This window comes from Lonchura striata, chromosome Z (assembly GCF_046129695.1).
Source record: "Lonchura striata isolate bLonStr1 chromosome Z, bLonStr1.mat, whole genome shotgun sequence".
In the NCBI taxonomy this organism is placed as follows: Eukaryota; Metazoa; Chordata; class Aves; order Passeriformes; family Estrildidae; genus Lonchura; species Lonchura striata.
Window position 1 is genome coordinate 54,014,441 of NC_134642.1, and position 144,179 is coordinate 54,158,619.

Consider the following 144,179-nt stretch of genomic DNA (forward strand, 5'->3'; position numbering starts at 1 on the left):
GCCCAACCACCCTCTGGGTGAAGAATTTTCCTGACATCCAACCCAAATCTCTCCTGAAACAACTTCAGGCCATTCCCTTGGGTTCTATCACTGTCACCACAGAGACCAGATCAATGCCTGCCCCTCCTATTCCCCTCCTGAGAGTTGTGACTGCAGTGAGGTCTCCCTTCAGTCTCCTCCTCTCCAGGCTGAGCAGACTGAGTGACCTCAGCCACTCCTCACATGTCTTCCCCTCAAGGCCCTTCACCATCCTCATGGCCCTCCTCTGGACACTCTCTAACAGCTCAATGCCTTTTTTGTGTTGTGGTACCCAGAACTGCCCCCAAAATGTGAGGTGAGGCTGCTCCAGAGCAGAGCAGAGCAGAGCAGGACAATCCCCTCCCCTGCCTGACTGGTGATGCTGTGCCTGATGCCCCGCAGGACACTGGGGTCCCTCCTGGCTGCCAGGGCACTATGGGTTCATTTTCACCCTGTCATTAACCAGGACTCTCATTTGTACCTATGCCATTGGCTTTAGGTGATGCCATAATACTATGCTAGAGTAAAAGAATTCACACAGTAAAAGTTTCATCACCGTAACAATTTGACAATATTTTTCTGAGTATTTTTTGATCTGTTTTGTTTCATGTTTTTGGGTTTGTTTGTTTTTTTGTTTTTGTTTTTTTTTTGGTTGCCATTTTGTGGGAGGGAGTTTGGTTTTTTGTTGTTTTTGGCTTCTTTTGCTGGTGCTGCTGTTGTTGTTTTTGTTGCTAGGTTTTCTGTGCTTTAGTTGGTTGGTTTTGGTTGTTTGTTAATTGATTGATCGACTGACAGTTTTGAATGAATTCCTGATATATTATGGATTTTGAATTAATAGTAAACCTATGCCAGTTCTAAACGTAAGGATGCCTCTTAGAGATAATTATCCATCTCAACTTTAGAGCTAAAGAGACAAAATTAATGTTTCAACAATGCCACTAAATGGTCCAGCAAAGATAAGACTGTTGAAATATTCCATGGAAAAAAAAATGAAACTGTGGCTTCATGTGTTTGTAGTAAATGCTTCCCAGACTGATGCACTGAATACCAAGGAAGACACCACACAAAATATTCTTCATGGGTAAGTCTGATTAACAGGTAAATTAACATCCTGCCCAGAAGACCTGGAAAAAGACAATGGGTATAACATAGCAAGAAATCAGTCACTTTGCATTGAGCCTATGTACTTGAAAGTAGTCACAGAAGATTTACTTTGAATTTCTAAGATTTCTTACAAATTTGTAAGATTGTTTTGTAGTCAACAGCCTGAATATTCTCTCTGATTTTTCCAAATAATTTTCCTTGCAAACCATTTACTACCTTCAGCTCAGCTCATCATCGATTCTATACATTGGTCTCACAGCCAAATCTTAGTTTGCTATGAAAGCAAGTTTATTTCTTCCCTTCATTTGCTTAGAATTTCCCATGTGTCTCTGTGAGCTCCACCTTGATTTCTTTGATATATTCTTTTCACTGAGAAAGTTATTGCAAAGTATACTGTTTTGAACTTATAATGCAGTCATTCTTCTGCACTAAATCCCTCACAATGCTGATGCTCTAAGGACAGAGGTAGATAATTTCTTTTTACTGCACCTGTGTCAGAGGAAGGGATTTCTATCACTAGGTAGCAAAACTTCTTAGCTATTCCTCTGAATGAGGTGTTTTCAAAAGTATGTCTTAATCTGCTCTTGGAAAAATGAATGGGAGCAGGTTATGTCTAAAATGTGATTGTTTTGGGGCACTTTTTTTTTGCAATTCAATCCACAGATCTTCTGGTGGTAGGTCTCTGTCCTTATTGTACAGTTGTATTAAATGGTATAACAATTTCACTGTTTTTGTGATGTTCTTGTGCTGTTCAAGCCTCAGTTTCCTCACCGTTACTCCCACCTAAACTGTACACTACCACTGAGCCCCTTAAGATGTAACACATCTGGTCCTCTCTGACTGCAGAGTGCACTCATTCAGTTCACTGAGCCAGCAGCAAACTAACCCCACAAAACAGTCAACAGTTTTTGTTGGCTTAACAAACTCCATCGACTCACTTAGGGGTCAAATAACTGCCAGATCTGTGCAATGGAGAGGATGAGACCACACAGCTTGAAGGGCTGTAGAAAAAGTGGGAAACCCAGGCCTTAGAGAAAGGAACTTCCTCTCTTGGCAGCAGCAAGCTGTTAGAGCAGCTGAAGTATTTGTCTGAACTGCACCCTCACCGTGCACAAAGGATGCCCATACGAGAAAGAGTGCAGTGATGCGCTGTAAAGTCACACCCCTGCATACTTTGCAGTAACTTCACTTGAGCCATAACTCTTTTGTGCTGTGTTTTGTTCTCCAAATTCTCTCCCTTCAGGAAGGTAAGGGAAGTAGCTTCAGCTAATCCCTTAGCATACCTGTTGTCTGTCTAAAGTACAGTCATTATGTTCGACAAGCCTCCATTGTAACGAGTGTGGGAGAGAGAAGACACAATCCACGTGACTAGGACCCCCATTTGCCAGAGCATTCAGAAATACAGAAAACCTGCAAGCTCACCACACCAAACAGAAATCCTGAATCTTGCCCGTTCACCCCATCACTGCATTATGTCAAGAGTTCAAATTACTAGACACTGATTAGTTGGGAGAAAGATTTGCCAGAAAACTTTTCTGGCTGAATGCACATACACTGAACTGCAGAACATGTCGGGCCTCTCATCTAATTAATTCTGTAATTAACAGACATTGCCCTGTTTTGGAGAAATCAGCCTTTTTGTGAGTGTAAGTAATGCCAGTGACTAGGACAGAAAATGTGGGTTTGAATTAAATTTTCAGTGACCAGTTTTGACCTATTCACTTCAGTAATTAGCAAGAATATTCTACAAGAATCAATGGCTTAACAATAGAGGCAGCTCCAGGATATTACTATTGGGCTGTAAACAACCATTGCAAATGAAATAGAGTTATTCTCTGAGTCTATTGTGACTTGTTTATCACTGCACTCCCATGTCTCTTCCCAGCAATAACTAAATAGCATCTCTTCCAGGAAGAGCCCCATCTAAATCGCCTCTGGTGAAATGGGTTCGACTACTTAAGCAATAGTTTTGCTAATTTGCCTCATTTTGGTTGAAATGATCTAGACAGTGCTCAGGTGGAGGGAATATGATGTACAGTCCCCAGGCAGATGATGAGCTGTATGTCTTCACTGGCACAGCTATTTGCAGAGTACATTGTTATCTCTACTGCTGCAGTCTCCCAGGGAGACAACCAGGAATATCTTCAGAGTAAGAACTTTTAAGGTGCATTTAGACATATTTCAGATAAGCCATTAAAACATTATTTCATTTTAATGATTTGTATATGCAAGAGGACATAACTTAGTAATGGCTGATCAAATTTTGCAGTTCAAGTTATTTAGAAAGACTTCTGAATTGTAGGTTTTAAAAAAACCCCATATACATATATATGTATATATGTATGTATGGATATAAATATGCATATATATATGTGTATGCACATATAGTCTCACACTTATACTACTACAGAAAGAGCTAAAACCAACTTTTTTTTTGTTTCTCACAAAATAAATGGTTCACACATGTTGTCTGGTTTGAAAGTTTCCAAGAGAGCTGATTGCCAGCAATTATTTTATTTTATGATGCATTCTTTCACTCTATATTTGGTTTTGCTCATATGGAATGCCTAGTGCAATGTAAAGGTCTCTATAGGCTTGGAATTCCTAGATTTTTCTTCAAAGCTTGCTACTATTAACAGAGATTGTTTAAAAATCTTTCCCATTGCTACTGGCTGCTCCTGAAATGCATAACAAGATTTCAAGGGAAAAAAATCTACCCGTAAAGAGAAAAAATAATGAGAGGATACTAATTTTCCTCATTCTGAGCAGAAGGTATAAAGTGTTCATAAAGTAATAATAATAAAAAAAACCCAAAAATAAAACAAAAAAAACCCCCAACAAACAAACAACAGCAACAACAATTGGTGCTTTATCTGGACCTTCCAGGTGTACTTCCCCTTTTTGCATTAGCAGTGTGTGTTCTAAAGTTATGAAAAACCATGCAAATCGCATCTTAAGAGGAATTTTATTCTTTTTCCTAGATTTGATTGAAACAGACAGCTACATTTTTTGTATATATAATTAGGCAGTAAAATAGGCTTTGAAGGCAGATTTCTGTTTAGTATGTGAGTCGCACGCACAACAGTCTTTCATTCAGCAATGAAAGACCGATCTTTTTAATGCCTCAATTCGCTCAACATGTTTTCTGAATGCTACATCTTGCAGGAAAAAAAAAGGGAGAGAAAAAAAAAAAAAAAAAAAAGACAACCCAAGCAGATTTTAAAGCCATATTCTTTCTTTCTTCCAGTTTTTTTCCTTGTTTCCCCAAGTGAAAAACAATCTGAAAAGCCAATCTAGCTAGTCTGTAGTGATTTAACCTTATGACAAACTGATTTTTATCATCTTTCTTTCCAGATTTTTGTCCAGAGCAGCAATGAATGCTGCACCAGCTCTAGGCATATCTAATCCCTCTCATAAAAGGCCATTGTGGTAGTAAAACTGAGACCAATGGCTTTTTCATCCTCCACATCTCAGCTCTCCAAAGTAATGGCAATGGGGTCTCCTCTTCATGTTTTTCTTTTCAAATGCATAATTTCTCCTTTTAATAAGGCTAAAATAGACAGAAATAAAAGGAACACAATCACGTTTTCCTCAAAGGTCATTCTATAAATACCTTCTGGATAACTGAACTTAGGACCAATTATCTGTATTCTGTGTTGTTGGGACACTGTGTGAATATAGTAAACTATTCATGAAAGTTTCTGATCATTATGAAGTATGTTAACATATTTAAATTTGAGGCACTATGACTTAGATCTTCATATTTTCTGCTTAAGGTCACACTGCCATTCTTTATCATCCTAAAGCCTAAGGATACAATAAAGGTAGTACTCAACACCAGGACAGTTCTCATACTTTTTCCCGGCAAAGTAATTCTGTAAAAGCAATTACCACTTATTTTGTGCATTTGCAGTGCATTCCTTTCAACAATATTTTCCCTAAACCATAATCCATGTGTATTTACAAAGAACAACTAAGAAGGCTAGACAGTGAAAATTCTCTGGGGAAAAAAAAAAATAGTGTATTTTTCTTTTTTTTCCTTCTCCAAAAAGCCTTGACCTCAGTGCTAAATGTTTTCATTAACAATATGTTAACAGATTATATTTCAGAATTAGTTCACCATTTTGAACAGCAGTATGAGAGAGCTGGCCTGCATTTAATTACAAATTATTTGACCTCAGAGGAATGCTTTTAACCAGCAAAATACCAAGTGCTAGATAAAATTATTTAGAGCCAGAAACAGCTCACATAAACTCATTTCTCCAAATAAAAAATGGTTGCACTTTAATACACCTGATTAATATTGATATACTTGCAGATATATTTTTATATTACCATTAAAATAAAACTGAACAAATCTGCTTAAATAATGTAGAACTTTGATTCAGGCAAAATATTAATACCTTTTTTTATTATTATTTTTGAGAGCATTACATTTACGCCCTTAAAATTATAGATGTTTAAAATGAAAAAGTAAAATTTTATAGTAAGAAACATATAATTTATTCCTTAATTTCAAATCTGGAATTAAAAGGAAGGAGAGGTATATAGTCTGCAAAACAATATTCCATAGGCCGCAGCATGAAGCAATTAATAAGTATTCTTGCTGTTTAAATACAAGAAATCTTCTAGGTGTTCTTGATGAGTATCTGCTAGAATACGCTCTGTAGAAGCAGTGATCCTAACAGGATTTCTTTCAGTAGTACATCTGTGGGAACATGTTGAAACAGCAATTCTGGCTCCAGGACACCACAGACCTAGGCTCCAGAACAATTCCTAAACATCTCCTAAGGACTCAAGACTTCTTTCACAAGAATTACAAAAAGTGCACTAGGTTTTTGTTTTTTCCACATCCCCAGTGGAAGCTCAGAGAACAGGTCAAAAAGTCTGCTTCCATGCCAATTTAAGGGTTTGAAAGCACAGAGGATCTGTACATAAGGCAGATAAAACTGAGACCCCTGTGCGATTCTTGGGTCTTGTCATTCTTTTCTCTGGTCCCAAAGAAAAGAGCAGTTGCAGTCACTGGAAAGTCTGCTTTAATAGCAGCTATTTGCAATACAGGTCTAAATCTAATGCAGATGTTCTTAATCACATTACACTTGATCTCAATATGCTTAACAAATACAGTCCTCAGGGCACCCTGTAAGGTAAGTAATCACTGTTACATGAAATTACAAGTGAGGAAGCAGAAGCTTTGTGATGAGGATACCTGCAGGTTTCAAAGTCCAGATTGTGCAGAGGCTCACCAGCTAAGCAGATCACCTCTGCCCCCTTGCCTGACACAAACGGTGCTATGTTTGAACACACACCACCGCTCTAAAACAGAGAGATATGAGGTGTTCAGCTTAGCTACAATCACAACTTGCTTCCATTAATACGAAGAATGATCAGGCAGATATGATTCTGTTACTTTCTTGTACCACAGCTGTGGTGTGAAACACCTCCTATGTTTCATGGCCCCTGCTGTGGTAAAACTCCTTGAAGTTGCATATAAAAAGGTGCATAATAAGTTATACACATCCCACATATTAACAGAGCAAGAACTCACTGAAATAATTTTTCATGTTGTATAATATATTCTAGATTCCCAGATGTTTTACTGCCTTCAGTGGGAAAGTCCCATTGCAGGTGGTTTTTTTTTTATTATTTTTTTATTTTTTTATTTTTTATTTTGTTTTGTTTTGTTTTTAACTTGATATTCCTTATTTCTGTCTTGGTGTACTCCCTGCAGTTTTGGTTTGGTTTGTTGTTAGTTTGTTCTTAGGTTTTTTTTCTGTTTTGGGGGTTTGGTTTTGGTTTTGTTTGATTTTGCTGTTGTTTTTTTTTTTTTTTTTTTTTTTTTCATTTTCTCTTTTATTTACCAGGCTTCTTTTTAAATTAAATTATGTTTGCAATCATACCTCTGAAGAAAATCTCTAAAAGCTGGATGGGTTTTCTCCTCAAATGTCAATAGTGCAGTTCTGCAATGTTTCAGGTAGCTCCACGGAAAATGTAAACCTTGAAATGAGTAATGTTTCACCTAACTGTGTTTAATCATCAACTGAAAAACATAGCTGTGTTACTTTTGGCTAAAGAAATAATTGATGTTTTGACATTCACTTGTTGCTTTAGTTACTATTTCAAGGCAAGATGGCCAAATCACAGAAGTTGTCACATAATGATGGAGAGACAGCTGAGACTAGACTCCCCCAGTTCACCATCTTCTTTACTAATCTTCACTTTTTGTATTTACATTGTCGTCTTTACTGTCTCCCTCTCTTGGTCTCATCACCCCCTCTGCTTCTCTCCTACTGTCTCACATCCTGTTTCCTCATGCTGCTTTTAGAGCAGGTCCTTTCTTGTGTAGTTGAGGGCACAAAGCTTTCTTTGTGTTTCTGTCCTGCCCCAATACAGCAAAGGAAACAACAAAAGAGCAACAAGGAAAGTCAAGAAAGCAAGAGGTCACAGTTATTTGCTCTGGTACACATAGAGATGTTCTGGTACACATAGAGAGGGTTGTCCTCTTCACTTGTAGCTCCAGTAGCCAATATATTTAGTTTTTTTAAATGCTCCTCATCATGATTATCAAAATCTTTGGTATTTGTGTTGTCTCCTTCCACACCTCTGCAGTTTTAAAAACTACTGGGTTCAAACCTATACAGAAACAGACTCTTATTCTTCTCTGGTGAATTTTCAAGGGTCATACATCTTCAAGCTCCTTTTAGTCAAAAATGTAGCAGCATGTTTTCCTCACACTTCCCGCAAGATTGATATACCTAACCTTGGTTCTGAAAACTTAAGAAGTCATTTCTCACTTTACCAGACACTACACATTCTGACTGTTAGTCACCTTTATCTTATTCCTGGTATATGCTATATGATCTTATATGTGGCCTATTCCTTCTGCTTATTCAACATCATGCTTCTCACTCTCACATTGGGGAAGTCCTTCTCAAACCCGTTTCTGCTGCAGACTCCTTATGCCTAACTGGCTACTCCTCTGCAAATTCCATTTCAAGACTCATCTTTCCTCTCCCTGGCCTATGACTCCTAGCCTTTCCTCTAATAAAACAATCCAATCCTATTCATTAAGCCTCAGTTTCATTTCCCCATGCTCATTTGTTCTCTCTGAAAATGTGAAGTATTGTACCCAGCCTTTTGTACATTTTTCATCTTAGCAAGATTACAACATGGACACACTGTCCCACTAAAATGCTGAAACTGCATCTATCATTTCTATTACAAATTATAATGGACTGTAAAACATTAAGCTTAGGCTATGACAAGACTATAACAGATTTTAACATTAATTGCTTGTTTCCCAGAACACACTCTGTATTATGAAAGAAAAACAATGTTTTAAACATTATCTGAATGTTAATACAAAGCAGTACATAAATAAATATGCTGTTTAAATTATTTGAAAAATTGACTATACAGTGAACTGAAGGCTATACTCATGTCTAGGTAAAAGGTTTGTAGCTCAAATTCTATAGCAGAACTTTGGAGAGCTGTTAATTTACAAAATACAAAAGATTTACTGGGTTATTCTGTCCACTCTAATGCCATATTATTTATTTTTAGTGTTTTTTCTAGCCTAATTTTCAAGTTCTATGCCATGGGACTTAGGAACGTCCTTCTTATTTATCCCTTCTGTATTTATTTCATTGATCAGCACATTTCACTGGTAGGATTTGTATCTATTTCTTTTCTCTTTATCTATTGCTTTTCTCTTTATCTCTTTTATTTATTTTATTTTCCTTTCCTTTTTTTTTTCTCTTCTACATTTTCCCCACCTTTTTTTTTTGTTGTTCTCTTTTGTTTTCTTCTTTTTTTTTTTTTTTTTGTTTTCTTTTCTTTCTGTATGCTCTCAGAAGGATAGGTTTTAACCTGTTTACCTTTTACACTCTCTCTGTACTCCCATATAAATACACATATGCACATAGAGGCTCTTTCATAAATCATTCCATCTAGTAGTCAGGTCATCTTTGTTGTTCTTCAACAAACAACATAGCAGCACTTTTCTTCCATATAGAAACTATATTTGTATGCTGAAACATCAGAGACACTGACTTCTAGATTAGGTATCAAATTGAGACTCCTTGTGAATATGCAGATAAATGCAAAAGAGTCTATGACTGTTCTAAAGAAAAAGGAAACATTGTCGGCATTGCCTATGGAAAAAAAAAATGGTATCTAACAGAAGTATCTGCCAAGTGTATAATGACTCCTTTGTAGTTTGTATCATCAGTTCCCACACTCCGGTCTATGGATCACTAGCAGTCAGCAACGCTATAATAAATTACCCACAACTAATCTGCAGAGCCAATAGTTTGTGCACATCAATTGAAAGTTTGTCCATAATACTGTGGGATACTGTGAGGGTTCTAAGGATGCGCTAACCCAAAATATTCGGATCAACACAATTTCCAGTGCACTGCTCTCAAATCTTGTTATGAGAAAACTTTTATGTGCAAAACGTTGTATAGGACAGAAACGCCACTCATTGTTTACGTAATTAGTCTGACAAGTAAATCTTGATGGGAAATGGATATTTGCCCTCTCTTTGGCGCAAGTTGAAGAGAAAGAGAACGATGGGTTTATATTTGCAGACATGCTGTCTATAATGCCGAGATTGGAGGTACGGACCCGTACCCGTGCTCCTGCAACATGGAACACGGGAACAAAGGGAGAAGTGGAGAGACTCTGAATGAGGGGAGGCAATTAAGGCTTCGCTGCTAATGACGGTAGTCCTAGGTGGGATTACTACAGCTCAGTCCGGCAAGTTTAACCCCAGCGCCGCCAGCGGCGGTGGGCCGGGCCGCCCCGCTCTCCACAGGCTCGCGGCCGCCGCTCCCCCGGCAGTGCCCCCGGGACTCGCGCGTGGGGCCCCCGCCCCGCCCCGCGTGCCGCTGACCAATGGCGAGGCGCGAAAGCGATTTCTGGGCGCTGATTGGGCGCCGGCCGCTCAGCAGCCCGGGGAAGCGGGCAGCGAGACCGGCCTCTCGGGCCTCCGCCAAACAAAGAGACCTTCCGGGGTGATTCTTCGTTGCGTGTCCGATGCGTATGTCTGGCAAGGTTAAAAAAAACCACCAACAAAACCAAAACTCTCCTAACAAACAAAACAAAACAGAAATCCCACAGGGATCAGGGTGGGTGAATGGTGATCTCTTGGTATTATTAGCAGTCTGCAGCTGCACCAATTAAGTACGGGTTTCCTATTTTAGACTAACATCACTAATTTATTGGCCTTTTGTCTGTCTTGTAAAATGCACAGGAATACAAAGTTATAATCTAATTTGGCGAGCAGGTAGAAATTAAGGTGGAAAAGCCACTACATCACACAGTAGGCCCTGGCTGATTTTTGAAATACTGATGTTCTCAACCTGACAAGACAATGTGAGTTCAGTGATCTTTTTGCATCCACTCACGGTAATCGGCTGCTGCAGATGCACCCACGGGCCAGCGAGGAGTCTTGCTGTAATTTCTGCGGCAGAAATGGATAAATAAAACCCTGCTTCGGCAACCATGCAACACGCTGGACAGGCTCCTTCTCTGTAGACTCAAGCATAAAAGCTGGGAGGGAATGGGGCAAGAGAGGGAGCTCGCCTCTGAAATTTGTCATCTAAGCAGGTTTTTAAGGATATTTTACCCATCAGTTTGCCTCTGTGGTTAGTAACCCTCTGTGGCTGGCTCTTCCACTGAGGCTTGCTTTCAAATATTAAAATGATGGTGTAAGGCAGATAAAGCAGAGGCACTTTTGTAATCTCTCCCAGTGACTGTTCTTTGGCTAGTTAACAGACCATCTATTCAGAAGCAATTTTCTTTGGGCTGAAATTATGTGCTGACCAAAGCAGATCACTTCCCATAATACCCCTTCCCCCACCCAATGCTAAATACAAACTGTCTCCTACTCACTGTATAATAATGTAAAAATGACTGTAATTTTGCAGACGAGAAGCAGCCCAAAGTGAAATGTGTCTAAACAGAGGTTGATACTGAAAAAATCAGTGCCATTACCTAAATCTGAAAAATACATACTGTAAGGAAACAGGAATAGTAATCCACGACTAAGTAGACCAAAAACTTAGTATTGCTGATCTTAAAATTTTGCTAAACAGTGAGTGACATCACTTAAGAGTTACTCCGGGGAAACTGTGATTTTCAGTACCTTGTAACATTATGCATGCCCACTCCTCCACAAATTGCACATGCTGGGCACAAGTGTCACATCCCTAGGGGGAGGGTGGCAGTGTGTCCAGGCTCCTCCACTGCTGCACCGGCTGGGAAGTGGCCGCTCACAAGTCTCCTTGTGATTATCCCTGCGTTGTTCTAACGCCAAGGTGGGAGGCCAAGGATGTGTTCACTGTTAATACCTCAGCATTTCTTGTTTGTGCTGCACACATGCCATGAGGGCTGTTTTTTTTTTTTTTAGCTTCCTTCTCTGTCTTTGTAATGGCTTAAACATTTAATGTGATCAAGGGCCTCCTTGACAATGAACATATCCCTGCTAATAAACTCTTCATTATCAGCCCCTGAAGGGGAAGCATTTTTACACAGGAGAAATGGAGCAGCCTCAGACCGGGCAGCCTCAAGGCCTCCCAAGGTAGCATACGTTGGTGACTCCAGTGCCCGCAGCGTGAGGGGCTCATAGCAACTGGAGGGCAGCCTTTTCTCCCGGGGCCCCTGGTCACGGTGACCTGGTGGCCATAGTGCGGTCAGGTGCTACGGCGCGGGCAGTTTTTACCCCCACTAGTCTTGTTTCACCTTCTGCAAAGCCCCCGTAGCAAAGCCAGGTCTGAGGGGGGGTTTGCTTCTCTGGTACCTCTCCACTAATCGCCCCTTTGATTGGGAAGCCTGCAATGTGGGGACGCTGACGCGTGTGATTTGCTCAGCTGGACGAAATCCAAAGAGGTATTTTGTCACCCTGTCATGGGTGTGCAGGACATGGTAAATGCCACGCTTTGACTTCTTGCCGGAAATTTTGACTTGGGCGATGCGTACGTTTGGCAAAAAAAACATCCCGTATCGATTTTCACAAGGAGATCAGTTCCAGAGAGATCAAGGGGAAAGGGGGGGCGGGGGGGGGGGGGGAAATCAAAGAGATGGAAAAGGAAAGAAAAGAAGAAGAAGGAAAAATAGTAGGTTATGCTTAAGGGTATTAAAAGGAACAAGGTGTCTGCGGGGTTAGTGCCCCCCACCTCCTGACCCTCCCGTGCCCGCGGGCGGCGGGCGCCGCCGCCCCCATTCTATCCCCGCCGTCCGCGAAGGGTTAAACGCAATTTAACGCACTGGTGTAGCATAATGGCTCCCAACGTAAACAAAAGGAATGATTAAGGGGGATATTTTCGAGCTACACAAAGCCCGATAGGGAAGATTTGTGTTACTAATTCCTGTGAAAGGATGTTCACGTGGTAGTTATAGGGTCGCTGGCATTCACACTTCAGTGCGTGTGGCAGTAAATCAGCAGTCTGGAAACAAAAGGGTTATTTTCTGCTCCCCTTCCTTCCGAAAAAGAGGAAGGGAGAAAAAAAAAAAAAAAAAAAGAATAAAACCCGACCTTGTCTAACTTAAGCCATATTGTAAAAATGAACATGTAATAAAATACATGAGGAGCTGAAAAAGTGAATGCAAGAAAGAGGACTGATCGGAGAGCGCAGTAGCGCCTCGGTGACCCCCAAGCAGAGGTGGGGGTGCTGTCCTACCCTAAACCTCCCCTCAGCCCCTTCCTCCAGATACTGTTTGCTTTTCTCCTCCACTAACCATGAAAATAATCGCACATGTGTATCAGCAACGCTCTCTCGCTGGCTTCAAGCTGTTATAATTTTGAATGAGGGGATATTTAAAAATTATGACTGAGATTCTAAATTGCCTCTTTGAAACCGGCACAGAAAAAATCATTCATCATGGCTTCGAAAACTGCCCTGAAATTAAATTAAAACGAAATGAAGGAGTCTTCCTCCCGACCTGTGAGTCTTGGCAGAGCTACACTTCACCTTGGTTTTCTTTTTTTTTTCCTTCCTCCCCCTCTCTTATTTTCTTTTCCCTCCTCCCCCTCTCTTATTTTTTTTCCTCCCATTTCTTTTCCCTCAGCTTTAAATGTTACGTAGTATAATTGAAATTGGAAACATGATTTTGTATCTGGCTGCAGCAGGGAGGCTCGGTGTAGGCTGCGGGGTGCAGAGCGAGGGGCTGCGTGTGTGTGTGTAGTGTGCGTGAGTGCAGAACGTGTGAGTGTACAATGCGTGAGGGGGTGGTGTGGTGTGAGGGTACCGGGCGGGTGTGAGGGGGCGCAGTGTGTGCAGGGATGTAATGTGTGCGAGGTGAGGGTTGAGGGCGTGTGTTAGGGGGTGCAGTATGAGCACGGCTACAAGGCGCGAGTGCGAGCGGGTGCCGGGGGTGTGAGCGGGTGCGTGTTTGTGTCTCTCACCCTCGCCGGCAGGCAGGAGGAGCGGGCCAATGGCAGGGCCCGGTTTCCTAAAAGCTGGGTGCTGATTGGCCAGCAGGGAAAGGGCATCGCGAACAAAGAAAAGTCCCTCTCAGGTACCGCGCGGAGCGAGGCTCCCACTCCCCCGCCTCGGCCGCTGCCGTGGGGGCAGCGCCCCTGTCCCCTGTGCTTCTGTGTCAGCCTGTGAGGGGACAGACACACATGCCGCGTTTGCCTTCTCTGCCCAGTTTTTATTTTATTTTGCTTTCCTTTTTTTTTTTTTTTTTTTGTTGTTTTAATTTTGTTTCTAGAAAGAAAGGAAGGTTCATGGTATCTGGTGCTGTCTTCCTCCAAACATAATAAATCTGTTGAAGACATTAGATTTTTTTTTTTTCTAAAATAAAAAGCGGCTGCAACAAAAACACACTCAATGCAGTTAGAAGGAAAAGGTCAACTCGATCCAATACAGACCGTAAGTACGGTTGCGTGGTAGATTAGAGGGGATTTTTTTTTCTCTACAAACGGGAGTGTTAAAGAGTTTTGGGAGTTGAGATAACTAATATTCTTGGGGATTTTTAAAGGAGGAAGAAAACCCCAAAACAATCCCACAAACAGGGTGAGTTATTTGAGGGAAGTAAGAGGGTGAAAGCACTGTACCACACAAATCATACTTGACGGTGCACTTGGGGGGCGTTAAAGCGTAGTGCCTTTTTTGGGTTTTAACTAACCCAGGGTGGGGGAGGTGGGGAATAAAAGTGACACCATTACAGCCAAGTCTGCATTGCTTCCCCGCCCCCCCGGGCCCCCAGAGTACTGCGCTCGTTAGCAGGAGCGATGGGCCACCGACAGACCGGGAGGCAACTCGCATATCACACCGAGACACCAGAAACGCGAGGCTGAAGCTGGGGGGTGGTAGTGTGATGGTCCCTCGGCGGCTGCCCGCTTCCATCGCCATCTCGTTCTGCCGGCCCTGAGGTGCAGGGAAGGGAAAGCCCTGAGGTAAATGGGCCACCTCAGGGAGGTGCGGGGGGCTCGGCGAGGCGTTCCTGGGGGTACTCCAGCAGAGGCGGAGGGGCCGGCGGCGCGGCGCGATGCGGGGCGTGTCCGGGGCAGGGCGCGGCCCGCCCCGCTGGGTGTGTGAGGGGCGGCCCCGGCCCTGCTCGGCGGCGGCCAATGGAGCTCGGCGGCGTCACATGACGCGGCGGCGGGACCCTCTGCACTCCTCCTCCCCCCGCCCTCCCGCCACCGGCAATTCATTACGGCTTTTAGCTTCCCATCGCCGGCTAATTAAAAATACTAAGCTAAAGCTCCGGGACCGTCTGACTTGGGGAGGGAGGAGGGAGGCATAGGGAAGGGGGAGGGGGTGATAACGATAGATTGCGAGATTTGCTGAGACAATAAGGTGGGACCGATCTGTCCTGACAAAAAGGTCGTCTGCTTTATCTCCTCGGACTCTAATTACTGAATTACTTACCGCATGACTGACTAGCCCAAGCTCACAGGTTTTTTTTGTTGTTATTATTTTTCCCCCTCGAGACAGTCATTCGAAACTTATACATGCCTATGCTATTTTTTTTTTCTAATTCCTGTTTTTAAAAAGCGCTGATCTAACGCTGGTGGGGGAGGGACGGACAGACGAACGGACGGGGATAGGCACCCCCCCTCCCCGAAATTTTACTCCTGGGAAAATTTAGTTCGTTTCAGAGCACGCAGTCCTTCCTCCACTCCCACAAAATGTTTTGATAACCAGTTTATCAGATCAGTGATTTCCCCCCCCCCTCCCGCTCCTCCTCCTCCTCCTCCTCCTCTTCTTCCTCGGCCCCCCCTCTTCCCCCTCCCCCCGCCTCCCCCGCCTGTTTCCCCTCAAGTTACTTCAAGAAATCAGATCTGTCAGGACGGGCGAAAAAAATGCCACTTCCCAACTAACAGGCGGAATCCAGCCCAGATTTTCAGTCCTTTCTTCTTTTTTCCTTCCTCCCTTTCACTAATTTATCCCGATGTTAGCACATTCTGTCTTGTTGTCTTGTAACACCCGGGCGCCTGTAGATTTCTTTCGTGGGATCATTACTTACTGATCGGGATGGCTCCCAGGTCCGGGGCTGAAGACGGAGTGTGAAGTTGGGGAAACATTTTTTTTCTCTCCCTGTTTTTATTTATTTTTTTTTTTTTTTAATATTATTGTGGTGGTTATTACCTCTCGGTGCTTATTCAGGAAAAGCAAACAAACAAAAAATCTGGTCCTTGATGCTTCACTTCTGAATGTGAAATATTACCTCCCAGCTCGTAAAGTTGTGAGGCACAGCATTTTTGGTTTTTTTTTTCTTTTTTTTTCTTTTTTTCTTTTCTTTAAGCAAGGACGAAAAAAAACCTAGACAAACAAACAAACAAACAAAAAAAAAGGACTTCTGATCCGTGTGCCAAAGTAGGGGGAGTTATGTTATTGACCGATTTATACTGGCTGAGATGGTATTTGCTTTCTACTTCTTGATCACTTGCTCTTTAAGTAAAATGAGGCACAGAATTGTTGCTGAGACGAGTGGGAACAGCATTTTGATTTGCTGGTTTAATTAAAAATGATAAAGGATTAAAGGTAAGCATTATGCATATATATGTATAAATATTTCGGTCAGTCGACTGTTAAAAGGGAGAGATCCCTTTAAAAATCGTTTTAACTAAGCTTTGTCAAACACACACTCACTTGCGGTCACTGAGGCCACCTTGGTGCAGATCACTTAAAGTGTATGTCTTAATCAGTTTCCTGTACAGTCAGTAATACTATATTTAACAGACCTAACAATTGTGTGACCTAGGAATACATTAGAACTGCTTTTAGAATTGTTATCTTAAGGATATTTTTTTAAAGAAATAAGAATTTTTATTTCTTCTCACTTTTTTTTTATTTTAACCTATGGATTTTAATATTTTCCAGTAAACATTTGAGTTTGTAGGTTGTTGTTTTTAACAGAAGGTGTATTGTGGCAGGGGAAAATGAGGTTTCCCACTTCCTTTAACACTTTCCTCCCCCCCACCAAGAGATTAAGTGGAAGGGGGGGGTTAAAAGATAATACAGGAGAATCACAAAACTTCAAGGTTCTGGTTTAAAGCCACAAAATCCATGAAATGCACTGAAGAGTGAATCATGTGTCCTTCCTTTTCTCCTTTTTGTGCCTAGGTGGTGGTCCTAGGGGTTAGATTACAACATGTGCTCCAACAGCTAGGCACCACTTCTCTGACTGTATTTCCTGAACTTTGTGTATTTAAATAAGGTAGATAATTTTTTCTTTTTTTTTCCTTCCTTTTTTTTTGTGTTTTTTATCGACATGGTTCTTAAAGAGAGGTTGTGGATGTTGGTATACAACTAGATTAAAAGTGCTCATTATGAAACACCACAGCCACTGTCTCTGGCTTAACAAACTTAATAACATGGTAATGCTGAATGTTTTTGCTCCCCTCTACCTTGCCCCCTCTTTATTGAGTGATGTTATATCGTGGTAACACCTAGACAAGAAATACTTGACTATTTCCCTCCTCACAGGACAACTTGGATGTGGACTGCAGGTTGTGAGCCTAGACACACCTAGGGGAGGAAGACAAGAAGAGTTGAACTTAAAGAGAGAGCCCAGCGGAGATAAACGAATGTCCCCACATCTCCAAGGAAAAGTTGATCAGATTTTTACTCTAGAGATCTTATCTTCAGGATGTCATTGAACACTTCCACTGCAGGAAAAGGTGTGGATCCAAACGCAGTTGACACTTATGACAGTGGCGATGACTGGGAAATCGGTGTTGGGAATTTAATAATTGATTTGGATGCCGACTTAGAGAAGGACAGACAGAAATTTGAGATGAATAATTCTAATACCAGCAGCAGCAGCAACACCAGTTCCAAGGATTGTGGGGGTCTGGCTTCCAGTGGGGTTAATGCTACCTCAGCCTTAGCTGATGGCCTAAAATTCACTTCTGTTCAGCCCTCTGCTCCCCAGGGGAATTCCTCTCACAAAGAGACTAGCAAATCCAAAGTGAAAAGGAGTAAAACTTCTAAGGATGCTAATAAATCTCTTCCTTCTGCTGCCTTGTATGGAATTCCTGAGATCAGCAGTGGTGGCAAAAGGCAGGAAGTCCAAGGGCGCCCTGGAGAGGCAACTGGCATGAATTCAGCACTGGGTCAAAGTGTGAGCAGTAACCCAAACAGCAATAATAACAACACCAGCAACACCACCACCATAGCCTCTTGTGGGAAAAACAAAGAGGAGAAACCAGGTAAAGCCCCAGGCAGCAGAGGCTCCAAGCGGGATAAGGATGCAGGAAAATCCAGGAAGGACAAGCAGCATGACCTGCAGCAGGGCCACCCCAATGGCAGTGGGGGTGGCAATAGCCAAATTGCCTCTGGGCACGTCTATGGCTTCGGGGCCAAGGGAGGCAATGGTGGAAGCAGCAGCCCCTTCCACTGTACCTCCTCTGCTGTGGGTGAGGTGAGCAAAAGTACCCCGGATTCAGGGTTAATGGGGAACTCTGTTTTGGTAAAGAAGGACGAGGAGGAGGAGGAGGAGAGCCACAGGCGAATCAAGAAATTGAAAACAGAAAAGGTAGGATAAAGCACCTCTCCACCTCTTCTGTGTTTCCCCATGTCTATAATGAGTGTCCCATGACTGTATGTCTGGCTCCTCTGTCTTCCCTGCTGTGTATTTCTGACATGCATATGTCCTTCCTCCTTCCTTTAAAAAAAACAAAAAACAAACCAACCAAACAAAAACACTTAAAAAACCCCCAAAAAAACAAACAAAAAAAATCAACAAAACCGGCAGAGAGACCTTTTCACTACATGGATGATACTATGTTTCCAGTGTGCTGCTCTTCCTTGTGATTTCCTCTCCTGTCTTCGGACCTAGAGAACGTTTCTGTTTTGTCTGTTTTAATTGTGTTTTCTCAGAAGGAGAAACAGAGATGACCCTGACTAAGCTGTCCTAAATTTTAGCAGAGAGCAGCAGTACCAGTGGGACGGCATATGTTTGCAGGCTGGGGCTGCATAGCTCAGGCTCCAGGCACAGCAGGTCTTGAATGTGCTGACTACCACAGCATCAGCAGGCATTTGTGGCCATTCCTCTCCCAGTGTCTAAAGGAACCCCTCTCCCTTTCTCTGATCCTCTGCCTAGAGCTGAGGCTGTGCTTGGGGAGGAAACAGGAGCTGTCAGCAGAGACCAGGGTTCTGCCGTTGCACTTTGAGGAGATGCAGGATGCTTATTGTGTTGGGGTCTTCCATGGTACTGTAGCCCAGAGGCCCTAGAAGCTGGTGTAGTGACTGGGCAGAAGAAGCCAGCAGACAGGCAGTGTCTCTTGTCTTCCTGGAAGGAGGATGCTGGGAGCAGGGAAATGTACCTTGTGCTGAGAATTGTGTGTGCAAAACAGCTTTTGGAACAGAGTGGAGCCGTTTGTCTCCTGTCTGGAGTTTTCCTCTCTGAGCCATGCTGGCTCTTGGATTTGAGCTGCTTGTTTGTTGAATGGTTGAAATGTGTGAAAGAAATCAGATGGGAGTGTGTGGTTTTATTCCTTTCTATTTCAGATGCTTTCTGTCTGAATAGATGGCCACTACTCTATTATTTGGGAAAGGTGGAATGAGACCTTGTTGTCTTTTGTCAGCTGCTGGTTCAAGGGTGTTCTGGTGTTGGTGGGAGTTCAGTCCCTAGGGCAGAAGCCATCTTCTGGGTGTCCAGAGGGTGAGTGTTGGCCCAGGATTACAAGTATGGTAAATTCTACAGGTTGTTAAACAAAGAGAACCTGCTTTGCCTGAAAAATAAAGCAAACCATAACCCTCTAGATGAACAATCTCAGGCTGTTAAGATTGTGACTGTATTGTCAGGTGTTTGTCCTAAATTACCTGCTTTTACAACTTCCCCAGTGAATGTTCAGCAATGGGGAAACTTTGAAGTCGGTGTTAACTGTGTGGTCTGCAAGTGTCTGGGAGGGCTGAATGTCTCAGGGAGTGGGGAGTTATGTCTTCTGGTTACCAGCTTTTTGTATTTCAGTCATGAAGTTTGTGTAATACTAAGTTGACTGGAGGATTAGATTTGGGTGTTTGTGATAGCAGATATTTGTTAGTACTGAAAGATAATTCCAAGGGATTCTGTTCAAGGCAATGAACAAATTAAATTTCATGTTGTATGCATATTATTGCTTTTAAGATAGCATATCTGTGGATGAATTTGAATGAGCCTTATGACCTTGTCTAAATGCAGATGAGAAAACAAGATTGCTGAGTAATTCATATGTATATGCTTGCATTTTGATTTATGAAAAATGCTGATCACGGCAGAAAGGTGTCCAAAAATCTCATGTTCTCTTTATTATCTTAGTACAGTAGGCATTTACTTTTGTTGCCAATAGTCTTCAAATTGGAGTTCTCTAATCTGTTTTAACTATCTAGATAAATTGCCCTAATCCGGTCTTCACAATGGATGTGGTTAAAGAGTCAGAGCCATTTGATTGGATTCAGTGGCTGCCTGGAATGTGGGAGGTACTGCCCTTTTGCAACCCCCTTAGCCTTTTAATCTCTCAGCCAAATGTTCGCATTCAACAATTTTGTTTAGCTGGCAGTCTGAACATTTCAGTATCTCAAAGCTGCTGCCATGGCAACGGAGATTAGAGGGTGGTGTGGTTTCTCCCGTTTTTGTGTTCTTTCAACTCTGTAGTCACACAGTAAATTGTATGAAGAATCTATATACGTGCGAGTAATTTTACGTGCAATGTAAATGGGACGGCGTGCAAATTCAGAGCAAACACATATGGAGGAGTTCAGCGTCAGTGGCACACTCTGTGTGTGTGTTGTAGATGTCGCTCCAGGAGGAGGTCTGGAGCTTGCATTTCCAGCAACAGCCACTGCTGTTGGCACACACCGACTTTAATATAGGCTTTGCACACCAGAGTCGTGCAGCCTTGGCCATTGTCTGGCACAATGGTGTGCTTGCTTGCTATCTTAAATAAAGTCCCTTAGCATTTTTTCATGGCCGAGAATGTTCCCTTTTATAATAACAATAATAGTAATAATGTGTATCTTGTTGGTGATAATGGTTGATATTATGAGTCCTGCCAGTAGCAACATTAGTAATATTCAAATGTTTATGTTTGTTGATCTGCGTTAGGGTTTTTTGGTGGGTGTTTTGTGGGGGGGTTTTTGTTTGGTTTTTTTTTTTTTGTTTTTCCCAAATCGTCTTTGGAAAGAATTATTTAAAGGTTTTAGATTTGTTTTGACTGTATATGCTGGAACATATATGCTATACTTGCAGAAAGCAACTTTTATTTGTAGATAAATACATAATTTTCAGCCTACATGTTGAAATCAATGGTCAGTTATCTTACAGTTGTGCAAGACATGCCTCATGAATTTAGAAGTTTTCTTTTAGAATCAGATGAGTTCATGACTGCTGATTAAAAATCTACATGTTTTTATATGTGGCATGGAATATAATACTGCATTTGTTTACTATTTGTGAAAAGCTTGGAGCAGATTCCCAGGAGTTGTAGTCACTGTTTAGCTTTCAGAGCATGCTTCACTTCTATTTTTAGTCTATTTATTATGTTTCCTTGCTGCAGAAAGTCATGTAAAACATGATAAATTGGATCTTACGAAGCCTAATTAAATCAATGACTGTGTTCTGCTGGCTGTTTTATGCCGAAACCACAAGTATGTTGTAAAAGTCGCCACTCCCCTAATATGTGGATAAAGTTAAAGTGTGCTGTAATGTTTGAGCTATATTTGTGCAGTCCATTTTATGGCTAAGCCAACACTGACATGTCTGAATAAGTAGCTTTGACAGGTAGGCTAACCACTCCTAAGATTTTTGGTGTTAAAACCTGTCTCCATTTTCCATTTATTATCCACACTGTTTTTAGCACAGTTACTGACTGTTTGTCAGCATGAACTCATCATCTGTTCCAGCTAAGGTTTTTGTTTTTTAACAGCTGTTACATTGAAAAGTATTCAGAATAGCTACAAAATTTGCTTTGTATGCATTGTGAGGAGATTTTAGAATTAATTTAGTCATAATTAACTCTGAGATATGGGAAGACTTAATTTGGTATGTGAAAAACAGTATGTTTACATGAAATTAATGCAGAAGATACAAAGCTGTAATCAGAAGGATTTAGTTGCAGTTCTAGATGTATCAGTCTAGTGATACTTCAGGATAGAATTTTTCTCTTTTTTAGCTTCATGCTTCTCATCAAGATCGCATTTCACATTTAAAAGCTGTCTTTAGCAAATTAGCATATTGGCCTTGTGTTTTAGTGTTAGGATTTGATAGTGTTTTGTATGCCATCAGGAATCTCTGGGTGAATTTTACCTGTTGATGTCAATAATTTAAGTACATGCTTTGATTAATGATGTTATGGAGATATGCTCTTCATGTACTTTTCTTGCTGGCCTTGTGTGTAGTTTATTCACTGTGAAATAAAAGGGCAGGGAGGTCACTTGCTGTAATTAAAGAACAAAGTCTATTGTTGTTTGACAGCAAACTGTTTTGAAAGCTACATAAGGGATTTAGCTGTTAAAAACATTGATAAGTATGGGTGTCTAACAATAAGCACAGCTCAAGGTTCTTAAAGTTCTGTAGTGTTGTCTAGTAGTGTGACGGTGCTTTTTGAGCTGGGTGAAGAGGTGTTGCCCTTTGGCCATGGAAAGCTTTCCGTGTGAACCTGCTGACCTCTGCCAATATGTATGACCAGATCTTCTATTGAATTCCTCTGCAAAGCAAGAGTTAGTGTAGCACAATGGAGGCTGGTCTAGAGCATCTATCAAACAAAGTAGGGAAGCCGATAACCATATTCAGAACTACAGGAAAAATATTTCACTTTGGGCATTAGTAGTTTTATAATTTTAATAACTTCATAAATACCCAGTAAAGAGGAAAGGATTGATTGTCCAGATGTCATGAGGTTAACCATGTTCTCCATGTTAAAAGACTTTCCTGCAAGACTTTTAATTATAGCTATATAAAGACTTGCTTTTCCAAAGTAGCATTTTATAGTCCAGTAAACGAAATGTATGTTAAAAGTGCTAAGCAAAATCTCCCGTAGTCATAGAGGTGTTCAATAACCAGATTTAAGTAACATGGAAACTGCCATCTGTTTCTAGTTTTCAGCATAAGCCCAGGAATTGAAAAGCTGAGATTTGCTCATATTTTTCAAACTCTTTCTTTTTTTTTTTAATTATCATTATCATTATTTTTAAAAGTTCACCTGGCACTTTATAGAAGCTTTCTGAAATGCAGTAATACAGGAGAGACTGTGAAAACACATGTTCATACATACAGTTAACCAGTTCCACTTTCATTTAAAGAGATTTCCAGAAGCTCAGTCATTGAAAAATTTATAATAGTGAATCACCTCCTGCAGGCAAACACAATAAGGGTCAGTTCTTCCAACGTTTTGCTATTGAGGTACAACCTTATTTACTCTGTCTTTCCTTACGAAGTAAAATGAAGGGGGAAAAAAACCCACAATCACCCCAACAACAGCAATCAAAAAATCCACCCCTCAAAGGATAACTTTAGCAAGCTCTTATCAGGCACCTAATTGCATATGATAAAACCAGTGACTAAAATTTTCCTTTCAGACTTTACTGCTGTTCAGAGAAGTGTTCTAGAATTCTTGATAGGGAGAAAATCACTCTTTTAAAGATAACTTGTTCTAAACTGTTAGGCAATGAGATTCTTGGCTGCAGCCTATGAGCCCTGGATAAAACGCCATCCGGCCTCTTTTTGAGGTCTTTTACTGAAGCTAATGACTGGTCTTGTGCTGCCCTGAGATAAATGACATTATCTGTGAGTGGTCTGACAGGAAACAGACATGTTAATGGTGAAGCTGCAGGGAGGATCTGCTGTAGTTCTGACAGAAGAGTAAAGCTTCGACCCCTGGTTGTGATCATTAACACAGAATGCATTCCTTCATAATTGGAAAGGTATTTTATCGACAACAACGTAAATTACAAATCTGAAGTCTACAGGGGTTTTTGCATGCTCAAAGTAGTGCCCTTTTTTTATTCCACCGTAGAAGAAATGGGTTATCTTCATAGTACTGACATTAGTGGTAGGGCCTGGGGTCTGCTTTCTGTTAAATGGACACATCCTTTGCACGTTGAATGCAGGTTCCCCTTTATATGCCCTGTGTTATCCATGTTATTTGCATTTCTAGAAGAATAAAAAAAAAGCCCTGTGTTTCTTCATATCTTATACTCTTATTGACACATGTGATATTGAGCATGTTTCACAAGCATCATCAGGAGTATCATTGCAAAAGTACTAACATTTCAGCTATCCTTCACCTTTACTTACATTTTGGATAAGGACATACATATATTTTGGATTTCTGTCACCCACTCTTGAAAAAGGTTGGGTTTCTTCTGCAGCAGTTCAGGCTGTTTTGTGTTACTGCCACATGGTCCATATTTCTCTAATACAGAATTCACTTTTTGAGCTAAGATACTTTGTACAAATAATCCAAGGACCAGGTTGTGATTTTTATAGTATCTTAACATTGTACCAGCTTTATATTCTACTTATATGATGTTCTAATTCACATGGTGATATATTGCTATGTGCCCTCAATGACTGGAGATTGTCTGACTTCTTAACTGTGCTTCATTTTTTACAACAGAAATACATCTTGCCCTCAGTCCTCATATAGGCTCACACCTGTGGATCTATGGATTTGCTTCAACTCAAAGGCTGGCCATAGTCTTTGCTAAAAACTAGCATTAGTTTTAGTGTGCTTACATATCAAGGAGATATTTTTATTTCTTAACAATCACAGATTATATGTGGATTAAAAAAAAATGTGGTGTGTGTATAACATTTCTTGTTTGGTGAAAGATGGAAAAACAGTCTTTCATGAAACTTTCTGATGATGTCATAATTGCAAAAAAAATATTTTCTAAAAAATCAGAAAAGTTCATATATATATATATGTATATATATATATATTTTTTTTTTATATAAACATCTTTCTTTTTCTTTCTTTTTCTTTTTTTTGTAGCACTATTTCTGTCCAGTGCAGCTTTTTTCAGTGCAGCCTTTCACCTGAGTGAACAGTAAAACAATCTATAATTTTTAAATTTGCTTAAAAATATGTTTGAAATGTGATAATTTTAATAAATATAATTACCAGTTGTTATAGCAGGATTTGAGGGGTTTTCTTAAATGAGATTTTAAATTAAAATTTAAAAAAATATTACATTTTTGATTTAATACCACAATGTACTGAAGGCAATGAGTAGCCATTTGGACAAAGAGGAAGGTCAGAGAATGACTTTTGGTTATGCTGTAGGATTTCAGTAAGCACTCTGTTGCACATTCTCTTTTAACTCTTACAAAATGGTCTTGGCAATGGGAACAAAGCCTTTACATTTGAATGAAAGGTTGTACAACTATTCAGAGTGACTTGGCTGACAAGCAGGTTCTTTTTTTTTATTTGAAAAATTGAGAGAAACATCAAGGAGTGGAATAGGTAGTTTGCTCTGTCGCCCCACGTACACGTATGCTTCCATAATATATATGCTTATACATGTGTAACACTACCTGCTTATACAGTTCAAGTGACTGTTCAGGGCAAATTGCATGCAATGAAATAGGAATAATGTCTGTATAGATAGGTTTTCCAGCTCTAGGGCCACTGTAATGCTGATTAAATTTTCTGAAATCTTAAGCCAACTCTGCAAATAAGAAAGTTGCATTTAGTGACAAAGATTTATAATATGTCTGTTTTTATGGTAAGCTGAGAAATACTGCTAAATCTCAAGGTGAAAGGATCAACTTCTCTAGCTTCTGCCTGTCATACCTCTTAGAAATTAAATGTGAAGCTCTTTGTTTCACTAATTTTGAAGTCAAATTATGCTACATTCAGTTGTATGTCCTTTATGATAAATCTTTGCCAGCCAGTCTTCAGAAAAAAATACCAAACATTTGGTTCCTTTATCTTCTTACAGTTTCCTAGCCTAAATCTCACTTTTGTGCACAAACACATTTTGAGGTGTTTGTCTCCAGAGAAACTGCACCAAATAATACTGGAAGGAAAATAACCTCATGAGGATGTTCGAAGCATATGCTAATAGTGGCATGACAATACAATTTTTGCAGTCAAAAGAGCAAACTAAAATCTATTGATTGTGGTTACTTGGTATTTTCAAAACACTAGCATTCTAGTTGTTGAGTTGTCTTATCATGTTAACCAAGAAGCAGACGGCATACACCACAGAAGCGTACTTTTACTTAAAGAAACTTTAGAGGTTTTGAAGCGTTTTCTTTTCTTATTTCCCCGACGGCTTCTTTTTATTGAAGGGTAACATGAGGAGACCTGGTAGCAATTTTTTTGCTTTCCCATAACAGTTTGAAATAATAGGTTTGTCTTTGGTTGCCAGTCAAATTTCTACCAGTCAGCTTGATTTTTTTGATTCTGTTTTTTATCACATGGCAATGGAATATAAAAAGTATATGTTTGTAGTTTGCCCTCCGAAACTGGCTTTTTTTTCCATGCTTCAATTAGCAACAGAAGACTAAGCTCCAATTGGTCACACTTTGGTAAACTCTGAAAGCTTGCTTTCTTCATTCTGATAAAAGAAAGTGCCAAGCTTAGGCTGTGTTTCCCAGGAAATTTTGAGGCACATCTGGCCTCTTTAACTGTGTTCACTAGACAGTTTGATTTTGCACACATTTAGTAATTTGCATTATCCATTGAATTAATTCAGCAGTTTTGTTAAGTGCATCCCCCCTGCAACACAAGTTCATGCTATTCAAATGCCACCTTTATTGGATGAATTTCAGTGATGCTGTGCTGAACTCTGGTAGAAATAGGTCTGTGGGTGCCATGGTTGCTTGTTATATAAGCATAACCTTCATAGTTTTCACCACTTCCCTCAACCAGTAAGAAGAGTGAAAAGCAAACTGTAATCTTCTTTCTCATAGTGCACGGGGCCAAACCAAATTATTTTTGGATTTCCTGTCACCTCTTTGGCTGATTTCTGTGGATGGCTTATGTTAAAAGCAACAATAATGTTTGAATTGGAAGGGTTTGGTCTTTGGGTTTTCATTCTTCATGGAGAACTGTTTATTTGAGTGTGGTTTGCCACACTACATGGATAGTGCTATCAAATCTGTGCTTTATTATAGGCTTGTAGCAGTGAAGTAATGGCAGCATTTGCATGTGTCAGGGTTTCATGTTCTTGCCAAGTCTTTCTTTTCGAAGGAGGGAAATGAAACTAGATCTGTATCTCTTCAAAAAAGGTAATAGTTAGAAGCAAATACAATTAGATGTGGACCTTGTTACTTTGTTGAACTTTGTTTTGCTGATAGGAGTTCTAAATCTGATTTAGTAAATGTTGAGGCATCGGTTTTGTTAGCTTGCCCTGACTACAAGGATCTAATATTCCAAGAGTATTTATGGATATAATAAACATACTTGACATAAAGTTTGGATGGTCAATTTTTGCTCTGGGTTTAATGTTAGGCACTATGTGTTGTGTTGTACTAGAGTTCTGGAATTTGAAGGAAAAACACTGCTGCATTTTGAGAACAATGAAGGTGGTTGTTCCACGCCCAGTTTTACTGAAAATGAAAATTGATATTTTTGTCCACATCAGCCAATAGTAAGGTGGAATATGATGTAATAGTGTTACTAGTTGCTGTTTAAGTAGAGGGTTATGCAAACACGTGTGTGTACATATATCAATATGGATATTAACAAATATGCTGGAGGTGTATATATACATATACATATGTACACATACATGTACTACATAAAAAAAAAAAAAAAGAGCTGCTGCTGTTTTATAAATACAGCAACTGAGTTTTGGCTAATAGATTTATTTACATTTCATGTCCAGATCTTTTAACAGTCTTTCCTGTGATGGTGCAATGGATGCCAAGCACTGAAGGCGAAAGCTAGCAGCTGTTTCCATTACAGCATTGTTACATTAGCCTCTGCACTTTATTTTCATTTTATGATCTCCTCTAACCTTTCCTAATCACCTCCTAAAAAGGCTTTTCCCCTTCTGCCTCTGATTTATCTGTCTGCAGGGTTCTGTATTTTTCTTAGCCTTAAAAATATAAAATTTGTGGTTTTTTTTTTTTTCCCTAAGAGCTTAATGCTTTGACTCTTACTCACACTGAGCAAGGGCTTACTGTCCTTTTTCAACTCAAGTAAGTAGTTCCTTGTGTTATGTTTCTGTAATCCCTTACTTGAGATGAGTCCAGGTTGCAGAACAGGACCTACTATGACCAATTATATTATTCTTGTAACAACTTGAGCCACTGTATGATTTATAGGTTTTTTTGTACACCACCTGAATAGTGTTTTGTTCATTCTTGCTCTTTCCTTCACCATCTCTTTGAAAGTAATTGTTTCATGGCTGTATGCTCTTATTGCTGAGATATGACTGAAAACTGCACGCAGTACAGTGAAGCACATTCATTTTCATCTAGTACCCGTTTATTGCCTTGAGCACTGTAAATCTGTCAGCTCTTCACGATGCTTTCACCTCTTTCTTCATTTGCTCCAGCTTCTAGTTTGACAGTGTTCCCCTGAGGCAGAATTCTAATCTGCTTCCAATTAGTTGCAAAATCTGACTCAAATTTCCACATTATGTCTGCTGTTTTACTTGCATGCGTACATCTAGAAACAAATTAATGCTCTTGAATATTTATTTTTGGGCCTTCAGATTTACTCTAGGTGGAAAAGTTGCCAACTACATTCAAACAACATACAAGATTTATATTTTTTCTTAAAGTGAAATATTTCTTAAGGGTTTCAAATGCCTCTTACTGCTTAATTTTCACAAACCCTTTTCAACTGGTTGGTAATTATTGAGGGTACATTGTATTTCAATAAATTAAACAAGTTATCAATACACATAATTAACATTTAAATATGGATGTGATTGATGTGTCAGTTCAGGATAAGAGGCATTTCTTTTCTACAGGATCAACACAATTTTTTTTGGAGCCTTTAAGTAGTTTTTCAGGATGAGCATGCATACCTGACACCTATCTGGCACCTCTTATCTGCAGCTTCAGAAGCTGTCATTTGGATGGGGGGAGGCACAGAGACTCAATTGATCTCTGGTGAGTCTTAATAGGTACAGCTCATTAAAATCTTTTTGTGTGTGCTTTTGTATGGGCCTGTGCTTGTGTATTCATCCATATGCATGAGTACATGGGTGTATCTTTAAAATAGGATACCTTAAATTAAGAGGGTTTCCCTGTAGTATTCATTCTCCTATGAGTAGCTACAGTAGGAACATGTTATATTCAGTGGGGGAAAAGTGAGATTTTGAGCGGGAAGTGTGGAAATCAGGACTAAAACCCTGAGGAGAGGACTAAGGGGAATTCTCTCCCCTAAGAAGAGGAATCTAAGGGGAGCTGCAACTTCATTTCTTATTCAGGCAAAACTAGCATTAGGTGCTTTGTGCCAATTCTGCCCTTATCTCTTTAGTTGCCTATACAGAGAAACACTGAGTATTTAATTCAAATATATCAGTAGCTAAACTTGTAGATGAAAATCTTTAGTGGAGATTAACACTCTAAAGCCTGGCAGATTGATGTCAGCAGACTTTAAATAGGCTTGCAGAATTTAATTGGAAGTATATTGCTGAAACTGAAATGGCTAAGTACCTGTCATTTCTAAATGAGATTTACACCTGTGTATTTATCTATCCACTTACACTTTGCTTATTTAAAGTATTAAGTATTAAAACATACAGACATGTTTTTAAAAAAATATTTTATTGTCCTTACTGTTGTGCGTTGAGGTGGTAGCCTGCTAATTCCATGTTGCATGTAGAAATATCTCCATGCAGGCTAATACATGCATGTTGTGTTCTGGTTTTAATCCCTGAGAATGTATTTTCCAGAAAGAACAAAAACTTAAAAATAGTGGTAAAGGATAATTATCTCAATGTTATTTTCTTTTGAGTCATCAGTGACTTTTAACTGCAGAGATGAAAAAGCTAACATGTTATTTACTCCTCTAAAGGTTTCACTTACTCTAGTAGGTTCCTGTGATTCACAACATTGTTCTATATAGAAACAATATTTGCAAACATTGTGAAATGCTGCAGTAGCATGGCATTTTTTTTTCAGCTTTGTAGCCATAGTGAATCACAGTTCCTGTGATTGTCAGTTGTTGATACAAAAGTACATAGTCAATTAAAACTCGAGTGAAATTATGTATTTGTAGCTTACGATAACTTTTTAAAGACATGCTGAGTGAATAACGAAGCCCGTACATAAAAAAACCCTCCCACACATCATCCACATGTATGTGTACACACATATAAACATGCAACCACACATTATTAATTTTTCATGCAGAAATCACAGTGCTTCAGAGAAGCATTAAATGCTTTTGTTGATAGCTTATAGTTTTATAAACTCTGAATGAGCTTATTGCCTTTTAACCAGCACTAAATAATAGAAGAACCTATGAGCCTCCACACTGGACAGCAGCCAAGTAGCCAAAGAAAGAGAGGGAGGAAAAAAATAAGTGAATGGCTTAATTGTAGAACAAATCATTTGTTTACAGATTAAGACCTATTTGGTAGCTAAATCCTATGGACAAGGAGGTGAAAGAATGAGGCACTAAGGTACAGGAAATGAGCTTATATTTTGTGCCCAAGTCCTGCTATTTTTGCCTCCTCCCAAAGAAGAGGAGGCAAGGAAAAAAACTAATTGTTCAACACCAAAGACTGCTGAACAAACCACACATATTAAGTAGGAACAAAAGAGTGGGAGAAGCGAACTGTTGGTGCACTTACGTGCTGACATGAACCTGACAACCAGAGCTGCTTCCAGCTAACGGGCACCAGTCTATGGCAAGAGAGCTGGCCTGTTTTGTTTTCCCTTTGAATGGGGTGGAGGACAAATGCTTCTGTTAATTTGAGCAAGCATAATACATTTTCTTGAACCTCTCTCCCCACTATGTCATGTGGTTTGCTTACTAGAACTGTCTACCCCCCTTTTTTTATGTCTTGCTTTGTCTCTTAAGAGCAAATTTTTAAATAGGCCTTTGTTTCAGTATCATAATTAATTAGTTGACAGTTCAGATTGTTAAGAAGTGCTTGTGATTCCTTCTTTATTGTTGTACAACATTTTGTAAAAGACCCACTTACTGGTAGCCTGCAAATTTGAAGATATCATTTTCATGAATCATTGGTTTAAAGATCAAAACCAAGAAAGCATTATAGCATAAATGGAGTAACCTATGCAGTAAATATTCTTTAAACTTCTTCAGTTAAAACTCACTTTTTCAGTAATTTATAACCTTTCAAAATTCTTACCTTCTGAGTTGAATTTTTTATGACTTCTCTTCATCACTGCTGTGAAAATGAATTTACAAAGTCAGAAGAAGGAAATAGGTCCACAGGTCATGGAAAATAAAACATTTTATTTTACAGAACATCCATGCTGTATCTTGGTTGGTAATGTCTTCTGAGAAGACAAGTCATGATTATTTGTGAGGAAATAGGCTTTGATTTGATCAGATTATAAATAATCTGAAGAATATGTTTGGCCTATGTAAAACAACTATTCAATTTTCTGTCTTCGGTGGCTGTAGTAATTTGCATGGGAAAAAGTAGATATAGCTGAGTTTGGTAAGTTGTGTCTGGTCATTTCTAGTAATAAAATACATTTTTAGTTTGACTTATAATAATAATAAAAAAAACCCCACAAAAATGGGCTTTTTCCTTTGGCTAACTTTGTGTAAATAAAAATCAAAAGATGCATGAAAAAAAGATATTTTCAGTTCTTATTTGAAATCCAGTATAAGAAAGAGAGTTTTTAGTGTGTAATTATACTGTGTAATTTTCCTGAAGGAACAAGGAAAAAGTTAATGAGCTTCAGGTGTTACCATATAAGTGCTTGGCAATTCTGTGCCTTGTTTCTTTACATATTGATTGAAATTCACTGATGTGTTAGAAAATGTCGTGCTCTGCTTATGTATAAACATATGCAGAGTGTGTTGCCAGTAGTTGTGGTGCTAAGAATATATCTCCCTCAAACTAGAGTCTACTAAGTAGCAACCTCCACGAAAGTATTCTTAATAGTGTTTCTTGCTTCAGATTTAGTTTCTGCTGCATTTCCTGACCGTAAGAATGGGAGATAGTGCACGGAAAAGCGCTCCTAGCTGCATTCCCTAGTAACAGGCCACTTCACCCATCCCATTTTTAGGCATAGAAGCCGAATGGTTCAAAATGAGCAGCAACATGACCACAGACAGCTCTGCAAGAAGAATGCTGTTGTGGAGGTTATGTAAGAATTGTGTCTTTTATGTGCAATATATTAATTATAAACGTATTTGTGTATGTTTGTGCCCCTTTGGATTCTCCCTGGGCTCTGTGGGAACTTTAAGTCAGGCTGTTATCTGTTTGGTAAAATGAGCATTGACATATTTGAAGTGATTGAAAGCAGTGTTCTTAGTAACTATTAGAGAACTTTACATTATGTGCATGGTATTGTGATTTTTTCACACTGCACTTTAAAACATGTATAATGTGACTGGCAGAACTGTAAAACCAGTTTGTAATAAGAAATTTGCAGTAGGAAAATTTAAGGCAAAACAGTAGTAATTTTTGCATCTACTTACACATATATATTTTCCTTGTTATTATTGCTTCTAATAGATTCACAATTGGTCCTCAGACTGCAAGTTAAAAGTTATGGCATTGAGATAACAAGTTAAATTTCATTCTATTTCAAAACAAAATTACTCTTTTTTTGTGTATATATGCAAGGTTTAACTACCAGTAGACAAATTTCTTCATCAGTAGTACCTTATCAAGTACTTGATGGATTTGATAAACTTGTTTGTATCCTTGGTAGGGTAAAAACCAATGATGAAGCAATGTTGTCCTGAATGTGAGTTTCAGTAAATTCAAAAAGAAATTTGCATTCTAAATCAACAATTAGACAAAAAAATCATTTAGAAATTAGGTTTTGTTGGTTTTTTTTTTTTGGTGTTTTTTGTTGTTGTTGTTGCACTGGAAGCCTAGGAGCTGGTAAAAAGGAATTGCTGACCCTTTAGCTCATTAAGATAACAATAGCTCTGGAGAATATTTATAATGTTATAAGAGCTCATATTTCGTATAATTATGTTTATCAATTTTTAATTCTTTCTGGAAGAGCCATGCTAATACAATATTACTTTCAAAATTGAATGAGGAGTGAGTGGTGTAATTTGCACTAACAGATTTCAGTATTTTGTAAGGAACAAGCCTTTGGTAAGTTTAAGTATAGAGGTCAGAGCACAGTTTTCTTGTCCTGTTTGGCTTGCCATTTTTGCACAGTAAGTCACTGTTTTTGCTTTTGTGAATAACAATCAGCTCTCTTCATCAGCAGATGAGGAGTGTGACACTTTAGTTGTTCATTCCTGTACTTTCAGTATTTTCAGTGTTTTGACTTAGAGAAGGTTAGTTGATGTGGAAGCTTCAAGTCAGTATACCAGCTTTGTCAAATAATTAGGTTAATTTCTTTTAATCATTACTAAATCTGTAAAGCTTTTGCTAACAGACCAGGCTATGAGCAGCAAGGAAATACTACTTAGAGGTCAAATTAATCTCCTTTTAAATTGCGGCTTTATTTAAAATCAAACTTGTAGCCCACTTTAGAGTTGAATTACTGCATTTGTTTGTTTGGGGTGAGAGTAAAGCATCATTACATGTCTTCAGAGTAGGAAAACATATTTCCTTTGGTTTGGTCTAAGTTAAGCTGCACTTAGAGGAGCCAATATATCCAAGACTAACTCCTCCTATAGCACTACAGAAGTTCTTCAGTCTGGCTTTTCCTCTGTGGAAGTGGGCTATGTTAAATCTTGTTTTCTTCACTTCTGGACACAAAAAGTCATGTTTTTTGCTCAGTTCTCCCACAAAAGGTTTTGCACAGTGCTCATGCAAGTGTGTCTGCACAGGTCTTGGCTGTGCCTTAGTCTTTGCATCTGGCTAAGCAGTGAAGCTGTATCTGTGGTATGGGTAGGAATGGAGCAGTGCCAGGACAAAAGTGGAAGATGGTGACCAGAGCATGCCTCAGCCTGCATGTATCAGTGGAAATTTTGTTAGGTTTCTGAAAATGAAACTTGAGCTGTAATCCCACGTGTGATTCTAACAGCATCTTCCCAGAATACTATAAATACATACCACTGAGGAGTAGTTCTACATTTCTACTGAGGCGTATTTCTACATACAGGTGTGGGACATTCCCAAGCCTGCTTCAAAAAAAGGTCCAGGTGATCTATAATAGTGTGCTTTTTCTAACCTAGTGTTCAAGTTGACTGTGGTGAAAGCGAAAGGTACACAGATAATGTGTATGGAAAGGCAGTGATCTCAGAATAGGTCTGATGGGGCTGGTGATGAGCTTTGATACCCTTACTTCTATTTACCTCAGCTGTAAAAGGATATGTGACTGCAACCTGAATCTATTGAATTTATTTGGGCATTTAGGCTGAGGTTTGGAATCTCCTGGATAAACCTAAATTTATTAAAAAACTAAGCAGTACATTGCATGTTTTCTTCATGAAGGCCATCACTACTTTATGTATCATTTTTTCTCCTCTTTCCCACGAGATGAACGATTATTCAGACTTTTTCTTGAATTTGTAAGATAATTTTGTTCCTTGCACATTGTAGTGACTTTTAATGTTTTTCCCATCTTATTCTATATTCAGCATTAGTAGAAGAGATGGAATGTAAGAAGAAAAGTTTCCTCAAGACTCTCCTGTTAATTTGATAGGTTGTAGATGAAGACAAGTCTCTGGTTCCGTCGTGTACTGTATTTGTCTCCCCTGTTGTTTCCATGAACTTATCAGCTTGTTACTGAGAGATATATTTCCAAGTTAATAGGAAAATGTGTTGTGAAACCACAAACATGTACTGAAGTCTTGAGGGTAAGCTGTGTATCTGGAACACTTTGTCAGGGCTTTTCCTTTTTTAAAAGCTTTCATTAACCTGTAGGTACAGAGCTTGTAGAAACCTAATTGCTGAAATCACAGTCTCTGTTTTCTGTCCTGCTTTGGAACTCTCCATCTCTGTAGGATCATCTCTTTAGCAACATTTGAAATTCTTACCTGGCTGTCTGATGGCTAGGTGCTCTGGATATAACTAGGAAGAATATCACACATCATGTGAAGGGCAGATTTTTTGAGCATAATGGTTGGAGTTGGAACTGAGTCACTTGATATAAATGAAGCTCACTTAGAAGAAAATTTGCACTTCAAGTTCTTCAGGGGAAGTTTTTTTCTTTCCTTTTTTTTAATTGCAGGCATGGAGATTGAACATCTGTTACCTGATCGTGAGGAGTTTAGGATTTTGTTGTTGTTGTTTGGTTGTTGTTTGTTTTTTTTGTTGTTGTTTGGGATTTTGTTGTTGTGGCTTTGTTTTATTTTTGTTTTCTGGCCACTGTTTTCATACCACCAGACTCTGGAAAACATCTGCTGTAGCTGGCTTGAGATAGGAATAGCCTCATCTTTATGTTTAACAGTATATTGCTCCTCATTGGTCTGTCAACTGTCTTGTGTACCCAATGAATTAATTTATGATAACCTATGGAAATAGGTAAGCATACAGTTACTAGTGGAGGAATTGCAGGCTCCAGGTGTGACATTCTTTTCCTCTGCATTTAATCCATGTTAGGTAGCTTTCCATAAGATATTCAGTAATGAGTAAATTAAAAATCACCTCTTTGTAAAAGAATAGGAAGCAAGTGAGTGTAAGCTTTTGGCAATGGGAAGACAGTCTCTCCACTGACTGTGTTGCCCACCTTGTAGCAAAGAAGTGACTCTTGCCTTATTTCTCTCTGTGGCCTAGGCCACATACTATTGATGGTGCTTTGTGTAATGCTGAAATGTAGCTTCTAGTAACCATTATAAATTAACAAAGATTTGTAAGTTCCTTCCTATTAGATGTGTTTTCATAGTACAGAAGAGGCTGTGGCACTATTTGCTGAAGAGTTAGTTTTTTCTTCAGTGTGCCATGATTTCCATACAGATGAGTATGTGTGTAGTTACGTGGATTTCAAGCTTCTTTCATCAAGAGAAGCCTAAGAAACCAAGAGATGTGTATTGACTATGTAAGTACTGAGGACTGAAATCAAAACTTTCTTTCTTTCCTGGTTACAGTTAACCCCTGGCTGAACTCTTAACTACTTAAACTGGCACCAGCCCCATTTCTTCCAGAGCTTCCTCATCCGAATTTGTACATACAGATATGTGGGAGTTACTAGGATGATGACAGATGCCATTTAGAGGGCAGTGGAGGGCTAGCTTGATTGGCCTGATCTGAGAAATGCGTTTTAAGTAGTTCTAGAGACAAAGGTATTTCATGTGTGAGGCAAACAAGACTAGTAATGACAGATGGTTCCAGACGGTTCTCCTTTGTCTTGCCTAATTAAAGATCCAGAGAGTTATTTTATACACCATGTATTGTGCTGAGAGCCATAGTTGCTTCCATAAAATTAAACTTAAAGAAGTGTGCATAATCGCAGGAAAGATTTTCGTGGGATGGGTGTGGCTTAAATCTTGAGCACAGAGAAGGGGTCTCTGGTTTGCCTGCAAAATCTGTGGTTAATATAGGGGATAATAATACAGCCTTTGATTATCAGTTTCAAAGTACAGTGACATCCTGTTCTTAAGCTGTTAACTTTTTGAAAAGTCACTGCATCTCAGTTAATTAATGATGTTTATAGGATTAGCATGTTGTTCAATAAGCAAAGCCTTCATATTAATTAAAATGTGAGTGTTATAATCTTAAAATGCAGTTATCTGACCTTTTGAAAGAACGGCTTGTGTGCTACTCTGTGCCAAAATCTAATAATGAGTATGTTTTCTCTCGAGTGAAACTAAGTATGGAGCTCTTTTCCCTGTGTGTCACTGCTGTTACAGTCAAGGGTGTTGTCAGTATTAAAATTTAAATACCACCTCCTCTTCAGTGTGATAACCCATCCTTAAGGGGAAGGTGGGTCATCACATTCACTCAGCACCGCTCAATAAAGTTGTTTTTGATTGCAACCTTACAGATTAGCAGTTCCTTAGTTCCCATATTGCTCTCCAAAGCACAGAGGTAGCCTAAAATGGCTGCAGATTATGATGTATGACTGCTCTTGTGAAGCTGCAGCTGTGAATCTGAAAGAGGATGTAACCATGCAGAATCGCTCTTTTAGATGGTCATTAGCGCTGCATAAGTACAAGCTGCTTTTTCAGACAGCGTTTATTCTTCACGGTTCTTCTACTAGTATGTGATGGCAATGTCATTTGCCAAGCATTGAATAACAATGAATGTTTTATTGAAGTACAGTATTCTGAACGAGGGCTTTTTTTAAGCTGTTTAAACGCTTAATTTTCGTTTGACTGCTCCTTTTCATGCAAATGTGAGTGTAGCAGAAAAATCCAGTACATCCTTCTCTCTTATGCTTGTGTGATGTATTGGACTAAGCTGAAGGCTTGTGTGAGGTAAAAAGAAACACAGCATAATTTATTATCAGTTATCCACTGGCATCCTATCCTATTCCAGTTTTAGTTATTTTCTTTATTTTGTTTAGAACAAGCACGTGCAAAAAAACCAAACCAAATAAAAAACACCTGAAAATTTTCTGCATGATACTAAGGAAAAAAAAACAAGTCAAGAAACAGTCTCTTCATTGCCCCCAAAACTGACCTCAAACAGAGGGAAAATTAAGCACAATATTATTTTTTAAAATGAAAAGTGGAATTTGGTCTAAATATTTCGATGCATGGTGATTTCACTTATCTTCCAAGAACCAAATTGCACTTGGAAGTTCTATGACTTCATTTATGTAGGGCAGGTTTTTACTGTGGTTAACACCTACAGCTTAGGCAAGATGTTTTTGAACAGGCTAGCATCTCCTTTTGTCATTATGAGGATCTGAGGGAAAGCTCATGTACCCATTGTGCTTTGTCCTTTCAAACATCTGGCATCTTGTTTTGATTTGTGAGCTATCTTAAAAATCTGGCATAAGTTCTGGGGTTTAAGTTCTAATTAAATGAAATACACTGTCTGGCCATAAGCTTTGCAATACACTGAGGAAAGGAAGAAGGGAGGGAAAAAGCTGTCTTCATTTTATAGTCAGTGGAATTGAGATGGTGAGACCACAGAGTTATTGAAAATGGTCTATATATTTTGATACTGAATATTTCCTTAAAAAATGGCTTTTGGTGCCTGCATACAGACCAATATAAATGTATCTGTGATCTCAAAATTCCTAGGTTTTAAGACCACAAAGCAAGTTCTGACATTACAGCATGAAAATTAGCCATGCCATGCCATAGTGTAATACATGACTATATCCATTCCTGTATTATCATCAAACTCTTTACTGTGATTTGGGAATGCAAAATAAATTTCAGCTGTTTGAGGGCAGAGCAACAGATACTTTATTTGTTCTGTGGAGCAGTAAACAAATACTTATCAGAATTAAAGTGCTGTGACATAAATATTAATAAAATGCATGATCATTCTCTTCTAATTATAAACAATATCGAAAGCAAGTGGTCAGTCGTCAGAAAGTACTCAAATTAATCCGGTCTAGGGTAGCTTAAATATGTATTTCTTTGCTATGTAAGAGAGGAGAACTTTCTATATCATACCTATTGAAATCAGAGAAGGTTGTGTTTAACCAATTATTTTTGCTATTTTTTCCTCTGTAGAAAACTTAGGTTGAAGTAAGAATGTGCATGAAGTTCTTTGTATTCAATGATCTACTAATTATACCTCTGTATCTTGGGTGTATGATTTTTCCAATGTCTCTATGTGTGTGCCTTCTTTCTCTATCCTCAAACAAGCAATGCATCTCTAGATATCTTTGATCCAGTCTTTTCTGGTCGGCCATTGGTCTTATTGATTCTCCGGTGATAAAGGAAGCTTTGTTCTAAATGTAGGTTTAACAGTTCAGCATCAAGGTCTATCACAGAAACACTGTTGACATCAAAGAATTCGCAAAAAACATGTAATTTTGCAAAAATACAAACTCAGTTATATGTTGCCTTTTGTATTTGAGATAGGGAAAGGAAAACTGAGCAGGTTGGTTTTAATGTCCAAGAGGAGGGAAATTTCAGAAGCAAATAAAAAACAAAGCAGCTCACTCAATATTGAAAAATAAACATGTCCTCACTTCCAGTATCTGTAAGTGGTATTTGAATTGCTTTGTTCGCAGGTAGGCTTTGAACTAAAATACTGTTTACATATATACTGAGAAGTGTTGTCAGCTGCCGCACTTTTTATATTCCTGCTTTAATCCATTTAATCCATCCAAGAGTTAGGCCAATGAGAAGGAAAGGAAAGGCAGCAGAGGTGTAATAAACACTGATTTAATTTTTACAGCACAGTACATTATAGAACTATAAAATTGTGATTAGCCAACTCATTAACACTATCTTAAAGCAACTAAGTGTTTAGAGCTTGACACACGTAGTGCTGGAAACCTTTCTAATAGTAAATTTGAAAAGTAATCAGTGTTGCTTGGAATAAAGATTGTGCTGCTGTGCATCATCAGGAGCTCTGTATCAGGGCTGTCATCCAGTTATTCCATTCTAATGCATTCCCTGTTTTATAGCACTCTATACTGTTTTGACACTTCCTTGAGAGTGGTGCCATGTAAAACTTGCAGAGCACTTTGTCCAGGACTGCCACAAAAATAGCTTAATTAAAGTTTATAAAAGGGTTTATAAAAGGGTTTCTTTTCACTTATTCTTTTGTTCAGCGTTTATTAGTAGTGACTTAGGAGTCATAGTAAGAGCCAATATAAGAGTCATTGTGGTCACTTAAAGTCTGCTTTTCTGGTAGAATCCTATTGAGCCAGATGCTGTGTTAGTTGTTTATGCTCTTAACATTTTCAGTGATGATTTAAGAGATCTAATCTGAATATTCCCATATTTTTGTACAAACACTGATCATGGAGTTCTTTCTGGAAATGATGTATTTTAGTTGGAAATTTAGAAAGTCTTGGCCCCTTTTGTAAGAGTCTAAAAATATATAAAGTGTCTTTTTAATTTGCTAGATACTGGGAGGCCACTCCCATTAAACTAAACTCATGTCACTTGGTGCATTAACTTCAACATTTGGTGTTGGTGTCAATACAAATTAGTTCATCGTTCAAATTTGAAGACAATATTAGAGAATGCCTGGAAAACAAATTTACTGTCTCAGCCAGCTTAACAATAACATGGCCTCTTAATAAATTTAACTTCTTTGAATCAGATTTTTTTTTTTTGTCATTATCAGTTATACACACAATGGTTGAATCACTTTCTTGTTTTAATGCTGTGCTTATAAAGCTACTGCTTTGAAGGAGGTCTGCCTGATGAGTGTTTCTTCAGGTTATCTTTTAAGCAATTGAATTGTAAGATCATATAGAATGACAGAAAGAGGAGAAACACTGAAATTAAAATCCTGAGATGTTTTAGGGTGAAGCTCATAGCATAGTGTTCTTTTTTTGGGTGTATTTCAGAGATAATTTTTAAAAACAGATCTATTCCAAAAACACATCTAGGACAAGATAAAATATATTTCAAAAATTGTGTCAGCCATTAAGCTGCAGGTGATTAACTTTAAGGGCCTATTGCGTTCGAGGCATTGCTTTTGTTATGGGAAAATAAGTATAAACCTGAGTGAATACACAGTATTAAGCTATGTGATTAAGCTCACTGATGCTTAATCAAATGAATTTAGGATGTTCTATTTCTCATAGCAGTTGCCATCTGCATGTCCTGACAGAATGATTGTGGGAGAGTTCTGTGTTCTTTGGTTGCTAGGCTCACACAGAGGCTGTGGTTCCACCTCTGCAGAAGCTGATTTCAGACTGAGCTGTCACTACCACACTTTCTCATGAACCTTGTGCAATGAACTGACACGTCAAGATGAATACCACCAAAAGTATGAGATGAGCTGTGGGATTTAGGTCAGAACCTACAACATGTAAGACTGTATCCTTAGTTAAAATTGCCACTACACGTGTCCCTGGAGGAGTAAAGCTGTGGAAGCTAGCATTGCCATGGCTGCCTGAACAAACAGTCTGGGACTGATACCTCCTTAGCCAGCTGTTTACTAAAGGAGGAGTTCCACAGTATTAAACTGTTGCTTGACATACTTGGTGCCTTTATATGCTTCCTCCAGTAGTAAAGACCCTTTTAGCTGTGTCAATTTGACTAACAGTATGCCATCCTGAAGTAGGCTATCACATGTGTGGTACTCCATATAAGAAATGTGGAGGAAATTATTGTCTGGAAGACCACAGCAAAGTGGGAACTTTTAAAACTGTCAGAACAGAATATGTATTCTGGTGCTGTGCCTAAAGCTACTGCCTCTGGGACAGTGAAGAGTCTAAAAGGTTCCTGCTTCTTGCTTCCTCTTTGCTCTGAGGTTAATTACTAGCAGTAACTGAAATAGTTTTTATAAAGGTAGCTCTGGAAATCCCCACAAATAAATTTTCTCTTCCCTTAAATACACAGTATTGGCAGGATCACATTCAGGCTGTTTGCAGCCATGCTGTGAAGCCTCTCTATTTTTAGACCTTGAGTAGAGTCCAGAGAGGGAGGACAGTGAAGGGACATTTAAAATGTCAGCAACAAGTTGTTTGAGGTCCATCTTTATAGGTATGTTTACTTTTGTACAGAGTAATAGCTGTTCCCTTTGGAGTCACATTCTTGGCTTGCTTCCATTCATTTATATTCAAGAAGAGTAAACCTCTAGTCAACCACAGTCCATAGAAGTTAAGGAGAAAGGCATAATTGTGGATTTTTTTCCCCTCCACACATTTGAAGACACACTTAAACCTAAAAATGTGTTGGTAGTATTTCTACTGCAGTTTTTCAAAATCACTAGCAATACAGAGTAATGTATGTCTTGAAGTCTGGCTAATTTGTATAAATGGTAAATACATCTGGTTTTGAGGATGAGAAAAATCATCAAACACTTCTGTGTATGTTCATTTCCAAATATCTGAATAATAGTTGCAGGATTGATACATCCAGGAGAAGGGAATGCATGGAACTTGTTGCCTTTGTCCACCAAATAGAGATTTTCCAGCCTTTCACAACTTCACATATGCTAATGAAAAACATTTTCTGAGAAATTGGCAGCTTCATGCTTTGTAGCTAATGCCAGCTTTTTTCATAGACCAGTTCAAGGCAGAGCAAAGGGAAAAATGCCTGGTTTTAGTGCATGAATTACTCTGTCAAGCTTTCACATCGCCCCTCCTCTTATTAATATTCTTTTTGACGTGAGCTTGTAAAACAGAGGATTGGCTGTTAATCTCTGGGATCTTGAGGGCTTTTGGCAGTGGCCCATAATTGATGTGCTCACATGGCTGTTGTCTGATGATTCACATGGCTGTCTACTAATGATTAGACAGCAGTGTTATCTCCCAGCTAAATCAGTGTTGCTTATAAATCACACTTGATAAAGTGCAGTTTCATTTCTTCAAAGGGTCTGTACATGTCTATATAGTTTGGTACAACTGCCAGAGCCATTTCATGATTTTGTGACAGCTTAGATTAGGTTTATTTTTATGAGTAAGATATTTTAATTTCTACCAAGCACTCAAAAATGTTTCTTTCTGTTTCCTTGCTTTAAGCTTATTATGCAGTGTGTAGCATAGAAAGGATATGCACAGTTAGGGCAGATTGTCCTAAAAGGTGCAAATAACTGAGGAAAATAGCACATGAAAAGCAGAATACTCAGGCTGTCAATTTCTTTTTCTTTATTTGAACAGAAAGGGAGCTTTGTTTGTAGCATATGTTGATCATGCTGGTATACTATAAAAATAGTCTATGAGAGTATAAGAAAAGACAGTCAAACACAAGGCATTTCAACAATGGCATCTGGGATTTTCTGGATGAAACCAGGTCCTTTTAGCATGCTTCCCTTCTCTTCCATCAGAACAAGAATGAAAAAGCCTTACTAAAAGTCTTAAAATACAAAATTTTGTCTGTGTTTGGGTTCTTAGAATGCATGCTAATGAATATCTTACAATAAATCTAAAAACGAAGGCAAAATCAACAGGTAAAATGTTGTTGAGATAGGGACATGAAAATAGAGATTTCAAGGTGACCTGAATTCTGAGTCACTGAAAGGATAAGATTTGTCTGTCTGTTAGGTAGCCTCTAATCAGATAACTTGGGTGTTGATAGTGTAGATGCTCTCATGAAAAAGAACTAAAAGAGCACTAAATCTGTGTTTCTCTTCTCTGCCCAAACTGAGTGGTCTTAGACCTTGAGGCAAGTGGGTAAGCAAATTTTGAAAGGTTTTTCTTGATAATGCTGGTTATTGTATTTACCTTCACTCTGTAAGATTAGTTCTTCAGTCTCACTGCTAAGGGTTATTGAACACTTCATTTCAGAAACTGGCACTGTAATTGGCACAGTAATTTGGAGGGAACAGGTATCAGTGGCTTCCTTCCCTCAAGGATTATTTTCCTTTGAAAAAATCTTTACATGTATTATTTTCATATTGTTTTTAGAACTCTTATTTGAAATGCTATCTACTTTTCTCCCTGCAAAAACAACCACTACAGTGCAGGTGCTGCCCACAGTTATGCTTCAGTGGACTTAGTCTGGATTTATACCACTAAAAGTGTACACCACTAGGGAGAAATAAAAAAGACTTGTCATAAATTGTCTTTCCTGAAGATACTGTAACTAGCTCAAACTGCATTTAAGAATAAAGATTCTAACTATATATCCAACAGTGGGTAATTTCAAGGAGAGCTAATTTCAGGGATTTTTTTTTTTAGTTGAACTGTCACAGTGTAAAGGAAAACTGAAAGGTCATTTTAGAAGCTTTTCTTTTAATGATTTGCTAAATAATCAGGAATGTGTATGTCCTATTCCTGAAAGTAATAGTACTGTCTTCTTCTTTAAATAAAATAAGGATGCAATATCCTACACTTGGTAGTTTTTGAAGCTAATACTGTGAATATATAAGGTCTAAGGAATAAAGGAAAAACCTAATTGATATGGCTCCTACACCATATCAAAAAGCACAAGAAGGAGACCTCTGAGGCAATAGTACAGGAATATATTTGTTAGAGACCCACATATTTAAAAAGCCTGAGGACTTTTTAAATTAAAAATTTTAGGGTCTGTAGACAGCAATAAATATGAAGCCGTTAAGTCAAATGCTCAATTTTCAGAACATGCCATCCATAGGAATGTAGTCAGGCCTGTTAAAGCGTTTGGTATACAGAGGTTATCAAGGAACTTAGTTCTGTTCTGGAGGATTACAGAAGGACCTTCACAGCCTTTTGGAAAATAAATCATTAATTTAGACAATTTTTCTTAACAAAAAATTATTAAATTCAGGAAGCAACAGCCTCAGTCATAATGCCTGCAACTTTGAGTTGCAAAAAAGTGAGTGGTCAGCAAATGGGTGGCAGGCAACAGTGGGCTATTGACATGCAGAAAGTTGTTAAAGTACATAGAAGCCATGTGTCTGAGTTTTCTTGCCACTTTATTGTACTGGAGTCCTGGAAAAACTCACAATGTTTTATTAAACATTTTCTGTACTCCAGAATGGTTGAAATGGCAGATCTTCCACCAGACTGTGGTCGCATCATCAAGGAGCTGAAACCATCTTTTGGAAGTGGAGAACTCCTGCTTTGGAGTCATAGGTCATTATTAGTTTGGACATTAAGAATGAAAATTTGCAGTGAAGCAGTTAAACGATGATGCCGTGAAGTTAAACATTATCTTCCTATATACAACTGAGAATGAGAAAATTTTCCTTGGTATCTTGTAGTCTTGATCCTTTTTCATGTTGAAGTCTCACATGTATCAGAAATAAACATAGGAAAACTGAAGATAATATTTATTTATAGTGCTATGAGATCTATGTAAGCAAATACCGTATCTATTTTTAGGATCAGAACCCTGAAAGGTTGAGTGTAGCAGAAACTTTGGAATAAAAATAAGTGATTACGGCTGTTGAAATGAAAAGCTTGTAAAGGCTTATATAACTTCATAAAGCAGTATCTAACCTTCACCATCAAGTGGTCATGCCTTGTTTTTTACCATATACAGTTGTATGACACTGACAGATACTGGACATCATTACACAGTTTCTATCTAGCCCCATAGAAATGTCTTCCTTTACTATTCAGAATAAATTCCTTTCTTGATTGTGGAATAGTGTACCTCTCTACACAGGGATAGATATCTTGGGTGAATTTTAGTACTTGTCCTTTTCATATTAAAGCTTAGCATGACTGAAGAAAAGTTTGGAAGTGCAGACTGACCAGGAGAAATCAAGATTCAATGCAGTAAGGTGTTCTAGAGACAATTATCTGAACAAATGTGATTTACATAGTCTGAATGAGGAGAAATATCTCTACAAGAAATTCGCAGGTGGTGATCTGGGCATCCTCCCAGAACTCTGCCAGGCATTAGAGTTGACATACAATTTTTCACAGACTCAGCCTTGGCAAAAGGCTGTCACTGGCAGCTGTCAAATGCTAATCTCTTTCACAGTAAAATGGGTGAATAGCTTGGGAAATTCCACTCATCTGAGCTAGAATAGGAGATCCAGGAGAGGACAAGGAAGTTTCCTTGCTTGTTCAGCACTGTTGTGCTGCATTAGACCAGACCCTGCTCAGTTCTTTGACTTTTCATCATAGTTTTCATTAATACTGTTCTAAAAATAAAATACTAGCATTATCATGTCTGTGGAGGTACTGCAAATCCATAATGTCACCTTTCAAGTCTGAGGTGGTCTGAAGGTCATCAATAAAAAGACTATCAAAAGATGAGTTTGCAGAGTTTGTGCTGGTTACTATGGCTGATGTGGGTGGCAAAGAATATAACTTTGGTACAAGGGAGACTTTTCTTTCTTGTTCCCTGTATCGAAAGCTTAGTAGCAGAGTATGTTTTAAGTGGTTTGTTGTTTGTTTGGTTGTTTTGTTTTTTTTTTTTTTACTTAATAGCAACTGTTCAGAATATTGAAATCATTCCAGATGTGAGTGATTTGCTGCTTTATTGGGTAAAAAACCTGATAGTTCTGATAGTCTTTTTGCAGTCTTCAGCTACTCAGCTGATTGAAGTGGAGAAGTTCATTTTAAGAATGGGAAATACTTGGAAACTGCAAGTAGTTACTCAGTTAAACACAATTACAAAAAAAAATCTACAGTTTCTTGTTTATAGTACAATATTTGTAAAGCACAAATATATTTTTTAAGAAAAATATTATTCTCAAACAAAGGTTTCAAAGTGTGGTATTTGAATGAAATTTAGGCAGTTTGAATCACCTTTGTCGTTCGTTTATATTTAAGCTCTTGTGATTCTCAACTAAGTTCACCAGTATAAATCATTTTCTTGGTACCTCTGACCTTCCTGAGCTTTGAATGTAAAGTATGTAATAGATTTGTCTATCCTATGGCAGAAATTCCTTTCTACATCCATGTCTTACAGTATTTCTTTGTTTTCCGTGCTGTCGTTTATGTTGTTTGTCATTTTCTTCCCCCACAACAATTTGATGCAGAATATTTGAAGAAAACAAAATACCACTTCTTTCAAGCATGATGTCACAATGCTTCTGAGTTGGCTTCTGATAGGATTTACAAGCATGAAATATTGAACTGAGATAAAAATGAGATCTTTCAGACAAAATGGAGATTCTTTGCAGTAGTAATTCCTGTTACATGGTAGAATATGAAGGAATAGCTTTAGGTTTTGAATACCTAAATTATCTGTGGGACAATGTCTGTAGCATGAGGAGAATTATCTGGAAGTGCAGACATGCTTCTGAGCGCACAGACATTTTTCTCATGTCACATTCTCCCATATTTGTTCTCTTCCAAAGTAGTTAGTTAATTTCATTAAAATTGCTTCTGATTTGTGATGCTGTGCATGAGATTACAATGAGGTCTTCTGGAGTCATTGTTACTTCAGAAAATTAAGATGGAGGCAAGTATACTTTATGTATAAACAAGCTAGCATCCTTTTCACCATTAAATCTAAAGAAAGCAATTTGTAGGATTCAAAACTTTGAGATAAGGCTGAATTCCTTTATTTCCTGTTTTCTTTTCCAGACATAGTGATTCTGTGATGTGTTAATTCATATCTCTAAAGAACTTGTCAATATAATTTTCAAGGCTGGCAGTTTCTTAGTCCTTTCTGTCTTTATGTTGTCATCTTCTAGAGGGAGGATTTAGGTTTGCAAAGGGCTAGGCTTGGTTTTTTAGTTAGATCTTGTAATAGCATTCAGATCCTCTTTTCACATTCTTTCTATTAGAGCAGACATTCCCACTGGGAATGCTTACAGTAGATTTTTCTTTCACCATTTAAAAAGTGGTGCTTTCTGGGAAGAGCTTGTATTAAGCCTGAAATCTGCTCCTCTGCCTTTCTCCTGGCTGTGTTGGTGGATGGATTAAATGGCTTTTTTGCCATGTACATGTCAAAATCAGCTGGTGGACAACACTGCAGTAGCGTATGAATCACTTTGGTCTTAGGTAGATTATGTTATCATTGAGATACATCTTCAAAGACATGCCTTCATTAAATCAAGAACATGAATTTTGATACACAAAACTTGATTCCAGCACATAAAGTGCCTGAATGGCAACCTTGTTTATTAGGAAGTCGTTTCTATTTCTTGTTGATACGATATTTCCCTTGTCTTCCATATGTGCTTCCTCCTACTGATGAATGTTATGCAGCCACCAAAACAGACTTTTTTTTTTTTGGTAAATATTCAGATAAAGGATTGCTCCAAGGAGCTGTGACTACATTGTTGGCAGGCAGTCTTCATTTCAAACGCTTGGCAGTGGAAAACCGCCATGAGTAACACTGCAGCTTTGTAGCCTTTGTCACCAATCAGTTCTCAAAAGCTTTTGTAATTAGGTGAAGAAAATATTGCTTGAATATTTCTGTCTTTTTGTACTCCTTTGATTGTGTGTCTAAAGAGAGTGTCTATGTAATAGCCTTCTGAAGATTTTCAATCTCATTGGAATCTCTTATGTGATAAACAGCAAGGCTACTGCTCAGTATGCACCAACACCTGGGAATAATAACGAAAAAATAACAGTGAGAAACTGCAGAGCATCTGTTCTTCACATTAACTTTCCTCAGTTTGAAAGACTGCCACAACCAGATGTTAGTCTTATGTGCCTTTTTTCCACTGGAGATGGCAGCTTTCCTGCCTCTCTTTGCCTCTAATACCTTACATCAGTGCTCTTTGGAGAATTCATGAAAACAATTGTGTCACCACAATGATCTCTAAGAACCACCACTTTGCAGTGCTGTTATGATTATCAAATAAGATGGGATAATTTTAAAACATGGAAATTTGGAATAATGTTTAAGCCTATTGTTTTTTTCCTTGTGGCTAAGGTTATACTTGTGCAATGAACATGTATCTCTGTGACAGTAAATGTACACTTATTTCTCAGCCAAAGGTTTAGTGCTTTAATTTACACAGAAACAGCCCCATTTAGTGCAAGCACCCCTATTTGGCCTTGTCCTGAGTTAATGTTTCTAGTGGAAAACATGAACATTTATTAGCAGGTCTAAAAAAACCAGAACTGAGCACAAATATTTGTAACAAAGAACTTAATAGGATACACTGTCAGATCCATGCTTTTGCTAGCTCCCCCTCACTGTTTATAATAGTCAAAAATGGAAAACACATCTGTCAATTTAGTTCATTTAAAACATTGGCTAATTTAGTGTGAGCACAGAAAACACTTAGGATTTTCTTTCTCTGGTTTTGTGATAACTCTATTTTATGGAAGAATGATGTTGTATGTGTCATAGGAGGTTTTGCACAACTTTACAGAACACCATGTAAACTATCAAACAGGCTATTAATCAGATTTTTTTGGGTTTATAATCACATGTGGTTTAGATTTTCCTAAGTGCTAAGCTTCATTTACCTGCTGGTTACTGACCCTGGTTGTCTTCTGGTTTGAAGTAAGGTATGTTAAGAACTCCTAAATGATGTGGGGGTACTTGCTGACCAGGTTTCACTGACAGAGCACCATTACACACCCTTATGCAGGGAACAGTGCTTTGTGTGCCTTCACTTGGCATCAGGCAGCAGGAGCTGCAGAACACAGGATCAGTGTCTCCTCATGCACAGCATCCACAGTTGTGGTTTTGTGTGATGTGTGCTATTAGATACTGCAAGTAATAGCTGCTGCTGAGGGTCAGTTGATATCTGACTTTCCTGTGTGGATTCAAGTCTGCTCTGCAAAGCTTTCTGCCTTTTTTAACTCTGCAACTCTCGGCATAAAGAGAAGAATAAAGACATCATTGCTTGAGTGCATTGTTCTCTCTGCAAGAATTGCTTTAACTGGTAGAATTTTGATGGTATTAGTAGGTTTTTACTCCTTAGGGATGCCTTCAGTATTTATTTTGCTTTGGTTTTGGTGTTGTGGATTTTGTGTTTGTTTGTTTGTGTTTATATTTGTGGATTTTGTTTGCTTTTGTTGGGGTTTTTGTTTGTTCTCTTTTTTGTTTGGTTTACTGGGTTTGTTTGTTTTTTTACCTACCGCTAACCTAAAGCTTTCATTCCCTCTAAATGAGGAATACCTTGGAGAAGACTGTGATTAGGTCCTTTCCTTCTCCTGCTTAGTTCTAATGTAATTGAGATCAGAATCTAGGCTGGTCATACAAAGATCATGCAAAACATTTTTATATTTATATATTTAAGTTATTGAGAATTTAGCACACATAAGGCTTAAACACACAATTAAAAGCCTTGGCACTCGGTTTGCATCTAAAAATAACGCTAAAAAAACCAGAATTGTTACAAAGGCCGATGGTAAAAATTGTTCCAATTTTTAGAAAGTTCTTCTTAATTTGTCATTTTATGTTCTCATAACAAAGTGTCCATCTGATGAAGTGAGCTGGTCTGTGATACATGTACATATGTATCATATGTACATGTATCATCTATGTACATGTATTATCTATGTACATAATACCTTTTAGTCTATCCTTTTCTTTGTATCCCTCTTTTACTTTACAAAAAGGAAAATTAACTTTGATCTATGTTAAGATACATTTGAGCAAAAACCTAGATGATGTATAGGGAGTCATTACATCTTTTCTCTTGAGTCTTCTTATGAGGACCAAAATTAAAAACAGCATAGTCATGAAGACATTTGATCATCTCTTTCAGTGCAGCTAAAAAGCAGCTATTTAAAAAAAAAAGAAAGCCATTAGGTTGAAGAGTGATTTCTTTGAGAGTGGTATCTGTGATCCAATGGGCCAAATGAACGTGAGTTCCAGGTGGTGTAGCTAGTTGACTGGACACACTCATATCCTTATCTAGCTGTCTTTTATGGGACAAGGGACCTTAGAGCCAGAGTGAAGTATTGAAAACCCTCAGCCAAGTAAAATACAGAAAGTACAGAAAATCTGTTCCTGAGTAAACTGGAAGTCATACAAGAGGGAGAAATAACTTCTTCAGTTCAGATGTTGATATTGTCTCTGTGAATTGTCTTGTGTTAAGACTGATTGTCTGGCAAGATGCATTTTTCTAAATATACATTTTGGAAAGCCTGAGAAATAAGATGGTTTGGCTCGTTCTTATAAAAGTCCTCTCTATTATTCCAAATAGAAAGATCTAAATGCTATCTGTAAGGTATTAGGTGGATCATCCTAATGTATTTTAAATGATTGGATGACAAGAGATTGTATTTGATGTCATATAGATATTAGAATTGTTCCAGCTACTCATTTCTCTATGATACAAATGAAAGAATAGCATTTGTGTCTTCGTACCTGTCTTTATAAATGTTTTTCTGTAAATAGAAATGAAGTTCCCAGTTAACAAAAATAATTTCCATCCACAAATCAGGCTCTGTCAGTGCCGAGAAAAAAAGTAAACTTAATCCTTGTTGTAAAAATTTATTATTATTTCATACTAACAGTCTATGACAACAGGGAATAGTCTAGAAGAAACTTAGCAAGTTGCCTTGTTTAGCATGTATGATAGATAGTTTTGTACTTAATTTTTCATGTGTGACATTTGGGCTAATGCCAAAAAATTTGAACTCATAAGACTGCCATTACCTGTGATACACCAAATCTATACATAAAAAAATGCTGTCATGGTAAACTGGACTTTCCATAACTTCTTAAAAAATTATTTATGTATTTTATTTTATATTATTTTATTTTCATTTTAGTTTTTTAACTCTCACAGCACCATTATAGTAAGTTTGTCTGTTGTTTTCAGGTTGATCCCCTGTTTACAGTGCCTGCACCTCCACCTCCGATTTCCAGCAGTATAACACCTCAGATTCTGCCTTCCTACTTTTCCCCATCTTCATCCAATATTGCAGCACCAGTCGAGCAGCTTTTGGTACGGACACGTTCAGTGGGTGTAAATACTTGCGAGGTTGGAGTAGTAACTGAACCCGAATGCCTTGGACCCTGTGAGCCTGGGACCAGCGTGAACTTGGAAGGAATTGTGTGGCATGAAACTGAAGAAGGTAAATTGTTTTTTCCATTAGGTATGTCTCTGAGATATGTCAACAAGAGGGTATATGCTGTATCTTCCTGGGTGCTAGCTAAAGGCCTGCTAATCTGTTGGGACATCATTGTATGCTATAGCATACACAGCTTTACAGTTCAGCTAGTGAGCTTTTATTTTAAAAACAAATGATGGGTCTTTTTATTATTTAAAGCAACTGTCTTTTCCAAATGACATACCATGTAACTGCAGCTAATAATAGAATTGTTTCCTCTTGCTATATTAAGAGAAACAGATGAAGAAATTGCTAATAGAATAGCATAAATGTGCTATTTAAATGTACATCATGGTGGGGGTGTTTGGGAGTGGATGTATGAATAGTTTAGATGAAAACTTAGAAAGATGACTATTTCAGCTGATAAGAAATGCCATGATTACATAACAATTGAGGCCCCAGAGACACTGCAAAAATTCAATTGATTATTTTTGCTTTTTGGTTATCTAAAATATGCTTTAAGAGGAAAGCTTTCAGCCTTGAAGAAAAATGTTCCATGTGGTGAAGAAGTGCTGTCAAAACCAGATTGATTTCTTTAATATCATTTGAAGGCATTTGTCCGAGTAGGAGTGCTGGAGAGCTTTGGGGAACACTAAACGTTGATTTGATTGTTATGATTAGAACAAAGTAAGTAGGAAGAGGATTATGCTGTGATACGCAGATTTTTCCATTTTGGATTTCAAAAGCTCATTATTAAAATACCACCTTTCTCCTGCTAAAAATACTATGTGTACACTAAACTTCTGCAATTTTTCATTTAATAGTAGCAGATGCTTTCATTTATAGCTGTGTGAAAATCTTCCTGTGATAGTTCTTATATTTCTTTTGAGGATTATTTAATTTTTAGTGATCTATCTTCCTCAACAGTGAAAACAAGATTATTTACAAAATGATATAATGACAGAATATAGCAATGCATTGCTTCATGATAAATCCTCACATGCTTCAGACCATATGCACAATGGCACTTCATCCTTCGCAGTGATATATAAGACCTCACCAAAGTGCTCTATGCTGTCCTCTCAAAAATCAATAGAGTCAGATTTACTTGCTTTTATATGCTTTCATCCATCCATCTTTCTCTCTGTGTATGTCTACAGCAGATTCATAAGGTAGATTGATCCTTTTAGATTGTTTTTAAAGCACAGTATAAATTCTGTTTTAAAATATCCCTGCAGAGATGACTGCCCTCAGCAACTCCAATCTTTCTTGACTGGCCTGTATTAACTGGAGTTGGAATGTGTAGGTGTTAACTGTGAAATGGGTGTTAACATGAAAGAGCAGTAGCTGTTAATAGTATTATTCTTGCTGAATAAACTAAACTTCTTAATCCCACTGAATTTAAGATACCAGAAATGCAGTATCAAAAAAAAAGTGTGTTCTGTTCAGGGTGACATTCCATTTACCAGTGTCTCAGCACTCTTAATGGTTTAAAAACTTCTTGTTAGTTAATGGAAATTAACTCTCTTAGCCTTTTTCTAGTTTTGGCTAAAAGAATTTTCTGAAACAATTCAGTGATGGCTTGTTTGAATGAAACTGTTATGAGTGTGCCTATTTTCATACCCTTAAAAACACTCTTTGTGAACACTACAACTATGAGTGACTACAAATATAGATAAAATGGGATTCTAAAATACTCTAGAAATATAGCTAGAGTGTAGATTAAGAGACTGAAGATCCTTGATATGATATAATATTGTGTGGTTTGTACCATGCTGTTTGTGTGTTTCAGATCCTGCTGACTGAAGAAACTAATACAAATTTGTCTGTTTTATCCCAGAGTCCACAATCAACACTGTATTAAGAAAAACGAGTTCCTAATGATGATTTTTGCATTTTAATTAACTTTTGATGTTTGGAGCACACATATAAGTATATATTTATGTGTTTTCAAACTTTATGACATGTTCATGAAAGCAGCTATATAGAAGCTTGCATGGGGCCATTTCTGCCAAATTCTAGGAAATAGGTCTTCTTTTTACCTTTAATAGAAAAAATATATTACCAGATACTCATTTTCTCAAGTTCTGATTTTGACTTTAGGGCAGAATACAACCTTTCCTGAACTGGTGTAAATCCACCTTACTTTAACCAAAGTCTTTGTAACTAGGCACATCAAAAACCATCTTGACACTCATGATGACACACAAAAAATTTTTGTGATTTTCATGTGTTTCTTTAGTTTTCTCCCCCTTTACTGCTTTCCAACAGTAAATAAAAACAACCCATGCAAACTGACACTTTTCTGGCTGTCTATATATCCCATTGCTTCTTAACATAAAACAATTTGAAGAAGCTAAGGAAGGTATGAATATTTCTAATCCTGGCTTGTGTCTTGAGATATTGGAATTATTTTGCATCTAGTTTAGCCACTCTCTAAAATGAGTTGTGATGTGATAAGGTTAGGCTTGTAGGTTGGCTGCATACTCATAGGAACCAAATGTGCTGCTAAGCAGCCTTCATGTACTGCAGCAGCTAGTTGTGGGAATGCAAATACAGAAAGGATGTGGTGAATCATAGTTATTACAACAAGAATAGTAGCCTGAGTGGAGAAAGATAAAATTAAATTGTTTATGCAGAACTTGTTATTAGCATAAATGTAAAACATACTTCATAAAAGAAAAGGTATATATTGAGAATTCCTGTTATGAAGCTATCTGAAATACCCAGTTTTCTTTTATTTATGTTGAGCAAGTTATCACATTCTGTTGCATTTGTTCTTTGAGGTCAGAAAAAGGATGATCAGGCTTATGAGTCATATTTTTAAGATAATCACTTCAAGGGTGGGGGGGCAGGGGAAGAAAACAACACTGGATTTCAGACAAAATTCTGAAAGATCAAAAAGGACATTGTTACAGCTCTTTTCATCACTTCCACACTTTATTTAGTTGACTTGATTTAATAAATTAGACAGGTCATTTTTCCTAGAGTGTTTTAATCTTTAGAGGTGTAGAGGGCAGCTGTCATCTGAAGTCTGTGATATTTAATTACAGGGGGTGGTTACTTTTACAGTTGACTGAGTTATCACATGGTTTTCACATGGGCATTTCTCAGTTGCTCCACTAAGCTTTGTAGTGTTTAATTGCTAGTATGTATGCCATAGGCATTGTCATCTGTATAACAACCTTGTTTGTATATAATTTGGTAGTGGGTCCAAAGTGGTGGTAATGGCTGTGAAACAGAACACTGAAGAGACTATCTAAGTCTATCCTATGGGACAGGAAAGAGTAATTTTTATGTGGGCAAGTCGACCTGAAACTGACAGTTGATGTGGATATTTGAGACCAAAAGCTATCTGCAGTAAAAGCCCTTCACAGAGAGCAGCTTGGTAGCATAAACTGGAGTGTGTGTTTTCGTTTGATTTGTTATTCTGATGTTCTGGGAAATAGCTGCTAGAAGTCTCTATTGCTATACTGAGAAAAAGTTTATCTTGAATCACATACTTGCTAAATTGTATGCTTATCTTCTGGGAAAACAATTTTTAAGTGAGCAATAATTGCTTTTTACTGCCTGGAGAAAATAAAAATGACCCAGAAAAAAAGGGAAACCACCAAACAACTTTGTTCAGCTTCTCGCATGCAGTTGCCCTGGGTCCCGTTCTGGTTTTGGTTCTGCATCTAGCAGTAGAGTCTGCCTTAGGTAGGAACCAGTAGTTCTGATGATGTCTTCTTTTCCTGAAAACTGTGTAGGAGACAGCGCTTTCTGCCTTTGTGTGCAGAACAAGCTGTCTACATGTGGTGACATTCTTCCTCTTTGTGCAGAACAGGTGCAAGCTGCTGCTGTACAGTAACAAATAATGGGGAAATGAGTTCTGTTTTTTAATCAGTGTTAGCTTGTTGGTCTTTATAACCTGAGACTAGTTGCCAAACAGAAGAAACAGATGCTTGAACTCAGAAGCCTGATGGGATAATTTCTAAGGTATTTCAAATTTGTCATAGCATCAGTTCTTACACTATTTCACAGAATTTTTAGAGAAATTTAGTATAAAGGAGAAGGCTTAGATGACAAAAGGCATGCTGGTATTTGTTGTGTATATGGTTTTCCAGCCTGCCACTTTTGCAACTAATATGCATAGTTTGTTTTGAAAATCTTATCTGTTGCACAGAGCTGATGTGGATTCCTCTTTGCCTTACTATGTGGTCTTAGTTTTGCAAAGACTACTTTAAAACAACAGTCTATTTTAAATATCTTTGTTTAGATACGTGTTTGTGCGTGTGTGTGTAAGTAAGGGTGTGTATGTGTTAACAGAAATCTGGCTGTCTGTTATTCCTGTTAGCAATTTTTGTGGTTTAAAAACTTACTTTCACAAATACAGAGGCATGATCAAACAATGAAACTTGTAATGGTGAAAACCATGTCAAATATGTAAGGAAACAAATGTAGAAATTAGAGACTTTGATCAAAAAACATTACAACAATTCATAGAAATTTAGAGAAACATGTTAAATCACACTTTTGTCTTGAACTCAAGCAAAGTTTATTGAGAGAGGCAATATGCTTTATTAAACTAAGTGATATAGTTATAAAGAACAGGTTTGCCTTTAGACTGGGTGCATTTATATTTCTGTGTAATGTAGACCATTGATTTGCTGGGTACAGGAGTTGGGTATTGTTAACCATCTTGTTTTATTCAGAATTGTGTATTTATACGTCAGAAGCATAAAGATAAACTACTGGTCAAAAATCAGGCTTTGTTATGTCCACATTACAGAGAATTGGGCGGTGGAGATAAGTAGGGGTTTTGGCTAGCTACATTAACAGAACACCTAAAATCCAGCTGTTTTCTCCTGCTGCATGGGTTGTCTGCTGAGTATGAACATCACCCATTATCAAAATGTCATCTGTCAAGGAAAAGCCTTTACAGGTATTTATATTTTTACATACTATGTTTAATTTTTGCTCTTTCAACTATATGTGATGCCAGACCCAGTAAATCAGTGGATTTAAGGAAGCCTTAAATATGTGATTTTTCTATAGATTTCCAGATGTCTCACTGTATTATCTCAGGCTCTTGGAGTCTGACATGTATTATGACAGACATGTATTATTACACAGAAACTTGCAGAAGAAGAGATATGCTCTGCATCTCACAATGGAAAGCCACAATCTTGCATAAAAATGTTTGTGGTTTGTGGGAGCTCCACCTACTTTGCAGAAGGAATCTGGGGTGTACACAGACAGTCTGAAACAAGTTTTAAGAGTCGCAGGATTCATACCACAAGATGGATTTAGCTGTAGTTAAAACAAGATTTGTCATGTCTGAAGGGGTCATTTTGATCATCTCAGCTGTTTGTCTGACCTTATCAGAGTATGCACTTGTTTAGGGACATAAATTTTGGCATTGTCCTCTAACTGGCTTCTACACTGTTTCTTGTGAATTTCCTTAAAACATAGAGCTGGCCAGTGTTAGAGACAAGAAATGCCTACTACTTGTAGCCTGTTTTATACCATTTTCATTTTAAATAAATGAAGCAAATAGTAATTTTAGAGTATCTTCAGAAGCCTCTCAATTGATTTTAAACCATTGGGACTGACTTTATGATCCAGGTGTACATGGTTGTGATGTAGCTTCAGTGAGTTGCCCTGAATCAGATGGGTCACAATAACCAGTAACCTTTGCAGGCTCTTTGTTCTCAGCAAACAGTACATAAATCATGTCAGTATAAACATCAGTGAAGCAGAAATTCAAAATAGGTTATGGATGGTCCCTGCTGGCAGAGGAAGGGAGATGGGAGATATTCTGACTTTCCTGAGTTTTAATTCTGATTCTTTTGCAAAGAGCTCCTTTTCCCAAAAATTTCAGTTAGTTATTCATATAAAAATAAATTAAAGTTTGAAGCTGTTTGATTAGATGATGTAAAGCACCACAGATTAGTGAAGAGCTGTAAAAAGAAAAAAAAAAAGAGGTGAAAACAGAACCTTTGTTAATTTCCAGGCTTTCTAAGTGCAGCAGGGAAGTTAAGCTAGCTCTTCTTCCCAATATCATTGCTTTAGATTTTTGAAGACTGCAGACCAACACTGAAAGAAAAGCACTTGGGAAATTTATACTGTTAAATATTAAATTTGTTATTTAAATGTCAGCATTCCTCCTTGAACATAAACACCCCACAGGGTCTAACCAGTGCTAGTCCTACAAATGTGTTTACAGAGGCTGTACATCTCTGTTACATGGAGGAATGTGTGATTTCTGTATGGACTAGTGCTTCTCTTGTTGGTCCACTCTTAATATACTGATCTAATGCTAAGGAAAGTGTAGGTACAATGCAGACCCAATAACTGACCAAAAACATCAGAAGCATCTTATTTACTCCGGGTACTAACTGGCACCTTATCTGAAGGGATCTGGCAAATTCCACATTTTCCAACTGAGGGAGAATCTTTGTGTAATTCTCTTGGTATAACCCAAAGCAGAGAATGAAAAAACTTAACAAATTCCAGATAGTGCTTTCATAAAACTCTGCATATTGCCAGATTCCTACAGAGGAAGACTCCCTGCGCTGCTTGTACATACATAGAAAATTATCCCTTTTACAAACAAGCATATGGGGGCAGGGATGGTGCCTAGAAAAAGGAAGGAGTATAATTGAGATTGGAAACATTTGCTTGGAGCTATTTGAATTTGAAACTGAGCCTGCTGAAGCAGCAAGGTTATGAACACTGAAGGAGCTGCTTCAAGAAAAGCAACAGTTTTGAGCATTTATTGCTCAAAAGCAAAATCTCAGTAGCAGCAGATTGCTTAGAAGTGAGACTGTTCCAAACATGTGATGTTTGGATTTATAGATAGCAGGGGGAGAAATGACTGCTAATGAAGTGTATGTACATCCAGCTGTTTCCTTACTAAATAAATACCATTGGAGTAGGGAATGAAAGCACAACTGTAATAGCATCTTTAGTTGGTGTGCTTCAGGGATTAATCCACTTATTTAAAGATGTTATCTCAGTCAGTATTAATTTCATGAGTAGTTTAAATAGTTAGGACAAGCTGTTGTATTCCAGTTTTACTATACTCCTTATCGGCACCAATCTTGTTCATTAGTGAATGAGAGGTTCTCTTGGTTAATAAGACTGCATGTTTTTACTAATACAGATTAATATAAATTTTAAAAATAATCATTTTTCTCCACTGTTTGAGGCTAAATCATGAAAAGCTGCTTTTGGCATCGGGACTAATTTTGCAGTACCAGCTCAGTGGCTGGCCTAACAAGCAGCTTTTCATTTTCTTAAGAAATAGTAGGCACTTATATTTTGGTATACTGAGGTGTATTTGTAAACTGATGTAGTAGTAACTAGCAACTAATCTGGAATTTTTGGTGGGAAGTAGCAATACAAAAAGCAGGAGGAAAAACTCAATTAAAAATTTTGAACAGTGAAGAGCCCTTTGACCTTCAGGGTTAATAAAAGATTACTGCTTATGTTTTTGTTCTAGAAGAGGGAGGCAGGAAGCACAGAGAATGAAAATGCAAAGGTTGAGGGAGGAAAAAATAATATACATAAATAAGAAAAGCTTAAGGGAAATAGCTTTCTTGATTTAGTCTGAAAAAGTAAGTCTGGATTTACAAAACCTAGTGTTGCAATAGAAAGCACAGTTGAAGTTCATCAATTTTATATCTCCAAGGGCTATGAAATTTAGGGTAATAAAATCCCCTAGAAACATCTTGAATGAAAACAAAAGACCAGTATTAGAGCATTTTTCTTTAATTTGAGCTTTCAGGGAGTTTTTTGTTGGTGGTGTTTATTGGTTTTTTTTTTTAAGGAGCATCAACTAAAGCAAAACACACATCCACCAAAATTAGCACTGCTTTGCGCATACTAGCTGTAAATTTAAATCTTAATAGAACTTAATAGAACTTATAGTTGTGGAAATAAAAGACTGTAGAATTAATTCTTTTAGGGCATATTTTTTTATCATCCATATTAAAGATTTATTCGGAATAAAGAAGAATATTTAAGAAAAGCCTTAAACACCTTCTTTTCCCCTGCTTTTTTTCCCCCTGTTTTAAGATGTTAAGTTTATTTGGGATGTTTTCTAGGCCTTCACTTGGATCAGTACTTCGTGTATTTAAGTGATTTTGTTTTGTTTGAGTTCTGTTGTTATTTCTGTTTGAGTGTTAGAGGAAGATCAGGCTAATTGCTATTCCTGTAGTAATTTATTTAACAGTATAATGATCTCTGTTAATCAAATGTAACTGAGTTAGTTGTCAGGAGATGACAATTCTGTTGTCAGCCCCTAACACTGAGGATAAGTGTTGTGGAAAATCAGTTTCAAGCAGGGGTAGGTCCAAATTAATTTTCAAATAATCTAGAGGTGGTTTGCTTTTTTTTTTTGTCCCCATCACTTAAAACATCTTCATTTTTCATTTAAGTCAGTTGAAGCAAGTGACTATTTTTTACTGCCTGTTTACTTTCCCCTGCAGTGACCAAACCTGTACTTCTTAACCTTGCATTCATATTGAGCTGGCTTTTATGGATCTTTGAAAGCCCTGAGGCTATGTGACCCATTCTAGCTGGGACTTAGTAAGAAAAGTCTCAGGTTTCACTAGAAGAGCTGTTTTACTTAGGGAAGAGAGAAATTGATGTCGCCTTCTAGCAAGAGTATGACTTATACTGTGTTACAGATTTTAAAAAGAAACTTACTTTATAGGTTATTCTCTACAATTTTCTGAAAGTCCTAAAATTTAAGACTGTAGGTTCTGTGGAGAAAGTTTTGCAATAAATTAATATTGAGAGATTTTGTTCAAATGTCATTCTCACCTTTGACAGTGAAGGCAGTACAAGTTTGTCTGCATCCAGGCCAGTTTCATCCAGAGGAATCACTAGCTGTTGGTAGACTTCATATAGCTTCAGACTAGGAAGAATCGCTGGTTATAAGACTGAGCAATTTAAAAAAGTTAAAAAAAATATATATTAGGGGTTCCAGCTAGACTCCTTTATTTAGAAGTGATATAACCAGATGGAAGGCCAATAGATGCTACTGATGTTCATTCCTTGAATGAAGATCAAATTAATTTTTGCTGAATGCTGGAGAGAATGGCATCCCTACATAGCTGCACACATTTGAAAAAGTCTTTCATTTTTCTGTTATTGTGTAAAAGAAAAAAAATTTCCTTGATATTCTTATAAAAATTTAAAATTCAGCATTTTTAAGCACATGTGACTCTTAGCAGAAAAATAATTTAGTCCTTTGACAGTATCTAATTTCTGAGACTTTTCAACTTCAAGTTTTTGCAAACCCCACTTAAACTCATTTATTTTAGGGTGTGTGTTACTTAAGATAGGAGTGAAAGAACGGGGGTCTGAAACATAATTACATAGAAGTTAATTTTTCATTAAACTGGATTCTCAAGGTTGGTTAAAAACAGATTTGTCTGGGAAAATGTCCAAACATACTTCAGGGGTGGAAGAAAAGGTGGCAGCAGTATTGGTGGTGGAAATGCTGCTGGAGATATATATATAATATATAATATATAATATATAATATATAATATATAACATATAACATATTATATATCATATATTATATATTATATATTATATATTTTTAATATATTTATATTTATATTTATATTTATGTTCATATTTATAAAATAAAAAATATTTTCTGTTGTTTGTTGTTGAGGTTCACTTTGTTTTGTTTGGTTTTTTTGGGGAGGACGTATGTATCCCAAAAGCTGGATAGTCTGATTTCCTTGAACTTTCCTCATTCCAGCACCCAAACTTCTGTGAGACTCAGCCACTGTGGTGGTGTGCCAAGGTGCTGCCACTTGCTGAACAGGGAAGCTGCTGTAGGTGCCAGCTGACTTGAGATGGGTTTTGAATGACTGCACTTCCCCTGCAAACACGTTCCTGATGACAATGGGGATGAAGTAGTATAACATTTTAGTAATTTGATTATACTCACTGAAGCTTCTTCTGCAAGAACTGACAGTCAGCTTCTCTGTTGGATAAAGATAAAAGGCAGCATAGAGGTCCAGATTTAGTAACTGATGCATTTTCGTGTGAAATATGAATGGATAGGCTAATGCTGTGTCTTTTTACTTTGATTCTGCCCACACAAGTGGCACATGAGACTAGTATAAATGAGGGAGAAGAAGGACTCTTGAGGGGCAGGAGTAAATCTGTAGTTGGTTTTGCTTCAAGGCAGTAGGTGGTGATTGCATTACAAATGATTCTGTTGGTCTAGACAAGCAAGTGACAGGAAATAACTTATAGAAAATGTTTTTGTATCCCCAAAGTATTATCTTTGAGAAGCACAGTTGGTAATGCTGTTGTGAAAAGAAACCTCCATTTGGACAGACAGCTGATGCAGGCAAAGCTGCTAATTTGTTTTCAGCTTCAAGGAGATTTAGAGCCTTTGCATCTTTGGCAATAACACACAATGTAATTGTCTCCTTTTCCCTTAATCTTCAGTCTAGATACTTTGGCTTAATGTGGCTAGTAGAGGGCTGGAACGTTGACTGAGTTAGCACCAGATATCTTATCCTAACAGGTGAGGAGAAGTTATTCCAGCACTCTTGACTTTGTAGTATGAGAGAAGAACACTGGCTGTTCTTTTCATTGTTGCATCTAGTGGCAGAAACCCTTTTAAACAGACTGGAAAATAAATTGTGGGGTTTGAAAGGGAGGTGACAGAACTAATGTTCCTGCACTGGCAACATTACTCAGCTATTAGATGCTCTCTGTAAATAACAGCTTTGCTTTCATCTATTTTCTGCCTCTTTCTTTCACAAAAGTAATTCTGTAACAGTACAATTTTTAAGTACTGCAAAAAAATCTAACTGTGCAATAGGAGATTTGTTTGCATTCCTGTTATTCAGTTTGGCATTGTTGGTGGGCAGCAGCTGCTTATGTTTGGAATATGTGCCATTAATATACCACTGGTTAAAAACTAGCTCAATTCACCAAATATACAATCTTCAGTAAAAGCATGTAGGACATCATTGAGCAACTAAATTATTTAATCAATCTAGTGGTTAAGCTTGGGTCAGCTTTGAAGGGTAAATTTCATTGCTGGGATACATTCTTGGCTATGAATGCATGAATAATCTGCCTTTGAACCTTAAGATGAACAATAGACACCATAACTCTTGAGTTGAACTCCTCAGAGTGGGCTGATTTATGGGCAGCTGTTGAAAGTGTTCTTAGTCAAATTATTTTTTAATCTGTGAAGTAGAAACCTGTAGTATATTAATTACTGTATACCATTCCAGTGGTAGACAGAAGAAAGCTGTGCAAGTTTTTACGATGAGTTTTTAATTTATAAATTAAAGATTAAAATGAAAAAGTTATGTTTTTGACATGGTACATTGCCGCTAAATGAAAATCACTTGTCAGGGCTCCAGCAGACAAATAGCTGAAGGCATTATTGACCTCAGCTGCTCAGCCAGTTGATCTGTGTAAGTTGTCTCCCGTTTAGCAGAGGCAGCAGTGGGGATTGTGCATGCTCTCAGTGCCAGCAAGTTTACAGACCTGCGTAAGCCAGCATTAGTTTAATTTACATTAATGCTCTGATTGCAGGTGACCAAGGAACTGACACACATTTGTTTCTACCTTTCCTGTTTCAAGGTCTGTAGCCTCAAGAAGAGGGCAGGCGCTGATGTACAGGAGGGTGTAGCCAAGATTCCCTACGTCAAGATTTGGCCACCTTGGTCTGCTGGAGGGCACCTTTTGCTGGAAGGGTCAAGAGGTCACTTTTGTGAGTGACCTTTTGCAGTAGTGCCTTGGTATGGCACCTCTTCAATGCTGGGGAGGATTGAAATCTCCTTGTCTCAGTACCCCTTTCTGAACTATTGTGTCTACATTACACAGTGCTTACAGGGTTTTTTGATTGTTGTAAGGCATTCTGAGTAATTAAAATTGTGTCATGGAAGTTAGGTTTTTTTGGGAGTTCTGAGAATTAGTAACAGAAGGAGCAATTTGATTTTATTTTCTTTCAGCTAACAGGCCAAACAGATGGGGAAGCAGACCTGGAGTGGTTTTGCTGGCTGTCTGCCATGACTCTGTAAATTCTGATTTGTATGGATATGTAACAGTTTCATTTTTCCCTTTTTAGAAAATGTATGCCTGTAAGTCTTTGGGAAATTAATCACTGGCTTCCTGTGAAATGTGCACTTGTAAAACAAATGTAGCAGTGTGCCATGCAAACCCTGTGTTGTGTCAATTAAGAAATGTGACATCAGCAAACTCCATAGACTGTCAAAGGCTAAAGCACTTTTCAAAGCATTGTTCATTCACAGCTCTCCAGAGAAAGAATTAAAAAATTACAGAAATTTGAACTGCAGTTCAGTACAATTTTATTTGTTTTCTTTGGCATTCAAAAGGCACAGGGCTTTTAATTCTGCCCAAATGAGAATTTTAATATCATTTGACCTTGCACTGTTTTGTATTTGAAATTAACAAGACATTAATATTTTCAAAATATGTAGTAATAACCAAGTGTGAGTTGATCAAAACTTGCATATCCTAAATTTAAAAGTTGCATGGGAGAAAGAAGAAAAAAACCTTTGATCCATCCCTCACCACTTCATGCTACTTTTGGCACCTCCTCACCAGAAGAACCTGCAAGCAAAAGTTACTAAAGCTTTTATTAACTGTGGTATTGATGATGATGTAGCTATTAATTACACACCAAGAGGGCTACATTTAACAGTAAAAAATGCTAGAAATTTAAGCACATGACTGACAGCCTGGGTCATAGTCTTTATTTTTTTGTCGCTTTTTCCCTGGAAATTTTAAGAACTGAGCTCTTTACTGCTCACTCAGCATTTGGATCCTTGAGATGAAAAGGCCTTTCCTTCAAAGCATTTCATGTTGTTATTTAAATGGTAGTTGAATCTATCCTCAGTTCAACTGTGAGTATTTTAACTTCCAAAGACTTGGGATTTTCATTATTTTCAGTTCTGTACTTCTGATGGAGGAGGTGATCTGGGCAATGACAAAGATTAATTGCAAATTGGGAAGCTAGTTGCTAGTGACAAGAGTTCAGGAAGTCACACAGACTATTTGAGCAATATGTGCTCCATAATGAATGATCTTGCTGCTCTAATAATTTTTCCCTTTACTGGTGACTCTTGCATCTAGAGCAGCTCCTTACCAACAGATTCATATTTCTGTACAGAGTGGACAGTGAAGTACACATAAATCATGGGATTTTTTAAACTATTTGCCAGCAAACCTTTGGTTTAATACAGTACACTCTCAAGAAAATGCCATGACCATCAAGTGCTTATCTTCAGAAGGGCAGTGCTTGAAGAGTAGCAAGTTTTGGTATATACCTTCTACTGTAATCTTCAGTACTTTCTGGTGAAGAAAAAATTATTTTAACATCATGTCTTTGGGAGATAGACCAATATTTTGCTTTAATCTCTACTCTTTGCTGAACTGGACTTCAGTTCCTCTCTTGTGAAGTCTTAACACCTTCAGCTGTCAGTGTGATGAAGCAGCATGAAAATTGCTATCATTGTTATCCAGGAAAGACACTTTCCCAAGGGAACATACTGCAATATGATACCACTGTCATCATAGTAAGTAAAGTACTACTGAAAAACATGATGAGACACAACTGTATTTCCTGTGCTTGGTGACTTGGTTTTCATTTTTCTCTGGGGAAAAACCAAAACACCCTCAGGTATAAATACTATTAAAGTGGCTAAAATTATTCAGGATTAAAAGGTCCTTGTGCTAAACATCATATGAGAACCTGCAGACCTGAGTCAGAGAAAAAGATAGTTGAATGTGACAGTTTTCAAAATGCCACAGTACAATTTCCATGTCTAAAGGAAAGAGGCATCTGCATAGTCTACAGTGGGGTCTTTGTATTGGTGCTATAGCACCAAGAACTACATTAAAAACCTCTGGTGTTCTCTAATAATATTAGATGTACCTTCCCATTAACAAGCTCATTTTCTTTAGACCACCCAACATTCACATCTAACTTGCAGCCTTTTTATCCCTGCAGTCTCCTTCCTACCCTCCCCCAAATGTATGGTGCGCGTGTATTCATGCTTTTTCTTTCTGCTCACGGAGATATCCAGCTGGGAAAATATAGTCTGTACAATTCTTTCTGCTTTCAACTGACATTTCTCATAAATTGCAACAGAAACACTGCTATCAGCAGCTAAATAGCAGGTATAATACAGCTCTACATAGCAAGTCTCAGCAGGACACTGAAACTATGGTTACCAAATTTCCAAAGAAAAAGGGTTGGCAGGCAGAGTTTTATATAAGAATAACTGGAGAAGGGGAATGAGAAACATTTAAAATGGATTCATTGAAAGCTGCCTTAAAAAAAAAATAAAGGTTTTTAGGGGCTGACTCAGTGGCTTCACATTCACTTTTTGCTGAATTGTTTTAGAAGACCTCTCAAGAGATTTCTGTTATAAGCAATGCAAAACAGTCTTTCCTAGTTGGTTCTTAAAAACACTCCTACCCTCCACACATATTCCTTGAAATACTTGTTGGTAAATGTGTAATTCTTAACTGCTGCTGTAGTAGAAAGTGTTTATGGCAGAATGCCTGGGTCAGCCACAGTGCATTTATCGTTTGATCAAAATAAACTAGTAAATATCATTATGTTTCTAATCACAGGACTTAATAAATTTCATTTTGCCCTCAGCTCTATTCAGACTCAAATCTTGACTGGAAAAGGCTGGAAAACAACCTCACAGCATAGGTTAGAAAATATGCCACAGTATTTATTGGCATAGGATTTTTAAGTTTTTTGGGTTTTTTTCCATGTATGGGGGTTCTTTGTTGTTTTGGGGGGTTTTGTTGTTTTGGGAGTTATTTTTAGTTGGTTTGAAGAGGATATTATGCTGGATGAGATCTTCTTTATCACAGGTTGGTCTGTTCTTTGTGACCATGGTAGTGGAAAGGAAACAATGATCTTAAGTTGTGACAAGAGAGATTCTAGTGACATATTAGAAAAGAATTTCTAACAGCAAAGAGAATGAGGCTGTGGATTAGGTTGTCTGGCAGCTTGTGGAGTCTTCCATTAAAGAAAAACCTATATGAACATTTTTCAGGATAGATGCTGATACTGCTTCAGAAGTAGGAGCAGGGTGGACTGGTCAACTCCTGAAGTCCTCTTTGCTCTTAGTCCAGTGCTGAAAGCAGGATACTTTTGGGTCTAGCTTTTGTTTTGCGTTTTTCTTTTTATTGCATTGGTTTGGTTTGGTGGGTTTTTTTGCTTCTCAGATGGAAATTTCCTAGGAAATTAGGACATGATGTGTCACCTTCCTCCTTTCTTTTTCCCCTTAGATTAAAAATTAGTTGAACAGCATTAGTGAAATATTTTTAAAAGGTCATAAAAAGGAAATTGTTCTGCCTAAACAAGGACTATATATAAATTATAGCAGACAGCTATTAATCAAGGGAACCAAATATGAAACAGAGCATAACTCTGTTATGTACAGCCTAATGAAGACCAACTGTTGACTCCATACAGCTAGAGGAAGAATAAGGAAAGAGTGCAGGTACTCTTTGCTGGGAAGTTACCCCTGTGCTTGGCTTCAGCTTTAATTTTTCATACCAGTACCTAGCTAGAAAATACCTGATCATTTTGAAGGATGCTTCTCCAGTAACGTTTGTGTTTTGCAACACAATCTTTCAAAGGTGTCTTAGGAGGAGCGAGGGAAGGCAGTTTTGTAAACATAGTACAGCATACTGAGATATAAGAATGCCATCAAGTGTGAGGGAGGCACGTAAATAACACTCCTCTTCCTTTTGTGAGGACAGCTATTGGTTTCAGTTTGGAGAGTAATAAGGATATAATCCTCGTCAGTTTCAATGGAATGTTTTATAACAGTAAATCTTCATTAGCATTTTAGTTTGTTTCTTCTAGTGGTATTGGTTGTATGATGAGTTTTGCTTGGAGAGAACTAAAAAAGCCATTTTGGTTTTTTCATGTCTCAAAGACATGACCAAGTCTATTTTATTTCTGCCATCCATAAGACAGTTGGATGGTATAAATCCATCTTGAAGATGTCTTCAAGAGACAGAGCTTCACTCTTGGTCTTCCCACTTTTCTCATTCTTCCTACCATTCAATGGTAATAATATTTAAGGTTTTCCTAGTTTTGTGTTGTTTTCGTTGTAGCTGATTTCCCTGTGACAGAGAAAGAGCATTAGTGAGCTTTACCATTGTCTTTGTTTGAAAAAACAAGTGTCTGCTAAGGAGGGCCAGATCCTCTCTTGAAATGGAAAATATAAACCCCCTCCCTCCAAATTATTTTAATTTTGAAATTAAGAGACTTTCAGACAAAGATATGGGAGTAGGAATAACAGTTATTAGAAAAAAATAAATTAAAATGCAGTAATGCTGCAACACTGACCGAGTCAGAATACAACCTGACACCCTTTTGGTCAGGGTATCGATAGCAATCCAATTGAAATGGTGGCTGTAGTCCTCCTGGAGCAGCAGGTGTGGTTCTGTTGGAGCAGCAATCCTGTAGAAAAGGGTGTAGTTTTCCTCTGAAGATCCAGTGGTGTGTGGATGGGCCTGGTCTTCCTCTGAGAATCCAGTGGGAAAAGGCTGCCTGTGGTGTTCCAAAAGTCAGATCATATCCAGTTAGGAATGCTTGGCTCCTCTCTCTGGGCAGAGCATTTCAGGAGGGGATGCTGTAATTTTATCAGTCATGCAGTGACACTCGATGGCCCTTTAACAGCATATATTTCCTGGAAGGAGGATTGGGTGTGGAAGAGATAAAGAAAACTGCCCAATTAATAGAAGATAGCCCCACCTCTAAGAGATGGTGATAGAATACACACCCCCAGCCACATCTTGCATTGCAACCTTAGACAACCACTAATGTTCTCTTTGATTAATCCTTCATTTGGATTTTTTCCAAAGTCTTCCCTTACACTGCTGATTATGAAGTCTAAATATTTCATATGAATTTCTCAGTTGCTCAGCCATATAGTTTTGTCAAAGAACAGTCATTACGCATTTTGTTATTTAACCATGAATCTCCTTGGCAGTAAGCAACTAGCTTACAAATGTTTTACATTAAAGAAAGAGGATGTTATCTCACAGACATCAGGAGAAAGCTTCATACTTTTCTATTTGTGTAGGCAGATAATTTACTAATCTCCTATTGGGAAGACCTTTAAGAAAAAAAATATTTAACAAATAAGTACATACCTTTTGATTGTGCCTGCTACATTCTCTAGGCAGGACAGGTGAAATGTCAGAAAAGTAAGTTTAAAGTTGTTTAGAATCTAGACAGAATTTCATCCTTTGTGTCGCAGTGATCCTTATGATCATTGTGAACCTCTGAAATCGAGATAAATTTGCAAGATTCTTTATGAAATGCCTTTACTTTCAAACACAAAGACTGAAATTGGCTTAAACCTTACTAAAAGTGTTCTTCCTTGACTGTCATGTGATGATTAAATATTGGAGAGAATAAATTATCTTTCTACTCTTTGAGTGTTTCTGACAGCCTTCTGTAGAGTACAGCCTCCTATCCTTGGAAGTCTGTGGGCTCATTTTCAGCAATTCCCAAAAATACTGGGAATGGATATATTAAACCCCTTAAGAAAGACCTATCAGAGAAAAATAGGTCTTAATTTTTCTAAAACACTGGCTATTGACTTGTGAAATTTAAAGGTACTTGAAATAAACACAGTGAATTTAATTTTACATGGAATAATTTCTGAACTACCTTAGTCTAGCTACTGAAATAATCACTTTGCAGTCGTTTGGTTTAAGGATGTTTTGCTTCCAGTTGTCAGTTTTTAAAATTTACCAGATTTGCCTATTGTCTTTTTTTTGTCTGAAGTACAGTCAAGTCTTTGGACTAGTCTATAGGTGAGTAAAAATAATACAAAAATTCAGAATGAGTACATGAAACTTTTTGAAAGGAATAGTTGTTAAATTAATATTTAAGAAATACAGATTTTTCATGAGCATGCTTATATCTTCAGGATCCTATCACGGTAAACAGCGCACATATAGTCCTTATGAATTCTTAGGTCAAGTTTCCATTTCTAACGGAACAAATGAAGGTTCTGGTGTTCTTAGAAATAGTCCTTAGTTACTTGGCAGTTTTATCAAGGGAAAAAAGGGCCTTTTCAGAGGACAGAAGCTCAAAGTAGTACAACCTTGCAAATCTTACACTAAAGTTAGAATGCATCTCTTGAGCAACAGAGAAACTTTTCCCTAGAGGTTTTCAATTGAATTCTCCTGTTTTAAAAACATCCAAATGAAGGGTAAATGTAACAACTTTCTACCAGCCTACCAATCCTCATCTGGAAAGAGATCACAAAATCTTCAAAATCTTGATGCATGTTTCTTTTAGTGTATCCTCTTGTGTGTCCTCCAGCCTTCTTCCTTGGAATCTGATTCAGTTCAACAAGCAGTCTTTTCATCTATCTGTCCCCAAAAGGTTTCCTGCTGAAAAACAAATTTTTCTGATTGTGCATGGGCCTATGCAAAATGAAATAAGGCTTCACAAAAGTAAGATGCTAAGTGGATTTGGGCTGTCTCTAATATGATTGATGAAGGGAAAAAGACAAACCCTCTTCAGTTGTATTCCATGAGCACATTAAAATCCTAGGGTTTGGATTTTTTTAAAGTAGTCTGGTAGGCATTTTGTGTAGTTTCAGATCTTTGTTAACAAGAATGTATCAGCTTCTGTTATTAAATCTGCAGTCTTCAAATCTTCACTGGTGTCCCTTGTTTCAAAGGCAAGTTTCTTCCGTCCTTAGAGTTTTCATAGATAATTGTAATTTTCTTTCACAAAATGACATTTATTGAAAATTTTCAACCAGAAGTGGAAAAGTCTTCCAGGAGAAAACATTCCTTTAACCAGTGGACACCGGTCCTATTTTGTTCAACTCCCAAAAGAGGCAAAAAGACATTTATATTCTTGTGTCCCTGAACAGTTGAAACAAACATGTGGCCTTACATTGAACTCTAGTACTCTTCTCTGTCACAGGGGAAAGTCTGTGACAAGAAATGCAGCCTCTAAGCATTATTTGAATAAAATACTCAAAGATCATTGAGAGAAACTCTGAACACATTGAAACTGTGAGGAAAAGGTACCAGAGCCTTGGCTGCCTTCTGGGTGAGAGAGGCTTCTGCTAGAGATTTGAAAAAGGCAGCCAACTGTCATTTCTTTCACACCTTCCTGAAGTGTTACAAACTTCTTGTTGTGGCATCTGTTGTTACTGCATTTGGTTGTCTACTCAGAAATGTAGTTCATCAACAGGGAGCTCATGGGTGGAGACATATGGAGGTCTGATCTTTTTTTCCCATTGCCACCCTTCCTTTGTCAGTGCTGGTTTCTTTTACCTGATGAAATGCCCTGAATCTGAGACATTCTATTTTATCCTTTCTTTTAAATGGCCTTAATCTGCTGGTGAATATTGCACAGGAGCATAAGAGAACAAAAAGCAAGTACAGTATCATTTTTGCTGGTTACTTTTGTGGTTTCAGATGGTCATTTTTATAAAATCATAGAATGTGCTGAGTTGGAAGGGATGTACAAGGATCATCAAGTCCAACTCCTGGCCTTATGCAGGACATCCCAAGAGTCACACCACATGCTGGAGAGCATTGTCCAAATATTTCTTGAACTCTGTCAGGCTTGGTGCTGTGACCTCCTCCCTGGAGAGCCTGTTCCAGTGCCCAACCACCCTCTGGGTGAATTAACTTTTTTCTAATACTGAACTTAAACCTCCCCTGAAACAACTTCAGCCTCTCAATCATGTTCTGCCACTGGTTACCAGAACAGAAAGATCAGTGTCTTGCCCCTCCTCTTCCCCTTATGAAGAAATTGTGACTGCAGTGAGGTCTCCTCTCAGTCTCCTCCAGGCTGAGCAGACCAAGTGACCTCAGCCACTCCTCACATGTCTTCCCCTCAAGGCCCTTCACCATCTTCATGGCCCTCCTCTGGACAGTCTCTAACAGCTCAATGCCTTTTTTGTGTTGTGGCACCCAGAACTGTCCCCAGAATGTGAGGTGAGGCTGCCCAAGTGCAGGGCAGAGCAGACAGGACAATCCCCTCCCTTGCCCAGCTGGTGATGCTGTGCCTGATGCACCCCAGGACAGGGTTGGCCCTCCTGGCTGCCAGGGCACTGCTGGCTCAGGTTCAATTGCCATTGACCAGGAACCCCAGAGGCAGGGCCCTTCCTGCCTCCTGAACTTATTTGTTCTGTCAAGCCTCTCATTGCCCAGTCTGTCTGTACATCCAGGGTTGTCCTGTCTCAGATGCAGAATCCAGCACTTTCCCATGTTAAACTTTTTATGGTGGGTGATTACCAATCTCTTCAGGCAACCTTGTCTACTGAAATATGACTCCTCTTCATCAGGTGGGTAGGTGAGTTGAAAGATCCTAACTATATAAATAATGTGGAGAGCCAAGAGCAGAAAAGCAGTCTTACCACGCAATTATCTTCCAGCCAGTAGGAGGATGAATATCTACCACATTGAACCCCACAATCTCTAGGGGTGTAGTAAAAAAATGCATTGGCTAAATGTATTTATGAAACCATATTCACAGGTTAGGACTGAGGGAGGTAGATTTTATAAGGATTTGACACATCATATTGGCATTTCATGAAAGAGGAGGTCCATTTGATATATGCAGATTATTCCACGTAGTAAATGATGGCATCATTTCCCTTGCTTCCATCCTGACAGAAACCATTAGCTGTAGTGGATTAGCTGCTGTCTGAGTGAAAGTTGTTCTGACAAAGATGATCATGTATGGAGTGAGCTGTAGTTTTATATTAGGAGAGAGATCAGAAAACTAATGCATCAGAGGATTTGAAGAGAAAGAACAAAACATTCCCAGAAGCCTTGCTTTTGTGGCCTGTCAGAAGCAGCTTTCTTCATGTGGCCAGAAAGAACATAAATGACAATAAAACATGGAGTGAGGCGTTGTACTTAATCTGACTAAATGCTGTATATAAAGTCTTTGTCAGTCTTTTCTGCTCCTGCTGTTACAGGCATATATTTTAAGGCATTCAGTTCATTTCCCCCTCCCTCTTGCTACTAGACAGGGGCTGCAAAAATTCAAATTTGTTGATATTTTCAGTATCATAGAGAGATATTTCCCCTCCCCCCATCAGTTATACTGCATTACTAAACACTCACAGTGTAGTGGTGATTGAGTTTACAAGCACTGTCATCACATAGATGGGAAATGAAAATGTTTTTTGCCAAAATTTATGAAGAAGTAGCAGTGGAAATCAGAATTAGGCCCTTGGGGTTTTTGGTCAGTGTATGGTGTGCTTGCCAGCACAAGTCTGCATAACAGAATGAAGGGAAGGATCTTCCTCATTAATTCTGTTACAAGGAAGTGAAACAAACCACGCAGCTTGAAATAAAAACTACAAAGTTTTTATTGCTTTATAAATTTTATTCAGACAGAAATAAACCAGTTTCCTCTGTTTTAAACAGAATCAGTTTGGGTTTTTTTAACACAGGGGAAGCTCATCTGTGTTCAAGAACTGATCTGTTTTCTATTAGAAAAGGCTGCTCTTCAGGGAGCTTTTTAACAGTATAATGTATTAACTTAGTGCACCATGTTTAAGAATCTGTGGTTTGGGATTTTTAATTTAGCAACAGCAGATTTTTCTATCTAGTTGGTTTTATGATAAGCAGTGAAGTATCATGAAAGAGATACTGAATTATAAGAAAAACCAGTCTGAGCAGCAACAGATGTGCCAAAGTAAAAAAAAAAATATTTATCTGCTTTTCCAAAAATTTATCAGCACATTTCCAGAAATTTTTCAGCATCCACATTAGGTCTACTGCTATGTTTATTGTAGCATTTGAACTATGTTTTCCTGCTCATTTAGGGGGGACTGTTCAGTCATGGGCATCTTATGTTGTGGCAAACATATTCAGGATTGTCCTTCATTTAAGCTGTATTATTCATTAATAGTTTTAAGCTGCCCTAATACATACAGAACTTACACAGCTTTGTGTGCTTCAATACAGACATGTCCATATTTGAAATCGAAGCCTAATGATCTGTGAGTATCTGAAAAATGAAAACGTATATAGGCAGAGCCCTTGAAACATCCCCCATCTTTTTTCTCTTATTTTTACAATAATGACTGTACAAGATGGGATTTGCATCTCTGAGCAATGAGTTAAATACTTCCAAATCTCCTTGAAATCAATCTTGTGTGTTCATGCATGCAGATTGAAAACCATGACTTTGAGATTTACATTCTGTGAATAAAATTTATGTTCCCTGAAAAGCAAAGACGGCTGTCATTTCATGCTTCCTAACCCTCATTGTCTTTCACTTCAGCAAAAGCCCCGTGCGCCTGCGCACAGTCTTGAGGAACTGCTTTCTGCTCTGTTGATTTTTGTTTTATAGAAGCCCTGTTTTCTTTATTGCATTTACCTATTACATCTGTAAAATTTGTTTAAGCTGTGACAAATTTCTCTTTTGGGCGAGAGTATGAATGAAGAACAGCCATCAGGCTATTGGTAAAAGATTTGTTGGCTTCATTGTTCATTAAATGGTTAGGGTCTGTAGGTGAGTCTAGCTGTCTAAAGCTGCTCTGAGTAGGTCGTTTATGGGCTGTATTTAGGGAATATACATAATCAGGGAGATAAATGTGCTTCAGCAGCCTTTTGTTTTGTTCAGCTAAAATGGGTGCTGATTTTGGACAGCTCAGCAAAATCACTGTCATTTTTCCAAATTAGATGTCATTCAGAGTGCCCATGAAAAACAGCATTTAGCTTAAATATAGCAATATTAGCTGTCGGCTTTGTAAGTTGACAAGAATAGCATTACATTTATGTCCCTTAAAAAAAAAAAATGCTCAAGCCTAACACACTGCTTAGAGTGAGAGTTAATTGACAGAACTGTAAATAAGAATCTTTGCACACTACAAGTCCTGTGCAGTCCCAGGTGCTGCAGTGCTTAGCTTTTCACACTGCTTGGCTGTTTTTTTTCAGTTACATATTATGTCCCTGTAGGGACAAGAAATTTAATGTCAGTACTATTTAAAAGAAAGGAAATAAAAGAACATTTGTAAAGATAAAAACTTGAGTTATTAATATTGTGACTGTTTGATCCACAGTGTCTACATAAATAAATTGAAAGGCCTGCTGTATTTTTACTTTTTATTATGCTATTCCAGCACCACCAGTGCTTACTGTTCTGTCCACAAAAATAACTGTGAAACTTCATTTTCACCACAATCTGAAAACAAGCTATTTGATGAACTGTGAATTATGAATTCTTCTCATTCTTCAGGGCATAAATATGCTTTCAGCTGAAAGCCAGGGAGGGAGTGGAATCCTTCATTTGAAACAAGCTTTTAGTCTGCACTTGCTCTCCTCTGGTTTTGTATGAAAAGCCACATTGGACTGAATGACAGCTGAAAAGGCAAGCTGCTGTGTCAGAGGATTTAGCAGAAGAAAACTGCTGTTCTTTCAGCTAGCACATTCCCAGAAAGCTCTCTGGGTCTTATACCAGTTCAGTGCACTTCTGAAATCAGAGCACTAAAAATATGTAGATGAAACAGTTTAATTGAAAATATATCTCACTGACTTAGTACTGGTGTTCAGGTTTAAGAAAGTAAATAATTCTTCACTTATGGCTACCAATTTCGTGTCTGTAATCTAAAATGAGATAATCCTTTCCTAAGAGCTGAAGTTACAATGGCAGAATCATATAAGGCTACAACTAAGTTAATTTAAAAGGTCCCACCACACCACCCCCCCCCAAAAAAAAAAACAAAACAAAAAAAACCCAAAAAACCCACCACAAAAGCCCATAAAGACAAGAAAGATTTTGCAAACTGCAAAATCTAGTCATGTTACACAATTGTTAAAATTCTTACAGGAAAAGTATTTCTGTGTATTTGGTGACAGCACCTGTTGGTGATATTAAGATTTATGCAGGCAGCTGCAATCATACAGAGTTTTAACAGTAATAATGAAGGGCAAATGTTTTCAAAGATAAGTCAGTGTTCTTCCATGTCACACATGTAGAAGTTCCACTTAAATGATCTTCAGACCTCAGAACAACACTAGGAAAAATAATGACATCATGATTAGTTCTGAAAGTGTTTTTCCATTTTGAGCACAATGCAATATTGATCGTGAAATACTATAGGGTGACTAAAGAAGAAAATATCCATTTGTCCACCGTTAGTGTAGCACAACTTCACTAGGGATATTTTTAATCAAATCTGTTATGGTCACTGGTTTTCTAATACACAAGCTATATTATGATACATGACAACATATGTATGACTGTTCTGTGTGACTGAAAGGTTATTCTTCTTGGTGGAATTATCTTCCAAAATCTTTTTTATTATGTAAAGATGACAATTCTGTTTCAGTGTTACACCTTTCTTTCACATAAGTCTGAGTCTAAGGACTGATCTTTGCTACATATGATTATTAGCAATTAGGAATGTGCTGCTTTCAAGAAAAAGACTTTAGGGCCATTGTTGTGCAGCTCAGAGTCAATAAAACCTGAGCTGCTCATAATAGCCTTTCTTTCTCATTGAAGCTTGGACTTGCTCTAACTTCATCAGGGCAGAGGAAGAAAAGAATAATGTGAACAATAGGAGCCCTGGTGTTTGACTTAGGCCTAATGTGAGGAGGCTGTAAAAGCTGTCAGGGAACTTGATTGATTGGCTCTTGGACTGCAGTCCTCAGTGCAAAGCAATAATGTTCCTGCCTCTTGTGAGAGGGGTGGATGTGTCACCTGGGGTCAGAGCTTATCAGCCTCAGGGGCCAGCATTTCAGATGAGACCAAAGTACAGTCAATAATTTATACAGAAATTTGTGTATAGATTCTGGAGTAAAGCAAGCTTTATCTTGAGACTGTTTGTCTGATCAAAGAAGTAATTAAGTAATATCTGAAAATTCAGTCCTTCCCCCCACCCGCCCCACCCCTTAGTGACATGGGAAACAGTCTCCCAGTATAGAAATATGTGTTTCTGTCGTTGTGTTGGTTGTACTTTTGATGAGGGAGAACATGCCTATAATAATCCTTTAAGGGATGTTACATTACCAAAAGAAACATAGAGATTTTTAGCTGGTTATATTAGTTTTCTAGTGTCCTAATTTTTTACCTACATTTTATGCAACACTGGGCTGTCTTCAGTATCTAAGTAGTTTTGTTTCTAAACCTATGAGGGTCAAAGGTTGGTCAGCTCCAGTGCATAAAAAAGCCAAGAGAAGCTGTAGTAGAGGCATACATCACAGAAGGCCTGGGTAAACTAGCCAGGCTGCTATTAATCAGTGGAGAAACTAGGACAGCATGCACAAAGGATACTTACAGGAAAATTGTTGAACCAGTTGCTGATGAGAAGGAAAGTCTCACAGAAAATGTACTCATCTCTAGTGGGTACTCATTTTGCTGGTAGCTTGCCTTTGCATTGCATCAGTATTGTCAAGCACCTGGAGTAAGCTAGTTGATTAACTAGATGTTTTACTCGTTTACCCACTTGGAAGATAAGTCAAAACATAGGAAAGAAAATCATGGTGAACTTCTCTGCAAAATTTTGACACCACTGAAGCAGGTTAGCTGACAAGTAGCTCACATTTGTTCTGTACCAGCAAAATTACTACTGAACTTCAGTAGATGCTAACAAAGGCCCTTTTACCTTAGTTTTGCTCAAGGAGAACACTATTAGTCACAGTTCATTAGGATTGTTTACAAAACTGAACTGGTATCTTAAGTGTGCATCTTAACTGAAACACTTCTGACTGCTGGGGACATCTTTTCCACCACAAAATTGCAAGAATTTTGTAATTTTGCCTACAATTTTTCAAAGAAAAAACTAGTTGGTGGTGTAAGAACTGCAAAAATTATGTAGTTTCATGGTTTTCAAATCTAGAAGGTAAAGTTTCAAGCATAGTTTGGTTTATAATCTGTTAGCTATAGTAACAAAAGACCTTAAAATTAGGTTAGACCAAATCCTAAACCGCAGCAATTATGTAGGAAGAAGAGCCCCAGGTCTGTGAGACTTTTTTATTTGTCCTTTTTTATACAGAGGAAAAATGGGAGTGCTGGGTCTGGCCACACCAAAGTGATTCCTTTTTGGTGTATCAGTGGGAAAGAGTTAGAGAATTCATCATTCACACTTGCAGCTTTCATAGAACTCCTGTGTACACCCAATGCTTAACTATACACCGTTCATCTTTATGTATTTTGCCATGAGGTTTCTTGGTGGCATATTACTATATTAAGATCTTAACAGAGTTTATATCCCCAAATATAAAGGATGTGTCCCTTCAAGTCCCACAAATGAAAAAAGAAGAGTTATTTGTCTCCTGTTAGTTGTTGCAAGAAAACCTGAAGCAGTTCTTCAGATGAAATCCCAGATGTTTTTATTTCCCTCTCCTTTGTCTTGGATGTGTCTGTTGTAGGTGTTTACTTACCCATTTCCCAGGCTGAAGACAATGAAGTCTTCATGAAATCAGTGAAGCTTAGTACAAAGAGAGAGAGAGAGAAAGATGTAAAATGCAGTTCAGTAGATTTCAATGTTTTCAGTTACTGCTTTAAATTGCTGCTTTAAATTCTAGTGAGTGTAATAATAGAGAAGTTATCATGTCTACTAACTGCAGTTGGCCTTTGTAAAGAATAGCCATTCTTAGGAGGCTTTTCATTGTTAGAAGGCTTTATGATTTACTGAGGCCCACAGCTGGCTGCCAGCAGAGCTACAGGAGTGTGTTCTCTCTTGGGCCTGGAAGCTAGAGATGAAAAGGATCCAAAACTGCAACAAAAGCAAATAAATGCTTTGACTTTAAATAAAGCATCATAATTAATAATGGGCTCTGCTTCTCAGTCCCAGTGAGGTACATGGATCAGTAGGCAGCTCTTTGAGGTTGACCAGAATTGTCTGTCTGGATTGACTGCAATTCTGGTATCTGCAGTCTACAGATTTGGAGGAATTTTCATGGTTTGGGGATTGGAATTGTTTCTTTGTTAATGCTGTTTCTTTTTCATAAATTGTCTCTCTTCTGTCTTCCATTTCTTTATGTTTCATTAGCTACTCTATTGTGTGATAAATAATTGTACCAGTGTTTGCACCTGGCTGCTCTTTATCATGATGTACAGCTCTGGGAAACAAATCACCAAAGACACCTGAAGGTTTATAGGTGCATTTTGGCATCTGTTACTTGCTTGGGATTTGCTCATCAAATTCCTGCAGTAGCAGAGTTCAGAGCTGGGAGACAAACTTCTATTGAGATGCCCTAATACATGCCTTAGGAAGAAAAAAAAAAAAGTCTGAGCTCCTTAAGAGGTTTTGGGGGTTTTGTGAGATTTTTTCTTATAGATGAACACACATGCATACATGTATAAATTTATACCAGCTTCCCTATTTCTGCAGCTGTTTCTCAACAGTCTGCTGATGGAAGTAGTATTTCTGTGGTCTGGTGTCTGAGAAGAAGAATGGAAATGTGGCAGATAATTTTTAAAAGGAACTCCTGAATGGTTGTCTGGGTGAGAAAAAATTGTTTAGGTTTTCCCTTTATTTGGCCTTACTTCTTGCATTGAAGCAGTAGTTTTTTTCCCCATGCTCCAGACTTGTTTTGCTTTTCTATTTACTTGCTCTTGAGGGAGATAGAGTTTGGGAGAGAAGTAAGTAGCTGAAGAATTCCTGTAATTAATATAATATGCAGGAATCAAGTGTGACAGATTAGTTGAAAAGCCCTGTATTCTGTTACTTATCTCAATTGACATATGGTCCTGGAGTAAGAGCAAAGGCAGTGGATTGTGGGGCTTCTTTTTCTTTTGCTCTACAGGAAGTCAGAAGTGTCCATGTGTTCAACAGGCCAGCAGCATAGGAGCTGAAATAACACTCCTTGAGAAGAGAGTGGGAAACTCAGGGGATTACAGAACAGCATTTCCTTCTTCTAAAATTGAGACTGTGACACTTTTCAGTGTCAGGCTATGTGAATCACAGTTATGATTACTGAAGTAAAAAAAGAAAAAAAATCGGCTAGAAACAGAATACTTTATTTCTGAAACAGATACCGTTTTCTTCAGAACATACAGGTTAAATGATTTTCAAATTGCATTTTTAGTATCAGCTGAAATAAAGCGAGACTACAGTTTTATTCTCAAGCTGCAGCAAAATAGTGAAGTTGTTCAGTTACTCTGGCCAAAGAAAAGGTAAGGGCTGCACAAAAACTAGCTCTTTAGTTGTACTCCAGAGGTCAGAAGCCTATGGTTAATTTATAATAACATTAATTGCACATTTTCTTGTAAGCACTGCAGTCATGTGGTCTGACATTCAAGAGGTGTAACAGCAGTTTATCCAAAAGTTTTCCTAATCCTGCCAAATTCTAATCACTTTGATAAAAATCTGGCAGGAGAAAATTATGTGGGTTCTGCGGCTTCATAGTTTTCAAAATCACCACTCTAAGTAGCTCATATTTTAGTAGAACTGCTTAGTTGTTGATAAATCAACAAGCCATTTGGGACCCAATCTGATGTAATTTCTGGGGTATTATCCAGTTTTCATTGAGGCTTTTATTGGTCTTTTAATAAGTGTGAAATTTAGCCTTATATTGGATTAGGACCATTCATATTTCTTTTGGCTTTCAATTTGTATTTAGATCTTGGTCACTGGCTATTTGCTAGCCAGACCAGATTTAGAAGAAATATATGCACTGAAAAAAAATTTAAGGTATCACTATAACTAATAAGGGACATGAGCTCTTAGATTAGATGCTGTCCTGTCTTCCAGAACCAACCTGCCCCCAGAATTTCAATCACAGCCTTGGCCAGAGAAACTGTAATTTCAGCTAACCTCAGCTACATGTCTTCCTAACATGCTGGGGCTTTTTTTATACTAAAGCTGGAAAAGAGTAATATTGCTACAGGGGCAGGAAAAATAAATTAAACCAGAGCTTCTTTTAGCTGACTGTTCAACTGAATATTGACGAGCTGTCTTCATGAGAAAGAACTAGATGGTGGAGAATAAGCTAGAGTCTAGTTTTCCAAGAAGTTCAATGATTTCCCCAAATCAGTTCAGCCCATGAAGCTTCAGAACAAAGGATGTGGGAGACATGACAGTGATGGAATTAGCTTGTATTCTTTTGTGTATTAAGCACATGGGCTCATGGGGAGACAGGATTTCTTCAGTTATGGCAGTGTTTATTCTTTTACATGCACTGAGATAAACTTCTTGATTAATAAAATCTATTACAGTCGGATTAAATAGTTGTCTGCTTGGTGGCCCAGCTCTGTTTCCAAGAGTTACTCCTCAGTGTATAATTGCTGCTTCTTTTTTGAATGCAAATGGTTGTATGTAATGCAAATTCAGGGAACAGGTTCTATAAAACAGTTATTTTTATACTAAGGTGGTAATTCCTACTTTCAATATTACCTTTATTTTACCAATTACTTCATAAAGAAAAGAAAAGAAAAGAAAAGAAAGGGTATGGCATTCAAAGTATGCATGAAATGTAGGTTGTCATTACTCAGAACTTACTGTAAATCACATAGATGTGATCTTACTCTGTTAGGCTGCTGCAGAAACTACTGTAGTTTGTAGCACAGCTTTAACCACCAGCAGAGCAACATTAACTAAAATAGCAGGGTTTAGCCTCTCAGCCCTCTAACCTTTAAACTTGATATGCTTTCATAAAGTACAGAATGCAGAATTAACACCATATCTAAGTGCCTCAGTGGTTTATGACTACACCAACAGTATTTCATTATGCTTATTTGCCTTGATGCTATCCAATCTTCTCATCTTCATTGCTGTACAGTATTTGTTCAGATAAAGTCCAGTGCCCAGGATGACTAATTGCAGATCTGTGTTCCAGATGGTCTGATTACAGGATATGGTTAAAGTGACTTTTCAAACATTCTCTGCTGCAATAGGGCTCTTGGGAAAAAAAAGGGAAAAAAAAAAAAAAAAAAAAAAAAAAATCCCACCAGCAAACCAAAACAGAAAAAGCAAACCCACCAGTCTTGCATTTTCAGGCTGCCTGACAATCATTACATTCTCAGGCTGGCTGATGTTGATGCCTGTTACATGTGCACCTGCTGCAGATGTAGTTAAATTCTTGTGCCATGCTAGACAGAGAGTGTGATTAAAGTAGTAAATAAACTCTATGTGTCTTAGATCAGCATTCAGTTTATAAGATGTGACTTCATTGGTACAGTGGTTACTGTTAATTTTAGATTACTTTCTGGATGGAACCAATCAGGGAGGTATAATCCATTTGTATTGCAAGTCTAATATAAAAATTGTTCTGTATTTTTTATTCCAGGATGAATTTCAGGTGTATATGTGGATGTGGGATTGATGATGATGTGGCAGATATGATGTTTGTGAGGCAAATGAGTTGTACTGCTTTTACTAAACCAGTGGAAACAAAAAAGCTCAGTGGAAACAAAAAAGCTTGAGATAATCCTAAGAATATAGATTTTCATCTTGAAGCTTTTTGAATTTCATATATTTTAGCTATTGTTAGAGATTGATGTCAAATAGACACATGTGGGACCAAATAGAATTGCAGTGTCCGATGTGGAATAAAACATGTTTAATCGATGATGGTGGTGTAGTCTTTGATGACAGATATGCCATGGTTTGACTATCCCACGCATATCTGTGCTTGGCATGGCAGGGACAAGAGGCAAATGAAATTTGACTTGCAAACATATTTGTGGATTCATTAATTATAAAGATACAAGGAATTGATTATGCTGTAGAGTTTACAAGTAATACTTATAAACAGTAATCAGTAATGATGTGACACTTCTCTATACCAGGGTTTGCATCTCAACCTTGAAGAGCTACTATGCCATAGAGATTTTTGCTACAAGAATTTATCATATTAACCTTTTAAAGAGATAATCTTACTAAAAAAATTCTGGAAAGTATAGTACGCCTTAGAGATTTTCCTTTGGCATCAGGAAAATTTGTTTTAAAATTATAGTCAGGATAGTAATGGTAGTAGGCAGAACTGTTAATTTTGGAATATTGACCACAGAGGATTCCACTTATGTTTAAGGCTGTGGCTTATGTAACTTTTAAAATATACATGACTTTTCAAACAAACATTCATTCTGATGACTGAAGAGTAGATAAATCATCCCTAGTTTTGAATGATCATTTAAATATTCTTCAACAAATCAGTTACAGAAGTGTTCAGAAAGACTTTTTGCATATCTGGTTTCTCCAGAATTTTACAAACACTTTTGGGCAGATTCTCCACTAAGAGCGAGGGAGCAGCTCTTTTTGCAAAAATGAAGCCTTACCCTCTCAGATAACTGGTGTGTTGAGTTCCCTGTTGAAATAACCAGTTTGCACTAAACCAGTATTTTATATCATTTTCTGTGATCTGAGCACAAAAACAGCCTATGCTGTAAAAATTAAGTCAGGCTTTCCAAACTGATTAATTTCATAGCATCTACTTGTATTGGAATTTGAACATTCATTTTCTAAAGCCAGTATTGTTAAAATATGGGGTCTGCATTTAAGGTATTGATCTGATAATTTGATTCCTCACTACATGATCTCATTTTCGAAGTTTTGAATACAAACATAAACATTCTTGGTTTATGATCATTGCAGAAAACAGAGTCAAGAAAGCAAAGAAATTATTATTTGTTTTAGACTAAGTACTTAAGAGGGTTTTTTTGTCTTTAAACTAAGGAAGGTCTGCAAGAGTGTAGATGTGTCTGCTAAATGTGCAGTGCCAGAGAAATCCATATGAACATTACCCTTACTTGGTATTGAAAATTACTTTGATTGTGATGTTTTATGTCAAAAGAGCACATCTGCATTTCTTAGCAACAGGTTTAGTTACTTAATTTCCAGCTTGTGATGACATATTTCATTCTGTGAGAAATAGTTGATAGTAAACGGCAAATTTTGGTTCTGGCCTTTGTTATGCACTCACTGAAAAGGAGGAAGACAGGACAGGGGAAGAAGGGCTACATCATATCCACAGAGCTCATAAAAAGCGAGGTTTTTGTTGCAGGTTTCTGAAATTATTTTTTGACATACTACTTTTGTGACATGTGACATTTCATTCCATAATAAAGTTAAAATACAAATTGGCACAGTTGTTTTGTATGTTACCCATCAGTAGTGTGTATGTTTGGTGCTCCCATAGTCATGCGTTAGTTTTTCCTGCCATTAACATTGTGGTTATTATTATGACGAGTAATGAAAAAGAGCTCATAATGGTACACATACAGTGAAGGAAAACAGCAAAATACAGAATCTTGTCTTGTTCCTAAAAGGCTGACAATCTTTGATGTTAAAGGACGAGCTTCTATTGACAGTGGTCAGCACCAGATGGCATCCTGGTTGTACCATTGTCATACATTGATACTTTGGCATATGATCCTGCCTTGGCTAATAATGGATTTTGGCAGAAAATCTACAGTAGGTGAACTGTAAAACTTCTGGGTAACATTACCCAATTTTCTTACATTATAACACCATTTTGTAATTCCCACACATAAAATATTGTCTACTTACTGTGTCTACTCTTTAATGACAGAGTAGCATGGGTGGTAACTTCAGAACTTTTAATTTTCATATTCTTTTTTTGCTTTAATGTAAGACATATGACACTGAAAACTTCAGAAAATACTGCTAATTTCAGTAATAGTAATATATATATAAAATATATTACTACATATATTTATAAAATATATATATATATATATAGTAATATAGTTTGAAAATGGAATGATCAACCAAATTAAACAAAGAAATTTATGTCTTCATTTTGGGGAGATTAGTTTTTCTCTACAACATCCAATTCTTGTGAACTATGCTCTGATAATTGGTCAAACTCTTTAAGATTACACCCTTAGTTGCTCAAAGAAGCATTTGTGTTTAGTAAAATATTCACTGTTGTTTGATCCAACCTCACAAGAACAGAATTAGATATTTTGGCTAAGTTTCCTCCTGAATTAGAATCTTAGAGAGTCCAAATACCCTCAGGTACGTTTTGTTACAAGCACCTGATTTTTTTCCCCACCCCCATTCTTCAGTAATGGGTATTTTTAAAAGTTTAGCCTCTTGGGCTTTTTTAAGGTGAAAATGCACCTCTTGTTTCAGACAATATGAAATCTGTGGATTCCTCAGACTGTCTTTGCATTTTCTTTTTTGTTCAGGCAATGTTAAATAAATTAAATTATATGTAGTCTGATGTAACAGGAAGTGTCAGTCCAGGAAATTCTTATGATTTAACACAGCCCCTGAGAGGTTTGATCCTGTGTGTGATGTGTTCCTTCACAAGATGGAGGGACTACGTGGGCACACATATGCACAAAGAGGAGCTGGAATGACCCAAAAAAGCGCTAGTGCATCTCTGAGTCCATGGCAGTGTACTCAGAGGTGATACTGGGAGTGAACTAGACACTGCTCTAGCATTGTCTCTGGCAGGCTGTCCAAGATAGGAGAACCAAGAAGTTTCCTATTACCATCTGAGTAGCAGTTGACTCTGGGCAGTTTTCCTTATCTCCTGTTAATGGGCCCATCAATGTCTTGCCACATGACTCAGAGATAACACTCTCCAGGAGCCATATCTGTTTAACAGGTGATTAAGGACACACCTCGTGACTCAGAATAACATCAGCCCATTGTGAGATGCTCTGCCCAGGGGGGAGGAGCTAGGCATTCCCACCTGGATAAAACCGGGGATTTCTAGACAGAGAGGCAGCCTTTTCACAGGTTTCTGACAAGACACAGCAACCACATCTGCCATCCCAAGAGGGCTGCAGCCACTCCAATTTGGACTGCTACCAACACGCTGGCCAAAGGGGTGTCAGGTTATATTCTGACTTTTGTCAGTGGTCTTCCTTTTGTATCATTGCATGTATTTTTGTCTTTTTTCCCTTTTCCCAATAAATTGTATTTCTGACCTGGAGTTTCTCACTGGTTTTGCTTTCAAACCAGAACATACTTTTGGCACCCAACCTGGGGCAAGAAGGTACTGAGAGAAGTCAGAATTACAATTTTATATTGTAGAGGGTTCCTATTCACTATGATGCTTAACATGCTCTTTTTGTTAGGAAAATAGGGCCTTTTTGTTCATAATATAGAGTTTTCTCACATCCATAGAATAGAGTTTTTACTTAGAGTTTTCACTTGTCTGAATATGTTCTCATTTTGCCAGACATTCCAGTAAGTATCTCTCAAGGACAATTCCGTTACAAACTTTTTAGGGAGTTGAAACTGTTTTAGGGAGTTGATGTTGCTAGGCACCTAAGCACCTAAGCGAGTATCTTTCAAGGACAGTTCCGTTACGGACTTAACAAAACATGTACTCTTGTGAAATGCAAGTAAACGTGCCTAGAGATAACATTTCTTGTTTTGAGAAAATTCCCAGATCACAGGGACAACCTTGAGGAATACTACTGGCCTTCATCCCACGACCACCAAGAGGCAGAAAACGACCACCTAGCAACAGAGTGCGCCTGCGCAGAAAAGACACCAGAACGTCACACATCCGGAAGAGAAGACCCAATAAGTGGGGGGGGACGGGGGACGAAGGCGCGGTAGTTGGAATGACTGCCGCCCAGCGCAGCGCTGATTTGCTTTCGTTTTCTACCATTAATAAATCTTTTTAATTGGATTAGAAAGCCTATTGTGCTCGTTCATAACATTTTGGGTCTTATACCTAGCTCTCTATATTTTCCTGGATGTGGGGAATTATCTGGCAATTATAATGCTCATGTGTAGATCAGTGTATGGTATGAGAATTGCTTTATTAATCTATTATGTCTATTGCATTATAATTTCCGAGGCAATGATTTGGAATATGTACTCAATTCTGTTTGCTTGTCCTAGTCTAGGCTGCTACGTCTGGGGCCTCAGCAACCACACCCAGCCCCTGGGGGAAGGGGTAAAGATTGATTTTTTCCAACCTTTCAGGCTTGACACAGCAGTTTTTGAAAATGTCAGGTTCCCTCTGGATGCCAAGGTCAGCATAATGTTGTTGTTAGTTCTTCTTTGTCTTCTCTGCACAATCTGCAACATGCTTAGAAACAAGCCACTACATGGTGTGATGCAGCAAAACATACATAATGTGGTGCAGCAAAACATACATAGTGTGATGCAACATCTTCTTGATGAAGAGGAAACAAGAAGCAAAGCAGCGGTGTCCGTGTCCATACAGAATGCCACAACAGCGTCCATGTCAACGCAGACTGGCACAGAGGAGGAAGGAACCAAAAGCAAAACAACAGTGTCCGTGTTTATGCAGACTGTCATGGAGGAAGAAACCAAAAGCAAAGCAAAAGTGTCTATGTCTACACAGACTGGCACAGAGGAGGAAGGAACCAAAAGTGCCATCAGCATTTCCACACAAACCATCACCAAATCAGAGCAGCCTGAACCCATAGTAGTTGCCCCCATTCATAAGAAGAAATCAAGGAGCAAATCAGTCCGCATAATGACTGATGAGTGCGCTGCAGGACCTTCACACCCAGTGGAAGAGACAGAGCCAGAAATCATCACTCGGTCTCTATCCCTGGGTGAGCTGCATGACCTGCAGAGAGAATTCACCCACCAGACAAACAAGTCCATCCTGACCTGGCTGCTCCACATCTGGGACACTGCAGCCAATGACACCATTCTGGATGGAAGTGAGGCCAGGCAACTGGGATCACTGTCCCAGGATGTGGTCATTGACCAGGGGATCAGGAGAACCCAAGAAACTCTCAGCCTCTGGTGGCGACTGCTCGCAAGTGTCAGGGACAGATACCTTTGTAAAGAAGACCTCTAGGTGCACCAAGGAAAATGGAACACCATGGAACAAGGTATCCGATGCCTGAGGGAGTTGGCTGTGTTGGAGATAATTTTCTCAGAAGATGAGAGATTTCCTAAGATTGTGTCCAGTGCACATCGCAAATGTGGTTGAGATTTGCACGGCTTGGACCAGAGATGTACTCTTGTTACATGGCAACACTGCAGTGGAGGGAAGGTGAGGACAGGGTGGGCGACTTAACCAATAAATTAAGAATTTATGAGATACTGTCACCGCCCCATTTCGTACCCTTGTCTCGTCTGTGGAAACAAGGTTGGCTGAGCAAGTCCAGGACTTGATTGAAGAGAGTATTCAGAAACTAAAAAAGGAACTTAAGGAAGAAAGCTACCATATTTCACCAGAACCAACAAGAGTCTCTGCCATTAGGAGCTGGCGTTCCCAAGCCAAGGAGAGAGGATACACTCCATGAGGAAACTTCTGGTTTTTTCTTCAGGAGCATGAAGAAGACATGAGGAAGTGGGATGGAAAAACCACCTCCTCCTTAGCAGCCTGCGTACGTGAACTAAAAAGAACACCTAACACAAAAAGCTCATCTAGAGTCAATGCTGCTCCAGTCTCTCACACACAGAATTCCAGACAATATAGGAATGATGATATAACTGATCCTCTTGAAGGAACCTCAAGAACCTATTTACAGGAAGAGAGCAATGTGTACCATGACCAGGAATAGAGGGGCCCTGTCTCTAGCCAGGTAGAGGACAGGGACAATCGGATCTATTGGACTGTGTGGATTTGATGGCCTGGCACATCTGACCCACAAAAATACACATCTTTGATTGACACCGGTGCCCAATGTACCCTGATGCCATCAAGATATGTAGGAGAAGAATCCATTTCTATTTCTGGGGTAACAGGAGGATCCCAGCAGCTTACTGTATTGGAGGCTGAGGTGAGTTTAACTGGGAACAGGTGGCAGAAACACCCCATTGTGACTGGCCCAGAGGCCCCATGCATCCTTGGCATAGACTGTCTCAGAAATGGATATTTCAAAGACCCTGAAGGACCATCATTGGGCTTTCAGAACAGCTGCTATAGAGACAGAAGACATCCGGAAACTGAATACCTTGCCTGGTCTCTCAGATGACCCTTCTGCTGTGGGACTGCTGAGAGTTGAGGAAGAACAGGTACTAATTGCCACAGCAACAGTACACCATCGGCAATATCGTACCAGCAGAGACTCTGTGATCCCCATCCATGAGATGATTCGTAAACTGGAGAGCCAAGGGGTGGTCAGCAAGGCCCATTCACCTTTCAACAGCCCTGTATGGCCAGTGCACAAGTCCAGTGGGGAATGGAGACTGACGGCGGACTACTGCGGCCTGAATGAAATTACACCACCACTGAGCGCTGTCGTGCCAGATATGTTGGAGCTTCAGTACGAGCTGGAGTCCAAGGCAGCAAAGTGGTACGTGACCATCGATATTGCGAACGCCTTCTTCTCCATTCCTTTGGCAGCAGAATGCAGACCTCAGTTTGCCTTCACCTGGAAGGGAGTACAGTACACCTGGAACCGACTGCCCCAGGGGTGGAAGCACAGTCCCACCATCTGCCATGGACTGATCCAGGCTGCACTGGAAAAGAACGAGGCTCCCGAACATCTACAGTATGTTGATGACATCATTGTGTGGGGGAGCACAGCAGGGGAAGCCTTCAAAAAAGGAGGAAAAAATTATCCAGATTCTGCTGAAAGCTAGTTTTGCCATTAAGCAAAGCAAGGTTAAGGGACCAGCTCAAGAAATTCAGTTTCTAGGAATCAAGTGGCAAGATAGACGTCATGAGATCCCGACAGAAGTAATCGACAAGATCACTGCTATGTCTCCACCTACCAACAAGGAGACACAAGCTTTCCTAGGTGCCATAGGCTTTTGGAGGCTGCACATTCCCAAGTACAGCCAGATTGTGAGCCCTCTCTACCTGGTCACCTGCAAGAAGAGTGATTTCCACTGGGGCCCCAAACTGCAAGAAGCCTTCACCCAGATCAAGCAGGAAATTGCTCATGCGGTAGCCCTTGGCCCAGTCAGGATGGGACCAGAGGTAAAGAATGTGCTCTACTCTGTAGCCAGGAGCCATGGTCTGTCCTGGAGCCTTTGGCAGAAGGTGCCTGGGGAGACTTGGGATCGACCACTGGGATTCTGGAGCCAGAGCTACAAAGGCTCTGAAGCAAACTACACTCCCACAGAGAAGGAAATCTTGGCTGCCTATGAAGGAGTTCAAGCTGCCTCAGAAGTAATTGGCACTGAAACGCAGCTGCTTCTGGCACCCCAACTACCAGTGCTGAGGTAGATGTTTAAAGGAAAGGTTTCTTCCACACATCATGCCACAGACACCACATGGAGTAAATGGATTGCCCTCATCACTCAGCGTGCCCATATTGGAAATCTGAATCACCCTTGGATTCTGGAAATTATAACAAACTGGCCTGAGGGGGAGACTTTTGGATTATCTTCTGAAGAGGAAGAGCAAGGTGGCACATGCCGAGGAGGACCCACCATATAATGAGCTACCAGAAACTGAAAGACAATATGCCCTTTTTATGGATGGTTCCTGCCGAATCATAGGCACTAGCCAGAAATGGAAAGCTGCAGTGTGGAGCCCCACACGACAAGTGGCACAAGCTACTGAGGGACAAGGTGGATTGAGTCAGCTTGCAGAGTTTAAAGCCATCCAGCTGGCTTTGGATATTGCTGAGCAAGAGAAGTGGCCAAGGCTCTGTCTCTACACCGACTCATGGATGGTAGCTAATGCTCTGTGGGGATGGCTAAGTCGCTGGAAAAAGGCTAACTGGCAGCGCAGAGGGAAACCCCTCTGGGCCGCCGAGATCTGGCAGGACGTTGCCACCCGAGTAGAGAAGGTGACCGTGAAGATTTGACTTGTGGATGCACACATACCCAAGAGTTGGGCTACTGAAGAGCATCACAACAATGAACAGGTAGACCGAGCTACCAAGGTGAAAATATCACAAGTAGACCTAGATTGGCAGCATAAGGGAGAATTATTCCTAGCTCATTGGGCTCATGATGCTTCTGGTCATCAGGGGAGAGACGCAACATACTGATGGGCCTGTGACCAAGGGGTGGACCTTATGTAATATGGACAACATCTCACAGGTCATGCATGAGTGCGAGACCTGCGCTACAATCAAACAGGCCAAGCAAATGAAGCCTCTGTGGTATGGTGGGCGATGGTTGAAATACAGGTATAAGGAAGCCTGGCAAATTGACTATATCATGCTTCCCCAAACCCACCAAGGCAAGCACTATGGTGGAAGCAACCACAGGATGGTTGGAAACCTACCCTGTGCCTCATGCCACTGCCCGGAACACCATCTTAGGCCTGGAAAAGCAGGTCTTGTGGAGACACAGCACCCCTGAGAGAATTGAGTCGGACAATGGAACACATTTCAAGAACAGCCTTATCAACACCTGGGCCAGAGAACATGGGATTGAGTGCATACATCATATCCCCTATCATGCACCAGCTGCCAGGAAAGTTGAACGATGCAATGGACTGCTTAAGACCACCCTGAAGGCACTCAGTGGGGGAATTTTCAGGAATTGGGAATTGAACTTGGCAAAAGCTACCTGGATGGTCAACACCCAAGGGTCCGTCAATCAAGCTGGTCCTGCCCAATCTGAACCCTTGCACACAGTGGATGGAGATAAAGTCCCTGTGGCACATATGAAAGGTATTTTAGGAAAGACTGTTTGGATTAATCCCACCCCAGGCAAAGACAAACCCATCCATGGGATTGTTTTTGCTCAAGGACCCGGTTATACTTGGTGGGTAATGCAGAAGGATGGGGAAACCTGTTGTGTACCATAAGGAAACTTAGTCTTAAGTGAGAACCATGTGTAAGGTTTCATCATGATGCAGATGGAAATAGGAAAAGGGGTGGATAATGTCCAAGATAGGAGAACCAAGAAGTTTCCTATTACCATCTGAGTAGCAGTTGCCTCTGGGCAGTTTTCCTTATCTCCTGTTAATAGGCCCATCAATGTCTTGGCACATTACTCAGAGATAACTCTCCAGGAGCCACATCTGTTTAACAGGTGATTAAGGACACACCTCGTGACTCAGAATAACATCAGCCCATTGTGAGATGCTCTGCCCAGGGGGGAGGAGCTAGGCATTCCCACCTGGATAAAACCGGGGATTTCTAGACAGAGAGGCAGCCTTTTCACAGGTTTCTGAGAAGACACAGCAACCACATCTGCCATCCCAAGAGGGCTGCAGCCACTCCAATTTGGACTGCTACCAACACGCTGGCCAAAGGGGTGTCAGGTTATATTCTGACTTTTGTCAGTGGTCTTCCTTTTGTATCATTGCATGTATTTTTGTCTTTTTTCCCTTTTCCCAATAAATTGTATTTCTGACCTGGAGTTTCTCACTGGTTTTGCTTTCAAACCAGAACACAGGCTTAGCAGAGATTCTTGGTTTGACTTTGAATGCTATGCCAGGACAAACAGTACACCCTGATTTAGAAGAATAATTAGTTCTCTTCAGCACTGCATCAAGTATAATGTGTGGATTACCAACTCAGTCATCTCCATTTTCATCTTCTGGTGCTTTGGCCTAATAAGCCTCTCCCAGTCATACATTTCCCTTCATAAGTCCTACCTTACTTATAGGTAAGGTTATTTATATTCTCCTCACCCATTTCTGTGATAATCTTAAAAGAGTAAATGGGCTATCTTCCCTGCCAGTTCTGTGGAGTCTTACGTGTGGCTGAGCAATGTGCTGTCCATTATGGAAAGGAAATGTATTCGTTGCCACAGCTAACACAGCATGGAGATTAATATTCTCTCCTACTTGCACAGGACCTTTGCGAAACCTGACAAATTTAATGAGATTCTATATGTAGCAGATTTACAGGAGGAACTTGTGTTTGCTTTTGAAATTCTGACTTTCTTACACTGGAAGGTCATTTAAATGTCTTTTTGGAATTATTGAAATATGTATTGATTTCAGAGGCTTTTATTATTTTCACTATTCTATGCTTGCCCTCTTTTCTGTCAATAGGTAACAAACTATACCTAGGTTTGGTACATTAATAAATGAATAAAGTGCACATAGAGATAGGCAAGATTACAATTATCAGGGAAGATATAGGTGAGAATAAAGTCTTATTAACACATTCCCACAAAAAACCCAAAAAAACCCAAACAAACCATCCTCCCTCCAAAAAACCAAAAAAATCCAAACTCAAGAAATCCCCACAAAGTAACAATTTTTTAAAAAAAAAGTATAAAAGTGAACTAGCTGGGGAAGAATAAATGACAAAGATAGTTCTTCAGTACTGCCTATTACTCCATGAGATATCAGACAGCTCTCTTGCTTGGTACTTTTAGGAGATGGGACAAACACTGGTATGTGAGCTGGAGGAATCAGCTGTGCTGCTTGCAGATAGATGGGCTGCATGCCATAATACAATTTACCAGTGGAAAATACTAATGATTTTCACTTAGAGCCTTACAGAGTCACAGATGACAAGCTGTTATAGTGGAAGAAAGGCATCAAGGCTGCCAGAGAAACATGTTTACAATTTCTTTTCTCTAGGCTGTGAATGGCAAGTGGGAACATAGAGTTGCTCATTGTAAGAAACCCCATTTCCACCAACAGATATTTCCTCTTGGATGTACCGGGTTGTTCTCCTCTTCCTCTTCCTCCCTGGACCCCAGCACCTGCTGGCTGCCTCCATGCCTAGGCAAGGGGCAGCATAAAGTAGCCTTGGTGTCTTTGCAGGCTGCCTAGTTTGCATAGGTCATAAAAATACAGCATGGCATTTTAGCCCTGATCACAGAATCACAAAATCAGTTAGATTGGGAAGGACATTTGAGATCATCATTAGGTCCAACCTATGACCCAACACTACCCTGTCAAGTAGACCATGGGGCTAAGTGCCCCACGGTCAAGTCTCTCCTTAAACATCTTCACCATGCTTCGTCTAGGACTTGACTGACACTGGTTGGAAGTGCAGTTTGTCTTTCATGCTTCAGATCAGTACATTTAAAATACTTCCCTGCTGCTAAAAGACCCCTAAGGAAATAAGCTGGTGCTTGTGTGTTAACTTCACCTCAGTGCAGCAGAGAGGGATGGTTGTAGTGCAAAATTAGAAATTGCACTGGTAAGACAAAGCAAAAAGATGAGCTGGAAACATTCTGGCACAATGCCATAATCATATCTATTACAGAGACACTGCAGATAGAATAAGGGAAGTGTAGAGGGAAAACAAGGCTGTTAGCTGAGAGTTGGTGTCTTCACGCCTCTCATAAATTGAGAACGTTCTGTATTGTGCCTTTCTTTGTTAGATGAAATGTATTTGTTATTTCAGTGTGTTCTAATGAGAAGAGATGTCTGTTTCAATAATACTACCTTCTCTCTATCTGTGGCAGCTAATGAATTAAAGAGGTCATTATGCCGGCTAGTCCATAAACATGATGACAAATTATGTGAAGAAGTGTTTAAGAGCAACCTTAAAATGTTTGAATGACATGCCTCACATTTATTTTCTTGCTACTTACAATAACCGTAGCATTCACAAATTTTACAAGGATAATTGAAATAAAACAAAATTAGAATTCTGCTTTAGGCAGGAAAATCTGCATTTAATACAGGTCATAAGTGGAAAAGTAATTAAATTACAGTAGGTTTTTTTAAGGATTCCTCTTCCTATATAAATATATATTGCAATTACTCTACCTTCACTGTGGTATGGTTAAAGTTTCATATCTAGTCTCTCACTTTCCACAGAAGCAAAAGCAAGGCAAATAATTTGAGCTATATCTGCTGAACAAAATTTGCAGTGCATACGTTGTATATGTTTGTGTGTTTGGATATGAGTAATTTCAAGTAAATAGAAACATCATTATCATATTGTTCAAAGCAAAGCACATTTTTCTTCTCAGTCACCTTCTGATTTAAACACTGTAACTGGTGCTTAGTTTATGCTGGCTGGCTGCCAAGTGAAAGCAATTATGTGCAATAATAGCAAAGTTAAGAGGTGAGTGTTGCTGTTTTACAGCAGGACATGGCAAAACCCATTTCCTTCTGTCAGCTGTATCTTGATTACACACACACCATTACACAGGCAAGCTGTCTTACACGCACACATACATACGTGCACACATTCTTGTTCTTTGTCATTTGCAGTCTTTCCTGTGGGTTTTAACTTAAGGTCACTGAAACCAGAAAAGAGGAAGTATATAGACCAGAATGTTTGAAAGCAAATGAGAGTAAATGACTTACTTTGTGAGGGAAGGACAGGGGAAAAAGAAAAAGAAGAAAAAAAATAAAAGAGCAAAACAAAAAGCCTATCCCAATTATTGTTCTAACATATGATAATACTTTATTTTTCACTCACTGACAGGTGTCCTGGTAGTAAATGTTACGTGGAGGAACAAGACTTACGTGGGAACACTATTGGACTGCACAAAGCATGACTGGGCCCCTCCTAGGTAGGCAAACATTCTGAGTCTGTTTTTTTTCTCTGCTGTATTTTAACCCCTCGTTGCAGGCAAGAGACTGTGCAGAGATTAATAAAGCACAGCTGGTTATAATTGAAAACATGCACAAGTGAAATGAGTAGTTTTCTCTTACAGAGTGAAACGTGGGGTGGGAGCTCTTCTTTATTTTACTTTTGTATTTTTTACAGGGAAGGGGAAATACATGAGATTCAGTCAGAGAGCAGTTGATTTCAAAATGCATTTCTTTAAGTTAGAAAGATTTTTCACTCCATTGTTCTAATCAGGTGCTTACCAATGGTCCTTACCATTTTTGTCCTTTTTTAATGACTTTGCCTTTGATACTGTAGCATTCTCATTTGTCAGAAGAATATCTTTCCTTTACCATATGTGAATTTTCTCTTGTGGGACATGGTGGTGGCTTTTATTTTTTCAATTCAGGCTCCTGCTGATGAAATCTATTGTTTGTACAGGTTTTGTGAATCACCAACAAGTGACCTGGAAATGCGTGGCGGACGGGGCAGGGGAAAGCGGGCAAGATCTGCTGCAGCTGTGGCTGTACCTGGGAATGATGCGAGTTTTGCAGAGTCCAGAGGACTTCAGAATAAAAATCGAGGCGGTGCCAATGGGAAGGGGAGGAGGGGCAGCCTTAACTCGAGTGGGCGCAGAACACCCCCAAACTGCACCATGGATGAAGTCAAAGCCAGCCCCTTGTCCACAAACAAGAGGAAAACTAAGCCTCCTATGGAGCTGGATTTGAACTCCAGTTCAGAGGACAGTAAGTCTGCAAAACGCATCCGTACTAACTCTAGAAGCACTCCCACCACCCCACAGGGGAAACCCGAGACTATTTTTTTGGACCAAGGCTGCTCTTCCCCAGTGCTGATTGACTGTCCTCACCCCAACTGCAACAAGAAGTACAAGCACATTAATGGATTACGCTACCATCAGGCTCATGCACACTTAGACCCAGAAAACAAACTGGAGTTTGAGCCTGACAGTGAAGACAAAATTTCAGACTGTGAGGAGGCACTGAGTAATGTGGCACTTGAATGCAGTGAGCAAAGCACAAATTTGCCAGGCTTTGATCCACTAAAAGCACCAACATCTCCTTCTTCCATTGCTACCCCAGGGACTCCCAAGGGAAAGAGGGAACTGACCAGCAATGGCCCTGGTTCAGTTATCAGTTCCAAAACTGGCAAGAATTCTGGCAAAAAGAAGGGTCTGAACAGTGAATTGAGCACCCTTCCAGTAATTTCTAACATGGCAGCCACACTGGATAATTGCTCATTAGCAGATGGCAATTTGCAAACTGAAATGCCAAAATTGGAAGCTGAAGGGTTAATTGACAAGAAGAATTTGGGTGATAAAGGTAAGAAATCAAACAATTGTAAAATGGATAAAAACCTTTCCAAGCTGAAAACAGCCAGACCCATTGCCCCAGCACCAGCACCAACTCCTCCCCAGTTAATAGCTATACCTACTACAGCCTTTACAACCACCACTACAGGGACAATACCAGGACTGCCCTCTCTAACAACTACTATTGTTCAGGCTACACCAAAGAGCCCTCCACTGAAACCCATTCAACCAAAGCCCACAGTTATGGGAGAGCCAAGCACTGTAAATCCAGCTCTCACATCACTCAAAGACAAAAAGAAAAAGGAGAAGCGCAAGCTGAAGGACAAAGAAAGCAAAGAGATGGGCAGCCCTAAGATGGATTCTAAGCTAGGGAAGCTGGAGGATTCAAAAGGGTCTGGAAAAGACTTATCTGGACATTTTTTAAAGGACCATCTCAACAAGAATGAAGTGCTAGCTAATGGACTGTCAGAATCTCAAGAGAGCAGGATGGCAAGTATTAAGGCTGAAGCTGATAAAGTTTACACATTCACAGACAATGCGCCCAGCCCTTCTATAGGGAGTGCCTCCAGGATGGAATGCAGCACTTTGGTGAATGGACAATCTGCCATGGCCCCACTGCATGTGTTGACACAGAATGGTGCAGACAGCACAGCCACTAAAACCAACAGCCCTGCTTACTCAGATATTTCTGATGCAGCTGATGATGGTGGCTCTGACAGCAGGTCAGAGGGCATGAGGTCAAAGGCCAGCTCTCCATCAGATATTATTTCTAATAAAGATGGTGTTGTAAAAGGACATTCTTCAACCACAGCACAATCAGCTCAAGCAAAAGAGTCTCATTCTCCCTATTACCATGGCTACGATCCTTACTATTCCCCAAGTTACTTGCACTCTGGACAGGTCAGTGCCCCAGCAGCTGGGAATAGTGGTACCCCACAGGGGCTGAAGATTAAAAAAGAGGCTGAGGAAGAGGCTGAAAAGAAAGAGAAGGCAGAATATTCAGATGCCAAGAAAAGTGAAAGCACTTCCTCTAATTTGCCACCGCAACATCAGTCAGTAATAACTCAAAGACACCCTGCACTTGCTCAGTCACTTTATTATGGACAGTATGCCTATGGGCTCTATATGGACCAAAAGTCCTTAATGGCCTCCAACCCTGCTTACAGGCAGCAGTATGAAAAATACTATGAGGACCAGAGACTAGCAGAACAGAAAATGGCACAAAATGGGAGGGACTGTGAAAGGAAGAATGACCCCGCCTTGAAAGAGACTGGGAAGGATGACAACAAGCAGAAGAATATTCCATCTGCCACAATATCAAAGGCCCCTTCAATTCCAGAGTCCAGCAAAAACAGCACTAAAATAGGGTCATCAGTTCCTAACAAAGGTGAGGAGACAAGCAAATCACAGATCCTTTCCAAACACCAGCAGCAGCTTCAATCTGACACTTTCAAAGCCAAACAAATGGAAAACCACCAGCTTATAAAGGAGGCTGTGGAGATGAAATCTGTTATGGACTCAATGAAGCAAACAGGAGTAGATCCAACCACAAGATTTAAACAGGTGAGATCACAGGAAATGGAACAAGAGTGTCTTAGTTTCATCTTTTAGGTTGTGAAATTTTCTTTCTGATTCTGCTACGTTCTTCTACCTCTGCAGCCAAACAAGTTCCACCATAATTTTTTCATGCTGGATTGTATTGTAGTCTGTGAATAAACAAATAAACCTTCCAGTTGAGCTGTTTGAAAAGAACAAAAAAATAAATTAAAAAGTCTAGTTAGGTGGTGACAGAGCACAGGCTTAAGATCTGAACAGACTATTTTAAATTCTATGTATGAATAAAATAGAATTAGATTTCTCTTTTAGATCTAAATTCTAAGCAGTTTGTTTAGTTCAGAAATGAGAAACTTCAAGCAAAATAAGCAGCTTTCATTATGAGAGGACTTAAACTACATTTGATACATGGTTTGAAGTGTTTCTTTTTTTTTGTTAAATGACGGCATTTACTAAAGATGGGTGAGGTGCTTCTTTGAAGAGTTGGCTTAAAGCACAGCTCTTTATCTTAACCCATGGTGACCTTTCTGAAGCAGTTAAGTTCCCCTTCTCTTGTCAACCAACCTCAAGCCCCTACAGACCTACACAATGGATGAAATCCTCTCTTCATTGAAGTCAGTGATAGTTTTGCCATTTACTTCAGTGGGACCAGAATTTTATCCAGTGGCTTCATGCTGGCCCTCGTAGATGGCACATTGCCTTCATTTGAGGCAATGCAACTGTCTCCGTGCTCTGAACTAGAGCCTTAATCCTTGATGCTTTTATGTTCTGGTGTTTGGTACATCCCAGACTTCACCCTTACAGACTGTCTTTCAAGGTACAGTGGGATGAAGGGAGTGGGAGTAGAGAGTTCTAAAGGAAGTGGGATGGTACAGCCCTAAGTAGGAGAAGATTTCTGCTGATTCAAGTATTTGAACCAGTCTGTCCAAGCATTTAGTTGTATGCTTATATTTCTGTGGCATGTGCCATAAATGTCTGTCAGTTGAAGAAAATCTTGACAATTAACTCTTGCATATCCTGTATTGGAAAAAGAAGTCTTCCTGTTACTTCTTGTACTGATTTGGTGTGGTGTTGTGAAGAACTCCCCTCTCTAGTTCTGTAACATGTTTATAAACTGGTCTGTATAATACATTTTTTATAAAAGCATTTACAGTGCCCAGTACATGTTCTTTAAACCATGGAATCCTGATCCAATAAATACTCACCCACCTGTAACTTTACAAACTTAAAATAAGATTGTCAGCTGAAAAGGTTTGCTTTAATATTTTACTTCCACTGATTCCTGGATGTTTGTAATACTGGAGGCAGCATTAGAATCTTGCCAGCTAGATCAGCTTTTCATGTTCATTGTTCCAGGTATTCTAAGTAGTCTGGCATATCATTAACCAGCTCTAATTTTGTGGTTCACAGATACTTTTTGCTCTCTAATGGGAAAAGTCTCTCTGTAGGCTTTAATTAAAATGTTTTATGAATAACATGGTCTCAGAACTTCATTTACATTGCACATATATTTCATGATTAAACTAGTTAAAGGCATGAAGAAGGATATAAAATAAAGCAATTGAATTAAATTTTGATAATAGATTCTTGCTCCTTCATGGGCATATTGGTTTGACTTTGAGCTTGAGGCACTCTGTGGCAACCTCTCCTCTATGTAATGAGGATATGGTATTAAAACAGCTATTAAAAATACATTAACTGAAACATGGGAAATATCAATAACAAACTTAGTTCTATTTCTAAGTTCAGAACAATTTTTTTCTCCTTTTTATTAGGATCCAGATTCACGAACATGGCATCATTATGTTTATCAGCCCAAATACCTTGATCAGCAAAAATCAGAAGAATTTGATCATGAGAAAAAGTTAAAAGAAGACAGCCCTAGAAAAACACCTAACAAGGAAAGTTCCCTGCCTAACCTTCCTGTCTCATTAGCAAGCATTAAAGAGGAGCCCAAAGAGGTCAAGCGTTCTGATTCTCAATCAGTGGATGAGAGCAAGATAAAAAACGATGATCAAAAGACTCCTGTAAATTGGAAGGACTCTCGGGGTGCTAGAGTAGCAGTTTCCTCACCAATGAGTCAGCATCAGTCATACATCCAGTACTTGCATGCTTATCCGTATCCACAGATGTATGATCCCAACCATCCAGCCTATCGCGCAGTCTCTCCTGTCCTAATGCACAGCTATCCTGGTATGTATTCTAAAACCCACCTTGCGCACTAGTTAAGATTTGCATCCTCAGGTTCAGTAAAGCCTGCATTTTAATATTTCTGTTAGTAGCTAGGCTAAATTAGAAGCTTCATGGGTGACGTTGTATTTGCTTGTGCTTCCACTGGGGCATGTTCTGTAGATTAAACTGGTTTAATACAAGATGTTCCTTTTATGAACTCTTAAGTTGCTCAACACTTGACAGTCTACTGTTGCTGTTAGTCTGACAGATAGTTTATTGCCTATAAAAATATTCTAAGAACTTACTGTCAGAATTATTATAGTTACTATTCCTTTTACTTAAAGAGGACCCATAAATGTCTGAAATGGTTATCAACTCAACCCTCTTTATAACCTCCATTCATCAGGGTAAATTAGGTGATGAAACTGAAGAGCAGTCATGCCATTTGGTAGTAATGTGATCTACTTTTGATGTAATTGTCGGTTCTGATATTCTCTCCTCCTACCCAGATATAATCAAAATGTAAAAACAGTAACTTGATGTGGTATTTATTGTTTATCTGCAGGGGCCTATCTCTCTCCAGGATTTCATTATCCAGTTTATGGGAAGATATCAGGGAGAGAAGAGGCAGAGAAGGTCAATACCAGCCCAAGCATCAATGCAAAATCAACCACTGAGTCCAAAGCACTGGATTTGCTCCAGCAGCATGCCAGCCAGTATCGCAGCAAGTCACCTGTTGTAAGGCTTTGTCCGTTCTTACTGGAGAGTGTTACATACGGGGTGGGGAGAGGAAAAACATAATTGTGGGAAGCACACAATCTGGCATCAAGCTATGAGTGCATGATTCTTCTTTATAGTACTGCTTACAATAAAAGCAGTTTATAGTCAGAATGCTTCTGTGGCATAAACTGGAGGTAACACATCTAACACAGTTCTGTGCTGAGGTTTCTTGTCTTGACTAGACTCATATAGAAATACAGATTCAGAAATGCCTCCTGGTGCACAGATTTTTGCAGTTAGACAGGAACCTCCTGTTTGGAAACATAATGAAATGAGAGGTTGGGCTATGGATTTTGATAATAACCCCTCCTTGTATTTGCCAAGAATCTACATCTAAATAGCTGATTACCAGCCCCCATTTCTGAAGATTTATAAACAAGATTTACAAAGTTGGGACAAATACTGCTATTTTACTTTCAGATTTGTTGTTGCTGGTTTTAGCTGTGAGAAAGTCACTGGCTCTCATTCTATTTTCTAAGAGATTTTTCTGCTAATCAGATTCCCAGAAAGCTTTAGAAGGTTGAGCATTTTCAGCAGCTTACCTAGGTTGTTTAGGCATTGGCAAGCCAGGCGAGCTTCAGGGAATGCAAAACTAGAAGTCACCATGGTGTCTTCAAGATGTAGTGCATTGCCTCAAAGTCTTTGTGCATTGGGAAATCTTCCATTATCCAGAAAGATTAGCTGGAGATTAGAATCAAGTGCAAATAATCCGGTAGAGATACTTCTTCCGAAAAAGTGAGATACATCATTTGTATTCAGAAAGTTTTGACAGTAGTGGCACATATTGTTGTTGTGATTTCATCCCTTTTAAAGTTCTCACATCAGTTTTCTTTCACTTTCTGTTACTAGCCTGTGGAAAAATCACCAGCTGAACGTGAGCGGGAAGCAGAAAGGGAGCGAGACCGCCATTCTCCTTTCAGCCAGCGGCATCTCCATACCCACCACCATACACATGTTGGAATGGGCTACCCTCTTATACCTGGACAGTATGACCCGTTTCAAGGTGAGCAGAAAATTGTCAGTGGGTGGGATTAGCTTGCCTTATGGAATTGTTGCCTTGACACTGGAAATTGTGCCTACATTAAGCATTTTGAATAGACAGCCTGCTGTTAGAACAGAAGTGCTTTACATTTAGGAAGAAGGCTTGAAAATCCACAGCATGTACTAGCAATAAATTAATAGCTTCATGTCTGAGAAATACCAAGTTTTGTTTCCCAAACTGGGTGTCAGAGCTTTATTAAAGATGTACCAGTTAGGCTGTCATCCACATGAATGTTTTGATTCCTCCTGCAAAATGACATTAACTGGCTGAAAGGCAGTAAAATATCCAAACCAAACAACCTCCTTTTTGTATAATTAGGGTTGTGTAAGCAATGGGGGAAGTGTAGCAAAAACAAAAGCTTTTTATACTGAACATATTTTATGTATAAGGCATTGCAGTCACAAGGGTTTGTGCTTGTTATAATTTGACTGTTTGAAAGGGGACTCTTTGTATTTTGGCAAATGCCGTGCACAAAGTTGCAGTCAGGGAAAAAGCAGTATAGTAGGATACAATTTATTCTCCCTAGGTTTTATACTGATCTTTGAATGTTTTGTCTCTAACCATGACTCTAGCTGAATTAAAAGGAGGCTTCCTCCCATGCAGCAAAGCATGTGCTACCACAATTGGTGGCTAAATGGCATTTCTTCTTTACATTGACTTGGTGCCTCAGCAGTTATTTTTCCTGTGTAAAAGTCTCAACATTTCTCAGTGTGATTCAGTGATCCTATATGCCTTTTGGGATGCATTATGCTTATTCAGTAGCAAAACTGTAAAAATGGTAAGTTATTATGAAAGTATTGTATCCTGAAAAGCTAGCATGTTGTTTCTGTAATTCACTGTGACTTTTGATTCTTCTTGTTTCCTGACACTTATTATTTCTACTGAGCTTCCTATTCATGAACTCCCATACAAACCACTTAGTATCATGTAGTGCAGTATTTGGACAAGAATGCAGTTAGTAGAAATGCTGTAGTTTCTTGTAGAATATGTATCAAAGACAATTCAGTTTATTACAGAAAGATATATTCATCAGTATTCCTTTGTTTCTTCTTTCTCACAGGATTGACCTCTGCTGCCCTTGTTGCCACTCAGCAGGTGGCTGCACAGGCATCTGCATCTGGTATGTTTCCTGCACAAAGAAGGTAAATGGCCAATAAATTATATATTGTAACATAGAGAGGAGAAAGCAAATAACAGATTTTTTTTTAGCCTGCTGGTGTGCATTTCATTGTATGACACAGTTTTTAAGGTTGAGAAAAAACTTGGTACTCTGGGTTACTTGCACTTTTGTTCTCCTTAGAATGACATTTTGTCCTTAGTTGTGTTCTTTAATTGTAACATAGGTCATTAAGAACAAGTCTTCAGAGATTTTCCATAGAGTGTCTTTTAAGGATTGGTATTAAGATAAAACAAGAGATTATTAAATATAATTTATGAGATCCAAGTTTTTAATAAAATGAGTTTAAAATTGTTCAGTTCAGTTCAGTTGGCTTCATGCATGACCAGAAAAATTTAGGATTTTATCTATTCTGCAAGTCTGCCTGGCTTGCTTATCTTGTTTTTAGAGAGGTTTGTTTGGGAGCCCATGAGACATGATTTTGTATTTAAATTGCACACCCATGTCATACATGCCATACATTGGTATTCAACTTAATGCCATACATGAAGTTGTATACTCATGTCAAGCATGTCATTACATACCTGAAAGCCTCTCAGTTGTTTACTTGTTTGACAAGAGTAAAACTTCTGCACTATGATGTTCCCATATCAAGTGAAATTTCCAAAGCATCTTTTAACACTAGGGTTTCATTCACTGCTGCCATGTTAAGGCTCAGAGTTTAATGTATCAGATAGAACTGTGAAGTTCCATCTTCCGGGTGTCTGTCTGAAAGTTGATGCTGAAACAAACAATATATAGCTAGAATTATTTGAATAAGAAAGGTTTGTAGCCCTGGAAGAGCAGATGGATGATAGGTATCAGCACTCAGAAGAAAAATCCTGGAGCAGGTTACTTCTCAGGATGTTGTTCCTGTCAGGGGAGGGATGAGGACAGGGCTTGCTGCCTTTTCTTCTTGGGTTTGAGAATACTTGTACAGATTTCATTTCATGATGCATTCAAGGTGCAGGAAAAAAAAATATAAGGAAAGGATGCTGCTTACTAAAACCTTCTTCTTTTCTCTTTTCAGAGAATGATGAATTTGGGGATGAACATTGTCATGTGACTAGATCACATGAGGAAGCGCTTTATTACAGACATCAGTTCCATGGTGTTAATTTGAAATGCCTTAATGGCAGGCAAAAACCAGTCATTTCATTTTTGTAAATTGCAGATTTTATCACAGAGTAACAAATGTTGCTGTAATTAGACTTCTGTTTTTATATATATATATATGCGTATATATATATATACATATATATATAAAAATATATATATTCTTTACTTTTTTGTATCAGTACCAAGGCTCGCACACAGGGTCTGCTGCTAAGTTGCGAACCACACACTAAATGGAGATATGTATTTGTCATGTTTAGAAGGCGTTAACCGCAAAAGGCTGTTAGTTTCTTTTCTCTTCTTCTTCCTATTCTTTTTCTTCTCTCTTTTTTCCTTTCCAATTGTAAATAAATAATGTTATGTATCAGTGTGCCTGAACCTTGCATACCCTTCTGGTATTTCCCACAAGCTCTCAGAGAGGCTAACTTTGATGACACTTTGGTACAATGTAGATGTCTATTTGATGATTCCTATTGAGATGCATCAGTGTAAAATGTTACTGTATTCACTGTTTCATTGTAATTGTGTATTGTGAAAAATATACCTTTGGAAGGCATGGGGATTCTAGTACCACAAAAACTGTGTTGTATATAATGTATAGATTTTAAATGGAGATAATGAGCATTTGTGAATAAGGAAATGTCTTTTTTGATAATCTTGAATGGCAGATAACCTAATAGCCTGCATATGAGAAGACATCTGTGATTGTTCTATTACTTGAATAGTCCTGCAGTCTTTGTTTTTAATGTTTACAATTACTCAAATTTAGGAGAGACTTTAATGCCATTACCTGTTTACTTGTTTTAGGCTGTAACCTAGTTTATTTTATGTAAAACCTATATCAAATGCTTTCATTTTTTTACTTGTTGTAAATAATTTGGCAATCAGAATAATGAAAAACTTTGAATTTTTAATTTTTTTTTTTTTTTTTCTGGGTATTCTTGAGCCACTCTGAAGGATGTGCCATAAGTGTAGACAGCAGAGGGTGCAGCAAGGGCACAGCTCCTAGTCATGCTCCTGCTGGGCCTATGCCATTTTTTCTCTCCCAGTGGTCAATGCAGGGTCCAAGCCAGATGGCAGATGGACCTTTTTCTGTTGACCCTGATAGGCTCAAAAAAAAGGCCAGTGGTAACACTTTGAATGGTATTAGTGGAACTGAAGTCTCTAATACCTGTTTTAAAGCAGCTCTGTATGCTATAATTTATAGGCAATTTTTTTCCTATTATATCTGTATTGCCCTTCCATCCAAAAATTAATAGATGCCTAAAAACAGAGGACCTATCAATTAAAAAAAAAATCCTTTGCTGTGTCTAACCTGCATTACCGTAAGATAAATATTTTCTGTGGCTATACCACCTGTTTTGTTACAATGCAGTTAACACAGTACACAATAGCATGACATCACTAATCATGATATGAAAAAAAATCAAATTTACTGGTCAGGTTTTTGAGGCTTTAACTATTTTCCTTTTCTGCATATCCTGGTTACATTGATTGTCAAAACTGGTTTTTAAAGTTTTACTGGTTGTTTTTATTTTGTGTTTGTTGGGTTTGTTTTTTTTTTGTTTTTTTTTTTTTTGGCAGGGTGAATTACTGCAAGTTAAAGGTTGTTCTTGAAGTTGGTTCCATTTCTTCTACCTTGTGAATACTTAATACAGAAGGATGAATTAAAGATTCCCAACAGACAAGCACACTTGGACTTTTATATTACTATGATGAATCTGCCATTAATACTGCTATAATTGTTTTATTTTTATAGGCATAAAATCAGTTCCCTTAGTGAATAGTTATAAGGTTTATTGATTTTTATTACACATCATTCATCTGTGGCTTACTATTATTGTCTTGTTCTGAACACATCCAGAAGTCTCACAGTGGTAACATACTACAAGTTAGCCTCATTAAAAAATGGGAAGGAAGGGATGTTTTCTTTGAAAAAGGGGATATTGTGAATGCAGGGCTCTTGAAATAATAAATGCCTTATTACTTCTATAGTAAAGGCTCAGATGGCTTTTGTGTTGAAACATACCATTGACTTTTGGTTTTTCTCCCTAAACCATTAATGCTACCACAGCAAAATAGTTCTTACAAATTCACACTGTTAGTGATTTTTAGTGTGTTTGAGTGTCATAACTGGAATGAATTAGTCTGATTGACACAGGGTAAGCAACAGTTAAAATTACAATTAATGTTATAGTTTTACTGTATCCTTGAAGTCTGTAAGAGTGGCTAACATCTCTTGCCATTTATTGTCTTCCTCCACTTAAGATTATTATGTCTAGCACCTAGCTTCATAGCCTTCTTTTTGGTTTAACACTTGCCATACTGACCTCCCTAAAGGCTGAGCCACAGTGAGTATCACTCTCTGGTTGAGCATTCCCCAAAGCCAAAGGGTACTCGCCCACACATCTGAGCACTGATGTGCAGCTGCCTAAGTCATTTCACCACTGTGTGAGGATCCAAAGGAAGAGCAAACTGAAGCAGTAATACAATTTATACACCTGGGAACTAAGAGCTGTAGAGGCTGATCCCTGAAAAGGGGCAGCAGAAGCATCATGATACAGATACATTTACACTCACTTTTCCACATGATCGGATTATACTTTTTGCTACCTCTAGCTCACCTGTACCACCCTGCCCTTCCAGCAGCAGCTAGCTTCTGTCTTTCATCCAGACATTGCTGGATGTCTTGCAAAGGTGGAGCAGGTCTTATGCAGTACACTCATTTGAGTTTCTAAGTCTGTCCATGTAAATGCAGCTAGAGAAATGAAAGGTCTGTCAGTGCAAGCCCATCACACAGACTCAAAAACCCAGCCGGGGACCTACTCTTGTGATGTTTGCAGGGGGAGAAAAATAGATGTGGACAGCAAAGGAGGGTGGGGTGCTTTTTGAGCTATCATGTAGCTCTAGGGGCTGAAATAGAAGAGAGGTCTAACCAGCCGAGCTGGCTGACTACCAGGGCTAGCCAGAGCTGGTGAAAATGGGGGCTAAGAAAAACATAACTTCAGTTTTGTAATTTTAGAATTCCCTGGTGGCCTTGGGGAGCACCTGAGAGGTCACAAAGCTAATTCTGCGCCACACATCCCCTCCTTGCTTCTGATAAATGCACTGGTTGGGCTTAACCATTTGGTTTGGAGTTACACTTGTCACTCTGCTGTCAGAACAAGGACCCCCAAAGGACATGAATTTAGAGAATCCCTGAATCCATCCTAAAACACACACGAGGGATTGTGGATATTGGCATAAACAAAGGACACTATAGTCCCCTTCTACAACTCTCCACCTTGGTTCTTCTCAGAGAACCAGTGAGTCACGTAGGCAGTCTAATTCATATTTCATTCCTGGCATCAGTCTTGTCAGTCACAACTGACAGAAGTACTGCCCTCATGTTTCTGTCTCAGAATCTCACTCTAGTGTTTGCTTGCCACTCTCTCTCCTCTTTTCTCCTCTCCCCTCTCTGTGCCACTTGCTAGTTTAATGAGCTCTCTTACATCTATCTGATACCATCAAAACTCTATTTGCACATCTAAAAGCTTTCTGCATACATTTGTAAGTTTGACCCTTGACTTGTTCTCTCTTTCCTTTTATCACAATTCATCCGTTGACCTGCACCTTTATCTTAGTCTGTATTAATGTCTCTTGCCTCTATTTAGCCTACAGTGTTTGGGACAGAGAACATATTTCACTTCAAATTCATACACTGCAGTTATATTTATAGCTATCTCTTAATAATAGCAAGAGCCGCTCATAGAGGATAGTGCAAGATACCATGGGTAGCTATGACACGCCACTGGTTAACAAGGAACCTAAGGTAACTAACAAAAAATGTTACAGTTTTCAAAGGTATTTTGAAACCATCCAGTGACTTGAAATTGTGAATGATACAAAGTCCACATAGGAAGTCTGAGCCTTTATCTCCCTCCATCAGAGGGAACTGGAGACATACAGTCATTACTTAATATGCCAGCTTTGTTCTGCTTTAGAAAGAGAGTTCTGGTTTCACTTTCGGCACTTCATGTAGCTCTCTGCCCTAAACACCCTATAACATTACTGTGAACTGCAGTTCTTCCTTGGGAAGATTTCTTTTTTTCTAGGTCTGTATTTCCTAAGTTCTCTAGATTCAGCCTTTTTGCCAAGGTTGGCTTTTTTTCTTTTCCGTCTCTTTTTTTTTTTTTTTTTTTTGTCATTATTTCTTTTTTCTTTTCTTTTGGAGGGGGTAGAATCTCACTGTAACCAAGAAATGCAAGAGGTTTTCATTAAGGAGAGGAGACATCAGGTGAAGTTGTACACATTCCAGTGGTGGGGAGATAGACACCCTGTAAAATTCTTATACTAGCTTTTAGTAATTTCTGTGCAACACACACTAAATAAGGCTTTCAAATTCAATTGCAACTCTGAAATTTCTCATCTGGACTGATAAATTAGCAAGCTTAAAGGTTTAGCAAAGGAAATTATTACTTGCAGCCTAGAAATATTTGTCATGAAGAAAACTTAATCTCCATTTTAACACAATAGAAAAATGTTCTAGGGCTATGAAAGTGTAGATTTTGTTGCAAACAAATGAATTCCTGCAGACCTAGCTGATACCTGTAATTCAGTTCCAGTAGCCTCACAGATGTTTCCACAGTAGCGTGGCCATTTTAGCCACGGTATAAAGATGTATGCTAATTAATTATATGGTATCTATCATTTGAGTTAGCTGACAAGAGGAGCAGCAGCTTGCTGGCTGCTTTGGGCATAATGCTACAGGACATCCTCTTGAAAGAGTGCAGCAATGCCTGATAAAAATTAGATCAGTAGGCAAAGGCTCTCTGAAAGCCTGTTTAAACCCTTAATACAGAAGACTGATTTTAAAGCGTCCATCTCGACAAGTAAATGACTTTGGTTCTTTTAATTGCTTCCAAGGCCCTGAGGGTATTACCAAGCCTTGGTCTGCCTGCCCAGCCTCCCACAGAGCTTCCTCTTCCCACCCTTTCTCAGTGGCCCTGGACTCCCATTTCAGTCTGTTCATCTCTGGCTCAGGGATATAGATGCCTTGGGCTAGAGCTGTACCCTAGCAGTCTTTCCCCTTTGCTAGGGTTAGGGGGGTGGGACATGCCAAGCTCCAGGAGCCCCCAGCCTTGGCTGCACCTTTAGAATTACTAAGAATGTGCAGTTTCTGCTCTTAAGGGATTTGTGTTTGGGCTGTTTCTTACAGAATGTTATGCAGGGAAAGAGCTTTGGTAAGACCCCTGCTAATATTTTTTAAAATAGACAAATATAAAGAGGAATTTTTTCTTTATATGTTTCAAATCAAACAGTGGAAATGAGGTGTGGAATAAAAAGCCTCAGACTTTGGTAAGACCCCTGCTAATATTTTTTTAAATAGACAAATATAAAGAGGAATTTTTTCTTTATATGTTTCAAATCAAACAGTGGAAATGAGGTGTAGAATAAAAAGCCTCAGACTGAAGAGCCCTTGAATAGTTAACAGCCACCATGAAAAATTAGTCCTATTTTTTTTTTTCCTTATTTTTTAGCCCATCTTTCCTCAACAGTATAAACTTGTATTTGGGAGTCCAAGTGACACTAGAAGTCACGTGAGGATACAGGAGCACTTTTTTCCTCTCTCCTTCCAGTGAGAGTGACTGAAAGGGACAGTTAGTTTTAAAAGGAACTGGCTCTTAATACACATACTCAAACTAGGCACCTTCTGTATACAGAACATGTTTATCATTAATGAGCTCCCTATTCAGCAGTGGTCAGCTCTGCTGCCTGCTTCAGCAAGCTACCTTCTTTTGAGGTTCTGTTCTGCAGAAGAGAGTGGGAGGAACCACATCATGGGCTACATGGACTGCAAAAAGAGCAGAAATTTCTGCTTTTCCTTTGCTTATAAAAACCAGAGCAAGGCTTGCTTTTTATAATTTCCTTTTGTTCATACCTTTCCCCACTCTGTCACTAAGTCAGCTTAAGTATTTGCAGTGATGAGCCTCATCAAGCCACTGATTTTCAAGTACAGCTCCAGACAGAAAAGGTCATTAAAATGTCAATGACAACATGTTCCATGCCGTGCATTGGAACACAACAATTCAATACCAAGCTTTACTACAAGTATCTGCAGCCCTAATTTATTATCTTCTTGATTGAAAAGAAACTGATTTACTTGAACAGAGAAAGCATAGAATCCTAAGACTCTAAATGACTTGTGGCTTTCCTGAAACCAGTTGACCACTTTCCCTTTGATCTGTCAGGAGTCTGTCCCCATGTTTGGATTTATTTTCCCAAAAAAGTTGTAGAAGAAGCTGCTAGAGAAAGAAAACACTAAAACCAGCAAGACAGAATCTAGTTCTTTATGCTAGAACACCTCTCATTAGTCTCAGGCAGACTCTTCTGCAATTCAGATAATGATTTTGTTCCTTGAGGCAGAGCAAGTAATTGCTATTTGGTATAACTCCTTCCTTCTTCCTTGAGCATATGTGCTCTCTCAGATGCTCATGTACTTACTCTCCCCTTTATTACAGGGTCACATATATATGCCGTATGCATGATTTGATACCAGTTTGCTTAGAGGTCTCTTTTGTAGCCCACTGGCAATAAAATAGCTGAGCAATGACTGCTCAGCTTTGGAGTTTTGTATCTGCACTTCACACTAGATCACAAGCTTTTAAAACCTTGTCCTACTTCTAAAAGGGTTATGAACATACACTAAAATCCAGTTGTATTAAAGGAGAGCAGGATATGTAGTGTGTTGGCCTGGCAAATTATTCAATGTGCACCCAGAAAGGGTATGGAACAAGTAAATCTGGCCCTGATATGTATAGAGGACAGGACGCATTAACATAAAAGTGACTTGGGATAAAACTTCTGAATATGGTCTAAAGACTTCAGTGCTGTGCTCTGTAGTGACATACACAGGGCTTTCGAGAGTTGTGGGTCCAGCAAAGTCACCCAAGCAGCACAAGGACCAGTGGTGTCACATAAGTCACTGAGTAGGAGCAGGTGAGTGCCCAGACACTGACACTACAAACTGCAGTGAGTCCTACTAAAGAAAGCTCTGGTATTGGATAGGCAGACCTTCACTGTAGAGTTAAGATGGAGCAAATGCCCTTGGGACAGACCTGACTGTTCTGAAGCTGTTGAGTGCTTGCTACATACCACTGGCTTATGAACTGATGAGCTGCCCTCTCGTGTGCTCTGCTTTCCTCAGTGGCAGAAGCCTGCAGCATCAAGGGACAGGGTGTTTACAGTCTGAAAAGAGCTGAATTACGCTAATACATCTGAGCAATTTACAAAGAATAAGATGGGATAAAGTATGGGTCAGTCTTAAAGTTCAAGCATGGCCTTGACAAAAAGTTGTCTTTAAAGAGCACTGCACCTGTCTCATTAGTGACATGCCACTCACCTACAGCAAGAATACACCTTCTGTACCTGCCATCTGAAGGGATGAGTAAAATATAGAGAAAGAGAAGTTTATTGCAAAGTAGAAAACTATCAGTCAAGGGACTGTATGTGGCAAACCAGAGGTGTGTGTCTCCAGTTACATTTCCTCTCATGGTAGTAAGTTGAAACCTTTGGTATGCCTCTCTTTCATTGTTTGTTACCATTATAAATTCTTACATTTTTGGGCCCCATTAAATGGCAGTGTTAGATTACTAGTCACCAGTGTAAAGGGCCTATGTCTCCTCATGTGTGTTTAAGAAGCCAGTTTGAGTATTTTTCACTGTAAGATGGGTATTTCCATCATGGGATATGTTGTTGTACTTGCCATTGTACTTGCTTTCATTTTGGCTGCTCCAGTTTTAAATATTAGCATTTCAGTGTGCAGCTTAGATAAGCTCAGCTGAATCTTCAGGATGCAGTATTTCATATGTTCCTAAGCTCAAAACTGGTACTATACTTTCATATTAAGTGCCCTAAATATATAGTAATGTTTTACAGTCTTGTGGTTTTGTTCCTTGTTGTGGTTTTGTTTGTTTGTTTGTTTGCTTGTTTTAAACCTCGTTCAGTTGAAAGAGGAAAAGAGGCTTGCAGGAATTCAGCTTTGACATTTTGGGGCCTTCCTCCCCATTTTTTCAAAAGGACAAAATTAATTCCCAAATCATTCAGGATTTGGTAAGATTTGGTAGCTGACAGGCAAAACAAGTTTCAAAGCAAGCCATTGATTTAATGAAGACAACATTTATCAATAATATTATTACCCCTCTGACTCATGCCAAAACTCATTTGACTAGTATACAGTGATCAGTAGGATGCAAACTGAAAACCTTCTCGATTTTGAATCTGCAAGGCAAACACAGGACAGTTTTCAGGAGGCTTTATCAGAATGGCTAAGAGCAGCTAGGGACACAGACCAGACCACCATCTCCCTTTCACAACTCCCACACCCCTTTTTGATTATGCTTTGCCCCTGGATCACTGCTTAAATTTGCTATCCATTAGTCCCTAGTGATAACATCAAGGTCAGATGCTCTACTCGAATCAACAGCTGAATTACACATATCTTCTGACACCATGAAAAGCAAATTGCTAGCTAATCACTACAGTAAAGAGACAACAACAAATAGTTCTGTGACCAGCAAGACTAGTAAAGACCACTTTAGTGGATCTCTTTTCTCTTCAGACCCTCAAATATTTAACAAATCGTGATCTTCTTACTTTTTCCTACATGAGACCAGTAACAGGCCATCTCTGCATTGTCTTTTTAGCAATATTTGTCAATGTAGAAATTGTTTTCAGAGTCTGTAGTTTATTTGCAACTGGTCAATAGGCTCAAATGTTTTGTGCCAGGGAAAGGTTGCAGACTTGGTCACAGGAACTTAAATGAGAGCTTTGCAAGGGTTTTCTCTGCATGGCTCTATTGTGTGTATCTCCTGAGCAGTTACAAAGCTGAAAGGTGGCAATGTGTTCGAGAGCATCTTTTTCCCTCACAAAGATGGGAGGTGTTCAGGGCCGGGCCTGGACCCTTTCTGGGAAATAACTCCACCCCACTGCCTTGCACCATGCTCCGTACCACAAGTAAGGTGCAGAACTTTCTATGGCCTAACAGATGTGGTAAACAAAAGTAACTTGTTCAGAATTTAATTAGTCTTAGGGAAAAGTTATGCAAAAGGGAAACTGAAAAAAGCCCAACTCATGGTATTGAGTCTTAAATCCATCAATAATCATGAGAATATATAACTTGGAAGTAGTCCATGATATTTATGTATTGTTCTATAGGCTTTTTGTGTCATTATAATATAGACACAGGCAAAAAAGGAGCCTGGATTTATGAAAAGCTGTAGTCTCTTTTAAATGCTTTTGGGTGCCAGCAAACAACAATGAATTTTTTAGGTGAATAATAAGCTAATTAAGGTACAAAAAAAGGAACAAAGTTATTTTTTAAAGTTCTGGCTATTAAGCACATAATGGTTTCATTATCTAAAGTTCAGTCACAACAAGGACAAAGAAATCTCTCTTATGTGTGCTGAAGAGTTTTTCAGCTTTGAAAAAAATCAATACTATATTCACACTAATGTTGGCTTGCATAATATATTAATTGTAGTCACCACCAGTAGTCACATTGGTGGTTTTGCATAAAGACTTAAAAGCAATTTTGGATGTCTGAAAGATTCTAATTGTTTTTTTCTTTTCCTGAAAGAGTAATGAAAAGATAACTAAAAAGTAGAACTATATAGTTATTTTATAACTGGCACTAACAAATTTCACCAATTACAGAGTCCATTTTGTAAGCAATGAATGTGTGGTTCCCAATTAATCTAGTGTACCTCCAGGCAAGGTCTAAATCAGCTGGATACAGCTAAAGCAATTTGCACACAGCTAAAAGCAAATTGGAAAATAAGTGTTCCATGCTACTGCCTATCTTTTCAAGCCAAATACACAATCAGTATTCTGGCAGCAGCACTCTGTCATGTTATTTGCAACCATCAATTTTAATTATAACAATTATTGATTAATTGGGAAAGTGAATATTCTAATGTTCAAATGAAGTTGGTGCGGCTACTGGGGATCATTTTTCTCTTTAAAGTGCTTGTACATTCAGTGTTAGGAAACACCATGCAAAGAATATACATGTAAAGAATATACATGCAAAGAATATACTTCCACCACTGTGATGAACTCAGGTGACTACCATTGAAGGTGCATCTGTGATATATATATATATATTTTTTTTTTTCCCAGTCTGTTTACAACAAGCATCCAGTTTTAGGATTCACCATTCTGCTGTACAGAGAGGGTAATATGAATTGTATTAAGGTCTGAGAGGACTAAGTGAGGAACATAGGCAAATACTTTCAAACTTGAGCACCTAAAATCAAGCTCCTATTTTCTTACTTAACCACCCAGAGTGCTCCTGCTGCCCATTGGCATGGGTTATTTTTCTAACCTATTTACTTTTAGACTCAAGCTGTTCTTTTGTAGAACAATGCTTCTCTTGGAACAGAGAAAAAAGAAATATCCAGCCCTAGCTGAACTAACAAGAACATTATGTGTTTCAGCTAAATAAATAGCTGGGGGAAGAGGGCATCCTGACTTGAGCAGTTACAGCCACAAAGGCTGAACATGAATTCTCTGAATCCGAGTTCCTGGTACAGGTTCATCTCCATGGCTAATCAAATGCCGTGTAGTGTTTCTAAAGACATTCTGTTTCCATTTGAAGTGATGCAATAAACACTCCACTAATAATTACTGTGCTCCAGGGAAGCCTTTCAAGTGTACTGCAACCTGCCTCTGCTGAGGCTGAGGGAAAACAGGGGAGTTTTCCCATCACATGGGCTCTGCTTGCCTCATGGCTGAACATGCCTGCTGCGCTGGGAACACATCCTACAGTACAGCACAGAGCTGGCACCTGCCCCTTCCATGGGCAGGCTGGGCACACCCATGCCACCTGCCTGGCTGCTGCTCACACAGGCATGACTTTTGAGTTTTAAAAAAGTAACGAGGGTAGCTGGAGGTAGTAATATCCCAAAGCTCTGTACCACCACTGAGGTCAGATGAGAGGGATCAGATCCAGGATCACAATGCTGCCCATTTACCTGCTTTTGAATTTAAAGCAGTGTACTAAGTTAACATTTTTTGTGCAGTTTTGCAAATAATGGTCAGCGGATAAATGGTGTAGTAGGTGACTCATCGCACTGTTGCTGGGAAACTGTGGATGGATGTGAAACTGGGAAGGTCAGCTGCTCCAATTAGTTATCAAGAGAGAATAATTTCAAAGACCTGCACAAGAATATAGCTATGAAACACTCACTGTCTTGTCAAAGCCTAGTACAGCTAATCATCTGCTTTGAAAATGCAGATGTACAAGATCTTCTTTGTACAAGAAGATCTCTCTGCCTATTCACTAGCCAAAAAAATTGTGCTTACAGTGCCTTATACTGAAATAAATAAAGAAAAAAAAATAGCAAAGGCATGGAAATGAGTCCTGAGTGTACTAAACATGGGAAAGCAAGTGTCTGATAACAGAAATACTCTCTGAGAAAAAAAAAATAGTGAGATGCTTAGAAAACATATGTGTTTATATATACATATATGTGAGATACCTGGTGATCAGGTACAGCTTTGGCACACATGTACACACAGTGTAATACTGTTTTCTGACATGTTTTCTGCTTTTGTCTCTCCTCTTTTGTTTGGAGTTTAAATTATTTTATTCTGCCCACCAATGTTTCCAACCTGCTCAGCTTAGTGCTGCACGAATACACTTGCAGGAAGAGGCCTGTCCCCAGCAATTTCATTATTCTTTTCTTTCTCTTTGTTTTGTTGATGAATAAAAGCCCCATATATGGAAATTTCCTGTCTCGTAGTATTTACCACTACAAGTACTCTTCTAATAGAGAATCATGAAATGTTATAGACTTCAATCCTTTAACCGGCTGTAAAATAGTAAGATTTGTATTTTGTTAAGCCATAAATTGATAATGTTGCACCTTCTCTATTATTTAAAACATAGTATTAATGTTAAAATTGCCGTGCCTGTCCATAACTTTGGGATCAGGTATGTACCTCAAAGGATCCTGCTCTATCTGCAATAAGTGTTTTTTCACTTCAGATTAATATATTTTCATTTGCCCTGTCAACCTATGCAGATGGAGCAGGCCTCAAACCACACAGGGTCAAGTAGGAGCTCAATTAGACAGTTATTTTTAAGTTCTGAAGGGCACAGGGTCAACACACTGGAGAGATATAAGCATCTAAAGATGTAGATAGGTGTCTCATGTATTTTCAGAAGTGCTATCACTCTGCAGTCAAGGGGAGCTAGGCATCTGGTAACTATCTTGAAAAGCATGTTTTGAGATTTCTATATAGAGCTTGAATTCTTTTGGAAATCTAGCTTCTCCTGCTGTAGGAAGGTTCAAGGCCACCAGTGGTTTCACGTTTCCAGGCTCATCATCTCAGTTGTGCTGATGTTTATTCTCATGGCTGGGACTCCTGCAGCAGCCCCTGGACATGCCTATGTTGTTCAGGAGGTCACATGTGCATCAACCATCCTGGGAGTCCAGAGTGCTGCGGGAGGAACTCATCAGGAAACAGGGAGGCCAACAACTTTGGGTGAGTCAGCAGCACTTAGGATGGCATGGGAATCTCTGACAGATCTCCTGCCTGGTCAAAGGAAGGTCAGAGAATATAAACTCAACCAGTTTCCAGATAGCCCAGTCATCAGAATTGGCCATTATTAAATGCCTGGAGGAGAGCAAGAGTAGGGAATATTTCAATGCTAATGCTCTTCTATCTTCTGACAATTTTCAGTCAGGGGATTTCTAGTGTAGTTTCTCTATGCAAAAATTAGCAAACTTTTTTTTTTTTTTTTTTTTTTTTTTTTTTTGCTGCCAAAGGGCTTTTTCAATCTGCTCTTGAATTCAGTGTGAGCTTTTTGTATCCATGATGTTCCTCCTTTGCCAAGGATTTTCCCACATGTATTGCCAATCACACAAAGATTCTTTTTGTGTCCTGGATACAGTCCTTCTTACCTTTTTTTGATGACCAAGGATTCGTGGAAGAAACAGCAAAGTAATTTCTTTCCTAGACATCCCTCTTATACCTATCATGATTTTATAGTCTCCAACATATTCCACCTTAAATCATCTCTGTTCCACACTAAAGACTCCCAGCCTATTTTTTTCCTCTTCTTCCTATATGGAACTTATTGAATATCCTTGCCATTCTTGTTTGAAACTTTTCTATTTATAATATATCCCCTGTAGAAGCAGGGATTCATGTCTTTCTGCTGTAGAACATCCCATTTATTCCTGTCTTTAACTTCCTAATTTTAGCTGGGTAATCTTTCCTATGTATGTTTTTATACTTATTTAAAAGGCATGGTGAAGGTACCTGTCAAAAGCTTTCTGGAAAGCCAAATAGGAGCAGTCTGCTTGAATCGCCCTTTTCATATACACAAGCCCCGTGACTGTCAACAGGTTTGTGAGGCAGGGCTTCCCTTGCCAGAAATAGTATACAGGAACCAAGTTTAAAAGGTTTCCAGCATGAAAGAATAGTCACTTGGAGCTAGAGGCACTCTGACATTTTAATCTAAGCCTATGAATTGTCTTGGGATTTTAGCCACACTTGGAATACAGCAGATGACACACAGTCCTTAGGATTTCTTTTAGGAAACAACTTAGGAAAATGAGAAACCTGTACCCTCAGCCATATTTTATTAAATCTACCTCATTATTTTGCTCTTAGAATCACAGAATAATTTATCCTGGAAGACACCTGTGAAGGTATGCAGTTCAGCATCTAGCTCAAAAAAGTTTTGATTAGAAGAGGTTTTTCAGGGCTGAAAAAATTCATTTTAAAGGATGGAAATCCCACTCCTCTCTAGACTTCTGTTCCAATATTTCATTATATTCACAGTGAAAATGACCTAGTTGAAATTCCCCATGTTCTATCTCATATCGTTTGTCTTTTTGCCCACCCCTGGGAAGGGGGAAAGCATTGGAAAGGATCTGGCTCCACTTTCTTCTCATCCTTTCACCATATAGCTGTAGCTAGGAGTCAAATCTCCCTTCATCCTTCCTTTTTCAGGACTGAACACACTCAGATCTTTTTAGCCATTATGACCTGATACATTGGTTTGACAGCACCAGCAGCAACAACATGTTTCAGTTCTTGTTCCTAATAATGAATGGGACAGGACCAGGATGTAAATGTTGCCCGCATAGAGTTGGAATAAATCCTTAACAAGTTTTTTAATTAGGTTCCTCAAAAACAGGCAGTTAGATCTAAAGAATTTCACTATAAGTCAGCAACTAATTAATTCCTGAAGCATTGGCTGAATGCAGTAATATGTACAGTACATACGAGGGCAGAGAGTATGTGCACTACAAAGTTAAATCCTAATAGAATAATCACCCCAGAGGTGGTCATTAAAAGCTAGTAGAAATGAAAGCAATGCAGAATGCTCCAGCTTAGACTAAAGTGATTTCCATCAGAGCAGATCTGTAAAGACCAGATGAGGTTTTAACTGCTAGTTTGCATACTTGGGGTCTTACAATATCCAGCAGCTGTGTGTGTTGCTCTTGATATTCCTGTGGTTCCCAGCAGACAGGATGGAGCTGTGCAGTAGGGTGGCAGAGAGAGCCTTCACCATAGTGCTGGGAGTTTCCATGTTAGGTACTATCCCACTCAGTTGTTTGCCATTACATTATTTCACATCTACAAACCTACCATGGAGTAAAATGGCAAGGTGAGTCTTTTCAGTCTGCTGGTGATACAGATTCATCTCCCAGTTGCTCCACAGAGCACACAAAAGTACATTTCCTAGAGTCTGAGTGTGGTATGGGGTAGGTAAAGGCAAATCAGCTGAAATCAATCTGGAGGATAGCAAAAGAACTCTCCAGAACAGCTGTTTTCTTAAGATTCCTGCTATTTTTATAGGAAATACAATTGGCTATTCACAAGACACTGACCACAGCAAATCCAACCCTGACTGTCTACATAGATTGGAATCCAGGTCTGAAATTTAATTTTATTCTGGCTGTGTGTCCTCACATCTGCAGTTCTGAAATTTATTAGAAATCTTTACCATTTCCAGAAAAGTGTATTTAGTGAGTGTCAAAAGAGGAACAATGCTGCAGATAACAGACCAAGCTCCAGTTCCCGGTTTGTTTGGCAGTCAGATACACAACGGCAGCTAGGTGCTTGCTCCAGGCAAAAAGATCGGCCTAAATTTATGTTGATAGCTATGGCTGGTGACCTTGACACCTTTAGGTCCTATCATCCTGTTCTGGCTTCAAATTCATTTTAGCCTTGACAGAAGTTTTGTGAGGCTCCTGGTTACACAAATCTCCTTTAAGAGAATATTAGTATTAGATCTATGCATGTGAGTGTGTGTGTGCACACAGAAGAAACAGCTCTACCTAAAGGGGCCAACAAGAATCTGATCCACTAAATATTTCTAGTGTTGAATACGACATTGTTTCAAAAGTGCTTATGCTTTTCATTTTCATTTGTTCAATTTATTTCAGAGATAATAAGATGAATCTGGTATAATGGTTCTTCATCTTAGTTTTTAGAGATAACAGTGCTAAAAATGCAAAACAGTATCAGTCAAATCTGGACAACATGAAAAACAAATAATAAAAAAAAGAGCAGCCAAGGCTGACCTTCACAGCACTACTGCTGAATATGACCCAGTCTGAATGATGCATCCATCCAACCCAAGGATTTAAATCTCTTACAAGTGGGTTTGTAATATGACAGAGTATTGGTAAGATCTTTTGAAAAAGACGAGAAAATGCACTCTGATGTGAACTTTAAATTTCAAAAGGCTCATTAAAAAGCTTGTAATTAAACCAAATTTCACAGTCAAGTGCATTTCTTTCTCTGTTTTTCTTATTTCTAATATTATAGGTATATATACATATTATATGTAAGTCTACTTTTATGTGTAAGATATTTAAGTATATATACATGCACATAAATATGTAAAACTTCAACTGATTTTCAGACATTAAAATAAATGTAATATTTTCAAAGACATAAATGAAATAAAGTTCACTAAATTGCCCCAAAGTGCAGAAGCTTTAAAGGCTGTTTTTGAAATGTCAGTTGTTTTTTAATTAAACAGAGAAAGAATGTGGATGTAGAAGTTGTGAGCTGCTGTTGACCACTAGCCCAGAGTACATCCCAGCCCTGGCTGATACCTGTGGCAGGTTTCCCTTCATGCTGCAGGAGCAGTGGATGCCACCACTGCCGTCACTGCAGTGAGGGTGGCACTCTGCCTCCACCCTCCCTGGCACGCTAGGCACAGTGATCCTCTGGGAAGGGGATCAGACAGCACATGCTTGTGAACAGCTGTGAGGTGAGTCTTTACTTGGCTGGAGGACATTTTTTAAGTTTTGGGAGCTGTGTTGGGGTCTCCTCCTTTATTAGTATTTCTGATTTTTCTAGAGGACTTTAATACATGTATATACTGCTTTTCAGCACATGGTTAGCCAATACTCCAGAGATGTCCTGGTGCTTTTCTTCCCCCAGAAGCATCACTCAGTTCTGGGGGGGGGGGGGGGGCGCTGTGCCAGTCAAGGGCAGACTTTCAGACAGGGCGAATGACATTTTCTTAGTAGAGACAGCAGCCTCCTTTTGGGTATTTATGTTCTATCTCCCAGGCTCATCATTTCCCTGAGTGTTTGGATAGGGTAATGCAGTGCACATTTTGAGAAGGTAGAAGCTGCCACGACCAGCGAGGTTCAAAGAGATGGTGAAAATGTTATGGTCGCCAAGTTTATTTTCTTATACTGACTCTTTCTTTTTGCTACTTCAGCTCTACTCCATTCTCAGCAGGTAAACAATACAGATTTGTATTCACTGTGCCAGAGATGTTGATGTCCCTGATAAATTCAAATTCATAACAGTGTCAAAGGTATAGAGGCAACTTGGCCCAGTGGTCAAAATGGAGTGTAAAAAATAATCTTCTCTTCCCATAGAAATTAACGGAATTTGTTTACACTTAAAGTAGGGCTGACAGTGGTTCAATGACACTGATTTTCACAGAATTGCATTGATTTGCTAATGAGCAATTTATACCACTATTTTCTTGCCTTTAAATTTGACCCTTTCATTTCAGCTTGAATTGATGATTACTGTGAGAACAGAAGGAACTGGATTCATTTCTCTGGAGTGAACATAATTCAGTGAGCAAACTATAGAAGTGTTTGATGGGAAAGTAATCCAAGGATTAAAAAAAGTCACCAAAGAAGCAGCAGAAGAAAGAGTGTCTGTCTGGTGAATGGTCACAGTGACTAGTGCATGATCCCTGGCACCCCTAAAAGCAAATGCTATGGAAGAAGGCTGGCATACACAAATGTGATTTTAATAAACTACTGAAAGGTGCTGCCAGCCCTCTTCCCCTAGATCCTGTGGGCCTGTCTTCAGGGATCTTCAGGGATATTGCAAGGAGCAGGGTGGTGGGTTCCAGGGCATGGGACGCCCTGGTAGTGGCTGCAGGGAGGGCCGAGTCAAAGTGATCTCATTCGTAGAGCTTTGTCCCATCTAAATCAGGGGAATTGGTCCCCACAGAATAGCCTTTCTCTGGGCCACACAGGGCTCTCTGCCTAATTTTCCTCATTGTTAACTTTTGCCTCTCCATAGTACTGAACTGCAAGACAATGCCAGGATGCTTCTTTCTTGATTATATCTTAACTACAGTGCTGATGGGATGGCAGGGTTAAAAATGTTCGCACAGCCGTGGGACAGCTTGAATTCAGGGAGCTGTTCCGGCACTGCCTTTCTGAACTGCAAGGACTCACCAGCTTGAGTACATGCCTCTCTGCCTAAGCCTAACTGTAAACTATTGAGTTTCAACTGATGGTAAAAAATAGCTTCTAAATAATAAAAGTTCCCAAAGCAAAACTTTCATCTAATACTACTAATTGCCTTTGAATTAGTTCTTCTCTATAATGCCACATTAGCACAGTGGCACATTAATTATTAAGCAATATTTAAATCATTACGAACTAAGTAATGTATTCATTTACCACCTCTATTAAATAGGAAATATCTCTTGTACTATGTTACATTTTAAAAACATTTATTATTTAAAATAACATTTTTTGTTTGTCTTTCCACTTTACATAGTTGTGAATTTTTGTGAAGACAATGCTGCAGTTGAACAGCAGGTTCAGAAGAAAAGTATTTCTCATATTTTTAATCTAGTAACTAATATTTTTTAAAATTAGGTCTCTTAGCAAAGTTTATTTTTTTTTCTGTATTGTTTCACTTAGCAAATTGCTTTTTGAAGAAGTCTAATTATTTATATATGACACTAATAAACTAAGTATTCATAAACTGTATTGATTGTGCCAACATAGGCCTTGAATCCATCTCACTATTGAATAGCTAATGTTTACATTCCTCTGGAAAAGAATGTAGCCTTGCTGTGATTTTATGAGCTAATTGTACAGTGTAAAAGGTGAAATAACCTTGCCTAAAAGTAAAGGCAGAAATATACCACAGCAGAAATATATTAGCCACAACTTAATTCCTTTACTATTATTTTACCAAATCCATGTCTTCTTTTACATATATTCAAAATATGGCTTTGTTATTTTATAAGACCTCTTTTGTCTTGTCCTATAGAAAATGCACCTAGTGTCTGTTCTATTAAATTTATCAAACAAGCTTTTGTCCGTGTCTTTAAGGTGCTCAGACAAGAGATTCAGCTCCTGAACAGAGACACCCTAAGATGTAAGCCAGTACCCCTTGCCTGCATAAATAAACCCTCCCAGGCAGCCAAAGCCCCCAGGAGATGTATGTTCTCATGGAGAGCAGGCTAGAGAAGGTGCTGACTTCACAGTTATGTAAGGCTTCACAGTGGGCAGAACAGTGTTGCACGTGTATGGGGTTCATGGGAAAAGGGGAGAGGCACAATCACTGGTCCTTGTCCTGACACATGGGCTGAAGACATTCTTCACAGCTCAGACAGGATTTTTCTTTTCTCTCTACAGCTCTCCAGTTGTTGCTCAAGCTCACCTATAGAACGCTATAAGACCCAAATTAATGTCTAAAGGATTTTCTAGGTGTTACAGGAGCAACTGATTTTGCTGTGCCAATTTGCATGACCTGCAAAGTGCACAAATTTTGGAGGCCCTTCCTTTGTGTCCTTCCACTACATGTGTGTTAAACTGAAAACAATTACATGAAATCACAATTAGATCAAAGCAGATGCATATAGAGAATGCCACAGGCTTTGCTACTGTCCCTGAGAAAATTATGGGACAGGTCCTCTTGCAAGGTATTTTATGCTGGCATAGGGCACAAATGTGACAGGGAAAACCAATACAGATTTACCAATAATAAATGGTGCCTGCTCTCTCTTGTCACAATGTCTGGGGAAACAACTTGCTCGGTGGTGAGCAGAGAGCTGAGGATATCACTTACCACTTTGAGGATTTTAGCAGGATACTTGATGCAATTGTGCCATTGTGCCCTGGCTGGCAACCCATTATGTTAAGGGCCAGGAGGAGTATGGAAAACTGACTGGGGTTGGTGGTAGTCAATAGCTCAAATTGTCTGCCACCAATAAACAGAGCTCCTCAGTGGGAATGCTGGGACCAGCAGTGCTCAATATCCTAATAACTGGCCCAAATAATAGCGCTGAGTGCACCTGCTGCTCCAGGTTCATGTGTGACATGACAGGAAGAGTTGTACATACTCATGAAGGAATAGCCACTCTACAGGGAGATGAGATTGGGTTGTGAAGAGATGTGCAAGGTTCAGCAAAGGGAAACATGAATTCCTGCTCCTGGGAATACAAAGCAAAAGCACAGGCTGAGATCTGTCTGGAGGGGCCTTTTGGTTCCTGGTGGGCAACCAATCTGAGCATGAGCTAGGGGTGTGCTTCAGCAGCAAGGCAAGGTAATCCTGAGACAGATCAGGGCAAATTTTGTGCTTGCTGTCCTATCAGTTTGAAATATGCATAGTCAGACTCATATACCGTGTCTGACAGGACATTATTTCTTCAGTCTCAGATTTCTCCTTTTTAATTACTTGTTCCATTCTGATGCTTCTGATGTTTATATTCCAATTCTGGACTCTTGCAGGGTTTTACTGTCTTCCTCTGGATTCTTGACTTAATGCTTGTTTGCATCTAGTTCTATGAAAAACTCTTTTTTTTTTTTTTTTTCTTTCACTGAGATGGTATTTTCCCACATATACTTCTGACATTTAAATCTTCAGGACAATATTCCCTTTGTGAGAAAATCCTTTGACTTCATAACCTCAGCCTTCACTAATATTTGCATTCATTTTGGAACTATGCCCTTTCCCCCAAGCTGTACATTTCCCTAGGTGACTAATAACTGCAGAATGTCCAATGGATAATGAAATTGTTTAGTTGACCCCCTTGTAGGGCTGGATTGCAAGGAATATATGGAAGGATATCTGAATCTTGTGTCTCTAGTTTGTGAAACAAATTTATTCATCTTATCAGTACTAATGGAAGGCATCATAATATTGCTTAAACATAAAAGCCTTCAGCAGAACTTTCCAACACTAAGAGGGAGACTCTACAGAGCAATGCTGTGTAGTTTTGTTGGATTACCTCAACACAGTAGATGAAAGAAATTGTCTAAGACATTTATAATTGTGAAGCATAAATTTTTTTCACAATATCAACATCTAAAGAGGGTCCAAAGATGCCTATGTCTTTGTAAGAGAATTACAGTACAATTTTAGAAATGTCTAAAATTTAAGTAAATTCTAAGGTCAATGATTTTCTAAGTATGCTCGCACTCTTCAGCAACAGGAGGGTTTCTGTGTAAGTACAGTTGGAAGTCTTTGCAAAGCTTTAAATCAATGCTTTCAGATGGGGAGTGTGGACAACCAGCTGTTTTGCATTTGACACTTTCAGAACCACTACAGCAAACTGCAGTCTGGGTTTTATGAGATTTGTGTGAGCTCACCTCTGGAGACAATCAGAGCCTGGGTCACAGGCCCTAGCCAGGTTTTGCTTCTTTTGTTTTGTTTTGTTTTTTCCCCCACCCTCAATTAGTCAGTTCAAGGCTAGTTTTTCACTTTTGCCCCATGACTATAAATAATACTTTCTGTAGGGATTCTTTCTAGGTGAATTTTCAGTCTTTTGTTTCCAGGGGGTTTTGAGAATTCATGAATACTGGGACTTTGATGCACACCTTCCACTTCTTTCCATATCTGAACTGCCTATGATCCTCAGCTGCTACTATTTTCTGAGAGGTAGTTTGGAAGTTGGCACTATTCAGCAATGAGCAAAAATAGCAGCTGTGTCACTGGAACACTTAAGAGTTACTATTTTATTCAAACTGAAGTATTAATCTGAGGAGATCACCTTTTGGGTAGGAGAAATATTTTTCAGGCACATGACATGCTATTTCCAGTGCCTGTACATCACTCATGAAATCTATACATCACTGTGCAAGAAAACATGTTTTTTCTGTATCTCATTTGAGGCTGTGTTTCAGATTCACTGTCGATGACACTTTCCTTCTGGATTATTTTATCCAGTTTGTGCTATAAAACCAGATGCCTAATTATTTTTAGCCTGAATGTAAGAAGTGGAAGATGTTTTGTTTGGTGTCTTTGCCAAGAGCAGTTAGACTGCCTAATGGAAGTCATTTGTCTCAGTCTGTCTCTGAGAATTATGTATGAACATTTTGACCAGAGTAACAAAGTGATGAGTAACATGACAGGTGAGCAAAAGTCTAGCAGGAGACGTGTATCTTCTCCAGGCCTACCTGCTCCAGGCCTACCTGCTCTTTGTCCCTACTTCACTGATAAGATGATCTTGGAAAACATGAGAGTAACAAAGAGAAGAAAGGAGTACAGCTGCCTGAATTAGATGTTGAGCCTGCAGAGTCACTGTGGGAGGGATAAACTCTGTGTGAGAGACAAACACAGGTATTCTTGTTTGTGATGTGGTTCCTTTATTGTCCAAGAATAAAGTGTTTTAAAAAGTCCTTCCTTGTTCTTTTATTTAACAGTGGTTTCTAAGGAGAAACACTTTTGACAAGAGCACTCTGAAAGAGGAGCTCTTTCACAAGAAGATTATATGAGCTACCAAGGAAACTTTGTGATGGAGGGCTTCTTCCCTGACTTGTTCAAGATCCAATTCCCAAGCAAAAAGGAGGCTCCCAACAAAGCACAAGTATCCACATTTCACACAGGTGGCTCACGAGTAGAAAATAGGAGGTTTCTGTGGGGAAATCACAAGACCCTGGGTGGACTGACTGCCAGGCATGTGGTAAGACTCAGCCTGTGCTATAGTGTAAATAAAGCAAGAGGTGAAAGAGCAAGATGGGAGAATAGCATTTCTGTCAAAGTAAACGTATCCTCTGAAGCACTACAGGAAAAAGGACCCCATCAGGAATGAGAGGGTGGAGACACCATATGTTGGGTAGGAAAAGATGTAAGATTGGGATGTAGGGAAATCCCCTGATGAGAAAGAAATAAAGGAAGGGATTCAATGACAAGAAAAAAGAGACTTTGGGGATAAAGGATGAAGAAAAATTAATGTGGTAGGAAAAAAATCAAACAAGCAAAGAAGAGTAGAATGCAATGAAAAGAATCAGACAAAAGAAAAAATGAAATATCACAGGAAAAGGAGAGGAAGTGTGTGAGTCAGTAAAGAGTGATAGGCATAAACACATTAAAGAATGAATGGAGAAAAAAACACTCCTTTCAGGGGGAAAAAGAACAAATAGTTACTGAAGAGAGGCAATAGAACAACATGCAGAACAATAAAAATCTAAGATAAAGAATACAGATGTGAATGAAATGAATCATAACTTATAAAAGAGAAAAGGAGGGGAAAAGACTGAAGATAATAAAAAAAATAGTCAATATTTAGGAAAAATAGATGATGGATTTTAATTGTATTTATTTGCTTGTCTATACCTAACAGTCTTTCTGTAAGAGGTGTATCTTCTGAGATTTTGATTTTTGATATCAGCGGCCATCTATAGAATAATGTGCTGCATTTATCATATTTTGTCAATATAATTCTCATGGAATAACTTGTACTAGTGCTATATTAATACAATCTGAGTGATAAAAGGACTATGTAAAAAAGGTTACCCTATAGGAGAAGTGACCCTGCCGCCAAATTAATTATTCTAATTGTTTTTTCAGATTATAATTGAATTTAATTTGGCCTTTTTAAATTAAGGGGGCAAAAAAAAACTTGTCTGCTTTTGAGTCACAATTTTTTACAAGCCAAATGTTTACAGTTCATCAGAAATCTGAGGGTCACATGCCATGCTCTTTTGCACACAGCAAAATCAGCAGCTTGCATTTAAGATGTTTTTCTTCTTTTCTAAGCCTCTTGCTAGTGTACTTAGCAGAGAATGATTAAAACCTGTGCTCTGTTAGAACTGTTGCAGTGTTTGAACAAGGAAGTCTGTGTTTGTTTAAGAGAATGGGGAAATGGTTATCTTGACAGATTAGACTGAAAAAACAGGACAGCCACAATCCAGCACAGATGTCCAAATTTGCCACTTGGCTGGTTTTTTGAGGTCCTCTAAACAAAACTTCCTTGTGTGTTTGTGCTTTTGCTCTGTTTGACACCTAACTGAGGAATGTGATTAAGCACTACTGCCAGATATTACATGTCTCTCTTGAGCAAGTGTTCACAGGCTGCAGTTTCCTCATGTCTGTCTAACTGCATCATAGCCTGCTATGGGAATACAAGACAAACATCTCAAAATGGATTAGAGCCCTTGAAAAAAAGTTGGATTGTAATGAAATGACTGTTTTGGACAGAAATTCAGTGAATACTTTTTTGAGCTGAAGTTTCTAGCATCTCCATTCTCTTAGTGACAGAACACATGGAAGTGAGAAATATATAATTTGTCTGTGAAGCTATTTGCAAGACACATTGCAGCCTCCCAGATATAAAGCACATTTCAGTGGAGAAAAGTGCTGCATCCTTAATCAGTGTGGGATGATAATTTTCTAATAATTTTTTTTCTAATAATTTTTCTAATACATTACTTCCATGATAGAAAAAGCACTTCCAAATCCACTGCCACTTAATTTCTTTAAAACATGCTTATCTGTAAATGAAGTTTTGCTTGGTTTGATTAATGTTAAGCTGAAAAACAATAACAAGTACTTGATGGATAAAGGCCATATGCCTACCAGAGGAGCTAATTACACTCATCAGGCTCATGTGTGTGTTAGGGTTTGTAATTTCACAGTGCCACATGAAAAGTGCTTTGATTGTTAGGTGTGTTCTGTGTATCACCTACATCCTGGCCATGTACACAAATTTGATATACAATGTAGGTCCCCAGAAATATGTCATAACTCCGGGCCAGATCCCAAAAAACCCCGCTGTGCATGGTGGAGATGTATAAATAGCATTATAACAATTGCCATTGGTTCCAGCCTTTGGAAGCACTCTGAGGAACTCCATCTTTATATGTTTGACTACAGCAGGGTTTTTTTTGAGCTATCAATGGTGAATATACTGCTAGAATGAGAAAGCTCTTTTTTTGAGAAATTACTGGAGATATGTTGAGTTTTTCAGACTCCTATTAGCACAGTGATGTTGGACAGATATATTATAAAGCACGTCTGGCACAGCAATTTATGCAAATCTTTTGTCTTTTTCTTCAGGCTATCCTATATCTTGATTCAAGTAAAGTTTCACCAAGATTCAAGATATGTACCTAACATAAATATTAAGCACCTGGTAAACACGTAATACATGATGAATGTGAAATGCCTGATAAATATGAAAACAAAATTTCTTTGGGATTCAAGTTTCCATACAGCTAAAATGACCCTATAAGCAATTGAATTTTATGATCTGTAGAGTGATTCTATGGCTTTGATGAAAGATTTTGATACCTGCTTTGATAATAGCTTAACTTGCTTTAGCATCTGCTGAAGTATCATGACACTATTTAAAACTGTCATGAAATTGAAGCCACAGTCTAGTTCCACCTCAAAACTTATTGGGTATTTTAACTTTTTGCTGAGGAGCTGTGACAATTTTCAGCCTGACCTCAGAAGTAATGTGAGAAGGCCAAGGACCTTAAGAGAGAAAGTATTTATGCCAGGAGACTTTTATTTAGTTGCTGATAGGTTTTTATCTGTTTCTTTCATCACCACTTCCTGATTTTTGTCTTCTTTCCAAACCTTGGGCTTGAAAGTTCTGATGGTTCTTAAACTATGTGCCAAAAATGCTGTCAGAGCAGAGATGAGTAAACTGCTTAGGATAGAAATTTTAGCTTGAAACCTCTAACTTGCCACAAAGTGCTTTAAAAGGTCTCTAAATTTTTATTTTGTGCTGTGCAAGTGTGAAGAAAGGGATTCTTTGCCAAAGCAAAACAGGAAGCTGTACTAGCTGGTATTCTTTTTTATGCCATGGTGCAGAAATAATTTTACCACCTTTGTTTGCATGGTGAAGAAAATGGGAATTGAGGTTAGCACAGTTTGTTAGCTGAGACTAGGAGGAGAGTTCATATTTAAATTCATAGAATAATGCTACAACAAATAGTAAAACACACTCTATGTAATTACTTTGAACAAGTGTTGGTGAAATAAAAACTTTCCAAATGGTATTGAGTGAGAATGTAAAAAACAACTCTTTAGTGAAAGCTTTCAGGGGCACAACTGTGGCTCTGTGCACACATGATAAAGTATTTCTACAATTTTTGTAAGGTTAATTAATTAGTATATCTAGCAGGTACATCCAATAGGAGATCAGTGGCCCCAGTAACTCATACTTGGGCCAGCCCTTTGGAGTTGGTCCAGTGGCTTCTTAGCCCCATATCTTGTTATGTCCCTTAAGTTCTGTTGGAAAACAAGATGTCCATATCAGAAATTCTCTTCCTAAGAATAATATTAAACATAATTTCAATAATGTGATAGTAAGGGCTAGCTTATTGTGAGAAAGGGCAGGAAAAGTGCTAGAAACCATACAACTATGCATTAAAAATCTACAAATATTTCAAAAATATATACAAAGATAAAAATCATTAGGCATCACAAGGAGTAGTGTAACTGTCAAGAGAAATAGAACAAATAATTAAAATATAACCACATTTTCTTCTCTGATAGGGCATTGGGAGAATAACACGAGGTGTTACCTATCTTGACTGCAGTTAAGAGACAAACTATGTCAATATATAATTTGGCTGTGTATTACACAACACTCCCAAACACAAGCAGGAGAATTGTGGTGTTGTTAAGCTGTTGTGAAGTAGAAGCAAACGTGACTGGTAGTCTATATTTGGAAAATAACTATCAACACTTCTTGGTCATATTAGTGTGTGGACTGAGAAGAGACTCCCATTCAGCTCCTCTGAGACCACTCTTATATTAATCAATAAATTCCATATTGAAATAGGGTATATACTCTTTAAAAATATGTCTCCTCCCAAAAGGGGACAGGATAGGACTGGACTGCTGAACAATATTCACAAGCTGGAAAAGTACAGTGCCAGAGATATGTGAAACATGATGCATAGATGAGGAAAATAAACTTGTATGAGTAGTGGTTAGGTAGTGACTCTGTAAGGATTTATCATGGATCAAAGTGAACAATGTCAACAATGTCATGCTCTTGTGAACACATCAACACATCATGCTGGGATATGAAACAGCATGGAACACATTAACTAACAATCCCTCTCCACTGAGCAGTGGGGGAGAAGCCAGCTCTGTGCCCTGCCTGTCTTTTGGCCATTTACACTTCAAGCTGTGGTCTGAGTAGAGTGAGTCTGAAAGAGAATGAGAATTGCTAAAAATGGAGGATTTCAACTTTGAGAAAATCTGATCAGAGGCAAAAGTCTTAAAACAAAGGAAAAAACCTCCAAAATAGGAAAGCAACTTTACTTCATGGCTATTGTAGAAAGACTAAGAAGTTTAAGAAGTTGAGGCATGAGGTTCCAGCAAGGGAGGTTTACATTACTCTTTAGAAAAGGCAGTGTTAAGGACTGTCTTAGAGGTCCTTATAAAAATCCTTGTAAGCCAAAATACTGGTTTTATAGGCCATAACGATAATTTCTGAAGCATTGTTAAGGTGTAAGATCTGAAGGCCATTTCATGCTCTTATCTAGCCAGCATATATACATTAAATATATATTTTTAAAAGAATATTTATATCTCTATACTAAAAATGCCATGGTGAGATCTACATATTCCTAGGGAGGCTTTTTAGTTTTGCGTGACTTCAGCATATGCAAACACATTTAGTACACTAAATGATGATGATGATGATGATGATGATGATGATGATGATGATGATGATGATGGTTCTCTCTTACCAGGAGAGTGCTGGCAAGAATGTTGGACATGAACTTCCTGCTTCCACTAAATCATTTTGTTATGTCTGCATTTTTCTGAAATTGCATGGGATGGACAGGGAAGTTTCCCTTTAGTTTTGCTACGCACCTATTAAAAAAAAAACATCTCTGTTATTTTCCAGGTTTTTGTTTGGGTTTTTTTTTAAATTACAATCATTTGTCACAAAGATTTATGCATGCTGACTTCCATGGTTTTCGTTTGTAGTCTATAATTGCAGTTTGCTGGGGTTTTCAGCTCTCCTGAAGTAGGATGATCTCTTAGGAAAAATATTTTACTGTTAAATTGCCCAATGGTATCTTGCAGGACCAATTAATTAAACTTTGCTAACTTTCTGTAGCATTTAGTGTTCCTTGATCTTACCATAGATACAACCCTTTTGTCATCCTGCTCTGGATACAAACAACTCTCCACAGAATCAGATCAGCTAGGAATATCTGAACTGACTGATTTTTCTTATCTCCTTTTTTCAACTTGATAACAACTTGAATACAAGTTGCAGGGAAAGCATAAGGCTGTGAAAGGAATATGCTAGTTGAGCTGGAAGAATGTGTAAAATATGATTTGACTTACTCAGATGCTGCTGTGTGACTACTAACTTTCCTTGTATTTCATGAAAGTTTTCTAGGTAAAATTAACACAGAAGGAGTAGATTTACCCCCTGCAAAGTTTCAGAAGCATCAGAATAAACCTCCTACTATTTCTGTACTGCTAAATCAAGGAGACCTGGTGTGAGAACCCCGGGTTTGGTTTGGGGTCTCATGTGGTGGTAAAGCTTCTCCTCCAACCCGTGTTCCCAAAGAAAAACTCCACAGCCTCTTCTTGTTCGTTCTCAAGATGATTTATTGCTCGTTATCTAACAGATTAGGTTCTCGGGCTGCGGCCCTTTGGTCAGCAGCCCAGGCAGAGAGGCACACACTCCTGACACCCTGACTGTCTGGTGTCTTCTTCTGCTCTCCCCCCCGCCCAGGGCTGCTGCTATCTTTTATAAGATATATTACGTATAACATGTTTACAATTATTCCCCAATACCTATTACCTACATTGCCAAGTGTTTTTCTATTCTAAACCAATCTATGAGTGCCAACATCACCAAGAACATGGAGGTAAGGAAGAAGAAAGAAGAAGGATGGGTTCAGCCCACTTTCCTCCATCTTAGAACTTCTGACCCCCATGTACAAAGTAAAAACCCCCCTGTACATGCACTAAAACCCCCCTGTACACTACCAAAAAATTTTTCCCTCTACTTTGTGACTGCATTTACTATACTATCTAGCATTTTGTGACTGCTTGTTCCACCTTCAAAGTTGGTAATTCATTCCATGGTTCAAACTCGAAATCACAGCTAAATCCAGCTGCTTGCCGGGGTCCAGACTGCCTCTGACCATGGCCTGGAACCTCTAAAAATGTCTGAGAGACATTTTGAGTTCCCACAACCTGGGAACCATGCTGGGCACTAGGCTTACACATCCATTCTGACACAATGCCAGGGCTCCTTCAACCCTTTAGTTTTGGCCCACATCATCTGCTGGGCAAGAGATAGGCCTAAACCCAAGTTGTAGGTTTGGATTTGGTTGCCTTGTTTTGAATGATAGCATAATTTAAAGGAAAGAACGTGTGCCGTTCTGTGTAGGTTGGCTAGAGATTGGCCTTGGGTAATACTGAATTTAGTACCACATCTTAGGCCATCTGTCCTGGAAAGAGAGGAAAGAATTAGTATTTTACTTCTAGCAAAGAAGTTTATACTTCATGGTAAAGGTCAGTGCAAGGTCACAATGAAAGGTCACATTGTACTCTAATTGCTTGCACAGTGACTACCCTTCCAGTCTGCACAAAATTCACCATCTCCCAGCCAGTGCTTTTGCCGTTGAGAGCTCAAGTATTCACTAGTGATAATGACAGAAAAAGACATAAAGTTTTGTTCTTTTCATTCAATACTTTTGAGCAGCACTAAAGACAAAGGCTTAGAAATTATAGCTGATCTTATTTCTCAGTAATTACTAGTATACCAAAACATAGGAAGAATAACCTAGCCAATGTTTTTGGCCCAGACATCCTTATAAATTCTAAGCCAGTTGTGAATGGTCACCCTTATACAGCCATTGTCCTTCAGCAAAAATAGCTGTAGGTATTGTCCTATTGTTAAGATTCTTTTTTTCTTGATTAGAATATTATTAGAAACATTGACACAGACAGAATAATACATTCCCCATGAGATCTGGGAGTTAACCTTGACAGAATACACTGTGACTGAGTAAAAATCTGCACATCTTTCTAAGTAGATGCAGAGGACAAACAAACAAACAAACAAACAAACAATTAGAAAATAAAAATTTGAATATTTCCCTGCAAGAATGTCAGTCTAGATGTTCATGTAATGGCTCCAAGGAATGTCCAATATGTTTGCTGGGCAAAAATTTAATTTATGGCAACAACTTACAGTATTTTTATTGTTAGTAAAGCTGCAATGAATTAATTTAGGAAATTTAAAATGAACTACTGAGGTCTTCATATTGCTCCTATACTGATAACAATTAATATAATGCCATGGCATTTATTTTACTTAGCAGCCTCCAAAAGATCCATGATAAAAAATGAGGATAGTGTCACTCTTAGAGTAGCTTTGTCCTTGGTCCTCTCTTGACCATAACCTGAAAGCTAGATCACACTGAGACTCACACAGGGTCAGCAAAACATCAGAAAATTTTTTCCTTTTTTTCTTAAAAAGAAAGCAGATTTCAGTTTTCTGATTGTCAGGGAACACTTGTAGGTAGCCAGAGCACTGGTTTAGGGATGCAGGGCGCCTCAGTACAGGAGGCTGGGTCCCAGGAATGCTGCTACACACCTGGGACACCCAGGCTTGGAGCACCAATGGTGATGAGGAGCTGCAGCAGCTGTCCTCCAGCCCCAGCCCAGGGACTGCCCTAACACTGTGTGTGGCCCTGAGCCAGGGAAGCTCCAGGGTGAGCTGTGGGGCTGAATTGTTGGGGTATCCCAAGGGATTGAGGTGCTCCAGGTGAAAGAGCTGTGGGAGGATGTTGCAGCCACTGGGATAGGTGGGCAAGATCTTCCTGGGACCTCATGCATGGTGTGCTTACAGTTCTCAAGGTGAGGAAGGCTGGAAATCTGTGGTGGCTGGCAACAAAAGGAAACCTTTCCCACCAGAAAACCAGAAATCTTCTGAGGGACAAGGCATCAGAGGTGGCTGAACCAAAGCCAGCAGCATGAGTCGCTGAACCAGCTCCCACTTCTTCCACCCAGGGCTGTACAAATGGATGACCATAGATGGAGGTAGGCAAAAAGGTCATGGAGAAGAGAGAGGAAAAGCTCAGTGCTCCTGTGAGGACTGCTCATGCATCCCAGCGAAAAGGCTGACACATAATTCATGAAGTGTAAATCTTTTTGCTTGTTTCCAAATCTACTCAAGTCTATCAGGCTCCAAAGTCCAATTCAAAATCCATGCGGTGTTTACAACTGAGCTGGTAGCTTTAACAAAATAATCAGGGAGAGAGGGAACGAGACATCTATTGAAAGATAAGAGGGAAAAGCAAGAGTGGAAGTGTCCTCCTAACTTGTCTCAAACCAAGACAGGACTCAATGGAAATAACAGGAAAGTGAAATTTTTCTCTGCAAAATTAATGCTTCATTAATTGTAAATTCTTAAATAAATATGATCCACATTGCCCATGTCTGTAACAGTTCTGCTTCACAATGCTTCAACACATAGGCTGCTTCACAATCCAGCAAAAAAAACCCAAACCATATGAAAATACTTAAATGACTGTACATTTTGGTATGTTATTGCCTTTTTTTGATTGACGATGTGAGATTGCACACCTCATTGCAAAATAATGCTTTTATCTTAAATCAGTTCTAACTGAACATGTTTTATGCATTTGTGCTTGTAGTTTGAAAAAAAAAGTGTGTCCTAAAAAACAGTACTGGCTTTTAATTATACAGTGAACAAGTCACTGGAGATACTTGCATGTCTCAACCAGTGAACATTAACCTGTATTGTGATGCAACTGCTACAAGTTTAGGGCTCAGAGAGCTGCTGTAGTCTTAATGAAGCAGTTAATGATGTGTGAATTATAGATTAGGACAGCTTCTTTTTAATAAAATCAACAGGACTGCATCCACAGTCTACCATAGCTGCTAAATAATGACAATACTGTCTGCTAGACATAAGGCATCTTTAAGTACCATTCTTGAATGCTTATACTGAAAAATTCTCATCAACATAAAGAGGAATGTGAGCAATGAAGAACAAGGTGATGCACATGACACTTCATTTCTTTCAGTTTGGGAAAGAAATGCACTAACCACAGGGAATTCACAAATGAAGCTTTATGTAAAGCAATGTGTTTTTCATTGTTATTGTAACAGCATTTCTATGAGATCCTTCACTGAAGTAAAGAACAACATAATGGATAATGGACTCTAACAGTCAAAAGTTTTCAGGGCATATTTTTGTTTTGTTTTGAGACTTGTTTTTGAAAGCATGTGAACTTTATCTTCCCAGCAGCTTTCAATGAACAATTGTCTTCACATTGTAGCTAGCTTGAATGTGATAGTTCCACACATATATGAAAACAGGGACTATATATAAATATATATTTCAAGGGATGATTTCAATACATTCAGTTAATAGAAAAAGAATGATTGTTGTAAGAATGAAAGGGCTTTTTAGAACTTTTTTTTTGTGTTACTTTAACTGATCAGTCTTACAACTAGCTAACAATTCAGGGAAAATATTATGTTCTTCTTGTGTATATTTTCCCTAAATAATCTTTATTGCCTGATAGATTGAAACTAAGCACCAAGGATTCTGAAAAAAACAAGGCTATTTAATGTATGTGTTTGCTCTTGTTTGTGGGTTTTTTTTTCCCACAAATATTTCAGGCACCTTTCTCTCACTAATTTAGTAGACACTGAAGCGAAGAAAAGGGAAAAGATCCAAGTCACATTTCACTAGTTCATGTAATCACTTCATTTGCAGTCTTGGTTCAGGCAATATCAGAGCAGCAAAATAACAAAGCTAGAAAGAAACTGACATGTAAAAAAACCCTCCAACATAACCCAGGTACAAAAGAAGGAATCACCTAGCCTGTTCCTACTTGTGAATGTATTCAGCGTACAATAAACCTGGATCTGCTGGATCTGCTGACTGAATTTACTCAAGTGAAATTTTTGTTGCCAGTAAAGAAGCTACAGTCTGTAAAGCCTGTTGCAATTGCTGTGTGCAAACACAGCAGGATGACTTGCTTAGGGAAGCACAGCCAAACATACCCCAGAAGTTCAAAATCTGTTTTCCTGCACTGCTGCAGCTATTTGTACAACAAGCATTGGCCATTGCTGTACTCTTGAGCAAAAATCTTGGAAGTACTTCCTGCATTTGCAACTTTCCACTCCTCTTTGCTTCTTTTAATCTACATGTGCACATATGTCTACTCAATCCTGTGAGTAGACAGATGCGCAAACATATTCATTCAAGCAGGTGTGTTTATATCCTTTCTTATGTGTATCTCTTAGTTCCCAGCACTTCATGCCCCACCTCACTTCTATAATCTTTGTTCCACCCTTCTCAGTTAACATCTTCTTTAGCCACCCCAAATAATATCCTGTATCCTCTGGTCCACTCAGCAACTACAGGGAAAAACATGATTGCACATCCCTTACGGACCGGGAAACAACCCCTGCTAGTGAATATATTTTTTCTCCCTGATCCACTCTGAATGCATGGGGGCAAATTTGCTGCATGGGGAAGATGGTGAAAAAGAAGGCAGGTGAGCTGTTGGGACCATTAATTTTCTTACAGATGAAGACTTTTGGATGATGGCAGGCCATTCAATTATTTCTCTCTTTCAGTGCAAACCAAATTTTGTATGCAAGAAAACCAATGTGGAGAGGGTGGATGTACCTCTCGGGGAAAAAAAAAATATATATCCAGTGGTCTGGATAAAATAGAGATGGTGAAGTAGTGAAGTGTTTTGAAATCATATCCGTGGAAGGCTTAGCATCCTAATACCACTCATTATTTTTGATATTACTACAGTAGTGAAAAGCCCAGTAGTTGAGACTCTTTGTAAGGCAAAATCTCACCCTAGTAACTACTGTACAGCTTCTTTTACTTGTCTCATTATTAGCATCGGTGGCAGCAAATTCTCAGAAAGAAGCAGCTGTAAAACTGCCATTGGAGAGAGGCTGGTAATGTGCCTGCTCAGAAGCACGAACAACAAGAGCTGCAACAGAGTAAATCTCCCTCCAGTGCAACATGCGATCCACTTCAGGAATCCTGAGTGGGCCATATGCTTTCAATATTCCTGTTCACAGTGTCACTTCCTTGGAGAATAAAGCACCTCAGCTCCCGGGAAGTATGGGAAGGGAACAGGTCTTGAATTGGTAGTCTCCAGCACTGGCAAATCAGTAACAAATGTGAAAAACTTAATCTGTGGACAAGATTGAAGCCTGTGACAGCCGGGACCTGTGTCCCGCCGGGAGTGTCACGGAGGGTACGGTCTGCCGGTGCCGGAGGCTTCCACCGACGGCGGGATGACGCTCAGGCTGCTGTGTTTCCCAGAGGGTTTTATTGAGGGACGAGCAAAGTCGAAGGTGCAGGAAGGGAGCGGGCTCTGAGCGCAACCGTCCCGCGGGCGGGGTGAGGTATATATCAGAAACGGGATCGGAGGGTCGGGGTACAAACCAGCAGTAATGGACCGATACAGGGGTGCAGTAGGGATGACGGACAGGGTGAGGACCGATGGGGACGGGGGGAAGGGGTGGCTAACAATAGGGAACCAATGAAAACATAAAGAACAAGGAACATTCCAGAACAAAGGAATAGCTCAACCGATGATCGACATGAACAGGGATAGATGATTGGCATCGGGGACGCGGGAAAATTATACAGAAGTGGTCTCCCAGGGCATCTCAGGTGGACTAACCCCGGGACCCCCTCCCACAGAAGCCAGCCTTATCTTTTTTGGTGGAAAAGCAAAAATGCACTAAGAGTTTACTTATTTAAGAATTTTTCATTTAATATTAATATTACAAGTAGTATTGGTTTTCTTTCCTTCTACAACACCTATGTAAAAGTGAGTAAGAGATCCAATCTTGCAATGATCATTTGCTTCATTACCATATAAAAGAGGTTTAAAAAAGCTTTGGATAAGTGATGGGATTTCTGAGCATGTTTCTGAGTCAAACCTTAGAGATTTCTAAGGTTTGCTTACAATCCCTTGCCTTTTTCAGCAATTAGACCTTAGAGGACCTTGGAGAAGGATAGGTCATTAAATGATTCAGTTCTAATCTATAATGGCTTCTATTGATATCACCAAACCCTGTGCTTTCCATAAGCCATATCTCTAAGCAGTGCTCTTTAACTACAAAAATACTGGCTTATCATAATTTTTTAGTGTGATTTTTTTTCACACTGGTATTTTTCTTTTATTTCTCAGTAGTTTATGTATTCTTCTATTGCAGCATTCAAGGGAAAATAATTGTGAAAATGTGTCTTGCACTGCAGATTGCCTTAGCTGCTTCTATCTGATTACAAAAATGGCAGTATTTTGTGATCACAACAGTGAGTTAAAAGGTGAAAATTAGTAACACCCAATAAGCTTTTAAAATGCATAGCTGTTTTCATTGCTATTAGTGTTTTTCAGGGTTTTGAGGAGGCCCAGCAGGTTTCATATGATTCAGGGACTTTAAAGTGGCATCTCAGTGGCCTGCACTGCTGTTTTTGTTATAGCACAAATCTCATTCAGGCTGGTGCTGTAAGGAGTGTAAACTGGCATGATGCCACCAAAATAAATGCAAATCTGCTGCTTTTTGCATTGAGAAGCTTGCCTTGGGATAAAACAAACTCAATTCATATCCCATAACAACAAGATAATGCACCACATAGAACCACTTTTAAATTTGCTTTGAGTAAACTCAAATGAAGAAAAGTGTGTATCAGAATATATATATATATATATATATATATATAAAAAGCACCATTGAAAGTTTGGATGAGTCATTCAGTCTCACCTGAGAATACATGTATATAAAAGAGTGTAGCTTTGATGGAGGTACTAGTGAATTGGTTATGTTTTCATAATGACTTCTTTACATTATTGAATACAATGGGAACTTTAAGGCCAACTGCAATAACAGGTTCTCATGAAAAATTAACAAAGAATTTATGGAAATGTAGCAAAAGTCCCAGAGCAATTACTTTAGATTCCTCAAGAGTCTGAGAAAAGCCTGGATAATTGCAGACAGAAATTGCATAAAGTGGCTATTTTCATTATCACAGGATACAGAAAGTCCATTTTCATCACAATGGGTCATAATGATGTTAAAGCTAACATGGAGATGTGTTTAAAGAGGTTGAAGCACAGTTTACAGAATGGGTTGATTTACATGGCATTCAGATCCATAATAAAGATCTTTCCCTATGTGATGCATTTTTTTTTTTACCTGGGGCCTTCAAACCTTTCAGCAAGGTAGGAAAGTAAAAATAGATTGCAGCCTCAGGAAGCTAAATGTATATTATTAGTAGAATGCACAGGAATTAGTTTAATTTAACTTGAATGGAGAAAAGGGAAATTGGGATTCAAATCGGTAGATGAATACTGATATGAAAGTACTCATTATAGATATATCTTTATAAGATAGTGCTGCATAGTTTTGAAACAGAGAACTTGTGAAGGTTAAGGTCATGTAAAAATCACCCTTAAAATCATAAGAACATTGCTGAGAGCACCTCTAACACTTCCTCAGCCCTATTTCCTGTTTTGTCTGTGAGATCCATTGATGCATTTTATTTTATTTAATTTCACTACTCTTCTCACAGATCTAATTACTCCTCACATGAACTGGAAAGTCATATTCTGGTTGGATGCCCATGCTCAAATGATTTATATTACATAACACAAGCAGTCTCTCATAATCACAGTTGTCCTTTGCAATGTCAGCACTTCGATCTACACAGTATTTCTGAAAAAGACCTCTATAAATGGCTGTAGGTAAAAGTTTTCTGTTAAAGCACAGAATAATTTCTACACTATTACAGTACAGCCGTGTGGTCATTGTGTGGGTGAAGTTTGCATTGGTCTCCAAGGGGGTTTTGACTACACATGTTATCACAGCTGAGTAGCACAAATAGCATGCAATCTAGCTGTTAGGTTTGATTATAAACTTGTTCATATCAGTGTAAATCAAAGCAGGCTTGCCAATGTTTTGCATCAGTGAAAGTCTGAAGTACAGATGGGCTAGCTTTTTTTCCCCACTTTTTGGGGAAAGTGGCAAAACTAGTTTGCCAGTTTACCTCTCTCTGAACACTGATATATATTGGTATATTTTAGATCTGTTTTACAATAGACTAAACATGATTAATGCATGATCCTTTTTTCTTCCGTGAATTTTTTGCTAATCTTTGTCTCATATGCGAGTGAGAAGGATAAACCGTTTCCATGCTATAATTAGCAGGGAGTTAACATCATAAATCAGAATTCATGAGTAGCTGCTTATCACTTGCATGAGTACAAATTAATTTATCTACATACCCATCCAATCAATTTTATCTGGTATTCTCTTTTCACTGCTTTTTAAAAAAAATGTAAGCATGCTTCTAAAAAGTTATCTATTTTATCCTATTGTACAGCTGCATTAACTGCTGTATGAGACTGATAAGTAATAATGAGGTAATGCTTAAATATTGCAAATAGTTGTGGTCTTCTTTTTTCCCCAAAAACTGCTTTATAAAAGGAAAAAAACAAAAGAAATAAAACCAGAAAAAAACTGCCACATTAAAAAAGAAAAACCCTATACAAAAGTATTCTTATAAGCCTGCAATGACAAAAATCCAATTTGGATTCACTGAACCAAAAGGCTACTTGTAACTGTGCTGAACACAAAACTGACATTAAACACCCTTGGATCTGAAACTTCTGAATGGTTTCGATACCAGTAGGTCAAACGAAGTCATTCCTCAAGGACTAGTTTAAAACTACTTGGAACATGTTTTGATTTACAGATTATCGATTCAGCTGAGCAGCAGAGGAACATATTTGGGGAATCACATAAACAAATACATTCAACTGTACTGCGGATTAACCTAAAGTGACACATTTATTTAAAAATCTGCCTACTACTTCTCCTCATTGATTAAATGCCCTTAAGAAAATGAGTCTGATGAAATAGAAGGCATTAAAATTCAGCACACCTCCTCCACTCCTTTTGATGGTTGACACATTCCCTGGAGTGGGAGATTGGACGGTTGATAAGCTAACACTGAATTATAAGCACTTTGTGCAATGTCACTGGCAAATGAAAGATCTACTGTTTTGCTTGCAAAGCAACAGTGCACCTTAACAGCACAAAAATATACATGGTGCAGAATTATTCTATCTGCTGTGCTAGGAATATAAATCAATGTATGTGTGTGCATCTATATACATAATGTGTGCATTTTTATGGCAGAGACCAGCTCACAATACAATTTGTTTGGAGGCGAGTACCATTGATCAGTAGAACAGGAGTGTCTGTTTCAGTGTTGTCAGAAAGACAAACAAGCATGGTGTGATATCTCCATTGTGTGTGCCATGGGAATATTTTTCCGAAGCCAGGTCAGGAAGCAAGGAAATTGAGAAATATACTTCTCCCAAAGACTCACTGGGCTCAGGAGGAGATTATGCTTGAGTTTTAGAAGGACCAGATGAAAACAGTCTAGAGATTACTTGGAAAATTAGCTTTGGCATTTGGTATGGGCCTGCATAACCAAACAAAGAACTACAGTCTCCAGCTTTTTCCAGAGCTTGGTGTGAAATATGTCCTCTCTGGCACAAAAATTCCAAACCAAAACTAAACCACTGGACTGATCTCTAAATTGCATTAGCTTATTGTAGCTCCAAGCATTACATAGATTTTATTTGTAGGCAGCTAATTGTGAGGTCCAACACCTGCTGCCAGTCCCCATGTTCTTAATAGCATGGCTTATTCAGTTTGTTATTCAATGCATCTGTGGTGCTGAGCCAGTTTTGACAGTTTCAGATCAGTTCATCTACTCATCTGTGTTATTTTGGGCTCAAATCAGTCAATAGTACTGAACAATAGATATATTTTGAGTCATGACATGGGTCTTTCATTATTATTAAGAACAGTTGTTGAGGAAAATGTTCTTAATAATTATGAATATCCTGCAGCCTGACAAGCTCTGCCCCTAAACACATCAGTCTAAACTGGCAGAAAAAGGAAGGGCTAGAGGAGAAGGTGTTTAAACAAATAGATTATTGTTAGTTCCATGAGCCTACAGGTGATTTGCTATCACTGTTCATAAAAAATAGTTTTCACTGAATAGGAGAGCTAATGGAACCCATTTTTCTACAGACCAGCATGTTTTATCCTGCACGGTGCCATCCACACAATCCTTGCTTCCTCTCTACCCTTCTGCTGACCCCATTGCAAGAGGAGCAAGTCTGCTCTGGAGCAGCTTGTGTGCCTACTGGGCAGGCAGCTGCTGTTAGGCAGCACCAGCTGTGGCTCAGTACAGCCACTCTTTCCCTTCTTCTGCATGGGCAGTGGGAGTATTTCTGTCCTCTACCAGCTGCCAATTTTCACACAAGTTCTAGGAGCTTTACTATCCTAGATTTCTACCCTGTTTTTAAATTCAATTGAATTGGCAGAATTACACCATGTCTTTTCCTCCTTTATTACTCTACTTGCAAATTTCCCATCTCTGTTGACTCCTGGCAGGAGGATGAAGAAACACTCAACATACCCCACCACATACGCTATGCTAAATACAGCTACTTGGCATAGCTGTAAACCGGGACTCTAAATCATGACATTTTGGTGTTCATGGTAGGGAGGACAAGTAAAGAATGGACTAGCACTGAAGTTTGTGTAAGTGAGGAGTGTTTAGTGTGGAGGGACTGATAAAAATAACAGGTAAAAGCATGTGCGTAATCAAGAGGGTGGCCAGGTATGTGCTACAGAATGACTTTTTTGAGGCCATCACATTTTCCTTGAAAGAGACAGAGAAAGTTGTTGAGGGGATCTCTTGATATTCAGGATTTAAGTATCTCCTAGAGTGTCTTTCTACAACAGAGCACTGATGGAGAGACTTAGCTGCTCGCACGAGGATGGCAGGGATATGGTTTTCCAGCTGCCACTCCAGAAAGCTGCAGGATTCCCAAATTCTGACTTCACCTATGCACAATGCTAATGGATATCTCAGACACATGAAGGTCTGGGAATGGGCATTTCTTAACACCCCCTGTATGTAGGCAGTGGAACTCATCCTCAGATTCATAAGCAGTTCCATTAGCATGGAAGGAGAAAGTGGAATTGGGGCTGCTGGGTAAGTGTTTCACTTCGGAGGTTGCGGTGGTGTGTTTTTCTTTCATTTGATATTTGTTTAATATCTGTTTCCCACCCCCCCCATCTCCAAGTGGTCAATCCTCTCTTTCCCTGCCCCTTTCCCTAGAACCTTCCCTGTCATTCATTCTAGCCCCCTCCTCAGCTTCCAGATGTTAGTTCTGCCCTAAACTCCTCCCCTGCTATTCCCTCATTGGTTGCTGTTCCTACACCCGTCCTCCTGAGTTCTGTATAAAACCTCTGCTCCCGCCCCCGAGGGGGTCTTGGGGCTTGCTGAATAAAACCATCCCGTTCACCCCCCAAGTCCCGTGTCGCCTTCGTCTGTCCCCGCGCGCCACGAACTGAACTGCAGAGCTTGCAGGGGGAAGCGGCCGCCCGTTCTCTTCCCTCACCGCCCAGCACAGCACGGCTCGGAGTGCCGCAGCGAGGAGCGCGTACCGCGCTACAACAGGAGGTTCCACTTGTGAGAACACACCTGAAATGTGTGTGGTCTTGTTGTCTTGTTGTCTTGTTTTGGTTTCCCAGTGTATGACAGCTGTGGGACCACCAGGGTGGTCAGTGGGCTGCAGCATTCAGCATGCTGTGAGAGCTGGAGGGAACCGAGTTAAAACCAATTGGTCTTGGCCCTGAGCAGCCTGATCCAACAGGATCTGACCTCCCTGCATCCCTTCTCTGCCATGCAAGCATGTAAGACCCATTCCAGAAGCACAGCTCCTTCAGGCTGGGCTTGATCCGCATCATGTGGGCCAGCAAAAGAACAAATAGAGGTTGTGGGTCATGAGCAGAGACATCCAGAGATGCTGCTGAGCCCTCTTCACAGCAGCCAGATGGCCTCTGGGCTCCCAGCTCATGCTATCACTTGGCCTCTATTGTGGGAAATACTTTGCTATCCTGAGATACAAATATGTGGTGACTTGGACACAGAGCTTTACCATCTGAAGAGCAATTTTTTCCTCACATTTGACACTATAACATCTTGGTTTCAAATGTAATATCACAGAAAAGCTTTTAAGAACCATCATTATAATTCCTTAGCAGTTGCTAGACATTCACAAGAAGGAATTCTGGTACTCAGACTATTTCTTATCTAATAGCTGTCATGTGAGTGAATATTATAATAATTTTTTTTTGGCTGCTATTG

General features: G+C 38.8%; 1 protein-coding gene across 7 annotated transcripts; it reads left to right on the forward strand.

Moving 5' to 3' along the window:
* The first annotated feature begins 13,657 nt into the window (after positions 1-13,657).
* ZNF608 (zinc finger protein 608) lies at positions 13,658-103,439 on the forward strand. Of its 7 annotated transcripts, none has more exons than XM_021546245.3 (11): positions 13,658-14,000; positions 16,701-16,794; positions 17,064-18,114; positions 50,742-50,997; positions 94,139-94,226; positions 94,706-97,157; positions 98,924-99,341; positions 99,886-100,058; positions 100,950-101,103; positions 102,203-102,284; positions 103,329-103,439. In XM_021546245.3, exons 3-11 carry the CDS (start codon positions 17,227-17,229, stop codon positions 103,333-103,335), a joined length of 4,518 nt encoding a protein of 1,505 aa, XP_021401920.1. In that variant the 5' UTR covers positions 13,658-14,000; positions 16,701-16,794; positions 17,064-17,226; the 3' UTR covers positions 103,336-103,439. The 7 variants fall into 7 exon arrangements, with proteins under 7 accessions (XP_021401920.1, XP_021401922.1, XP_021401921.1 ...); XM_021546246.3 differs by lacking the exon at positions 13,658-14,000 and adding an exon at positions 14,343-14,527; XM_021546244.2 differs by lacking the exon at positions 13,658-14,000 and adding an exon at positions 15,387-16,118.
* The last annotated feature ends 40,740 nt before the right edge of the window (positions 103,440-144,179 follow it).

Excerpts from the sequence above, each read along its gene's own strand:
- ZNF608 (XM_021546245.3), top strand. The coding sequence starts at position 17,227 with ATGTCATTGAACACTTCCACTGCAGGAAAAGGTGTGGATCCAAACGCA. Across the intron at positions 18,115-50,741 it reads AGAAATTGAAAACAGAAAAG|GTTGATCCCCTGTTTACAGT; the intron begins GTAGGATAAAGC and ends TGTTGTTTTCAG. Across the intron at positions 97,158-98,923 it reads CAACCACAAGATTTAAACAG|GATCCAGATTCACGAACATG; the intron begins GTGAGATCACAG and ends CCTTTTTATTAG.